Source organism: Lonchura striata, chromosome 10 (genome assembly GCF_046129695.1).
Source record: "Lonchura striata isolate bLonStr1 chromosome 10, bLonStr1.mat, whole genome shotgun sequence".
Lineage (NCBI taxonomy): Eukaryota > Metazoa > Chordata > Aves > Passeriformes > Estrildidae > Lonchura > Lonchura striata.
The window spans coordinates 5,281,252-5,387,027 of record NC_134612.1 but is presented as its reverse complement, the minus strand read 5'-3'; the positions used below and the strand labels follow the sequence as shown (position 1 = coordinate 5,387,027).

General features: G+C 50.4%; 5 protein-coding genes across 7 annotated transcripts; 1 reads left to right on the top strand and 4 right to left on the bottom strand.

The window, feature by feature from the left end:
- Positions 1-36,093: 36,093 nt before the first annotated feature.
- On the bottom strand, positions 36,094-38,268 carry LOC110483048 (aquaporin-12-like). The gene is made up of 3 exons (XM_021552686.2): positions 37,662-38,268; positions 37,143-37,259; positions 36,094-36,275 (listed from the first exon to the last, which is right to left on the bottom strand). The coding sequence occupies exons 1-3, from the start codon at positions 38,266-38,268 to the stop codon at positions 36,094-36,096; spliced, it is 906 nt and encodes a 301-aa protein (XP_021408361.2).
- Positions 38,269-43,021: 4,753 nt separating this feature from the next.
- Positions 43,022-91,503, bottom strand: PAK2 (p21 (RAC1) activated kinase 2). 3 transcript variants are annotated; one of them, XM_077785597.1, is made up of 15 exons: positions 91,447-91,503; positions 64,407-64,617; positions 59,225-59,325; positions 58,585-58,735; positions 57,995-58,026; positions 57,516-57,623; positions 56,138-56,270; positions 55,616-55,679; positions 55,128-55,176; positions 53,153-53,265; positions 52,873-52,990; positions 50,913-51,012; positions 48,270-48,466; positions 47,427-47,564; positions 43,022-46,547 (listed from the first exon to the last, which is right to left on the bottom strand). In XM_077785597.1, the coding sequence occupies exons 2-15, from the start codon at positions 64,591-64,593 to the stop codon at positions 46,461-46,463; spliced, it is 1,578 nt and encodes a 525-aa protein (XP_077641723.1). In that variant the 5' UTR covers positions 64,594-64,617; positions 91,447-91,503; the 3' UTR covers positions 43,022-46,460. The 3 variants fall into 3 exon arrangements, with proteins under 3 accessions (XP_077641723.1, XP_031361529.1, XP_021408359.1); XM_031505669.2 differs by lacking the exon at positions 91,447-91,503 and adding an exon at positions 84,747-84,856; XM_021552684.3 differs by lacking the exon at positions 91,447-91,503 and adding an exon at positions 82,401-82,559.
- Positions 87,533-92,658, bottom strand: PIGX (phosphatidylinositol glycan anchor biosynthesis class X). The gene is made up of 6 exons (XM_021545447.3): positions 92,585-92,658; positions 91,987-92,050; positions 91,447-91,579; positions 90,489-90,702; positions 89,157-89,257; positions 87,533-88,108 (listed from the first exon to the last, which is right to left on the bottom strand). The coding sequence occupies exons 1-6, from the start codon at positions 92,649-92,651 to the stop codon at positions 87,965-87,967; spliced, it is 723 nt and encodes a 240-aa protein (XP_021401122.3). The 5' UTR covers positions 92,652-92,658; the 3' UTR covers positions 87,533-87,964.
- A 154-nt stretch (positions 92,659-92,812) lies between these two features.
- Positions 92,813-97,216, top strand: CEP19 (centrosomal protein 19). The gene is made up of 3 exons (XM_021545407.2): positions 92,813-92,916; positions 94,178-94,339; positions 94,611-97,216. Exons 1-3 carry the CDS (start codon positions 92,823-92,825, stop codon positions 94,970-94,972), a joined length of 618 nt encoding a protein of 205 aa, XP_021401082.1. The 5' UTR covers positions 92,813-92,822; the 3' UTR covers positions 94,973-97,216.
- A 2,255-nt stretch (positions 97,217-99,471) lies between these two features.
- Positions 99,472-102,270, bottom strand: NRROS (negative regulator of reactive oxygen species). The gene is made up of 3 exons (XM_031505684.2): positions 102,238-102,270; positions 101,663-101,786; positions 99,472-101,430 (listed from the first exon to the last, which is right to left on the bottom strand). The coding sequence occupies exons 2-3, from the start codon at positions 101,768-101,770 to the stop codon at positions 99,472-99,474; spliced, it is 2,067 nt and encodes a 688-aa protein (XP_031361544.2). The 5' UTR covers positions 101,771-101,786; positions 102,238-102,270.
- Positions 102,271-105,776: the final 3,506 nt, after the last annotated feature.

Sequence of the window (105,776 nt, the reverse complement as noted above, 5' to 3'; positions counted from 1 at the left end):
TCTTCCCTGCTTCCCAGCCAGGCTTTGCTGGGTGAGTATCTTCAGCATGGATCTGACAGGGGAAAGATATCTCATGACCAGTGCCAGTAGTGGTGACATGTTCCCCATGCCTACACACCCCTCTTGTTTTCATCCACGTTATGTGCCATCTACACTCCCCCAGCCTGGTTTTGCAGGGAATCGGATGTTTTCCTAAATACCAGCTCTTGCCTCCTTACAGCATCCCAGAGACAGGCTCCAAAAAATGCATCAACTCTACCCAATTCCATGTCTGGTGGGACAGAAACCCCTCTGAGCAGTCCTGCCAGCTGCCCCAGGTCAGGGCATTGCAGAAGATACAGAAGGTAACTGTGAGGAAGAACCATAAGGCAGCAAAGAAAGATAGAAATAGCACTCATCGTAGGGAAGCTGTGGATGCCCCATCCCTGGAAGTGTCCAAGGTGAGGTTGGATGGGTTTGGAGGAACCTGGGATAGTGGAAGGTGTCCCTGCCCATGGCAGGGGGTGGGACTGGAAGAGCTTTAAGGTCTCTTCCTACCCAAACCATTCTGTGATTCCATGACAAATGGCCCAGAGGAAGATCATTGCCCTGGCCCACAGCAGAGAAAACAATCCAAAGCTAAGGCAGCAGAGGTGAGGGGAGCACAAATTGTAAAAGGTGATTCCTGGAACAAAGGTCAACCCACCTGGAGCCTAATGAGTCCCATCTGTGGAATCAGCAGCTGCTTGCTCAGCAAACACTCCTACCCCAGCCTTGCTGGTGCTGCTGCCACAGCCCCGACAGCATTTTCGGAGAAGGGAATGTTTGAACATCTGCAAAGAACTGGTATTTAGACCACTTTTGCAACTGTGGGGTATGAGATGTACCTTCACACACAGCTCCAGTGCACCCCATCCCCCTCACTGACCCACAGCATATCAGGGACTCCATCCCCACATTCTTCAGCTCCCTGGCTCTCTGTAGGACTCCCTTCGGTTCCTGTGGGACAAACATGCCCTCAGACTGCATGGAAAGAGAGATCTCTCCAGGCCAAAGAGCCAGATGAGAAGGGACATCAGAGGAGACAGGGCAGGAGGAGGGAATGAAGCCACAGAGCTCGTGCAGGGGCAGCATGTGAGTGGGCGAACAGGAAGGAAACAAGCAGGTTGCCCTCCTCTTCCTCACAACATCCACCTCAATCCGCTCTTCCCCTCCTGCCCCAGAGCCCAACACGGTGCACCCACTCTGCTCCCCTCTCAGTCCCCAGCACCTGCCATGGCTCTGACGAGTCACAGCTCTCCTCACACATAGACTCTGGACCCAAATCTGTCCCTCTGAACCTCCGACCTTCTGCTGCCGACAAGAAATGGCACGTAGTGCTGTTTGCACAGCCCTTGCTCAAACACAATGGCCAGAGCTGGCTCTGCAGCCCCCCAGCAGTGCCACCACCTCTCTCTGTCCATGGCAGGATCACAGTGGAGCACTGAGCACCTCCACCTCAGCTTAGGCACCTGCGGGAGCTCGCTGCGGCCACGGGGGCCAGGCTCACCCCGAGGGTCACCCCATGACTCCTCATCTGACCCACACTGTCCCACAGGGCACTGACACCCCAGTCAGGTCAGTTACTGCAGCTGGATATCGTAATCAGCCATAAACAATGGTTTATAGCTAATTAATTAACCATATGGCTGATGGCTTAACCATAAACAATGACAGTATCATCCAATGGGGCTCAGTTGGTCTTGGAAAATATGACAGTGACTTGATCAATGTCCAAGCCCTGGATACCCTCGAGTCCTGAAGGCAAGAAGGGATGGGAATGTAGTTTATTGACAGCCTCAATGCCAGCAGAACCAAGCAGGGAGCTTGAGAGTCTCAGCAGGAGCCTGACCTGCAGCTCCTGCTTGAGCAAACACTCCCCATTGACACCTTGAGCCATGAACTCCCCTGAAGCAGCACCATCACATGAAAAAGCCTCAAAAAATAATAATTAATTAATTAAATAAATAAATGGGTCCATCAGCCGGTCAACAAAGGTCAGCTCCCGTTGTAGGAGAACTTCAAGTCCAGTGCTGCTGGAGAAAGGAGGACTGGCCACCCTTACCTTTTGGGGCCATTATGTCTGTGACAGAGCAGTTGTAGGAACAGAGCATCAGCTTTTCATTCATAGTTGAGAGTGTCACACACTCATCTGTGGGAGCTCCAGGGAACAGACCACAAAGCTGGTGGGACCAATACAATCAGACCTGCAGGACTTCCTATAAGAATTTGATTTCAAATTCCTTCCTTCTTGGGATGAAGATGATGGTGATGAAGGAGTCAGGCCACAAAACACCTGCAAAAGCAAAGGTGTAAAGTGAGGCCCAAAGATTAATTTTCCTGCTGTTAAAATATGTCAAGATTCCTCCATTGCAACTAAGGATAGAAAACACAAACCTTGGGGACTTTTTTTCCTACAAAAAGTAACCCAGAGCAGGAAATAGTTTATTGCGCCTGTTCCCTGGGCAGATACCTGGATTTCCACGCTGCTTTGATGACCCCTGCAGGGACAAGCAGTAATATGCTAATTCCTTCCTTACCTAGAAGTGCGTGGTGTGGTCATGGCACTGCCTCGGGCTCTTGCTGGGCTTGAAAGGAGGAGTCTGTTACAGAGATGTTCAGGTGTTAGGAAGAGCTTGGGATGGAAGTAAGGCTGCTCTCTAAGGAAGGAGCTGGGTGTTCTGGCAAGAGTTTGGCCTTTTGTCCCCTGGCATCTCTAGGAGAGAGGCCCTGTGTGTGTGGGGTGGCCTGGGGGCTCAGAGTGCAGCCCGAGCAGGGTAAGGGAGCTGGGCTGGGAAGGAGGATGGAGCTGCCTGCTCTGGTGCCTGCCCAGGACTGGCCCTGCAGCACCCCCAGCCCCGTGTGCAGCTGGGCAGGAGCAGGAGAGTCTGGGCTGAGGAAAGCTGCCGTGGTCTCCTGCCGGGGGAATGCCACGGGCTCGGATGAAACTCCCTGTGCACGGCCGGGCTCGTGGGGCTCAGCTCCAGCTGAGCTCGGAGCTCAGGCCGGAGCCCCGGCTGCTGCCAGCGGCCCAAGGGCAGCACCTGCGGGTGACTTTTCACCCTGTCCTGGCTGCTGCCAGAAGAGCGGCGCTGGGAGGAGCAGAGGCACCGACCCTGCCCAGCTCTCGTGTGGCTGCTCTCCCACCCTCTGTGCCAGGCAGCTGCGCTGGCCGGGCAGGGGCTGCGCTCGCTGCTGCCGGGCAGGAGCCCAGGGCGGTGCGAGAGCGGCGGGGAGGTGAGGATTGACAGAGATCCCCGTTTGGCTGGAATCTCCTCGTGCATGGAAGATGAGCTGTGGAGCCCAGTAAAGAGAAGGGGAAGTGCTGATAGGGATCCTGGTTGTGCCAGCCCCAAGGGCCCGTGGTGCCTCTGCCAGCCAAAGCTGTGGGGGCTTTGTTTGAGAGCCAGCGATGTCCAGGGACAGCTGGTGCTAAAGCCTTTTGAGCTGCCTTTCCCCTGCTGGGCTGCAGCAGGCTCCAGTCCCCACCTGCCCTGGGACTGGGACCAGTAAATTCATTTTGGGTTCCCTGCGTGCTCCCACTGGCCCTGCTCCCAGCACTAAGGGGTGATGTCTCCAAACCTATCAGGGATGGGGGGCTCCTGCAAGCAAGTTCCTCTTCCTCAAACCCCACTTGTGACTGGCTCTGTCCTCCTATGCTGAGCCAGGGCAGCAGAGAGACTTGCTGGGAGCCAGGATGGGTGGTGGATGGAATGTGGCCATGCCCTAGGGACAAGCAGAGGCCATGCCATGCTGCCAGGGCAGCACCCAGTGTCCCCAGACAGAGGCACTGTGTCCTCTTATCCTGGGCTTGTCCTGGGCCCCAGCATCCTCATCCTAAGGGCTGCCTCCCATAGCCTGGGATGGAGCTACTCCTGATGTTCCTAATTCCTCCTGTGAAGGTTGCTGTGTGCAGGGATCATGTGGCTGATGCACTGAAAACTGGGGAACCCTTTGGCTTGGCTGGGCCATGGTGGGGAGGTGAAGCTGTGTCCTTAGGTGGCCAAGGTGCCAGCTCAGGTCTGGCAAGAAGCATCTGCAGTGTAACTGGGAGTGGAGCCTGGCAGCTAAAAAAGAGATTTCATGAGGATTAACTGGTCTTTTTCAAGGCTGCCACGATGGAAAGCTGTCCTGACTGGGATGGAGAAGCAGACAGTGATGGGGACACCAGAGCTGAGGAGTGGGACAGTGCCCCACCACCTGCCATGGGTATTAGAAGGATGCACAGGGGAACTTGGAAAGAAGGGGTTAATGAGGTGGAACAGGGAACTTGTCTTTGACCAAAGGAGAGTTCTGCACCCTGCACATAAAGGCCACAAAAAGCTGGCACTAGGCCAATTCCAACCATGTGATAGGAAAGGTGGGACAAGCAGCCAACACTGTGAGAGGTGAAATCCCAGGGGCAGAGGAGCTGTGAGCACAGGCTGCCCAGCTGCAGCTGGGTAACTGTGCTGGGGAGGCCTGCTGGCATCACAGCCTCTTCCACTCCTTCCATTCACAGCACGGCTATGGTGGCAGCAGCAGCAGGGCCCTGGAGGTGCCCTGGTGCTGGAGAGTCTCTGCCAAACAACCTCAGTTCCTTTGCAAAGGGCACACAATTATTCCTAGAGGTGGTGTCAGTGTGTAGTGCTACAGTGGCATTTTCAGCAGGAAAATACCAGGCATATTGCAGGAAAAGTGGTGGAAGAGGCAAGAGATTCAACAGATCCTCTGCTGTATTCCAGAGCTGCTGTATTTGAAGGGGAAAATGCTCACTGGGGCTGAGAAATGATCAACAAGACATTCGTCATGAGTTTAGAGAAAGCAGGAGCCTTGGGGGAAGCAGAACTCTGCAAATAAGCTCTGCCATGTGAGGAAGTTATTTTAACTGTTGTTCCTGGTTTTTAAGTAGAGGATGTTGATCAGCAGCATGAAGCTGAGCTAGAGGCTGATCATCAGCAGTGCAGCCCAGGTGTCAGTCCTGGGACCAGTCCTCTTCTTTCATGATAGTGGCCTGATTAATGGGGCCCAGGGCACACTCAGCAAGTTGGCTGAATTTCCTGCAGTGGGAGGAGCTGCTGAGACACCAGAAAAGGACCAAAAGGACCACAACAAGCTGGAGAAATGGGCTGATGGAACCTCCTGAAGTTCAACCAAGGGCCAAGCGGTCCTCCCCCTGGGGAGGTGCAGCACCAGGACACGCCATGGGAAGCAGCTCTGCAGAGCAGGTCCTCTGCAGGTCCTGGTGGTGGGACTGGCACAGCCCCACCCCGGCAGGGACCGCCTGGAAGGGACCTGGGTGAACACTGAGGTGTGCAGGCCACTGCCAGGTGGGCTTTGTGCCACAGGATCCATCTCTGTGGATGGGGGAGCTGCTGGGCGTGTCCCGCAGAACCCTGTGATGTCACCACTCGGTCACTGTGACACCACTTGGGTAACTATAACCACCAGCGTTGGGCAGAGCCAGAGCACTCAGGCTGAGACTCACTGGCAGCCGAGGAGCTTCCCAGTGCTGCCAGAGTCCGAGGAGCCTCTGAGTGCGTCCAGTGACCAGGGAGCCTTGGTATCCCTCCAGACATCGAGGAACCTCCAAGTGTCTCAAGTGGGATCAACCCTTCGAGTCCTGCCAGCAGCCGAGAGGAGCCAGCTCCGGGAGCACCGATGGCGGAGGTCGGGCCAGAGGCACCAGCGCCAGGAGCCGTCCGGGTCTGCCGCATCTGCGTGGATTTCCTGCGGAGCCCCGCTGCTGCCGTGGAGCCCTGCGGGCACGTGTTCTGCCACGCCTGCATCCAGCACCAGGCCGGCCACGACCCCGCTGCCGCCTGCCCCATCTGCCAGGGGCCCATTGGGGCCATCCGCCTGCTGCAGGGGCTGCAGAACCGTGCCGGGCGGGCCCCACGTCGGCCCCGCCGCCTCCATCCCTTCGTGGTGCGGTGGCGGCAGCGGCAGCAGCGGGAGGCGCAGGAGGATGCGGCTCCTGGAGGCGGCCGGCGCCGGAGACTCGCCGATGGGGACCGGGCACCGAGCCCTGTGCCCCGCCAGCGGCCCCGGAGAGAGCTGGAGGATCTGCGGAGAAACGGGCTGGGACAGCGGCCGCCGTGGGGAGATGCAGCGATGCCCGCAGGGGACAACCAGCACCGCCCGCCCGTCATCTGAGTGATGTGGATCCTCCAGGGCCCCTCGGAACTGAAATCCAGGCTGCTGAGAAGGGCCTCGTCTGCTTTATGTACATAACTTTTGTACATACATCTCCTTTTGTACATATCTTCAAGACCGGGGGAGTGGGCGGTGTGGGAGGGAAAGAATATAGTTGTAGAAACTTAGGGAGAGGATAGGACATTCATGTTAGTATAGTAGCTGTAGAATAAACATTTTTGTTCATTTGAAGCATTAGAAAGCAGACATTCGTTATCAGCGTCGGTCACATGGAAGAGTGTCTCCTTGAATCTGATGTGTGTGGTGAAAGTTCACAACAGGATATTTATTCCTCCCTGAAAATACAGATTCATTACAATGTGCCTCCTATCTAATACACAAACACCACTTTCCTACAACTAATTTGGCTGCATTTGCCTTCTACTGGAACTCCTTTTTTAGTCCTGGAGGTCATCTAAAGGGGTGTCAGGTGGGCATATTCGCTGAATGCTTCAGTATTACAGGTGATCTTTCTTTTAACCTTTTCTTTGGGCATCTACCATTGTTTTCTGTTACATAACTTGCAGTAAAACCCATTATAGTCTTACGAGCAGAGGTGCACTCACGGTAGAAGAAAGGCAGCAGAAGGCAGAACCCCGCAGTGCTGACGAATTCTCCCCACAGTGGCCGCAGCCTCTCTCCCCTCCGAATGTCGGGAGCACGAGAGGCTGAACCCAACGCCGTTTTCCCAATCCAAAGCTCGAGGTATCTCTGCCCTCCACGGAAACCTCAGGTAAAGCCAGAGTAGCCAGTGGCACCGCTCCCCTGAGCTGACAACTTCTTTCTCCTCTCTGAAGTATCAGTCATTTCCGTGTCCTAGCAACACGTACTGGAGAAAATTCCTAATGAGAAAAACAAAAACCCAGCTCGTAAGATCCCACCAGAGGCCAGTCCTGATTGCTCCTGCGCCACTTTGCTCATATCAGAGGTGGAGAACCGGGCAAGGGAAAATCCTTTAAGACTCTGAGCATATTCTGAAGGCACCAGTATGTGTTTTCCTCATGGCCTGGGTGAGGACAGAGGCTGAGATGGAGGTTTGGGGCAGAACCTCTACCCCGGCCCCAGAGTAGCCCTAGGGCTGGAGGAGGCAGCCTTGGCCACCGGCTCCAGGGCACTGCCTGTGGGAGAAGTGGACTCAGCCGGGATGGATCTCACACTCAGGAGGTTTCCTCTGGAGAAGCCCGGAGCCCTTTCTGCCCCTCCCTGCAAGGGCAGCTCCGTGAGCACCAACCTCCTGCCCTGCTCTCACCTGGCCCTGTGGTGTGAACGAGTAAAAAGTAAGGAAAGTTTTTCTTCATTGCCTCTTGGAAGATTCAAGTTTGAAAATTAAAGTTTTGCTCTGCCTCCAACAGAAACGATCATTCCTACTTTATAATGGAAAATAACTCCAGTTTGGAGTCACAAAGAGAGCTTGTAGTTGATACATCAGGCGACCAAACAAGAGAGCTTCGATACATGAGAAAAGCAAGCAATAAACATTTTGGTGCATCAGACAATCTTCAGCTCAATTCCAATGCCCAGCCACTGAACTTTAAGGGAGCAAACGTGAATCTGCCCACGGCCGTGCTGTTACTTTGAGGTGGACATGACATTGCCACTCTCCAAACCCTCCAGAAGCAAATGCTGCAGAAGCTGCAGCTGCCAAATCTGCAGAGTGTCGGAGTCTTTGCTGTGTGCTCGTGCCCTCCCCCAGTGCAGCTCCGGCTGCCTGGCTCTGCTCCTGCACTGCCGCTGTCCGATGGACTTCAGCTGCCAAAGACCCACGGCGCTCTGTGAGGCAGCGCCGGGCCCACGGTGCTGGTAACACCTTCCCTGTGCTCCACCGGATCATTCTTGGCTAGCCCCACTTTCCTATAGTCTTGCTTTTCTCTTTTAAGAAAAAGTGAAATAGAAATATTGCTTTGGATCCCAACATTTAACCTCATTTGTGTTTTAATGTCACTTTCGGGTATGTTTAAAATCCAATTCTTTCCTCAGCTGTGGCTCGAGGCAAACTTGCCTCTTCTCCCTTTAAGGGGATCCGAACACCCCAGCACCGGTTTGGGCTGGGCAGGGCTGGAGATGTTGGGTGCTTTCATGGAAGGTTTCCCGTCCCCTTTTCCTGAACACAGGAAATGCCGTGTGACAGAGAAGGTGCGGTACCAAGGGTGTCCCGGGGTGTCTGGGGGCTGTCCGGGGTTGTCCCGTGGCTTTTCTGTGAGTGTTCAGGGTCTGTTCCAGGCTGTCCATGGAATGCGGAGACACCAGAAAGCCCACAAGGACCACAACAAGAAGGAGAAATGGGCTGATGGAGCCTCCTGAAGTTCAACCAAGGGACGAGCAGTCCATCCCCTGGGGAGGTGCAGGCCCAGGACATGCCATGGGAAGCAGCTCTGCAGAGCAGGTCCTCGGCAGGTCCTGGTGGTGGGACTGGCACAGCCCCACCCCAGCAGGGACCGCCTGGAAGGGACCTGGGTGAACACTGAGGTGTGCAGGCCACTGCCAGGTGGGCTTTGTGCCACAGGATCCATCTCTGTGGATGGGGGAGCTGCTGGGCGTGTCCCGCAGAACCCTGTGATGTCACCACTCGGTCACTGTGACACCACTTGGGTAACTATAACCACCAGCGTTGGGCAGAGCCAGAGCACTCAGGCTGAGACTCACTGGCAGCCGAGGAGCTTCCGAGAGCTGCCAGTGACCGAGGAGCCTGGGTGATACGAGTGACTGAGGAGCCACTGAGTGCTGCAGTGACTCAGGAGTCTACAAGTGCTGCCAGTGACCAAAGAGCCTCGGAGTCCCGCAAGACGTCGAGAAATCTCCAAGTCCACAAGTGGCAGCCAAGGCTTCGAGTTCCTGCCAGCAGCCGAGAGGAGCCAGCTCCGGGAGCACCGATGGCGGAGGTCAGGCCAGAGGCACCAGCGCCAGGAGCCGTCCGGGTCTGCCGCATCTGCGTGGATTTCCTGCGGAGCCCCGCTGCTGCCGTGGAGCCCTGCGGGCACGTGTTCTGCCACGCCTGCATCCAGCACCAGGCCGGCCACGACCCCGCTGCCGCCTGCCCCATCTGCCAGGGGCCCATTGGGGCCATCCGCCTGCTGCAGGGGCTGCAGAACCGTGCCGGGCGGGACCCACGTCGGCCCCGCCGCCTCCATCCCTTCGTGGTGCGGTGGCGGCAGCGGCAGCAGCGGGAGGCGCAGGAGGATGCGGCTCCTGGAGGCGGCCGGCGCCGGAGACTCGCCGATGGGGACCGGGCACCGAGCCCTGTGCCCCGCCAGCGGCCCCGGAGAGAGCTGGAGGATCTGCGGAGAAACGGGCTGGGACAGCGGCCGCCGTGGGGAGATGCAGCGATGCCCGCAGGGGACAACCAGCACCGCCCGCCCGTCATCTGAGTGATGTGGATCCTCCAGGGCCCCTCGGAACTGAAATCCAGGCTGCTGAGAAGGGCCTCGTCTGCTTTATGTACATAACTTTTGTACATACATCTCCTTTTGTACATATCTTCAAGACCGGGGGAGTGGGCGGTGTGGGAGGGAAAGAATATAGTTGTAGAAACTTAGGGAGAGGATAGGACATTCATATTAGGATAGTAGCTGTAGAATAAACATTTTTGTTCATTTGAAGCATTAGAAAGCAGACATTCTTTATCAGCGTCGGACACAGGGAAGAGTGTCTCCTTGAATCTGATGAGTGTGGTGAAAGTTCACAACAGGATATTTGTTCCATCCTGAACATACATATTCATTACAATGCGGCTCCTGTCTAATACCCAAATACCACTTACCTCCAAAAAATTTGCATGCATTTGCCTTCTACTTGAAGTTCTTTTTTGGGCCCGGATTTCATCTAAAGTGGTGTCTGGTGGACATATTCACTGAATGCTTCAGTATTACAGGTGATCTTCCTTTGATCTTTTTCTTTGGGCATGTACCACTGTGTTTTGTTATGTAACTTTAAAAAAAAACCCGCTGCAGTCTAACGAGCAGTGCTCCAATCACGGTAGAAGAAAGGCAGCAGAAGGCAGAACCCCGCAGTGCTGACGAATTCTCCCCACAGCGGCCGCAGCCTCTCTCCCCTCCGAATGTCGGGAGCACGAGAGGCTGAACCCAACGCCGTTTTCCCAATCCAAAGCTCGAGGTATCTCTGCCCTCCACGGAAACCTCAGGTAAAGCCAGAGTAGCCAGCGGCACCGCTCCCCTGAGCTGACAAATTCTTTCTCCTCTCTGAAGTATCAGTCATTTCCATGTGCTAGCAACACGTAATGGGGAAAATTCCTAAAGAGAAAAACAAAAAAAATCCAGCTCCTCAGTCCCCAACAGAGGCCAGTCCAGCTTGCTCGTGTGCCACTTTGCTCATCTCTGAGGGGCCAGAACCAGGAAAGGGAAAGTCCTTTAAGGCTCTGATCATATTCTGAAGCGACAAGTGTGTGCCTTCCTCACGGCCAGGGTGAGGACATAGGCTGAGATGGAGGTTTGGGGCAGAACCTCTACCCCGGCCCCAGAGTAGCCCTAGGGCTGGAGGAGGCAGCCTTGGCCACCGGCTCCAGGGCACTGCCTGTGGGAGAAGTGGACTCAGCCGGGATGGATCTCACACTCAGGAGGTTTCCTCTAGAGAAGCCCGGAGCCCTTTCTGCCCCTCCCTGCAAGGGCAGCTCCGTGAGCACCAACCTCCTGCCCTGCTCTCACCTGGCCCTGTGGTGTGAACAAGTAAAAAGTAAGGAATGTTTTTCTTCATTGCCTCTTGGAAGATTCAAGTTTGAAAATAAAGGTTTTAATCTGGCCCCAACAGAAATGTTTATTCCTGTCTTATTTTGGAAAAGAATACCATGTTTGAAGTCACAAAGAGAGCTTGTAGTTGATACATCAGGCAACCAAACAAGAAAACTTCGATATATGAGAAAAGCAAGCAATAAACATTTTGGTCCATCAGACAATCTTCAGCTCAATTCCAATGCCCAGCCACTGAACTTTAAGGGAGCAAACGTGAATCTGCCCATGGCCGTGCTGTTGCTTTGAGGTGGACATGACATTGCCACTCTCCAAACCCTCCAGAAGCAAGTGCCACAGAAGCTGCAGCTGCCAAATCTGCAGAGTGTCGGAGTCTTTGCTGTGTGCTCGTGCCCTCCCCCAGTGCAGCTCCGGCTGCCTGGCTCTGCTCCTGCACTGCCGCTGTCCGATGGACTTCAGCTGCCAAAGACCCACGGCGCTCTGTGAGGCAGCGCCGGGCCCACGGTGCTGGTAACACCTTCCCTGTGCTCCACCGGATCATTCTTGGCTAGCCCCACTGGCCTATCTTCTCCCTTTTTGCTTCTAAAATAAAGTAAAAGTAGAAATATTGCTTTGGATCCCAACATTTAACCTCATTTGTGTTTTAATGTCACTTTCAGGTATGTTTAAAATCCAAGTCTTTCCTCAACTGTGGCTCGAGGCAAACTTGCCTCTTCTCCCTTTAAGGGGATCCGAACACCCCAGCACCAGTTTGGGCTGGGCAGTGCTGGAGATGTTGGGTGCTTTGATGGAAGGTTTCCCGTCCCCTTTTCCTGAACACAGGAAATGCCGTGTGACAGAGAAGGTGCGGTACCAAGGGTGTCCCAGGGTGTCCCGTGGCTTTTCCGCGAGTGTTCAGGGTCTGTTCCAGGCTGTCCATGGAATGCGGAGACACCAGAAAGCCCACAAGGACCACAACAAGAAGGAGAAATGGGCGGATGGAGCCTCCTGAAGTTCAACCAAGGGACGAGCAGTCCATCCCCTGGGGAGGTGCAGCCCCAGGACACGCCATGGGAAGCGGCTCTGCAGAGCAGGTCCTCTGCAGGTCCTGGTGGTGGGACTGGCACAGCCCCACCCCAGCAGGGACCGCCTGGAAGGGACCTGGGTGAACACTGAGGTGTGCAGGCCACTGCCAGGTGGGCTTTGTGCCACAGGATCCATCTCTGTGGATGGGAGAGCTGCTGGGCGTGTCCCGCAGAACCCTGTGATGTCACCACTCGGTCACTGTGACACCACTTGGGTAACTATAACCACCAGCGTTGGGCAGAGCCAGAGCACTCAGGCTGTGACTCACTGGCAGCCGAGGAGCTTCCCAGTGCTGCCAGTGTCCGAGGAGCCTCTGGGCTTTCAGAGTCTCAGGATTCTTCCGAGAGCTGCCAGTGACCGAGGAGCCTGGGTGATACGAGTGACTGAGGAGCCACTGAGTGCTGCAGTGACTCAGGAGTCTACAAGTGCTGCCAGTGACCAAAGAGCCTCGGAGTCCCGCAAGACGTCGAGGAATCTCCGAGTCCACAAGTGGGAGTCAAGCCTTCAGTTCCTGCCAGCAGCCGAGAGGAGGCAGCTCCGGGAGCACCGATGGCGGAGGTCGGGCCAGAGGCACCAGCGCCAGGAGCCGTCCGGGTCTGCCGCATCTGCGTGGATTTCCTGCGGAGCCCCGCTGCTGCCGTGGAGCCCTGCGGGCACGTGTTCTGCCACGCCTGCATCCAGCACCAGGCCGGCCACGACCCCGCTGCCGCCTGCCCCATCTGCCAGGGGCCCATTGGGGCCATCCGCCTGCTGCAGGGGCTGCAGAACCGTGCCGGGCGGGCCCCACGTCGGCCCCGCCGCCTCCATCCCTTCGTGGTGCGGTGGCGGCAGCGGCAGCAGCGGGAGGCGCAGGAGGATGCGGCTCCTGGAGGCGGCCGGCGCCGGAGACTCGCCGATGGGGACCGGGCACCGAGCCCTGTGCCCCGCCAGCGGCCCCGGAGAGAGCTGGAGGATCTGCGGAGAAACGGGCTGGGACAGCGGCCGCCGTGGGGAGATGCAGCGATGCCCGCAGGGGACAACCAGCACCGCCCGCCCGTCATCTGAGTGATGTGGATCCTCCAGGGCCCCTCGGAACTGAAATCCAGGCTGCTGAGAAGGGCCTCGTCTGCTTCCTTCGGCCCATTTGTACATAACTTCAAGACTTGGGGAGTGGGAGCTTTGGGAGGGGAAGCATATAGTTGTAGAAACTTAGGTAGAAGATAGGACATTTATGTTAGGATAGTAGCTGTAGAATAAACATTTTTGTTCACTTGAAGTATTAGAAAGCAGACATTCTTTATCAGCATCGGACACACAGAAGAGTGTCTTCTTGAATCTGATGTGTGAGGTGAAAGTTCAGAAGAGGGTATTTATTCCACCCTGAAAATACAGAATCATTTCAATGTGCCTCCTATCTCATACACAAACACCGCTTTCCTAGAACTAATTTGCCTTCATTTCCCTTCTACTGGATGTCCCTTTCTTAGTCCTGGTGGTCATGTAAAGGGGTGTCTGGTGGGCATATTCGCTGAATGCTTCAGTATTACAGGTGATCTTTCTTTGATATTTTTCTTTGGGCGTGGACTACTGTTTTTTGTTACATAACTTGCAAAAAAACCCGCTGCAGTCTAACGAGCAGAGCTCCAATCAAGGGAGAAGAAAGGCAGCAGAAGGCAGAACCCTGCAGTGCTGACGAATTCTCCCCACAGCGGCCGCAGCCTCTCTCCCCTCCGAATGTCGGGAGCACGAGAGGCTGAACCCAAAGCCGTTTTCCCAATCCAAAGCTCGAGGTATCTCTGCCCTCCACGGGAAACCTCAGGTAAAGCCAGAGTAGCCAGCGGCACCGCTCCCCTGAGCTGACAACTTCTTTCTCCTCTCTGAAGTATCAGTCATTTCCGTGTGCTAGCAACACGTAATGGGGAAAATTCCTAAAGAGAAAAACAAAAAAAATCCAGCTCCTAAGATCCCACCAGAGGCCAGTCCAGCTTGCTCGTGTGCCACTTTGCTCATCTCTGAGGGGCCAGAACCAGGAAAGGGAAAGTCCTTTAAGACTCTGAGCATATTCTGAAGGGACAAGTGTGTGCTTTCCTCGCGGCCAGGGCGAGGACAGAGGCTGAGATGGAGGTTTGGGGCAGAACCTCTATCCTGGCCCCACAGTACCCCTAGGGCTGGAGGAGGCAGCCTTGGCCACCAGGTCAAGGGCACTGCCTGTGGGAGAAGTGGACTCAGCCGGGATGGATCTCACACTCAGGAGGTTTCCTCTGGAGAAGCCCGGAGCCCTTTCTGCCCCTCCCTGCAAGGGCAGCTCCGTGAGCACAAACCTCCTGCCCTGCTCTCACCTGGCCCTGTGGTGTGAACAAGTAAAAAGTAAGGAATGTTTTTCTTCATTGCCTCTTGGAAGATTCAAGTTTGAAAATAAAGGTTTTAATCTGGCCCCAACAGAAATGTTTATTCCTGTCTTATTTTGGAAAAGAATACCATGTTTGAAGTCACAAAGAGAGCTTGTAGTTGATATATCAGGCAACCAAACAAGAGAGCTTCGATATATGAGAGAAGCAAGCAATAAACATTTTGGTCCATCAGGCAAACTTCAGCTCAATTCCAATGCCCAGCCACTGAACTTTAAGGGAGCAAACGTGAATCTGCCCACGGCCGTGCTGTTGCTTTGAGGTGGACATGACATTGCCACTGTCCAAACCCTCCAGAAGCAAGTGCCGCAGAAGCTGCAGCTGCCAAATCTGCAGCGTGTCGGAGTCTTTGCTGTGTGCTCGTGCCCTCCCCCAGTGCAGCTCCGGCTGCCTGGCTCTGCTCCTGCACTGCCGCTGTCCGATGGACTTCAGCTGCCAAAGACCCACGGCGCTCTGTGAGGCAGCGCCGGGCCCACGGTGCTGGTAACACCTTCCCTGTGCTCCACCGGATCATTCTTGGCTAGCCCCACTGGCCTATCTTCTTCCTTTTCTCTTTTAAGAAAAAGTGAAATAGAAATATTGCTTTGGATCCCAACATTTAACCTCATTTGTGTTTTAATGTCACTTTCAGGTATGTTTAAAATCCAAGTCTTTCCTCAACTGTGGCTCGAGGCAAACTTGCCTCTTCTCCCTTTAAGGGGATCCGAACACCCCAGCACCAGTTTGGGCTGGGCAGTGCTGGAGATGTTGGGTGCTTTGATGGAAGGTTTCCCGTCCCCTTTTCCTGAACACAGGAAATGCCGTGTGACAGAGAAGGTGCGGTACCAAGGGTGTCCCAGGGTGTCCCGTGGCTTTTCCGCGAGTGTTCAGGGTCTGTTCCAGGCTGTCCATGGAATGCGGAGACACCAGAAAGCCCACAAGGACCACAACAAGAAGGAGAAATGGGCGGATGGAGCCTCCTGAAGTTCAACCAAGGGACGAGCAGTCCATCCCCTGGGGAGGTGCAGCCCCAGGACACGCCATGGGAAGCGGCTCTGCAGAGCAGGTCCTCTGCAGGTCCTGGTGGTGGGACTGGCACAGCCCCACCCCAGCAGGGACCGCCTGGAAGGGACCTGGGTGAACACTGAGGTGTGCAGGCCACTGCCAGGTGGGCTTTGTGCCACAGGATCCATCTCTGTGGATGGGAGAGCTGCTGGGCGTGTCCCGCAGAACCCTGTGATGTCACCACTCGGTCACTGTGACACCACTTGGGTAACTATAACCACCAGCGTTGGGCAGAGCCAGAGCACTCAGGCTGTGACTCACTGGCAGCCGAGGAGCTTCCCAGTGCTGCCAGTGTCCGAGGAGCCTCTGAGTGCATCCAGTGACCAGGAGCCTTGGTATCCCTCGAGACATCGAGGAACCTCCAAGTGTCTCAAGTGGGATCAACCCTTCGAGTCCTGCCAGCAGCCGAGAGGAGCCAGCTCCGGGAGCACCGATGGCGGAGGTCGGGCCAGAGGCACCAGCGCCAGGAGCCGTCCGGGTCTGCCGCATCTGCGTGGATTTCCTGCGGAGCCCCGCTGCTGCCGTGGAGCCCTGCGGGCACGTGTTCTGCCACGCCTGCATCCAGCACCAGGCCGGCCACGACCCCGCTGCCGCCTGCCCCATCTGCCAGGGGCCCATTGGGGCCATCCGCCTGCTGCAGGGGCTGCAGAACCGTGCCGGGCGGGCCCCACGTCGGCCCCGCCGCCTCCATCCCTTCGTGGTGCGGTGGCGGCAGCGGCAGCAGCGGGAGGCGCAGGAGGATGCGGCTCCTGGAGGCGGCCGGCGCCGGAGACTCGCCGATGGGGACCGGGCACCGAGCCCTGTGCCCCGCCAGCGGCCCCGGAGAGAGCTGGAGGATCTGCGGAGAAACGGGCTGGGACAGCGGCCGCCGTGGGGAGATGCAGCGATGCCCGCAGGGGACAACCAGCACCGCCCGCCCGTCATCTGAGTGATGTGGATCCTCCAGGGCCCCTCGGAACTGAAATCCAGGCTGCTGAGAAGGGCCTCGTCTGCTTTATGTACATAACTTTTGTACATACATCTCCTTTTGTATATATCTTCAAGACTGGGGGAGTGGGCGGTGTGGGAGGGAAAGAATATAGTTGTAGAAACTTAGGGAGAGGATAGGACATTCATGTTAGTATAGTAGCTGTAGAATAAACGTTTTTGTTCATTTGAAGCATTAGAAAGCAGACATTCTTTATCAGCGTCGGACACAGGGAAGAGTGTCTCCTTGAATCTGATGTGTGTGGTGAAAGTTCACAACAGGATATTTGTTCCATCCTGAACATACATATTCATTACAATGCGGCTCCTGTCTAATACCCAAATACCACTTACCTCCAAAAAATTTGCATGCATTTGCCTTCTACTTGAAGTTCTTTTTTAGGCCCGGATTTCATCTAAAGGGGTGTCTGATGGGCATATTCACTGAATGCTTCAGTATTACAGGTGATCTTTCTTTGATCTTTTTCTTTGGGCATGTACCATTGTGTTTTGTTATGTAACTTGAAAAAAAATCCCACTGTAGTCTTACGAGCAGAGGTGCACTCACGGTAGAAGAAAAGCAGCAGAAGGCAGAGCCCCGCAGTGCTGACGAATTCTCCCCACAGCGGCCGCAGCCTCTCTCCCCTCCGAATGTCGAGAGCACGAGAGGCTGAACCCAACGCCGTTTTCCCAATCCAAAGCTCGAGGTATCTCTGCCCTCCACGGAAACCTCAGGTAAAGCCAGAGTAGCCAGCGGCACCGCTCCCCTGAGCTGACAACTTCTTTCTCCTCTCTGAAGTATCAGTCATTTCCGTGTCCTAGCAACACGTACTGGGGAAAATTCCTAAAGAGAAAAAGAAAAAAATCCAGCTCCTCAGTCCCCAACAGAGGCCATTCCTGCTTGCTCGTGTGCCACTTTGCTCATCTCTGAGGGGACAGAACCAGGAAAGGGAAAATCCTTTAAGACTCTGAGCATATTCTGAAGGGGCCAGTGTGTGCCTTCCTCATGGCCAGGGTGCTGTCCCGCTCCTGTCCCGCTCCTGTCCCGCTCCTGTCCCGCTCCTGTCCCGGGCCTGTCCCGCTCCTGTCCCGCTCCTGTCCCGGGTCTGTCCCGCTCCTGTCCCGGTGCTGTCCCGCTCCTGTCCCGGGTCTGTCCCGCTCCTGTCCCGCTCCTGTCCCGGGTCTGTCCCGCTCCTGTCTCGGGTCTGTCCCGCTCCTGTCCCGGGTCTGTCCCGCTCCTGTCCCGCTCCTGTCCCGGTGCTGTCCCGCTCCTGTCCCGGGTCTGTCCCGGGTCTGTCCCGCTCCTGTCCCGGGTCTGTCCCGGGTCTGTCCCGCTCCTGTCCCGGTCTGTCCCGCTCCTGTCCCGGGTCTGTCCCGCTCCTGTCCCGCTCCTGTCCCGGTCTGTCCCGCTCCTGTCCCGCTCCTGTCCCGCTCCTGTCCCGGTCTGTCCCGCTCCTGTCCCGCTCCTGTCCCGCTCCTGTCCCGCTCCTGTCCCGCTCCTGTCCCGGGTCTGTCCCGCTGTCCCGGCGCTCCCCTCACGCCGCTCCTCGCGCCGCAGCACAGCGCCCCCGTGCGGCCCCGCCCCCCTTGCCCGCTGCCCTCGGGCCCGGCTCGGCCCCCCCCGCTCCCCCCCGCCATGGCGGAGGAGAAGCCCCGGGTGAGGCGGAGAGGAGCGGGAGGAGCGGGACGGGAGGAGCGGCCGGCACGGGGCAGCGAGGAGCGGGAGGAGCGGGACGGGAGGAGCGGCCGGCACGGGGCAGCGAGGAGCGGGAGGAGCGGGACGGGAGGAGCGGCCGGCACGGAGGGAGGTCTGGCTTCTCACTTGCAACTAATCTGGGGAAATGCCCCAACTCTCCTACCTCTCTGTGCCTTTCTAGAAAGGTGGTCTTGGGCTCAATGGCCACATCTGTTAGCAATACTGTAAGTTTCAAGTGTATTTACAATATGCTGACTGTATTAAACTGATTCAATTACTGTTCTGGTCTGAAAGAGTTTAATTCTGCTTCCATGGCAGGCACAGGTTGGGAGTAGTGGCTGATGGAGTTGTCGCTGTTGTGTGGCTCTGACTCGTTGTGGGTAGCTGGGGGAAGCAGAAGCAAAGCTGCTCTTGCTGGGCTTGAAAGGAGGAGTCTGTTACAGAGATGTTCAGGTGTTAGGAAGAGCTTGGGATGGAAGTAAGGCTGCTCTCTAAGGAAGGAGCTGGGTGTTCTGGCAAGAGTTTGGCCTTTTGTCCCCTGGCATCTCTAGGAGAGAGGCCCTGTGTGTGTGGGGTGGCCTGGGGGCTCAGAGTGCAGCCCGAGCAGGGTACGGGAGCTGGGCTGGGAAGGAGGATGGAGCTGCCTGCTCTGGTGCCTGCCCAGGACTGGCCCTGCAGCACCCCCAGCCCCGTGTGCAGCTGGGCAGGAGCGGGAGAGTCTGGGCTGAGGAAAGCTGCCGTGGTCTCCTGCCGGGGGAATGCCACAGGCTCGGATGAATCTCCCTGTGCACGGCCGGGCTCGTGGGGCTCAGCTCCAGCTGAGCTCGGAGCTCAGGCCGGAGCCCCGGCTGCTGCCAGCGGCCCAAGGGCAGCACCTGCGGGTGACTTTTCACCCTGTCCTGGCTGCTGCCAGAAGAGCGGCGCTGGGAGGAGCAGAGGCACCGACCCTGCCCAGCTCTCGTGTGGCTGCTCTCCCACCCTCTGTGCCAGGCAGCTGCGCTGGCCGGGCAGGGGCTGCGCTCGCTGCTGCCGGGCAGGAGCCCAGGGCGGTGCGAGAGCGGCGGGGAGGTGAGGATTGACAGAGATCCCCGTTTGGCTGGAATCTCCTCGTGCATGGAAGATGAACTGTGGAGCCCAGTAAAGAGAAGGGAAAGTGCTGATAGGGATCCTGGTTGTGCCCTGCTTCTGCAGCTCCCCTCCTTTCCCTGGACACACTCCAGCCCCTCACTGTCTGTCTTGTAGTGACGGGAGCAACTGATCTGTACACACATGGAGATGCAGAACTTTCCTAGAAACCATAAAATCTCTCCTAGATTTCACTGTTTTGTTGTTTTTTTCCACCAGATGAGGCATCACATTTATCTGGACATCCTGTCACACTTTCCATAAATAGGAGGTGGCATCAGCCCGTGAGGTCCCCACCCTGTTTGCCTGCTGATATGTTTCAAAAGGCATTTGCTCTGTCAACACCTGCTCCACCCAGTTTCCCTCGATCAATACAGCTTTTCTCTCCAGGCTTCCCCTGAAAACCAATTCCACTATTTTCCTCTGAGCACCAAGCTCTGGCTGAGGTAAAGCTGGGGCTGGACCCAACCCTTACCATTTCCCACTCCTCGGGGTCAGCCGTGGACAGTCCCAAAGACATCCTTGAAAAGTCCTAAAGACATCCTTGGCCATCTCTAAGTCAAGCAGAGCTTCCCTGGCCCCAGCAGCCTCCTTTCCCACTGTTCAGTACTTGTGAGGCCACGCCTGCACTGCGGGGCTGGCTCTGGGCTCCCCAGTACAAGGGAGATGCAGTGACTGGAGCCAGTGCAAGGCCATGCAGGTGGTGAGGGCCTGAAGCATCTTTCTTGTTGAGGAGCAGCTGAGAGAGCTGGAGCTGCTCATCCCAGAGCAGTCTTGGAGGGACTTTGTGGATGTGTATAAACATCTGATGGGAAGGAAGGAAGGCAGGAAACTAGGCTGTTCTCAACAGTGCCCTGTGACAGGACAGGAGGCAACAGGAGCAAACTAAACTGCATGAAATTCACCCATGGGAGCTGTCCCACAGAATCCCAGGACGAGCCAGGCTGGGAGGGACCACAGTGGGCATCTGGTGCCACCTCCCTGATGTAGCAGGGCCATCCCAGAGCCCATGGCACACATTGTGTCCGGACAGCTCTGGGATATCTGCAGTGAGGGAGGCTCCACACCCTCTCTGGGTCTGTTCAGGGCTCCATCACTGCCCAGGAAAGTTCTTCCTCGTGTCCAGGTGGAACTTGCTGGGCTCAGTCCCTGCCCGTGGCTCTGGTGCCATTGCTGGGCCCCCGGAGCAGAGCCTGGGCCCTGCTCTGGCCCTGCCTGCACCCAGGGACAGGCAGGGACAGGCAGGGATAGACAGGGACACACAGGGACAGGCAGGGACAGGTAGGGACAGACAGGGACACACAGGGACACGCAGGGACACACAGGGACAGGCAGGGACACACAGGGACAGGCAGGGACAGGCAGAGACAGCCAGGGACACACAGGGACAGGCAGGGACACACAGGGACAAGCAGGGAGAGCAAGGGACAGGCAGGGACACACAGGGACAGGCAGGGACACACAGGGACACACAGGGACACACAGGGACAGGCAGGGACAGGCAGGGACAGGCAGAGACACACTGGGACAGGCAGACACAGGCAGGGCTGAGGCCCCTCTCAGCTGGGGCTCCTCTCCAGGCCGAGCAGCCCCAGCTCCCTCAGCCTTTCCTGGGCACAGAGATGCTCCAGGCCCTTCAGCATTTTTGTCACCCTCCATTGGACCCATTTCAGGTGCTCTGTCTTGTTTTGAACAGCCCAAATCTGGACAAAATACAATGACAAGAGGAGGCTCATCCCACCTCTGCTGAGGAGAGCCCATAGCAACCCATGGTTGGGATGCCCACTTTCATTTCTTCTTCTGCAGACAGACCAGCAAGTCCTCCCAGTAACATGTAACCTGATGTCTTTGATGAAGACAACATGTTTAGTGTCAGGAATGGTTCAGATCCTGGATCCTACAAGGCCCTGAGGGATCTGGTCCAATGTCAGTTACCCTAAAATACAGATGCCTTTCAGCACCCACGTGCTGCAGCCTCCAGAGGCTTCAAGGCAAAGCCCAGGGTTGTGAGGGATCACTGAATCTCCTGGAGGGCTCTGGCAAACAAACAAAACCAACCAAAAACACACAGCAAAGCCCGTTCTCCAGCTGAGCAGAGATGTGTTTCATTGTTCAAAGGCTTCGATAAGGTGACTGAGATTAAAGAACAAATAAAAGTATGATTAGGGCCAAAGTCCCAACTCCAGCCAAAACCATACAGCCAGAGCAACAGTGCACTCCTTGCCTAAAGCCACGCTTATCCAGCTGCTCCTCAGCCTTCCAGGCAAGAGGAGCTGTGCCCAGAGCTGGCACAGGCTCTGCCTTGTCTCTGGGACAAGGTCCCCAGGACACTGAGATCCCACCCAGCCCAGCAGCTGGTCTTGCACTCAGCTCCCACCACCCTTTGCTTCCAAATTCCCAGCTGGATGCATTTTCTCCCCGAGCATCCTTTCAGAGCTGGTATCAATGGGTACAGCCACTGCAGGCCAGGCTCACTTCAATCCAGGAGAGCTGTTGGAGTTAATAGCAAATGGGCATGCCTTGCTCTCTCTGCTGAGTGTGGAATTAACTAAAGATCAATTGAGGTGGGTGCTGCTGGAGCACGGTGCCCAGCGGCGGAAGGGGAGGCCCAGGGGCTGATAAATTGGGGAATGACTCGGAGAGCAAACTTGCACCTTGCTGATAAAGCAGAGTGCTGGATACCCCAGAGTCATCCAGAAATTATCATGGGGCAGCCCAGGAACAGGTCTGTCTGGAAACTGCTCTGAAAAGCAAACAGAAAAGCTGCACAAATGGTTTACTGGCAGCGAGGGGACCTTTCTCAAGTTTCTCTCCGTTGGGAGTTTTGTGGGAATAACTGCAGACCCAGGAAAATTGGAGTGTCCCAGAACTCAGCTTCCCCAATCTGTCCCTGCATCTGGCACTGCCAGCTGACTCCTGCTGGGACAGCACACACACTCCTCATGGCTTTTCATCCCCCTTTAAGATCTAGCAAGCTCCAGGTTACCAGAGTACAAATGACAGTATGACCACAGGCTGGCAGAAAATGATGGAGGTAAATCCTTGTTTAAGCAAAGTGCACGTGCAAACACACAAACATATCAAAAATATAAAAATAAAAATTAAAGAATTAAATAGGTGGGAAAAACATAAGCAATGTGAGCAGGTTCCTTGCGGTCATCTGCAGGGAGGAATGGAACCCAGTCCCACATCAGACATTAATTCCCTGTCTTATCCCAGTAGCAACAACCTCCTTCCCAGTCCTCAGACTCTGGCTGCCTGCAGGAGGCAAAGGCACAAGTGTGGAGCCAGGAGAGTCTGGGCTCAGGCACCTGGGCTGCCACTGTGGATGCAGCCAGTGCCACCCTGCTACTGCCCTGTGGGATGGCTCCTCGTCCCCTTGTGCCAGCCAGGCTTCTTTGGAGTCTGCCCCACCATCACAGCACTGCCAAGAGATCTTCCAGGCCCCTCTAACATGAGCTCATGAGTAACACTTTGACTCCTAGACCTTCCCAGGATAATCTTAACTCTGGATATCACTTTTCTGTATCACTCCAGTTTACCTGCTCCTGCTAATGGGCTCACTTCAGCAGCATGGACTCCTACTTTCTGAGGTTTTTGTTTATTTTGCAGATGTTCAAAGCAAGGAGACATTTCCAGCAGGAGTTCTCTATCATTCTCCCCTGCCTAAGGTAACCTCTGCAGGCCATTCCAGACCCAGGAAATTCTCAAGTATTGCCCCAGTTGGCAAAGCCCTGCAGCAGCTTCCTCTTCCCCAGGATCCCAGACTCTGCCCTTGACAAAGACACCTCCCTGGCTGCCTGCACCCTCCAGGCTGCACCTGCCTCCCTTTGCCAACACACACAAGGATGTCGGACCCCTCCTTAGCCAAGGAATTGTCCCAGGGAGCAACAGTGGCTTTTCTCCTGCTCCTCACTTCTGCAGCACTTTCCTGCCATCCAAGCTCCCTCAGGATAACCAAGAAGCTCTCTCAGGAGAACAAAGCTCCCCTGCTCCTGCCTGGAAGGTCCTTGCTGGGTGTCACCTTGCCAACAGGCTGTCATCTGTTGTGCTGCCCACCTGCAGGCGGCTGTCCACACCTTGGGGCTCAGCAGAGAGTGTTGCTGATGGCAGACAGAATCTGCCCTCAGCAAGCCCAGACAAAAACCCACACACAGCTCTCTGCTGGGTTGTTCTCATGCTGGAGTGCTCCACATCCAGCAGAAAAAGGAATAAGGCGAGGAGGATGAAGGGGGTAGATGGCTGGCTGAGGTTACAGCAAGGCTCAAGCCAGGCCTCCTTCTTGCACCACCCAGTGCTCTGGCAATTGGTCCAGCCCAGGGTTGGAAATCCAGGTCACAGCTCTTCCCTCCTCCTCACTGGAGGGGCAATCAATCACATTCCCAGGTTTCCTTTCCTCTTCACCAGAGAGGCACTTTCCCAAGTGCACCTCTTTTCCTCCACACCAGGTACAAATGCACCAGGGCTGGCTGCTCTCCAGGTGCAGCTTGTCCAGCAACCCTGGGAAAAACCCACCAGCATGGTGTGGGCCATGGGCAGGCCAAGCAGGAAAGCCATTGCCTGAGAGTGGCAAGGTCCTGAGGGTCTTGTGGCCATGTCCTTGTTCATTGTCTTGGACAGCGCCAGGAAGGGACTGGAGCCTTTGGGGCCCCTCAGCTGCCTTTTGCTGAGGTCAGCAGTGAACGAGCTCACCTCCACCCCAGGAGGTGCCCAAGGCCTCCTACAAGGGCACCTCTGCTTCTCAAGAGACACAACTGCAGAAGGATCCCAGGAGGGCTGCAGAGTGCCTGGATGCAGCCTCTGGCACAGGGAGCACGCAGGCAGTGGAGAGCACACGCTGTGCTCCCCATCTCCCCATTCCTGCAGGAACAGACAACTTTGCCTTTCGAGTTTTTCCTCCACAGGCGCCTCAAGTTGTGCCCAAGAAGAGGCTGGAGACAGGAATAGAGGACATCTTGAGCAGGATTACATGTGGAAACTAGACTTCCATGAGGTCACTATGGATTAATAGGTTTGTCCTTAAGGAAACAAGTGAGCTGAGCAGTGGCAAATCCCACCAGTGACCATCAAGAGGAAACAACCAAAAAGGAGCAAGACCACACCTGTCTGGACACCATCACGTTGATGAGCCTCCCAAGCAAAAGTGCCCCCTGCCCTGCAGCAATAAGATGTTCCCTGGAGATGCTGCATGGGGGATGCTCACAGACCCCTCAGCCATGCACCCCAGGCAGGCTTATCCAGCTTGGACTGCACGGAGCATGGCTGTGCAGAGGGATCAGAGGGGAAACACCCTGACCCTCAGGCCCTGCACCAGAGAGGACTTGATCCTTGCAAGCTCTTGCATGGCTCTCAGGAAGCCCCAGACTGCTAGGGAAGCTGGCAGGCCGGGCAGAGAGCTGGAGCCCAGGATGGGTGGAGAACACGAGAGCCCCACAGCAAACTTGTGGTTTTGATGAGGTGGCCAGGGAGAGGCAGCGCCTGCCTGTGCCAGGGTGAGTGAGGGGAACTGCTCCCTTCCAACAGGGAAGGAGGGAGCTGGGCACTTCTGTCCCTCCAGAGAGCCAAGGTCCAGGCTGGAAGTGACTTATCTACTCTTGATGCACTCCTGAGCCCCTTGGGCACGGGTCAAGAGAAAGGACACGTGGCCAGGCCCTCTGCTCCAGGGCCAGCAGGTACATGGGGCTCCTGCAGACTGCCTGTGACACAGCTGGAGCCACTGGCCCTCACATCCCATGTCCCAGCCACCCTCTCCTCCTCCACACCACCCTGGGAGTCTGTACCCAAGCAGGAGAAGCACATGGTTCCTGCCAGACTGCCCGGGCCCCTGGTCACACCACAGCATGGCCGATGCTGTGCAGGATGCTGGGATGAGCCTCGAAGGGGAAGGATGTGGCCAAAGGACCTCCATCGTGGAGGGCAGCCTCCCTGTCCTCCTTTGAGCTGTCTTATGTTGTCCACCAGCCAGCAAGAAGCACAGCCAGTGACTGCTTTCCCACCGGTCCTGGAAGCCAGCTGACTTCCTGGCAGGGCTGGTGATCCTGGCACAGCACAGTCCTGGCACGGGGGATCGATGACTTTGCTTCCCCTCATCCCATTCACCTCTCCAGACACCACTTCACACATCCATGCCTTTCCTGTGCCATCCTCAGACTGGCCCCCTGTGCCCCCCAAGCCAGCAAAGGAGGAAGCTGGGGACAGCCACACCCCCAGCCCAGCACGGACAGAGCCGTGGTGAGCTGGAGAGGACAAGGTCCCTGCCATGTAGGGGTGGCCCAGCCACCAGAGCCTCAGCAGCACCAACCTGGAGACATGAGGACTGCCAAGAACTCAGCAGTCACAAGCAGCTTTGCCCTCGGCTTCATCAAGAGGCAAAATCGGGACATGAGAAAGGAAAAGAGTCAAAGTGGGACACCAGCAACCATGGGTGAAAGCAAGGCGTGAGGCAGGGACGCTGGCAGGGGTTGACAGCGTGCCCAAAGCTGTGTGTGACGTGCCATTCACCCTCTCAGAGGCTGGGCACTGCCTTGGGCACAGGTGGGAAGGTCCGACGGGATCTGTGTCCCGGTGCCCCCCCCGGGGAGGGGCCTCTGGCCACAGCACACAACCCAGGCTCCAGTGTTTGCTCTCCAGTCTCCCGGGAGGGTGATAACCACCCGCTCCCCAGCCAAGGCTCCAGCTCACCATGCTGAAATTCAAGAGGTATTTGATCGTGTAAGTAGAATATTTTACGAATTTTTTTAAGTAAAATACTATTTCCCTAAGTAAAATTCTCTTTCTGTCCTACCCAGAGGTGACGTCCTGATGTCCTTGCTGATCCCTCCGTGTTGGGGAACAGTTGAAGAGGGGATGGGAATGGGCAGGCAGAGGTTTCTGCTCCTCATCACTGCAGGGCAGGCTGGGGTGATGGGGATTTTCCCTTCTGGTGATGCTCCAAGGGCAGCTGGAAATCAGCATCTTTTCTGAGGCTGTTGCCACAAAGGAAGGAGATGGCACAGACCTTGGCAGGGCACTGGGATGCTGCTCCCTCCTGCAGCATCCCAGGTGAGGGATCCCCAGAGGAGTAGATGTAGAGCAGAAATGTGTCTCTGTGCAAGATTTTTACATGGCACCCTAGGGTGAGGTGCCCTTTTCCACAGCCTCTGGTTTGGACAGGAGGGATGAGGGAAGGGCAAGGCTTGACTCTGCAGCAGAGTCCTCAGGCTGGGGGAGAGCTGAGGGTGAGAGGGCTCGGGGTTATCCCAACCCAGCTGTCAAGTGTAGGGTGGGCACCAACACAGGCAGGCAGTGCCACTGTGCCCTTGCTGTGCTACCTGAGCACCCTGCTGACCATTTTGCCCAATTTCTCATTTACTGCCAGAAAAAATGCCTCCAGTGACTGGTCATAGGGAGCAGGCTATGGCTGGTGTATGTATTGTGTACATTAATTCCTTGTGCAACTTCGCTCGCTGCCTGGAGAATATCTGGGCACAGCAAAACAGTAAAATCTTTTTCTGCCACTCACCTGCCCGGTGAGCTCAGCCTCAGCACCTCCTGCAGCACCCACAGCTGGCTGGGAGCTGAGGGCCCTGAAACGGACCCACAGACCCATCCTGGCTGGGGCTTTTGTCTCTGGGTTGGACAAGGAAGGGGCTGGAGGGAAGATCTGCTTGGAGAAGGGGGGGTAATAACAGAGGGGAAATCTGCAGCCCTGCTGAGAACAAGTGGCACCCTCTGCTCTGCAGGGACTGGCACTGAGACAGCTGGAGCGCCATCCCTTGCAAAGATTGGACCACTGGTTCAGGTTTGGATTCAGTTCCTTGAGCCAGAATAGGGGGATCCAGCTGCTCTGGCTCTTCCACTGAGCCCTTGCAGCCAAAGGCAGCTTTGGGGTGCTGCATCCAGCCCTGCACCCTGCTTGTCACTTCTGGAGGTGACAGCACCCAGGCTCTGGTCTGAGGGGGCTCTTCAGCTGCAGATGGAGGCATCTCCAAAGGCTCTGCAGGAGCTGGGCTTTTGCAGCCCAATTTGCCTTGCAGGGCTCCAAGTGCAGCCTGGACACCCTCCTGGTGCTCTGCTCTCAGGTGTTTAACTCTGCCCCACGATACACCTCCCTGACCCCATCCCAGTGTGTAAATGGAGAGCAGGCTGTGCAGGGGTTACCCACAGAGGGCAGCTGAGCCTTCTGAAGATTTGTTTTTCGTGTACCTCTTGCCATCCTGCTCCAGCCTCCAAAACAAGGGCTGCTTATGCACCATGTGCCATTTAATGGATGTTTTGCTGCCTTCAATGCAACTTCTTGGCAATTTCAGCACTGCCACTTTCTCAGCACACCCTCCTTGATGTCCATGTGTCCCACAGAGCCAGCCCAGAAGGGAAGGAAAGGCTGTGGCTTTGTGCCAGCCTGGCTAGCCCCAACACATGTCAGCCCAACACGTGTCGGGTGTTCTCAGCTGGGTGTTCCACCAACACAACAGCCACCATGAAAGAGCCAAAGGACCTGGATCTTTCACAGATTCTCACAGGTTGGAAGTTTAGGACCTCTGTGGAAGCAAGGCCAGGATTATACCTGCAGCAGATACAGATAAGGGAGTGGCAGAGGGGCTGCCCCCAGCCCTGCCTGGGGGGAAGTGCTCCATCCTTCTGCCTTCATTACTGTGTGCTCCTGCAGGTTCCCCCGAGATTTTGTCTATCACTAAATATCACAGTGCTGCAGCTCTTCATTCCCTCATTGCTGCTTGTCTTACCGTGGTCAGCCAGACAAAATGATGGCCAGCCTTGCCTGGAGTGATGGGAGAGCTGGATCGAGTCTCCAGCCAGATCCAGAGGAATCACTGCGTTTTGGAGCATCTCCCTCATTGTCTTCTCCCTCTGTGGTCTCCCTGATCTTCCACATGGAGTTATTTCAACAAACCTTTCCTCACACCAGCTCTGGGGCAGCCTCGAGGCTCTGCTTCAACCCTCCCTCTTTAACACCTCTTGGCATTTTAAGCTCTGTTTAAGCTTTTGGCATTTTTCTGCTCTGTTATTTGTCACATCTGATTATCTCTGACCTCACAGGGGTCTCCTTGTGCTAGTGGCATGGCCAGGCAGCGACCCATACGTGCATTTGCCACCTCCTGTCTCACCTGAGCTTGGCAGCCTGCTCCTCAAGTGGCAAAGAGCGTGGATCCCTCCAGGCTGCCACGGGGACTGGGGATGCTGTGATGGGCAGTAATTACCAGCAGCGATGAAACCTTCTGAATCCTCAGGAGCCATGGCCTCAGACCTCCCAGCCTTTCCAGTCCTCAGTACTTCAGACACTAAAATCCTCCTGGGAGGAGCTGGGAGTTTCAGCTCAGTGAAGGGACCTTGTTGGGAGCAGAGCAGAACCGTGAGTGTGCAAGCACTGCAAGCAGTGCTGTCATTATCAAACTACTGCTGAATCATGGCAGCTGATGATCTTCCTGGAACAAACCCAGTTTCTCATAGCAAACCTAAACTCCTGAGCTGCACCCGTGGGATGCACGTGACCCCTTCGGACAGCCCACGTTTGTGTCACTGCTGCCTCACAGGAGAGTTCTGCTCCCACGTGTCACAGGGCTGCCCAGAGCAGGGTGAAGAAGCCCTGGGACAAGCAGGTCTGTGCAGTCCCAGTCCCAATGCCTTGGTGCAAAGCTGACCACTGCAGGAAGGCAGAAATGCCAACAGACCCAGCCTGGCTGGTGGAATGCGGCCTCCAAGCAGGCTCTGCCCAAATTTCTGCTGTCATTAATTCCTCCCATTTAGATCCTTGCTGCCTGTGATTCTCCCTCCCTGAGAGGGGAGAGCAGCCACCTGGGGCTGACTGGCTGGGCTTCCCCCAGAGCAGAGCCCAGTCCCAGAGGGTTTAGCCAGATCCTCAGGACAAATCATCTCCTGTTATGCAACAATGAGCTCCCTGGGGAAAAAACAGCAGAATAATGGAATCATTCAGCTTGCAAAAGCTCTCTAAGATCGAGTCCAGTCTTTTCCCCAACACTGCCAAGGCCACCACTAACCCATAATTCCAAATGTCACACCTGCTGGGACTGGACAACCTTTCTGTGAAAAGGAAAACACAAACAAATCCTTTTTTCCAGGAAATTCAACCCCTCGACTGTTCCACTGAAGTTAAAGCTACAATCAAGCTCCACCAGGGTTTGCAGCAACCCCTACATGCAGAAGAAGCCCTGTGGCAGCATTTCCATGGCCTTAACGTTGCCATACACAACCCAAACCATGACAGCACGATCCTGATGGCCTGAAGAAATCACACTGCTGTTGTAGACAGGGCTAAAATCAGACTAAAATCCAGGCACTGCTGGGGCTCCCATCACATCTGCAGCCACATCTGCACTGTGCAGATGGCAGTCCAACAGCAGAGAGTGGAGAGAGCAGGGAAAAAAGAGTTTTATTGTCCATGTTGATAAAGACAAGATCCTGATCCTTCTTGGCCAGGCAGGGCAGGGAACACATAGGCAGTGCCCTGTTCCTGCTGCCTGGGGGGAGCTCAGGCTGCTCCAGAAGGGTGTCCCTGAGCAGCCAAGGGACTCAGTGGTTATCACTGTTTGCTTTGCAGCACAATACCTGTGGCCCATCTGGAAATTTCCATGAGGCTGCACTGCTGGGGCACAGCCTCGGAGGTTCCCTGGTTATCGCTGCCTCTGCATCATTTCCGCCCCTGAAAACATGACCTTGCATTTAATAAAGATAAAAATAAAAAAGCCTCAAGGCGCCTTTCCCGTCTGCCTCACACACACACACCACTGGTCTTGGCTTCTCCTCCCCACAAATGGGCTCAAATCTGTTTCCTTGCAGGAAGCTGAGTGCAATCTACAGGTGCCAGCCAGGTCGGCTCTGGATCTCCTTCAGCCTCCTCGTCCTCCTCCTGGTCACACTTCAGGTTGTGGAGAAGCTGCAGCCTCCTGGGTAGGTCCTGAGCAGAATTACACACCTGCACCTCGTCCTCCAGCCTCTCGCTGGCCACTGAGGCGGGCTCAGAACTGCCCTCCTGAAAACCACCCAGCAGGCTCTTCCTTAGACAGGGAGGAAAATCCAGGTGAGAGAGGGTCCTCTGGGGGTCCCACATCTCACCCCTATGCCTTGACCAGAGCTGAGCCCACCCTGGGGTCAGACAAGGCTGCCTGGGCTTTGTCTGGCTCACCACAAAACCCTACAGCCCTTGAGCCCAGTCCTCTCAGTCTGGGGTTATCTCCAGACCACCAGCTCTTCTTTATTCTTGCCTCTTCTCGCTCTGCTCTTCCACCATCCTGTCATGCTCCAGCAAGACAGAGACACTGCCACATCACTGCTGACCTGTCCTTCTCTTCTCCATAGAATCATTAAGGTTGTAAAGGACCTGCAAGATGATCAAGCCCAAGTTCTTGCACCCACTCCCACCCCTCAAGGCAGCAGTGAAGCCCATCCGAAATGCCACCCACCCCACAAAAAGGAGGGAACGTGTTTTGGGGTGACTCTGGGGGGGTCAGGGGGTTGCAGAGGAGCTGCCTCTGCATTGTCCTCCCACCTCCTGCAGCTGAGCACTGCGTCTTCCCCATCACAGGAGCTGCCAGTGTGAGCTGGAGCGTGGCCTGCAGCTGACCACGGGCCACGGGCTCGCCTCTGCCCTCCACAGCCCCGAGCTGCTGTGGGAGGATGAGTCCCCCCAGGGGCAGAGGGAAGCTGAGCCAGCCCCTGCTTCCACCGAGGATGCTTTCAGGATGCAGCTGTACCTCAGACCGGAGACGCCTCCGGGAAGCAGCCAAGAGGAGCGCTGGATGCAGCAGCCTGAGGAGAGCAGCGAGAAGGTGAGAGCCCATCTGTCACCCACGGAGCTGAAGCCCCAGCTTCCCGGCCTGGAAGAAGCAGCCAGAGAAAGTCCTTCTCCAAGCCTTCCCGGCAGGGCCGCGGCAGATTTGGCAGAAGCTGTCACCAGCAAGTTCCTCATCTTTGCAAACAGGCTGAGCACAGAGGAGGAGAGGGGAACGTCCCCACCTGGAATGGTGCAGGTGGAGGTACAGAGCCAGACTCAGCCTCGAGCTCTGAGTTCTCCCCACCCTGAGTGGGGCACCTCATTCACACAGCCTGTCCCAAACTCAGCTCAACCTCTGCAGGCAGAGGATTCTTACAAAACAGACCTGGAGACAGGATTTTTCCCCAGCTGGACAGAAGCCTTTAAGGTCAAGGAGGTAACAGCTGGGGAGGGTCGGCAGGCCAGAGAAGTCACCTCTCAAGGGAAGACCTGCAAGCCCAAGACTGACCTTGTTTTCCTGAAAGTCCACAAGAGTGCCAGCAGCACCGTCATGAACATCCTGTTCCGCTTCGGGGAGACACACAACCTCACCTTCGCCTTCCCCCGAGGCGGGGGCTTCCAGCTCTACTACCCCCACCACTTCATGGCCAGGTTTGTGCAGGGCTTCTCCCCTCTGAGCCCCCGGCGCTTCAACATCCTCTGCCACCACATGCGGTTCCTGCAGCCGGAGGTACGGGCAAAGCTGCGACCCGGTGGGGGCGGGCAGGGAAGGGGGAGAGGGGCTCATGGGGCACAAGGAGGGGCACCTGTCGAGCACCTGAACTAAAGAGAGTCAGGATTGTCCACGGGTTCCTGGCCTCTCCTGAGAGCTTCTGTGCGTGGGTTTGATGAAGCCCTGTGCTGTGAGCCAGGGCAAAGTGGGAGACAGCATCTGTAGCAGCCAGCAACTCTCATCTCTTTCTTGTCTGGTGGGCCCTGGGACATGTCCTGCTCCCTGGACAGGCCCAGAGGGGACCAGCTGCAAGAGGAGAACAACCCAAGTGCATCAGAGCAGGTCAGCCGTGCCCAGCATCCACCCCTCTGGATGCCACCTGAGGACAGGTGGACATGGGGAAAGGGAAGGAGATGGACAGTATCTCCATCCCAGCCCGCAGCTGTGGGGAGCTTTGCTCACTGCTCTCCATGTGTGACTCCTCTGGAGCTCCCCACGGCTTCTTTGATGAGCTGCACCCTGAAATCCTCCCCAGCACCCCCAGTCCCAGCCACCTCTGCTCACCAGCACTGCGGGCGAGCGGGTCCCTTCTCCCTGCCCCACCTTTAACCCCTCCTTCTTCTCCTCCGCAGGTGCAGAAGGTGGTGCCCAGCTCTGCCGTCTACTTCTCCATCCTGAGGAACCCCGTGCAGCTGATGGAGTCCTCCTTCGTGTACTACAAGGGCGCGTCGGCCTTCTCGCGCGTCCGCAGCCTGGAGGAGTTCCTCAGCCAGCCCTACCGCTACTACAGCCCCGCCAGCGGCGACCGCCACTACGCCAGGAACCTCATCACCTTCGATTTCGGCTTCAACCCCGACGGAGACGTGTCCCCCGAGCGGGTGCAGCTCATGCTCAAGGCCATCGAGGCGTCCTTCGACTTCCTGCTCATCTCCGAGTACTTCGACGAGTCCATGGTGCTGCTGAAGGAGATGCTGTGCTGGGACCTGGACAGCGTCGTCTCCTTCCCGCTCAACATCAGGGACAGCAGCACCAAGTCCCCCCTCCCGGACTCCGTGGTGGAGAAGCTGAAGGCCTGGAACAGGCTGGACTGGGAAATCTACACGCACTTTAACAGGACGTTCTGGGAGAGGATCGAGCGGGCCGTGGGGCGGGAGCGGCTGCGGCGGGAGGTGAGCGCGCTGCGGCGGCGGCGGGCGGAGCTGGCCGGGACCTGCCTGCAGGGCAGGGGCAGCGTGGCGCCCAAGGACATCAGGGACTCCTCGCTGCGGCCGCTGCAGCACGGCGGGGCCAGGATCCTGGGCTACAACCTCAAGCAGGGCTTGGGGCAGCAGCTGGAGCGGACCTGCCGGCGGCTGGTGACGCCGGAGCTGCAGTACAGCAGCCTTCTTTACAAGAAGCAGTTCCCCCCGGCGCGCCCCGAGAGCCCCGCCGCGCCCCGAGCCCCGCCGGAGCCCCGCCGCGCCCCGCCGACCCTCCAGCATCCTTAACATCTGCTGAGCGCAGCGAGGCTCGGCCCGCCCGGCCGGGGCTGCCGTGCCCGGCACGGCCCGGCACCCCGGGCACCTCTCCGGGCGCTGCCGGGGCTCCCGGGGGATGCACAGCACCGGGCTGCGGCGGGGCTCCCGGGGGATGCACAGCACCGGGCTGCGGCGCGGCTCCCGGGGGATGCACAGCACCGGGCTGCAGCGCGGCTCCCGGGGGATGCACAGCACCGGGCTGCGGCGGGGCTCCGGGGGATGCACAGCACCGGGCTGCGGCGGGGCTCCCGGGGGATGCACAGCACCGGGCTGCAGCGGGGCTCCCGGGGGATGCACAGCACCGGGCTGCAGCGCGGCTCCCGGGGGATGCACAGCACCGGGCTGCAGCGGGGCTCCCGGGGGATGCACAGCACCGGGCTGCAGCGCGGCTCCCGGGGGATGCACAGCACCGGGCTGCAGCGGGGCTCCCGGGGGATGCACAGCACCGGGCTGCAGCGCGGCTCCCGGGGGATGCACAGCACCGGGCTGCGGCGCGGCTCCCGGGGGATGCACAGGACTTTTCCAAGGGGAAATCCCCCCAGTCAACAGCTGAAACCTCGTGGCAGCACCGGCTCCAGCAGCAGATCCAGGAGGGCAGCCCAAATCCTCAGCCCCGCAGCAGAGACTGCGACAGAACAGGGCCAAGCTGTAAATCAGAGCTGTGGGGTTTGATTTGCAGCGTGGGAATGAGTCTGTCTGTCTGTCTGTGCAGCTGCACCTCGCCCCTGCTCTGTTGATGTTACTATGCTGGAAAAGCAGCTTATTAATTAAAAATAACAACAGTTACTGTCACTCCTTAAATTCCTCTTAATTACATCAGTCTGCCCAGTAGACGATCTCTCCAAAAGCCCCAGAAGCACGCCCCAAACATTTTAACATGTCCTGAAAAGCAGGGGGGAAAAAACTAAACCAAACAAAACCCCAACCAAACAAAGCCCCCCCCCCCCCAAAAAAAAAAAAAAAAAAAAAAAAAAAAAAAACCACCAGAAAAAAGGGAGGCCCCAGCATAATTTTGTGCTGACTCTGTGGTTACAGGTTGCCTTTGGACCCTGCATTTATAGGATCAACATCCTATTCTGCAGTGTCAAACTCAAGTTCCATCCCTGCGTGTGACAGGGAAACATCTCATGAGCCTCTCTGCAGCCAGACATCCCAACCCACCACTCTGAGCTCCACAGGAATATCCTGTGCCCGGGGAAAGATCCTTCAGGAATGGCTCATGGAGGGCAACTGAGCCTGACTTTTCTCATCCTGCACTTCTTGAATCAAAAGCAGAGCCAGCAAATCAGCTGGGATAAACAGAGGCCCCATCTCTGGCTTTTCAGCATGATTTCCAAACCAAAAGAGGTTCTGAAAAAATTGCCCAGGGGCATCTGAGCATCCCAGGGTGTCCCTGGGGCAGCCACGAAGAGTCTCAAAGGTTTCAGTTTCCACCCTAAGGTCTCCTGCTGAGTTTAACCAGGAAAAAAGCCAGACTGTGCTCTCAGTGCCCTTCCCAGGGCAGTGCCAAGCATCTGGCCAGGCACAAGGAGAGGGCACAAGGAGAGGGCACCGTTTGGGGATTTTGCTTCATGGTTTGGCGTGCTGTGTGTTCCATGAAGTTCCATCTCTGGGGCACATCCATGTATGGCTGTGTTGGCCCCTTCTCTTGTTTCTCCTGTTGGGATGTGGGCTGGGCTCATGGTGTCAGAGGTCTGGGGGTCCTGCAGGTCCCTCCAGAGGCAATCCCAGAGGAAATCAACTGGGGTGGGCACCCAGAGGCCAGCAGCACCCTGGGGTTGTCTCCTCATGGACACAGCAGAGTAGAGGGAGGAGCAGGGCTGGACATTGGGTGCCAAACCTGCATCTGACACCTCCACTCCAGGTTTGCATTGGGTGCCACTTGCTTATTCCCTGTTTGCACCTCAGGAAATAGGAGCAGATCATTCCTGTCAGGAACTCTGATCCAGGGCAGAGATACTGGAGCAGCCACAAACTCCCTGTGCTGTCCCGTGAGGAGAGCACCCAGAGGGGAGCTCCCATGGGGTGCCCTGGTCCCAGCACAGCCTGGGGGATCCCCATTTCCAGGAGGTGTTTCTCCCCTTTCCAGAGCAGGCAGCAGGCAGGGCAGAGGTGGTCTGGGCATCACAGTGACTCCCATTTTCAGGGATGTGTCCCAGCAGGGCTCCAGGAACAACATCACTCACCCAAATCCCAACCACAGCATTTTATATTTCTTTTCCCCCCAAACTGTAATTTTATAGTTAGGAGTATTTAACGTAGACATAGAGCAGGGTCTAGGGATGCACACCAGCTGCCTGGGTCTCTTTTTTTTCTTTTCTTTCCAACCACAGACCCTTTGCACACCATTTCTTGATGCTTTACAGCACCAAAACCCCGGCTAAGCACATTCCCAGAGGAGCAGGTTCTCCCGTGTCCAGTGAACCTGGAGCATTTTTAATACCTCTCCAAGACTTGCCAGGTTCAGCCTGTGCAATTCAAGGACTTCAGGTCAAGTTTAACTCAAAACCCACCAATTTTTAACCAGTATCCATTAATAAGTTGAAATATCAAAGCCTGTTTCCTCCCCATCCCAAGTGTCCAAGGCAGTTACTGGCTTAAACTTTGTTTTTAGGGCTGCAAGAGACCTAGTGGGGTTATTGCAGGTATTGCACCGTGCAATAACCCCGGGTTGCTCAAGCCTGCCCATAGAACGGTCCCAACTCTCTGGAAGATTCCTGGCAGTACAAGAAAACCAGCAATTCACGCAAAAGTGTTCCTTGTTTTCTCTCTGATGCAGCAGCGTGGGCTTGAAACATTTCGGGCTCTCCAGGAAGGCTTTCAAAGCAATTCCCAAAGGAGCACAAGGGCTCGGGCATCCTGCGAGGGTTCCTTTGTGATGCTTTAAGGACTGAACGAGCTGCAAAATCCTCCACACCGGGAAACCCTTTCCCAGGAAAAGGGCTGCCAGGACCTCTGGGCTCAGGCACGGGGCTCCGAGCTGCTCTTCCCCCCTTTCCTCTTCCTCTGTGGTTTGTCACCCTCCACCTGTGCTGTCACCTTTACCTTGGGCACCTTGTATTTGCTCTTCTGGCTGTAGAGGAGGTTTTTCTGGAAGAGGCGTGGGATGTTGCCCTGGAACAGCAGGAGGGCAGCGAGCATCCCTGGAATGAGAGCACAGACCCCTTCCCAGCGCTGTGTCGAGCATCTTCACCCTCCCCACAGCTCAGCAGCAGTTTTGGCTCCTTGTCACAGCCTACACCGTGACCAAAAGGCAGCTCAGCACCACTGAAGTCCCCACGGAGAGCTGAGGAACCCTCACTGTACTGCTTTAAGGAGAATTTACCACTCTGTCCTTAACATAACAAACAATGCTTGGTTTGACCCATAAACCACCCCAGTGGTTTTCTGGCAGATAATTGTTAAGGTTGGAAAAGTCCTCTAAGCCCATCGAGTCCCACCATTCCCTCAGTGCTGCCGAGGTCACCGCTGGTCCTGACCCGAGTGCCACACCCACATGGTTCTAAATCCCTGCAGGGACAGGGTCTCCACCACTGCCTTCAGCAGGGTCCCAGTGCCTCGTCACTCTCCAGGGAAGACATTTTCTCAATACCCAACCTAAACTTCCCCTGGGGCAACTCGAGGCCGTTTCCTCTTGTCCCATCAGAGTTATCTGGGAGCAGAGCCTGACCCCCACCTGGCTCCTCTCTCAGCACACATCCAGCTCCCCATGACCATGCTGGAGCCAAGGACAACCTCAAAGCATAGCTCAGCCTGCCACTGCCCTAAAACCCTTTGCTAAACCTCCCCCAGACTTCGGCTTCAGGGAGATTTCTGCCCTTGTACCATGCAGAAGTTGGATTTTAAAAAACTGGATAGCAAAGAGATGACCCCAGAGTCAATGAGGCAGGATGAAAAGTGACACTTGCCATTGGCAACCCCAAATTCAGCCCTTTGCCAGAAGAATCCACGTTACACTGAGCATTTCTGCCTTGTCCCCATGGCAGCTCCTGCCCCCAGGAAGATCTCACCTGCGAGGGGCCCCAGCCAGTAAACCTGGATGTAGTCCCAGAAGCTGCTCCCCGAGCAGTGGAAGGTGGTGGCCATGGCCAGGGCAGGGTTGAAGAAAGCTCCCGTGTATGCTCCAGCTGTGTGGGAAGAGAAACGTGGCCAGCAGTCCCACTGCATCCTCTGAACACTGACAAAGGGCTGTGACCCCTCCTGCCTGCCTTCTCGGAGTGGGGAAATCCCACCCTTGGGCTTGGAGGGAAGCAGGAAAGCTCCCGCAGGACTGAGGGATTGCAGTGGGAACGTTCCAGGGAAGTGATCCCAGTCTCGAGCTATGGCTGTGAGCCAAACCTCACCTGCAGCCCAGCCAGCCCAAAGTGCCATCTTCATCCCAAAAACGAATACTCCCCGAAATAACAGAAAACAAACACCTTAGCAGTTAACCCCTGCACCTCCAGTCCTGGAAGATGAAAATCAGGGGGCTGTTCCTCCCCCACAAATGAGGAAAAGAACTCAGGAAAAGAAACACCAGTGCTGCTCACCTGCGTAGGTCAGGACGGTGACAGTCACTGCCAGCACAGGGACCCGGTACAGGGGGTGACTCTGCCGCACCTTGAGGAGGACAAGGTGGAAGAGGAAGGAGCAGGAGCCTTCCACGAAGGCGGCGTGGGGCAGGGAGGTGTGGATGGAGGAGCTGCACTCGGGCGCGATCAGGTTCTGGATGAAGTGCAGCTGGGTCAGCTCCCAGGACCAGTAGAGCCGCGTGGCAGCCCAGCCCGTCCCTGCACCCACGGCCTGGGCCAGCAGCTTGGCCGCCGTGGCTGCCAGGCTGCACTCCAGGAGCAGGAACTCCTGCAGGGACACGCTCGGGTTGGCGGATGCTCCGTCCAAAGAGGCGCCGTGGACAGCGGAGAGGAGGAAGAGCAGGGTCAGGACCACGTCCAGGCCAAAGCCACCACCCCAGGGGCCGATCTCCATCAGCATTCTCAGCTCGAGGCAGCTCATGCACAGCTGGAACGAGCCAGCAAATTCCCTGGCAAGGCAGCCCTGTGTTCCAGGGGACAGAAACCTCTTGGAAAGCCACCTGAGCACCTGGCACACCCCAAAAACCAGGAAAAAGAAAGCAATGGAGACATTCAAGCCATCCATAGCGAAGGCTGTGCTGGGGACAGCGTCCGGGAAGGAGCAGGGGAAGCTCCTGCACCTCCTCTTTATAAAGCCAAGCAAAAGCAAACGTGGCACAGCCCGACAGGCCTGGGAAAGGCCACACGTGTGGCCCCCACAGGGCAGTGCCAGTGCCACAGGGTGCTGCTGGACTCACGGCAGCTGGAGCAGCCACCAAATTGTTTGTGGCAGCAAGTCCCAGTGTTATCTCCACCCGGCACTGAGCCCCCAGCCCTGGCACACACACCCGAGAGCCCACAGCAGCTCCCAGAGCTGACAGCTCTTCCAGAAGGAACAAAAAGCTTCATTTTCTTTCTGCTTGGCTCCAATGCCTCTGGCTGCCCCATCTCTGGAAGTGCCCAAGGCCAGGTTGAATGGGGCTTGGAGCAACCTGGGATAGTGGAAGGTGTCACTGCCCATGGAGGGAGGGAAAAGAAATAGGTTTAAGGCCCCTTCGAACCCAAATCATCCTGGGATTCCATGATAGACAACACATGGATGTGTCTTCTGGGTCATTTCCCTGATCTGCCCAGAAATGCCACTACGCTGAGCCCACATCTGCCACCCCTACAGTCCCCACAGAGAGCTCCAGCATCCCCAGGGCAGGCAGTGCTGGCAGGTAACCCAGCTCCTCTCACTGCCCCGTCACACACACAGAGCCAACAGCTTTGATTTGGGCACTTGTATTTCCCCTCTTGTCATTTATAGAAGAAATCACCAGGAAACCCAGGCTTGAAGCACACTTGGGCAGGGATGAGGCCCTTCATGCAGTTCAGGGTGGCTCCAGCAGTGCAGCCCGAGCCATGAAAAGCAGGAGCAGATGCCTCAAATGCATTGGAGCCTCCCCCTCAACAGCTTTTGACAGCAAAGAAACACAACATTGTGGGGACGCTTGTGAAGGCCAGAGTTCAGCACCTCCCCCTGCACCACCCTCCCTCCTTTCATCTTCCCTCCCCACTTCTTTTTTATCCCCAAATGCCCACCCAGCAAAGGTTTTGGGAAGGGTCCATGGGATCCCTGCTCACGGCCCTGGCTTTGGAAACCGTGGGAAGTCTGGGCAAGGAGAGGGACCAGCTGCCAACCACCCATCATCCAACCCTCCTCTCCTCACCACAAACCTTTTGGTCAGCCTGCCTCAGAACTTCTCCCAGTTTAACCCTTTTACCACAATTCACACTCCAGATGGCAAGACAAGCACCCATCTTTCACCTGAAATGAACAAATGACTTTGCTTGAATCACAGAAAATGAAATATTCTTTAAGAGTCTCATAAATAAGTAATTTTGTCTCAAGAAAACTGGCCTCTGGTAGCAACGAAGTGCTGTTCGAAGCTACTCATCACTGCAGAAACAACCATCACATACCTAACATCACAATCCAACTCAATTCTTTCCACCTCCCCTCCCTCCTCCTGTGTTTCTCAGGAGCAGAGAAACCAGTAGAGTTTCCTCTTTAGAAACAAAACCTCACAAGGACCCAGCACCACAGCCTGAATCCAGTCCCTGGAAAAGAACCACCAGATCACAGGACACAGACTGGTAAAACTGGGAAAGAAATTCCAACATCTTTTCCTTCCCCCAGAAATTGATTTCCCCCTTCTTTTCAATCATTGGAAGAGTTGGGCCTTAGGAAATAAACATTCCAAAGTTTAAAAACTATTTCCCATCCATTGCTTACAATTCTGCCCATGGCACAGTTGTGGGATGTTTAACCCAGACTGGAGTAAGGAGGTGGGAGTGGATTCCAAGGACAATCATGGGATTAAACAAGGCCAGGGGCTCATTCCCTCATTTGTGTTAGTGCTGACAGCAGAATCCATACAGCTTTGCAGGGCTGCTCTTCTAGGAACAAAACTACATAAAAATTCCAATATTCCCACCAAAAAACCCTTTTCTGTAGCTGGAACATCAGTATACTTCTAAACCAAACATGCTTTTTTAAAATGCAGATATTTAAATTTAGCCACTGGACAGGAACAAGTTGGCATTTCCAGATTCCAGCAAAATAAACATTCCCCAAAAACACTGAAGGGTCACAAGACCTGAGCAGAGCCACCCTGGCTCGCTCACTGTTTTTGCCCTCAAAGAGGCAACAGCTACAAGGAAAAAAAAAAAAAAAAAAAAGCCATAAGGTCATTTAGGGCAAGTTTCACTGGGCAGAGGGTGGATTAGAGCTTTCCAGAAGCAGCCACATGTTCCCAGCTGCTGTGACAAGGCAGGTTTCCCTTCATGGTCAAGCAGGAAAAGGGCTCCAGGGGATCCAAGGGTTAATTGTGCTTTGTGAAAGGACCCGAATCCTCAGAATAAGCATTCACCAGGAGGAAAAAAGAACCAAGATGGGTCATCCTTGGCTCTAGAAACCTCAAGGAATTCCAGAAGACATCTGCCCTGAGGGAGGTCAGCCCTGCAGATGGTGTGGGTGTGTCTCCCCTCCAGACCATTCTGAGGAGCTGCCCTGGGTGTCCCATCAGCGGCCTCGGTGTTGATCCACTTGTACCAAGCTGGATTCACTGCCCACAAGCCCGTGCAGAGCCACATCCGTGCCTTGGCACAGCCTGTCTGCCCTTCCCTCCTCTGCCCTGACTCAACACAGCCCCAAAGCAGAAGTCTGGGGGCCCTGAAAGAGAATGAGCAACTCCTAACTTCCCACTGGGAAAATCCCATTAAAAAAACCCAAATCACTGGTCCCCTACGGGCTGTTTTAACATTCAGGTCAACGGGGATTTGAAATCTTGATGATCCTAAAGGTCTTTTCCAACCTTACTGATTCTGTGATTTGAAGTGATGCTGTGCTGGAGGACATTCCCACTGCAGACACCAAGGGAAGACTATGCTGCTGCTGCCCTGCTCCCTCCTAACAGGCTGCAGGTAGAGAAGTCACAGAAAGTCATTGGTGGTATTTCCCTCCCTCAAGGAAAAGAAATCCTTCCTTAGGCTGGATTCAAAGCAGGGAAAAGAGCTCTTAGAGAACCTGCTTCCTCCACACATCTGGAGAGCAACAGCCAGAGTTTGGCTGAGCTCAGCAAACTTTCATGTTGCTTCCTCACATGACTGAGGACAGCTGTTTTTATTAAAAATAATCTTGAGAGCAAAATGCAAGTTATATTTAAAAAGGGGAAAAAATGCAGTTGTACAAATCCCCGGGAGCAGGGATCTATGGACAGCACAGGAGCCACTGGAACTGCACTGAGACCCAACAATGCTCTTCAGGCACCACCATAAAATGCTGCTGTGAGGATCCTCACTTTTCACCCACCCTGGTTCTAACTAGCATGCTCCAGGTGCAATCCAAACAGTCGTGCTCAGCTTTGCAGTAATTCACTGCAGTGAAACATCTGCCCTGAAAGGGAGAAATTCCTGCCCCTAAATTTACTGCCTTCAAGAACTATGTTTTAAACACCCAAACTTGAATAAGCTGATCTCAAAAAATGGGTCTGCTCTTGGGTCAGGTATGTGCAAGGGATGAGCAAGTTCACACAAGACTTAGGAGGATTTACCAAGGATTTGCAACTTTCAGCCGTGTAAGCCAAAATCAGCCAAAGCCCTGCTCTCCTTCAAGTATCAAAATCTCAAGAGTCCCAAGTTCCACTAAGCACTTTTTCCTGCTCACTTCTCCCCCAGAAATTAAATGTCATATCACTTAAATGCAGTGTTAAAGAACAACAGTTTAAATGCACAAAGAGTGGATCATATAGGAAGACAAAGATACTGCAACAAACTGGTAATTCTGAAGAGACAGGCTCTGAGCAAACCAACATTCTCATGTCTGGGTGAAGCAGCTGCTGGAGATGAGTGATTTCTTCATTTCCCTTTGTCAGTGTACGAGCAAAGCTTGTACAACATGCAAGGAAGGGGAAGAGGCCATTTCCCAGCAACACACGGGGAACACGGGACATGCCAAGTCCTCACCGTTCACAACTGAGGCAGGAACTTCATCTGGAGCCAACTGACCCGGACCCAACCCCAAGTAAATCCCTCCTTGTCCTTGGCTGGATTGGCAGGCCAACATCCCACAGCCTCTTTGTAGGTCCCCTGGAAAACAGAAGTGGCTCTCTGCAGCCTTGGAGGCCAAGAGGCACCACGGATCTCATCCCAAGTCCTTGTAGAGCTGTCGGCACCCGGTGCCTCACTCCCACGGTCCAACGCCGATCAGCGGCGACGGAGCAACCCAGGAGCCAGATCTTCCCAGCAGGACAGCTCAATTCCCGTGGATCCTGTGCCACGATGTTTATAAGCAGGACAGTGGATGGTACCCATGGTGCAACAAAGCAGAGCTCTTGGGAGCAGCTCCTGAATCATCACCACATCTCCAGAGATAACCGGGCCCAGCGGTCCCACCCAGCACTGGCCAAGAGGGGGAAGATGCAGCTGGGATGGGCCAGGCTGGTGTTGGCTTTGCTCCCTTCACATGGAGGGCCAAGGATCTCTTCCACAGTGGGTGAAAAGGGTGTTTTGGAGCTGCTCTCCTCCCATCAGCAGTCCGGAGTTTTTCTGGGAGGCACACACAGAAAAGCTTGTGGGGATCCCAAGGCTGGTACTTACACCAATAATAAAACTTCAGAGAAAGAGGCTGGTATAGCATAAAATTATATCCACCATCATTAAAGTATTCATAAGAACCTTAGTTACAAATACATTCTGTTAATCTCAGCAGAACACCGACACATGAACCCTTTCAGATAATCTTGTCATCAAAGGTATAAACTCATGACAGGGAAAAGGGGGAAAAAAGCCCCAAAGGTTTTTTAGAAGTTTATTTCTAGCCCTGAAAGAACAGTTATTAAACAAAGTCAACAAATACAGTAGTTAATATTGCAGTAACAATTAAATAACATAATGGGATTAAATTACACAAAAGGCAACATTAACATCTGAAGACAGTTAAAAAAATAAAAAGAAAGCTTGCACCTACTTCCATTCCCATCAACAGCATAAGGAACAGGGGGAAAAACAGACCAGAGAGATTTATTCACTCAATTCCAGCTGGAGAGACCCTTAATCACATTAGTTTTGCTCCTTCCCCAGCCCCTCTGACAACAGGACCCATCTGCTGTAGCCAAACCTTTGCACCTCCCTGCACAGAGAGCTGGGGGGAAAGGCTCCAATTAGTCTCATTAACACCTAAGGCAGGGCAAAGTGTTCATTCCCATGGTTATTTTTAATAAGAACTCTGATTTGTTCTATGATAACATCCCAGGAATCTCAGAATCCCTGCACACTCTCACCTCAGCCACAAGCTGCCCAGCTGACACCTCACAGGGATTGCGTGCACGTCTGATCCCCACTCAGGATTTTGGGTGGGCACCCAAGAGGGATGCACAGGAATCCCCACATTTGGATGCAGCTCATCCCTTCCCATCATTTCCTCCAGCTCTGGCTGGTCTCCATTGCCCCAGTAGAGCTGACAGCCCAGCACCCACTCAAGGACTGAACTCAGCTCCCACCAGGGAAAACCTTGGAGCCTTGGAGCTTCTCACCTTGCAGACACCCTCAGAAAAGCGATGCCTGACCCTCCAGACACAAAAGCACAGCACAAAAACCTTCTCCTGGCTCTCCTCTCCTGCCAGCCCCACCTCTGATCCTCATAGAAACCTGACCATAGAACAGCTGCTGCGTGGGGCCAGGGAGATGCTGGCACTTCCCAGCCTTGGAGCTGAACACTGTCCCAGGTCACACACACAGTTTGGGAACTTGGGACTTGGCCAAGTTTTGTGCATTAGGATCTTCAGAAATCGTCTCCCTAAGCAGGCTAAATTGGACAAATTTTGCAACATGTGTTTTAAACCATTCTCATTCACCAGTAAAAGTGAACTAATAAGTTAAAATTACTTATGTTTTCTTGTTTTCTATTTTAAAAAGCTAGATTTATCTAAATTGTGCCATTAAAAAAAAAATATGAAAGGAAGAAAAGCTCCGATTTTAACTCTGGCACAAGGAGTTTCATTAAGTCCATTGCCAGCAATGGACAAAGAGGGAATCACTGGTACAACAGGCTTTTTCCCCAGCCAAGCCTCCTCACTGCTCCATTTGACCAGGAAGCCAGGACACACTCAAAACAGGGTGATTACAGCATCCATGGCTCATAATAAACCTTTTTCCAGGCAAATGCACTTGGATTACCTTACCTGGCATGAGACACTTCATTGAATTTAAAATTTAAAACCATAACTGTTGTCACATTTACAGCAAGAGAGATTTATCCCTGTGAGGAACAGTTAAGATAGTTAACCCAACAGAGATTTTAACTACCACACAGGAGCAGAACACAAGCTGAACCTGCCCAACAAGGCACCCTGCTGGCCCCACACGACCCCCAGGAGCTGTGAGACCCCAGCCCTGCTCCCCCTCCACCATCCCCCCAAACTGCCTCTCCCAACCTGCCCAGCTGCTCTCACCTGGAAGTTTGTTTTCTCATACCTTGGCTACCAGTCCCCAAAATGTCATTCTCTCTATAGAGACACTGAAATTCTCTGAAAATTACTTCTATCCCCTGCCAGCAATGTTTGGAAAAGTGTGCAAAAATTTTTATTCAGGGTCCTCTGTCCACACCCAACCATAGCTCTGTCTGTCCCAGGCCCTGCCCCACTGGGAATGCAATACAATCCCACTAAAGTCATGGTTATTCTTTCACAGACTCATTTGGCACATTGTCACTACTTGGCTCTTCCTTAAACACTTGGGGAGGTTGAAATGCATAGACTGTAGCATTAGAAGAGGCACAGGCTCTGCTAAACTCAACCCTGGCAATACCCCAAGAACTCAACTGCTCAGGCTGTCGCTGTCCTTCAGAAGGAGGCACGTTTTGTGGCATTGAAGGGTTGGCTGCAGCCATCCTGGCTAGCACAGCATCCTCTGTGACAAGGATCAGAGAGACACCAACCAGTCCAGCAGGCCCCACGATGGTCTGACAGCACTGCTTCCCCTCAGCTTCATCTCACAACTTTGGCATCTCCAGGTGTTCATCATCATCTGTTCAGATCATGTTTCCAAAATCCTGTATCGTCAGTGTCCTCAGATCTGGTTATTTGTTCTTCTGGTTTCATTAGTACAAATGGAGCACATACAAAACTGGAAAAAAATAGCTCTAATACTTTAAACTCTGACAACTCCATAGGTTGATGCATTATTTGCTTGGCGGGGGGAGGAGGGGGGAAATTACAACATATACAAAAATGTATTTGATACAAAGAAGGGAAATGTAAAATAAAAAAGTCAAAGGCACCAGCATAACTTCCAAGGCCCAAGTCAGAGCACAGATACAAGTTTGTGAACCACCCACTGCACCAAGCACGTTATCCCTCAAGCTTCTGGCCAGCAAGTCTAACAGGGAAAAAAAGAGCAGACAGGAAGACAGCTGGAATTTTTTCTTGCCCTGACTAGAACTGATCTTTGATCATAAATAAAGTATCTGACCCCAACCTACACATCCATAACCCACATCCAAAGACTTGACCGATCATTACGGTTCTACAAAGAGGCCACAATTTTGATTAGAAAAATGTCCACAGAGCACAGGCATGAGAAACAGCTGAATACTTCTCTTCCCCCTCTCTCTCCTTTTTCATCTTAAGAAGTGAAAAGCATCTCCATACATTATGATTCCTTAAGTAACCGAGTTGTTGATTCAACAGTACAGCGACAGCTAGTCCAAAAAAGAAATGAGGGGCAAGATGTACCTTCACATTTGCCACACCTGCCGTGAATCTGGTCATTGGGAGCTTCCCACAGGGATTGCAGGTAGAGGGGAGGAAGAGGAGAGTCAAAGAGATCAGCAGGTAAAATTAGTACTGCTCTCTGAAAGCTTGAATCTGTCATTCAAGTATTGAAAGTACCCAGAGGGTACAACGGGAGCTGTTACAGCAAAGTCGTTAAAACCCCTTAAAGCCCCAAGCACAGCAAGTGGTATTTCTGGGCTGTCTGGGTAACAAAAATCAGAATTAAAAAACCCCACAAAGGCCAGTAATTCAGCCCTCAATTCCTTCTGGACCCCAGACAGGGATCTCTAGAGTTGCCACAATGTATTTGGGTGTCTTCTGGATGAGAGTTTCTTCCCTTTTGCCGACGTTTCCCACCCCCACAAAAACCCCTTCCCTCCCCCCCGAAGTGTAACAATTTCATATATTATAAAGATTTGTAAAATACAAACACACAAAAAAGGAAGAAGGCTGTGGCAGGATGTTAGCGGTTACTCTTCATTGCTTCTTTGGCTGCCAGGATCAGTGGCGTCAAGCTGGACAGAGGTTTGGCCAGTTTCAAGAAGGGATGCTGCCAGGAAGACAGAAACATGAAGAATCAGTGAAAGACACACTTCTAAAGGTTTCGTTTCCAGCAGGATTCATGTTTCCATGGAACTAGGCAGCAATGAATCTGCATTTTAACTGCTGAATTGTGTCATGTGTTTCTCCTGATGGTTACAAGGACTGGCTGGGATCACACTGACTTGCCCAACGGAGTTTCTCCTGGAATATCTCTTTTTTTTTTCTCTTTTTATACTGTTTTTGGAAATGGTGAGTATTGAAGCTGCACTTGCAATGAGCAAAGCAAAGATCTAAACAAGAAATAATCAGAGAAAGTTAAGAAGCAGCAACTGGCTTTACTGGGAAAGCCTCTACACCATCTGCTTCAGAGCTACTCCTTGCTCTCCCTAGGCATGGGATCAGTGATTCTCTCATTTAACAAACCAGCCTTTTTCCAGTGCACAGGAAGTATTTAAAATCAAAACTAAAAGGAGAAATGGTGTCATTGCTCCAGCTGCTTAGCTCGTAGGGCAGAACCCTGTGGGGAGAAAGGAAACCTTTCTTTTCAAGGCTTGAACACTGGTGTCAGACCAGCAGATTATTTCATCAGGAGTTCTGAGGGGGACATTGAGTGGAAGTATGAAAAGCAATGCTACCAATGGCCACCCTCAGAAAGGATTTCCTAAACTGCTGGACACTTTGGTAGTGGCAGAGTGAAATCACAGATTTTGATGGAATAACTTTGGAGACTATTATAAATCTTTCCTACCAACTGCTCTCACTACAGTTTCCAGAAGAAAACACAAAAAAAGAAAAAAAAAAGAAACAGTACCAGTCTATGCAATGGTTCATTACAGGCTGACCTGCCACTGCCTTCTGGAGCTCACTATGAGAAGTGGAGTCTCACCTGTAGCAATTCTTTGGCTGATCCTCTTTTCTCCACATCCATCTCCAAACATCGGTTCAAGAAATCCCGGAATATTGGGGACAGTTTCTCGGGGTTCTGGAGTTCTGGTGTGCCATTAGTTGCTATCAAATATAAAGCCTGTAAAATGAAGAATAAGGTATAGCCAAAACCAAGCTTTAAAAGATGCCAAACTGACCTGCCTTGTGGCAAGCCCTCAGATGAGAGGGCTCTGCAGCTACTTCTCCTCAACTTCAGTGATTAAAACTGTAAAACTAAAAAGAACTGTAAAAACTGTAGATATGTAAAAATGGGTCATGAGTGTGTAGGCACTCATGACCTATTCTTGCTAGCAGCAAAATAATGTTCAAGATCTTTTGGCAGCAGATACTGACCTTAGCAAAGAAAACATCAGTCTGTGACACAGCAGCACCTTCCATAATATCCTGGGTTTACTTTCCCCAAACTATCAGAGGCCTGAGGTCAAAGTCCTGTATTTTATCCAGGCAAATCTTCTAAGTACCATCACAGAATCCCAGACTGGTTTAGGTTGAAATGAACCTGAAAGCCCATTTTGTTTCACCCCCTGCCTTGGGCAGGGACACCTTTCACTATCCCAGGTTATTCCAAGCCCTGTCCAACCTAGCCTTGGACACTTCCAGGGATGTAGAGTCAGGGTAAGGCAGACTGCAAATTGAAGACAGCTGTCTTCCTCTGGAGCAATTTTCTTGTACTGCTGAAGCTTGTTGGCTTTTTCATTTCATGTTCTTTTTAACGCAGATGCAATTAGTGAACAATTACTGACAGTGCTGAACACCCAGTTCCACCACCACCAGGGCTTCTTACCCTCAGGGGGTTCTCGTTGAGGTATGGGGGCTCTCCTTCCACCATCTCAATAGCCATGATGCCCAGGGACCAGATGTCCACTTTGGGGCCGTAGGCTTTCCGTGTGACCACCTCGGGAGCCATCCAGTATGGAGTTCCCACCATGGTGCTGCGCTTGCTCTGCTCTGGGGTGATCTGGGCACAGAACCCAAAGTCAGCTGCAGGACAACAGAAGTTTAAGAGGTTAAACTGGTGCACCCCAAGAAGTGGTTTTCCTAGAAGACTTTTCTATTGCTACACATACATTTCATTGAGAGGGGTTTGGGAGCAGTTTCTTCTTTCCTCCCCCACTACATTCGCCATATTAAAAAAGCCAACGTGCAATGAAAATACAAAACCTGAAGGTGCTTAAGCAGGGCAGAATTCCGAGGAGTGAATACAAGGCTTTTGTCCTCTGGAAACAAGAATTACCCTGCAGAAGAATGGTGTTTTGCCCAGTCCTTCCTTCAAGAGCTCTAGAATGGTAGCAGCCAAAATAAGCGATCGGGCAGAACACAGGCAGAGTGTTCTGCATGTGGTGTGTTATACAGCCTGAATTAGAAGAAATCCATCCACAATCCATGGCTTCTGCCCTGCTAAACAGATTGTACTTGGTTCAGCTACTGAGGTCAACATTTCACAGCACTTTGGCCATCTATACAGGTACTACAGTCGACAGACACGGAAACAAGGCTCCAGGGAAGTGCAGTGCTACCCCACTCAGCAGCAGGAACCTGGACAAACAAACCTTTCCACAAGGTAACTACCAAAGAGAACAACCACACTCAAGAAAACAAAAAAAGTCACCTATTCCTATAGCCTTCAGGTGCAGCAGCAATGCATGTCCCATCATGTTACTTTATCCAGCTGCAGCACTCCCACTTCCCAGGCATGTAAAGCATCAATAAGAACACAGTTAAGGCAGGAGACAGATATTACTTTATCACTGACACTAAGTTAGAGAAAAAGAGAGAGAGAGAGAGAGAGGGAGAGGGAGAGAAGAGAGAAATTTAAATTCCAGGGTGATTTTGGAAGTGTTATGCCAAGCAGTGCTAAGGAAAGAGCCAAGTCATGGAAGTGCCAAGTTGTACCAAGACCATTTAACACAGAACTATCCCACCCTGACAGTCAAAATGCTTCCTTAAAAAAAACCCAAAATCCAAACCTATAGAGTCACCAAGTTCCTCCTGCACTTTTTGGCCTCATCAAGGTGTCACAGCCACCTCCCAGCATGGCCCAGGGAAGCAGTAGCATTGTGTTGTGTGACCTTCCAGCCAGGCCTCCAGCACAGAGGAAGAAGACAGGCAGGAATCCAGTTTCACCCACCAGTAGCATGTGTAGCTGCAGTGGTGACACCTGTCCTGCCTCCAGACTCCCTCAAAGAAGGGGAAGAGTTTAAAAAGAAGGTGCAGCTTCTCCCACCCTAAAATTTTGCTAAAGCACTATAATGACACAGCCCCAGAACAGCTTGTTCAGCACTGATCACACCACCTCCCCTTCATACAGCGAATTTTTGCAGCTGACTCCTGTCTTCTCCTGTGTCTCCTTCCTCCTCATCCTCCCCCAGTCTGCTGGCATGATGATTTTTGACTCAGCTACTAACTCTGTCCTTTGGCCACTCTGCTTTGACACCTCTTTTGCAATTCTGATCCTTCTCCAGTTAACTCAGCCACATCCTCTGCTGTAACTATCCACTTCTCTTTAGCCTCTGAATCTCTGAAGCTTGTGCACAGACACATCACATGCTTAAAATAAAATTCCCTATGCAAGCGAGCAGCACATCCAACAATGCTGGTATGCAAATCAGGTTGTTGGTAATCCTTCTTCACACTCCATCTCATAGATCAAATGAGACTGCAAACCATCTAGAATAGGAATATTGCTAAGACACATTTTCATGGCACTTCAAATTCCCATTGAAAACACTTTTTGCTTCACACCTTTTTGCCTTAACTTTTAGATTGTTATATGTTTTGTCCTACATACAAGAAAGGCAGATAATGCATCTCCTTCTCAACAGTCCTGACAGCTACCAGTGCTTTCACATCATTTTTATTTACACACACCAGAAAAGGATTTACTGTCCAAGCCCATGCATGCAAAACCATTATCTGAAATGAAAGTAGTTTGTTTTGTCATGATTATATTAATAAAAGTGTTATACTTCCAGTCCAAGAAAAAAAAACAGGGTTAGACTAGACTACAATAAATGACCAGAAATGCCCACTTTTTTTGTTAATGGCCTTTTCATGAATGGGGCAAAGCATTAATATCATCTTAACAAAGCCACTGCAGTTTGCTGCAACTTTGCTCTTGCAATCATTCCCATTTTGCTTCACTGTCTGTGCCAGTCACTTCCTATTTACCAACGTATTCATGAGGCCACAGGTTTGCTTCAACATCCTTCAGGGCCAACATGCTCACAGCCCCAGTCTGAGGGCCCTCAGAGTATCAGCACCTGCTCTCTGATACATATTTTATAACAGAACTGTTTTCCATTACTCATAGTCAATAAAAACCCCCTTAAATTTCCCTGTCAATTTTCCTTCTACTGATTTACAGGCTACAAGCCAGAAATTCCTGGAAAAGAGAAAACAGAACATGAAACAATTGTCTGCTACTCACTTAATTTAACTGATCCATCCATTCCTAACAGCACATTGTCACTCTTTATGTCCCTGTGGATCACCTGGTTGGCATGGAGGAACTCAAGCGCTTGCAAGCACTGGATAGGAGAGAAAAAAAAACAACACTCAGCATGCAGAAACAAAACTGCTGCACATGAGCACAAATTCAAAGCCATGTTCACACCCTCAGCCAGCTCTAAGTGCAAGAATAGAAAGGCATTATTGAAAATAACCAGCAGAGGAAGCTCTTGGGCTAAAAAATACACTCTGGATTTCAGGAGCTCAAAAATCATTTCATCGTGGAGTTTCCCTATCTTAACAAATAAATCCTTTAAACTCCTCATCTCCCAAGATGCTCTCAGAAATCCCTGATGTTAATTTTGGTACATCCCACAGGTTCTGCAGTGGAACCATAAAGGATTAAGTGAGAGCTTTTCAGGCTGAGGTCTCACCAAGAGGAATTGGTGAAGCTTCATGTCCAACAACCACACAACTTCTACAGTGAAGGCTGTAAAACATCTTCATTCTGAAAGACACTAATATTGGTTTGCATTGTTTTCAGATGAAAACCTTTCACACTAAGTTGCTGCCCAAAACCATAATGAAATTTATTTTTGTTATTTGAGAATAAAAGGCAAAAGAACAAAAGCCAGATTTTTCTCTTTCCATCTAAGCAGAATATTTGCCATTTGCAGCTTGGCACAGAAGTCCCCAATGAGTTTGTATTTTTTTTAATCTTGGTTAGCTTTAGCAAAGTGACATTGATTTGCAAAACTAAATCTATCTAAAACACTGGGCAGCAGAGTTTTGGAGTACAATAGTTCAGTATTTGATTTCTTCCTCAGAAAAGTCAATCAATGTCACAGTAAATAGTTACTCTTTTGGTTCTCTGCTCCCAGCTCTGGTTTCTCTGGAAACCATTCCCTGTCCATACACGTTACTGTGCAAGTTTGCTTTCCCTCCCCTCCCTTGGGGTGAGTCACAAAATCTCTCGTCATGCTGATGGAGTCAGATGGGCTTTTTAAAAGGCTCCGTTTCTCCTGCACAGCAGATAACACAATTCTGCTTCTGCCATGATAAAATCAAGCCTGAGCTGGATACTGGCACTTGCTCAGGGCAGAAACCACTGATAAGATGTGATGTCAGCTGCTTTTAACACTTTCATTTGAAATCTTACTGCAACCTCAGAGTTATTCCAACTACAACCTTCTGGAGCATTATTTTCCTGAGAAATCCATAAAGAAAGCTTTGCTGGCACAGAACTGTAGATGCCACACACTATGGGAATGACTGAAGTGGGAAAGGGATAGTCTGCACTCAGTTCATCTTTATTTTAGTGGATGTTTAACATACTCCTGTTTCAGCAGATCCACTTTCAAACTGTGAGCAACACCATTCCCCTTCTTCCTTCTGGAAAACACTTCAAAGCTTTCAGGAGTTTTTATTTTTCTTTTTTTTTTTTTCTCTTTTCTACATTACCCATACATGAATATGCAGCTTTTTTCTTAGTGCCTCTGAATGTTCTTTGTTAGTCCAAATTAAAAAAGCCATTCCTTCCAGCTGCTAAACTTCTCTATTGCTCCTCCCTGAATTTTATTCATGTTATTCTGTTAACAACAGTCTACATTATTCATATTTTCTGTTAACACTGTCAGCAGGACAAGGCACCCCAGGTACCAAACCCAGAGACTTTATTTGCTCCATCACCAACCCAATTCTCAAACACCCACTTCAAAAACCACTGTAGCTCTTTTGTCTTACAACTTGCAAAGACCCAGTTTTCTGAGTTAACCTAATTTTGTTATTTTCTGCAATTCTGATTTCTGCTCATGGTACCACTCATTCTTTACTCAACAGCTTCAGCAGCAATTGTGGCAATTAGTGCTAACCTGAGCATGCCATAAAAATTAGGGGAATAGGGAGCACCTTCATTCCTCAACCCAGCCCCTCACACTCACCTCTCTGCAGACAGCAGCAATCTGTGCTTCATCCATACACGTCTCTGTGACCACATCTGTTAGAGAGCCTCCAGCCAGATACTCCATCACCACAAACAATTCATCCCCTACGAGGTAACTACAAGAGAAAACCAAAAGCATGTTCCTGTGTCATCAGGGTGACAGTCTACAGAGAGCCTCATCTGCTTCCAAGACCCTTAGGTAGAGGAAGGGCAGGTCTGTGCAAGGGTAACCTCCTGTAACCCCTGGGATGAGGAATCAGCCAGCTGGCTGCATTTACCTGTCCAGGAAGTTGACTATGTTGGGGTTCTTTAGCTCCTTCATTACCAAGATCTCATTAATTATCAGCTCCTTCTTGGGCTGTTTCTGCAAATTGATCTGTTTAATAGCCACCTGAATAAGGCAAAATAAAACAGCAATCTCAAACCTCAGTACCCAAATCTTTCAGTCACACTTAATACAGTGAAAAGGCAGAAGGAATCCTGCAACAGGATTAAAGGAGTTTAGAACAGTTTGTGGCTGGCAAGTTGTCTGTCTATCAGCATACAACTTAAAAGAATCCAGCTTGATCAACACACAACTTGCACCCATGGCCAACATCATCCTCTTGCAGCTGAAAGGATCCACAAACAGTAAGAGGCCAGACCAGACAGCAAAGGGCAGTCAGGAGAGAGAAGGACATTCATTCAATTCCACATCAACAGGCCTGAAGCAGAAGAGAATCCTGTAGCAACTCAGAAAATTTGAGCCTTCCAATGCAAGATGAGGCAATTTCTTGTTCTTTATTCTGTCAGAACTGGTGCTTGTGTATAAGGAATGCTGGGAGGCAGAATTCCTCTCAAAGCCATTAATGAACTATCCAAGAGAGAAAAGGGAAGATAAAGGCCCACCTCATCCAGGAAATAAGCTAACAAGGACAAGTACTACAGAGTTCACAATGGAGAAGAATCATCCCAGATCTGTTAACCCCAACACTCTGAGTAGGCAGCTTGGAGTTCTGCAAGACAACCTGGGCTGACTCCTGACTCCAAAACCAAACACAAGAACCAACATAATCCTGTAAAAATTAGTGTTATTATATTAAGGACATTAAGGAAGAAATTCTCATCATTCTGCAGCACAGAGTGACAAAATAATTATGACTGGAGGTGGAACAAGATGGTGAGAAATCTTGTGGGAGGTTTGGAATGGGGACCTCAATGAGCAGATATTCCACAACTCCTCTTGAGCTCCTGTGCCATGCTAAATCAACCTGCCTGAGAGGGAAAAAATTTCCAGTATCAAACTTGAATTTCCCTTATAGCAATTTTTGTCGGTTTCCTCCTGTCCTGTGACTGTGTAGCTCTAAGAGGAGCGTTCCTCCTACTGATGAACAAACCTAACTCTGTCCTCAGGCACTGAGCAGAGGAAGCCCAAGCACTGCATGAAGGCTGCAAGCCATCAACTGCCTGGCAAAGTGCAGAGCAGGTCAAAGAAAGGCCCTGGACCCCAAAATTCACTCTGCAATCAGTAAGAGAACTTGAAATACTGCAGTGTGTAGAGAGCAAACTAAGAGACACTGAGATGATGGCAAGGCTCATGTTTCATCAAGATGTAGTGCTCCCCTGCAGGACTGCTGAAAGGGCATTTATTTACCAGGGACCTAAAGAATGCCTGCTTGTGGATATTTAAAGGAAAATGTAGGGAAGAACTTAAATAAAAACACTGAAAGAAAATTATGGAAATGTGAAGTTAGAGACAGATAATTCCTAAAATCAAAGTACCAAAAGCCCTCTGGGTTGTGTCCCAAGATATGGCCACAGGATACAAACATGCAGAGTACTGCTGATGCCACCAATTTTACTGAAGAAACCAAGGGATAAAAGAAAGGGATATGGAGAACACATTCTCACTGCAACAGGGCATCACATGAGACAAGCTGCTTTTCTAGAGAAAGACACAGCCAAGTGTGCGAAGACTAAACAAAATTTTATTTCTGAAAACATAACACAACAATGCCTGCAATTCTTGAAGGATAAACTATTTTACAGACTCACTTCTGAAACACCTCACTCTCCCTGCTTTTCATTGGAAAGACTCTGTTTTTAGCTTTTACCATCTGACTACTATAGAACAAGGCACAGTGATACAACTGACTATGACAAACAGATCTGAGAGAGGATAGCATCAATGGGAGCCACGGAAGGAAATCACACAAATCCTTCTAGCCACCTACAGAATAATATTTAAACAAAATATCAACCCAGGAATCTTACCTCCTGTCCTGTTGCCACATCAATAGCTGTGAAAACTGTACCTGAAGCCCTGTAGACAAAGGAAAATGTTACAGCAAGTTGCATCTCCCTGCATAACAAACACACTCAGCCAAATCAAAACCACAGAATTGTTTCAGTTTTCATTTCAAAATCTCCATCACTGTGTGATGCCTTCACTGTTTATTTACTTTACTGTTTGCTGCCCAGAGAGGTCACAGCTGTCTCATCTCTGGAAGTGCTCAAGGCCAGGTTGGATGGGGTTTGGAGCAACCTGGCATAGTGGAAAGTGTCCCTGCCCATGACAGGGGGTGGAACTTTAAGGGATGGGCTCTAAGGTCCCTTCTCACCCTAACTAAGGTGGGATTCTGTGATTTATCTGCTGAATGCAGCCAACATCTCTGCCTGCACAGGAAGTGGTGTGAGGCAGAGAACAGCACCCTGCTGCTAACACTGTCCCCCTGAGGATAAAAGTTGGGGTCAATACTTACCCCTGCCCGATTTTTTCATATCTGGTGTATTTTTTCTTAGGATCTCCTATGCTTACAATAGTACCTGAAAGAAAAACAACAACCATAAATTCAGTCCTATCCCACTGCCCCCCAACAGTAAGGCTGGCCTGGCCAAGAGAGGCCCAAAAGTGGGTCAGCTCAAGCAGCAAAGCTGGTGCACCAACAGTCAAAACTGCAGGGGAACATTAACACAGTGAAAAATCACCATCAAATGGTTATGGAACAAGCAACAGCAGAAAGTATTTTGTGTTGCTATAGTTTGATTGAAGTCCAATTGTGACACTGATGTGCATGTATGATACAATCCCAAAGCTGTTCTATCCTTGTTTTCCACCCCACAGGGCTCCAAGCACTACAAACCCCCCGAGCCAGCGCAGCGCTCTCAGCTGCTGCTGGACACAAAGCTACCCAAGACTACACACAAAGCAAGGCTGAGGCCAAAACTCTAACATTCCTCCCCGAGCCTTAAAGCTTTTGTTTCTCTGAAATGAAGGCACCTACGTAGTTTTTCCATGATGTCTTCATCTGACATCTTGGTTTTCTTTTTCTGCTTGTCCCCCGCTTTGGAGGCGCTGTCGGCGCAGGTGTCACCGGCCGGGGCAGGGATGGGGTCAATGACAGAACGGGTGTAAATCTGTAAGGGAGACCAGAGAGCTGAGCACCTGCTCTGCCACCACTGACTGCAGCTGAAACCCAGCACAGCTCTGCAAAGATCCCCAGGCAACATTTTATAAGAGGTATGAGGCAGAAATTAGACCCCAGACACATTAATGCTCCATAAAACAAGATGCTGGCAACATTACTGACCTCTCAAAGAGATCCAGGTACCTCCTGAACAGAGAGGATGCTAGGAGATTCCACTGTAGGTTTCTCAGTTTTTTATCTGCTTATTCTATATAACCCATACTAGTTAACAGAGCAGAAACCACTATTTAATAGTGATATCAACTTCTACTAAGATCTGAAGGAAAAAGATGCTTGAGTGCCATGAAAAAAAGGATGAGATTCTCAAATATTTCCCAGTTGTCCCCAGTTTAAGGTGTTTTTTAGGGATTTAATTTCTTGGAACTTTAATTTCCTCCTGAGCTGGTCACAGATATACACAGCTACTCCTGAAATATCCAGCTGTGGACCTCTCACCTTTTATATGTCTAAATCCCAAGAGTGGGAAATTATAAAACAATATCCCTAGATAAATAAATATAATTCACATTTGAACTCCTGAAAAAAGTAGGCAGCAAAGAGGCAAAATGTACAGCTCCCACAGTCAAAAGAAAGAGCTGGAGTAAGTGGGACCCCTGGGACACCATTACCAAAGTGTGTAGGTGAGTGTTGCCCTAAAAATTAATTAACATCTTCTCAAGCATTTCACTGTTCTTCTAGTGCTTATGATTTGAAATAAGCCTTCAAATCTAAAATTTGCATTGATTGGGGTTTAGGTGGTGTACTTGGAGGTACTACCACATTGCAACCCAATCAAATAAAAGAAAGCAAATACATTACACCTGTTACCACTGTGCTGCACAAAGTTACACAAATGGCCTACAGGTTTTATTTAGAAATAAGAATCCTCCCACTCCTCACATGTTGGGTTGAAGGATAAGCATAACTGGATGTCTTCAACACAAGCTGACAAGCAAATAGACAAATTTCAGTGATCTGAGAGGTTTTTTCCAGCCTAAATGATTCTATAATTCTACTAACTACAGGACTTCTAATCCAACTGATATTCAAAAATTAGGTATTTTCTTAAATTCAAAAAACAGAACTTTTCTCTAAAAACTAACAGCAGCTTATTGCCCAAATAAAACACTTCCCGAAAAAGCAGAAGTTCTGCAATGCTGAGAAATGCAGGTCTGTGAGTTTTACAGCTGCTCACCGATTTTGTGTGATCTGGCCGTGGAGCAATCACAGGAGGAGGAGCCTCTTCATCATCCTCATCATCATCTGCCACAGCTGTTGATGGTTCTGAACCTTTGGCATTGGTCTATATTTTTGCCAAGGTTTAAAAAAGACAGATAAACAAATTGTCTCTCCCACAGTATTAAAGACTTCACTTTTTTTTTCTTCACATTAGAGAAATAATTCTTATCTATGTCAGAAGAAAATAACTTAAACCACTCAGTCTATCCTTCAGTTATTACATTTTATTATGAGACTCAAACACTGACTTTCGCTGCAGTGAAATATGCAATTGACCACTCAAATTTATGTTTCTCGTTCACAAAAATAATTCTTAATTTTTATACTTTTAATCTTTATACAGTTTAATACTTCAAGATTCAGGATATAACAAGTAGAGAAAACTTGAACTTGTATACACCACAGAATATAAAAAATAATAGTAAACACACTCACCGTTGGTGCTCCTGAAGGGAAACCATCTTTTTCTAAATAGGACAAATAGCAGAATACATAAAATCATTAGAAAAGAAGACTAACAAGTGAACTTTGTCAAGTACAGGGTAAAAATATTGCAAAGCCTTATTACTAAGCTACTTTCAAAGAGAATTTGGAAGAAATGTTGTAAAACTGCACCTGTTTGTGGGACAGTCCTTCTCTCAGCCCTCTATCTAGAAGTCACAAATTATTCTGCATTGCTGATGTTCCCAGCTGGTGACATCAAGGTCAGAAACAGCTGTGAGGAGCAAGGCCTCCAGCACAAAACCAGTTCATCCCAGTCCCAGAGCTTGATAAACACAGCCCATTCAAGCTCATTTTGGCTGCTGTTCTGAATGATCCAGTTCCCTTTCTTCCCCTCTCCACTTAAAACAGGAAATTAACTGGACAACGCCAGTTTCCAGTCAGTTTTAAATACATCTTTGTATATTTGTGCCTCACTGAAATGCACCTTGATTTTAGCACTTGAACCTGATTTATCACATTGACATAAAGGAAGACTGTGCTCCAAATTCCCAACTCCAGTGTCTTGCACACTTGGCTCTCACCTGGAGCAGAAAAACTCAGATATTTCTGTTTTGCTGTGTCTTTGGAGTCGTAGAATTTCAACACATCTAGTACCGCCTGGGGGTTTTTCTTCTGTTCTAGCTTGGTGATATTTGAGGTCTGAAGCAACCGAGCCCATTGTTCTGGCATTCCCTGAAAAAACAGGGGATTGAAAGCATCCTTTTTGTATTTTATAAGGGTTTTTTTTTTTTTTGAAAGCAAAACAAATTTCTTCCCTCTATAAAAGCATAACATGCACAGCTTTAAGCACACGAGCGAGCAGGATGGGGAGCCAAAGGTGGAAACACAGATCAGAGGACACAACTCCTCCAGGTATGCTGGGCCAGATGTGAGGAGTGGCAACACAAAAACACTCAACAGATCCAATGTTACCCACTAAGGAAAGCAAACTGAAGGGGGTTTGTCAGGGAGGGCTCTCCCAGGTGACACAAAGCATCAGATGTGACACTGGCATTGCAGAAGCACTAACAGGTCACAATGTGCTGTACAAACACAAAAGAAAAACAGCTCCTCAGTAGAAACAAAGAATAAATTGCACTTTTTTTTCTAAAGTTCTGCCTTGGCTTCACTGCAGCACAACCCATGGTGCTTCCTGAGCTGCTCCAAGGCAGGAATACTCACTGTGAACTCTCCAGTAACAGCATCAAAGCCAACATGGATGGTATGTTCAAAATCTGACGGTGGGGAGATTTCTGGCCTTTCCTTTTCCTTCTTCTTGCTTCCTGAAAAAGACATTCAAAGATCTCAATGTTAGAAATAAATTCTTCCCTGTGAGGGTGGGGAGGCCCTTGCACAGGGTGCCCAGAACAGCTGTGGCTGCCCCTGGATCCCTGGAAGTGTCCAAGGCCAGGTTGGACGGGGCTTGGAGCAGCTTGGGACAGTGGAAGGTGTCCCTGCCCATGGCAGGGGTGGAACTGGATGGGCTTTAATTCCCTTTCAACCCAAACTGTGCTGAGATCCTGTAATTCCTTGTTCCGTTCAAATAATTTATACTGTGGCAGCAAGAAAACAAGAGATTAAGAGCATCAGAGTGACCTGTTGAGCATATGAAATCTAAACATATTAAATGTTTACAATGCAAAAAAGGACATTTTAATATAGATTAAGAACAGCAGAAAAGGCAACTTCAGTTCAACCTCAAGTTCACCCTAAAGACACTTATAATTCAGTTGCCCCACTGCTTCAATTCAAGGTAATTAATGCAAACTAAGACTTCCTGTGATGAAGATAAGAGTGTATAGCCTCAGAGCAATTACCTAATTTAAATTAAAGGTGGGGGGAAGCATAATAACTACCAGAAGCAGGAACAAATAATTAGAAGGACCACGTGCACAATCCAACCTAGAGTCAGTTGAATTTATAAGCTATTTTCTAACACCTAGGGCTTTGGATTTTTGTTTGTTTATTTTGGGAGTTTTCAGGGCGTGGCTCGAGGGTGGTTTTTTATTTTACTTTAATTTTTCTGCTTTGTTTCTAAATTCACCTTAAAAGTCCTGCTGTTCGAGTACAGAAGAAGCAGGTGAACCAGCTCTCTCTTGGTTGCAGCACAGCAAGCAAAGATGGTGCTGCTCAGAGGCAGGAATCCATCAGAAATCCCCTCGTGCTGGGAAGGGAAGCACGGGGAGCGAGGACAATGCTCCAAACGAAAAGCCATGTGGGCTGCCTCCAGCTGAACAATGCCGTGGAAAGACACGGCTGTTATAAACAGGATATCTTTAATATGGCTGCACAGGGCAGAGCCAAAAAACAAACTGGGCTGTCAGACCTTTCATTAAGCACAGCACAGGAGAAACTCGCTGCTGTGAAAACCAAGGGAAGCACCATTTCTGCCCTATTCCTTCCAGTTTTTTATGAAGCAAGGGAGAATATATATATAAAGTTGTATTTCTCAGGAAGGCTCCTGTTTGGGAGCACTTGATGTGCAGTGAACAGGACCTGGTGCTCAAGCCCTTCAGCATGTGCTGGGTAAATAAACCCACTCCTTCCAAAAATACACAGATCCCATGAGTAGGCAAGGCAAGGAGACTAAAACCCATTGCTCTGCCCACAGGAACAGCAGAGCAGCACTTCAAACAAACAGTCCCAGCCAGAGGCAAGCCCAGTGAGTCATGTGCTGGCAGGACATCCTCCAGCTCCGAGAACAAGGCCACGGTGAGGCCACGCTGCCTGCCGGCCCCGGGACTGAAATGGGAATTCCTCAGAGCAGGGCAATGCTCCTTCCCAACTACACGTGGTGGTCCTTCCTGCTCACATGGGTGAGCCCCAAAGAGCAAAATCTATAAGGAGAACGTGAGAAGCTGCCACAGGTTGGTGGCTGCACCCCAAGACAGACTCCAACCCTCTTAGGGTGCTGAATTTGGGTGCTGAAGGTGGCAGGTCTGGGTGCTGTCAGCTCAGTCCAGTGCTCTGTGTCTGGAGGAAGTTCTGCCTTACCCCTTCAGTCCTGCAGAAATGGGTGTTTTATTACCATTTTATTATTTTTTAGTAATTGTTTTATAACCATTTTATTATTGGTCATGGGACCCGGAATTCGGCCCTTGGCCCCGCAGAGACACACCGGTCCTTTGGAAGGATTTTGTGAGCTGGAGAAAGGTTCTGTCTGATTAAGAAGGTGCCTGAAATACAACCAGACTCTTCCCCAAGTGAAGCCACAGGCACTCAGCAAGGTGTACTTCCCAGGGCAAAGCCATCCTCAGGCTGCCCTTGCTTCCCAGCAACCAAATCCCATGCACAAGGCAAGAAACAGCTGTTTCCCCAACAGCTGGAGGCAGCAGGCAGCTGACTCCAGATGTGCACCTGGAGTTGCTGAGCTCCAGCTGAAACCACACCAAAATGTGCCCCTGAGCACGTGATATGCAGGATCTGGGTGATGCCCTCAGCATCTCCTTCAATATTTTCTGCTCAAAGACAAACATTTCTGGTTTTAGGGGACTATTTTAAAGCTTTCCAAAACCACACAGAGAACCTCTCACTTCAGAAGTCAGGCCAAGAAAATTCATGGCAATAAAGTACTCTAGTAAGAAGATGACTATCACTTCATTTATCCTAAACAATGGAACCAGGGCAAAAAACCTTCCATGACTGGTGATTAAATAATCTCTTCAAACCCTTAGGATTATTTCAGCACAGAACTAGCTCAGACTTGGGACAGAAACTGTGTAATTGCTAAATCTCTTCATCTGCAAGTCCCCCAAAGCACAAGAACCTCCCAAGAGAGGATCCAGAAGCAGATGAGGCTGGCCAGGAGAGACCTTGCAAAATCATATGGACAGAGATGTGCAGACAAAGCCAAACATTCCTGGATTTTTTCATTTTCTGAAAAGGAAAACTGAACATTTCTGCAGAGATTAGTTAAACTTAGTCACTGCCTGGAGACATTTTTCCCATGACAAAATTTCTACTCCAGGTTGACAGACTATTTTTGCATCTAGTCCCAATGCATTTTTTAAATTTGAGCATGAAGTTAATAGCTCTGTAAAGCTTCCCAGCAGCTGAATTTAAAGAAAAGAAGGATTCAAATGGGCATTTCTGGGGAGGGTGCGTCCCAGCCATGCTAATGAACAAAACAACTAACATCTGACTATTGTGTGAGTGCCAGAAAGACACTGTGCCCACTTCTGTTCTGCTTACATTCAACAGCCAGCTTTGCAGACTTGAGGGCCAAAACCCCTTCTTTGGATATTTATGTTAGCCTTGCTGCAGATCATGCAATAGACAAGTTTCTTTCAAATTAAAAAAAAATACAAATTCCAGATAGTTTCTCTAATTTGGGTAATTCAATTTCCATTTTTCCTAATATCCTGACATGCAGGAAAGCCTGCTTTTCTTCCATTACTTCAACTACTTTTTAACATCTAGAAAACACAAACTGACAGTCATTTCCTCTAAAATGTAGTTTTCTCAGCAGAAAGTCTTTCTCCTACTTTTCAGTTCAGAACACAAAGTATCAGTAGATAGATGCTAAATGAATTTGCAGATTAATTTGCCTAAATTTGGTACTTGTCAATATCTAGAGTGGTAAGAATAATTGTCAAAGAACCCCAAAGCAACTTGAGATGAGCCAATACAACTTTAGGTAATTCTTCAACCACCACCCCATTCCAGCAACGAATAAACCCACCATCAAAAGAGAAAATGTCCATGGAGAAAAAAGGTGTCACAGAATGTCACAAAGCTCTCCAGCTGTACATGCATCCACAATTCATTTGTTACTAATTCAGAGCAAGGAAAACCTTCCTTAATGTGATGTTTATGTTCTACTTCATCCCTGTCTGTAAAAGGGCTCAAATGCTCTGATGAGCCACCAATGCAACAGCATAAAGACAAGTGCCATCCCAGCTCCTAAACTGTTCTCCCTGCCTGAAGATGGGCAGATTTGATCCTTCCATGAGATTTCCTTGCAGAACTCAGCGTGACAAATTCTGGGTATTTCCTTGTGGGACCAACAACAATACGGTCAAACACCCATTTCTGCAGGACTGAAGGGGTAAGGCAGAACTTCCTCCAGGCACAGAGCACTGCCCTGAGCTGACAGCACCCAGACATGCCACCTACAGCACCCAAATTCAGCACCCTAAGAGGGCTGGAGCCTCTCTTGGGATGCAGCCACCAACCTGTGGTAGCTTCTCATGTTCTCCTTACAGACTTTGCTCTTTAGGGCTCACCCATGTCAGCAGAAAGACCACCACTGCTACTGCTGTAGCCCAGCCATAGACAGGCTATTTCACAATAAATGACCTTGTGAAATAACTATTCTTCCTTCAGAAGCTACACTGGGCAAATCCTTCCATCCTCCAAACAAGGAAACACACCTACTGTTGAGAGCAGAAAGCCAGATCTTGGGAACAGAGGGAAACCTGTCTCTCTGGGTTTGATCTCCAGGGAGAGGCAGGCTGCAGAGCTGCTCACACAGCTGAGAGAGAGTGAAAACCAGCCCTGAGGAAAACACTCAGCCAAGAGAATAATCAACCAGAGGAGCAGAATCTCTTCAAACAACCAAACCTGTGTGAGCATGACTGAACCAGTCCTGCCCAGCACACCAGCAGTGAGGCACAGGGAGCCAAGAGCACAGAAGGCATCAAGAGCAGCAGGGTTCTCTCCAAGGTGCATATCAAAAGTAATGTTAAACAGTAGATTAACAAAATGCTCAGCAGATGCAGGTCAGGCTTAAGTCCCTGTGCAGTCTTACCATCTCAGATGTTAGCAGGTCTTTCTATCTATGCACTGTTTTGTTGTACATGGACACACATTCTACAGAGCCAGGATAAAGAACTACACTGCTGTACGTGCACTCCCCATACAGAAAAGAGGGCAAACAACAGACAAATACAGTCTAGCATTCATTATGGCAATTTTTTTTTTCTCAGAAATAAACCTGGGTTGCTGTAAAAAAAGATTATCTCCATTAGTAATCACTCCTGACACTACAGTTCCACAAACAAAAAATATGCAATTTCTCTGAGTTTTCCTTCATGCAACTGCACTTTTACTACTATTTCTTTACTGACTTTTTTTTTTCTCTTCAAGGTACCACATAAATGACCACCAACATGAAGTAACTTCCAAACCAGCTGGGTGCTCAGTTTGAACCAGAAATCTCCATCTAAGTAACATGACCCCCAGGAATGCCAAACATTGATCAGGGCTGTTTGGAAATGCATTACTTCAAGCTGGGCAGCAAACAGGGGGTGGTTTTCCAATCCCCTACACTTGGACAGGCTGGACTCTACCATCTAAAGCCCTACCAAAACTTACAAGGGGAGTAAAGGAACACAAGTAGAGGTGGAAAAAGGAGGCATCTTACCTTTTTCATTGCTATAGAATATGGAGATGATTTTATGCCTGGGTTTCCTCTCTTCTGGGACAGAGGGCAGGGGTTTAAAGCTGTTGTTGGTCACCAACTGGTCTTTGCCCCCTGCACTGAAGATAGCGCTGCTCATCCGGACGGGAGGGGCGGGGGGCTTGTCTTCCAGTTCTCCGTTGTCAGACATGGCTCTCAATAGCTAGGGGAAGCCCTGGAAGACAAAAAAGTGTGATTTGAACACTGGAAAAGAGCATGGAGTACATGAAGGTATCATTCCTTCTGTTGGCAGAGGGGAAGGAGGCGTGAATTGAGCTCTGAGGAACGCAGACACTGCTGCCCCCACCAAAGGAAGCAAATCCCTTCCTCATTCCCACTTCTGGGCCACCCATTCATTTGTGCCAGCAGCAGCATTTGTGGGATGGAGCGACAAACATTTCCAGTGATAAAAGTAATCCAGACCAGATGAACAATTCCCAGATCTGGTTCTCTGTTCACACAAAGGGCCTAAGTACAACATCCTTTGCTCTAGTCTAAAAAGCTTCACGCTCTAGTACCAAATAGCTTTAAAAGCCTTAGATGCTTTCCTTCTTGTCACTTATCAGACAAGACCTTGGGGACAAAGGAACAGCTTATGTTTGTAAGCTGTAATTCAGCACATTATCCACATTAAGTTCCACTCAAAACACCTCTACCCAAAGCACACTGCCTACATTAAAGAGCTCAGCACTGAGAGCCACAGGATCCACTTCTGAATGAGGCTTGCCTTGCTTCCCCACTTGCTGCCAAACTTTCTCCACTTGCAGAAAATAACACATAGTATCACCAGAATCCTCTTTGAATCCTCAACAAAAGCATGAGCGAAAACCAGGACAAACAGCTGCCAGAGCTGCAACCACAGCACAATAAAACATCTACGTGACACATTCCCCATTCTGAAAGATCTCTGCTAGCATTTCCTCCCTCCTTGTAGTATTTCAGGGATTTTTTTTTTTCTGATCAACCAGGAAACAGGCAGTCTCTCTGCTACAGAGTAAAGAGCACAAAGAAGGATGTACAGAAAATACTTCCCAATGATAGGTAACAAACAGTAATAAATGTACCCTCAGTTCCTCTTCACTCAAATGACAAGCTACTTCTTTGGGACAGGAGCCAACACATCTTTGTGTTGACTTCCTTCTCCTCTCACAACAGTTGGAGGGGGAAATGGGAATTTCATTGGGAAGTGAATGGCCTGCAGGTGCCCACCAGCCTCCTATCACATCTCAAGGCATGACTCACAGGATCAGTGGCATTCACAAGAGCCACAGCAAGGCAGTGCCATCCCTTCTCAATTACTGTGCTCCCAACAACACAACACCTGCATCCTGCCCAGCAGCAGAACTAAAACAACATGAGCTGTCATCCCCTGGCATTTCACAGGGAGGCTGAATGCTGCCAAATCCCAACAGAGAGACACAAGTCAGGCCAGCAGCCTGGACTGGAGCAGCACCCTGGTTTATGTTGCGAAGCTCAAGGAGATTAACACTAATTATCCCCATAAATGACCATGAAAGAATGCAATTTCTGTAATATATCATCAGAGGCACAAGCAGCACCATGTTCTGGCAGAGCAGCAGAAACTGGACATGTGCTGGTTGCTCCATGACTTGGAGGCCAGGAGGAAGAGCACTCCAAGCTGTGCAGCACCCACCTCCACAGCCCTGCCTTGGAGCCCTTCTCTGCCACCTGAACGTGGCTGCAGGGATGCAGCTTTGAATCTGGCACTGATTCCCAACACTCTCCCAAATCCACTTACTGGTTGCTCTTTCAGGTGCTTTCAATCTGCAAGATTGTGCCGTTTTCCACTGTAATATGTGGGACAAAAATTAAATATCCTGCAACCCAACAGCAGGCCTGAGCAGCCAACCCACAGGGATTTTAATTCCAAATGCTTCCCTTACAAGACATTGCAGCAAGGACATGCCACCTATGTGAGATGTATAAATCAAATAAGATATTTGCTTTATAAAAACATATATATACAACAGATCCACCAAATCAAACTGATTATTCATATATATGTATATATTCCTATACATATATATTGAAGTCAAGTTTGGAGTGATGGTAATACAGGGAACCATAATCTATGTCCCTTCTGTTAATCAGACCTCAGAAAAGAGGTGGATATAGGGTCATTAGGTATCCAAATGGGGACAGGTAAAACAAAAAAATTTCTTATTTGCAACAAATGCAATCAGACAGATCAGACAGTCAAATAAACCATAGCAGGTAAATAAATGCATCACATAACTTGAATGCCAAAATGGTACACTGGGCAAAGAAAACAACACCATGAGTGGCCTTTTGTATTTTTCTAAAGCAAACCCTATTATTTCCTCCATTTGTGAAGTTTTTCTGAATTGTCTGATAAGAGCTAGTGCAGGATGCAAGGATAAACAACTCACCTGCATCTGAAACTGGACAGTAACAGACTTGGAACTCCAAACTCACAGTAATTCCCCACACACCCCCTTAGAGAGGCCAGTCACTAAATTAACAACACTGTCATATGGTATTCAGGCTACAAATAAAAAAAAAATTAAAAACACACCAAAAAGTCCATCAACTGCACTTCTGCTGATGTAATTTTAAAACAAAATTCTCACTCTAGTAAAAATCCTTCATTTTCACTGACATGCAGCTCATCACATACTCAGCCTTGATCCAAAACAAATTATTCCTTACTATCTTGTGTGCTCGAGAGAAGAGATTGTGAAATAAGTTGGAAGGAAGGATATGGAAATCTAAATCTATTTCGGGAGAAAATCAGTGCTTCAAGGAACTGCTGTAAAGCATCTGTGCAGAACCCTGAGAGCTGCAGCTCTGACCAGCTGCTGACTGTTGCAAGTGCTCAGAGATCCTTGACCTCGCTCAAAGTACAGCCCAGGAGCTCCACAGCAGGAAAACAACCTGTGGGGCTGGTGGAGCAAACTGGAGTGACAAAAAGAGCTCAGGCATCAGCTTCCCACCTCCAGGACTGCCTCCAGCACCAAAACCCTTTCAGCTCACTAAATTTGTGGTCTAGGAAAGCCTCAGCTTCAAGGAAAAATTTAAACTGTAATTTATTTAACAAGACATGGTAGAATCTCTGAGTGGCCATTTCAAAGATCATTAATAAAAGAAAGTGCTGAATTCAAACCTAGTTTGCACCAAAGCCCATTTCAAAGCTTTGAATTTATCATTTAAATAAATGACAACAGATCCACTCATGCCAAGCACGTCATGAAGCACATTTCTGATTTTCAGTCATCATGGGAAGTGAAAAATCAGTAATTTTGTCCAGGTTCAAATCCAAATAGCCCTCTATCTTCTGCACTCAGCTGAAGACGAGAGCAGTTCCCCTCTCCTTTATCCTTATCCTGCCTTCATCAGTCAAGGAAAGTTTCCACGGTGTCAGGAAGTATTTGGAAATGGCTACAGAGGTTTGGCATTATGGGCAATGACTGGAGCAGGGATTGAAAAATGGAAGAAGAAATTTTAAAGAGTGCAAATGCACTCCAAAGCTCTGTTTGTGCTCTCTCAGCCTCCAAAGAGGAGAAGGAGCCTGTTCAGATCTCAGCAGCCAGACAGAATCACTCCTGCCCTGCCTCCTCCCATCACCCTCGTGCCTGCCCTGATGATTTGCAGGGAATTGCAAAGACATTGGGAAGACATTGCAAAGACATGGGGAATTTTTAACAGTGCCTGCCAGGAATCTGTAATCCAGCAAAGGGGATGTCAGGCTCATATTTCTCTGACACGATCAGACAACACAAGTAATAGTGGGTTTTTTTGCTTGGCTGAAAGACTTTTACTAAAATAATTTACCTGAATTTGAGCAGCGTCACGAAAGTATGCTAAAGGTAATACATGGAAGAGGGATTCACTTTCATCTCTGCCAGTGAAGGAAATACCAGTAATAATAATAATGTATTCAAGCACACCAGCAGCTCCCCCACAATCACTACTCACACTACATTTAGTACAAGATCTAGAAAGCAATTAATTGAACCACAGAGATGAGCTGTGAAGCTGCAAATAACACTTAACTACAGCCTTCAAACAGGTTCAGTCCCACCACAGGACACACTGCACTCCCAAAAAGACAGACAAAAAAAGCTAAAAGCTCTTCTCCCCACAGTTCTGCTGCTTAACCCACAGAAGACATTCACAGGTGCCAGTGCTGGTGATTCTCAGTCCTCAGCCCCAGTACATGACACTCCTCCCTCCTTTTGACAAAGGTTTCTTGCTCTGCACTGAGGCAGTGAATATTATGTGATCTCTCCATCTGACACAGCCAAAAAACAAATGTGCTCTTCTGCAGAGGCAGCAGTGAGCAACCAGCAGGGTTTGGAGACCTGGAACCAGCTTCCTCACAACTGCAGCTCCTCTCTCCCATTGTATTATTTAGCTTAGAAATTCTCTCAGATTGAGTCCAACAGTTAACTCAGCACCACGAACCTTTCCACCTTTGCCCAGAGAGGCTGAGGTAAGACACACACAGGGAGCTCCTTGTGTGGCTTAACCCACCTCCCCCTGCCCCTGCAGGGACCTGCCCGCCACGTTCACACGCGCCAAGTTTCATTTTTACAATCTACATCCTGCTGCTGTCTTTCCTCTTTTGGGGATGGAAAAGGCCCAAAAGCCCATGGTCATGGCCAGGTCACAGGAGAGAGACAGGTTCCTGTCACTGCCCCGGTGGGAAAACACCCAGAGAAATGTAACCCTGCCGGCAAGTAAAAGCTGAAGTGAGGCTTGGGCAATGCTTTCAGAAAGCTGACAAACACACACTGCTGCAGCACGTCACAATGCTCTGGCTTTGACTTGCCCTTTTTTGTTGTTTGTCCCCCTCAGTTCCCCTTGTGTGAGCATAAAGCTGGGCTGCTTCCTGAAGGACTTCCTAAGCACGGCCCCTGTGCCAGCCCCGTGATGGGGACAGAGCCTGACACGCACTCCCAGCCCAGCTGAAGCTCTGTGCTGCTGCTCAGCCCCCCTGCCTCTGGAAAAGGACAAACATTTTTCTTCTCCAGCCTGCTTGCACACAAGGAAAGGAAATAAAAGGGAAATTGAATAAAAGGATGCAAGGAAATAAACAAAATAGAAGACAATCATTCTGCTATAGTGCACACTCACATTTTCCCTGGAGCACTTGTATTTGAGCAGATTCAGTTTTAAATCCGGATTACAGTGCACACACATGAGCCTTACAAAGCCCTGAGCACGGGTAGGAAGATGGCACCACGTGCCAAACCAAACAGCTGGTGTAGAAAGTTCTCACATCACAATGACCTGAATTTGTCTTCTTAAGATGTTCAAATTAATGTATTTGAGCAGTCTAGGCTGCACCTGTATTTCACTGCCTGGGCTGCGATACTAAACTACATCAGGCTACTGCTTGGACAAAGAAACCAAACCAAAACACATCCAGATTAGAGCTGCTTGATAACATGTCCCTAAATTCCTGCTCCTGGTACACAATACTGTGCTTTACACTGCCACTGATCTCTGAGGAGCCAGAGCTGAATCAGTGAAATACATCAAATAAATCTGTCACAGGAGCCTCAGAGAGCTGCAAGCTGAACTCAGCTCTTCAGTGCAAGTAAACATTATTCAGCTCATTTACTATCAGCAGCACAAACATCACATTTGGCATGACTGACCAAAAAGGAGGAATAACAAATTTGAGGCTAGTAAGGCATTAAGAAACAACCACTTTGCTTTTGATATGGCACTACAGCTGCAGGATACTTTTGGGACAACACCTGCAACACTTGGGCCATGCACAAAGTTTGAAGGCAATGCAGCAAAAACTGTCTGTGGCCTGACAGAAGGAACTGAAGAAAAGAGAAGAGGCCAAAGATGTAGGAAGGGCTGCTGGTGGGTGCAGAGGACACCAGGGTTCCACTGCAGCATCTCCAGGCAGCAGCTTCACCACTTCCCCAGGGGCTCATGGGGCCACTGGCAAAACTTGTCACTGCATCCGAGACAGCCACGACCAGAACAGAGGAAAAGAGCAAAGGAGATGTCTGGGAAACAAATCTCCAAGGCAGGAGGTGTCATGTGAAAAAGAACACAGAGCCAGTAAGAACAATACAAGAGCTAGCGTGCAATGCTCCAAGGAGAGACTGGCGTGACAAGGCAGATTTAAGATAGTCATGTCCCACTCTTGCTTCATATTATAAAATACCTTGCTGAAAATGCCTGGAGACTCATTCCCATCCCCTCAGGCCTCCAGTGGTTTTGGTAGTTTGCTTAAACACAGCCTCCCCACACTGCCACCTCCTAATACCTGAAAATCACCATACTGGAAGAGAGGAGACTTGATGCTTCATTATTCTGGAAAAGAGGTGTAGTTTTAAAGTGGAGATTGGAGAGCTGCTTACTTCATCACATATTCGATTTTCTTAGATCAAACAGATTGTGGAGTCCAGAAGCAGAATGAAAAGTCTCCATGGGTATTCTTTTTTTCTCCCTGCCCCTCCTCCTTTTTTTTCAAAGGCTCCTGTTGAGCAATAGATTTCCTGTGATTAGCTCACTTAGTGCTGATTATAGCTCACTTCCTCCCAGGGATTAGCAGAAAGCAGCTTTCTGACAAGTTTTTATTCAGATGGTGCTACCTAGCCAGCCACAGCTTCCTGCCCCATCACTAACAGCCTCCTAGTTCAGTGGCTCAACAGCTTGAAATTATTTCACTGCTGCAGAAAAATTCTCAAAACCAGCACATCTCAGACTGTCTTCTCTATGAAAAACAAAACAAGTCTTTTGGGATGTCTAGCTTTCCAACTTGAAGCATTTGGATCCACGAGATTTATTTAATCAGATCCAAAAAGGAGTTTTTTGGAACAGAATGAGACTACCTTCAGAGACTGAAAATACTTATCTCATCATTTCAACTGAGAAAACTGTGCAAAAAAACCCAGCAGAGGCAGACAAAGAACTGCTTTCTTGCAGACTTGGCAAACATAGTCCCAGATCTTCTGCCTGCCAAGAGAGGACTCGTGCAAAAGCACGGACAAGAGTAACTGTGATAGTGGCCAGGAAGAGGCAGCGGGATAATCTGTTCCACCTACAGTTATTGGAAACACCCGCGGGTGCTCCAAGGGGCCGCTTGGAGCCATCCCTCCTCTGGAAACACAGGTACCAACTTCGAGGGGATGTGCTGGAATCTCTCCTTCCAGCTTTAGGGGGTCTCAGAAAAGAGGTTTTGGTCAATGCCAAACCACGCACCCGTGAAAACCAAGTTATTTTTATTTAGCTTTTCTTTACATGGGGCGTAGAGGAACCTACGCTAACCTAAAATACTCTGAACAAGCTCAGATTTACAACCACAAACAGGCAAGACACTCACCCTTCAAATGATGCAGTTGAGAGTTCAGCTGGGAAGAAAAAAAAATTTAAAAAAAAAAATGAGCCAAACCAATCTGTCATCAATATTTAACAAAGGGGACAGTAACCAAACCAACTACCATGAAGTTCATAAACAGGTCAGGTCCCTCCTTGCCTCTTCCCTTTACTACTACAGGTGGCAGAGGAAACACATAATATTCCCACTCTTAATGAGGGTGTAGGAGAACCTCGGCCTGATTTGGCAAAATCTGACTCGATGATACACAGAACATATCCAGCTAAAGTCTTTCAAATTTGTCTTTTTCAAACCTATTAATTTCCTTGGGACTTTTGCTGAGTCACACAAACAGAAGGAAAACGTAGCACAAATAACTGCTGTTAACTGCCAACTGATAAAGAGATTTAGGGGAAAAGAAGATAAAAATCACAGTTGAGTGGACAGAATAAAAAAAAAAACAGAGAGGAAATTATCTTTAGCACAGAAGAAGGAATAGCCAAAATTGTAATAAAGAAGAAGGAATAGCCAAAATTGTAATAAATGTACTTACCATGAACTGAGTTACACAAGACAAATATCCTATTGAGGAGTATTTGAAAGGGTTCCTAAGGTTTCCTAAAGGAAAATACTCTTCAAACTCATTACCAAAGTCCTTTACAACCTGGAGCAATTATCAACTCCATAAGGCACTGAGCAGATGTGCAAAGTCTTGCACCAAAAATGAGCAACCAGGCTGCAAAAATGTCATTTTTGAAATCAAAAAGGGATCTCAGTCTTTTGAGGAGGCTCGTAACTGAAAAAAATAAACAGCGAAAATCTGAGTTGGCTCAGTTGTGCAAGAGTCCTGGTAAAAACTCACTAGTAAAAGCAAATTAAAGAAAATTAACAATATTTGGCTCACTAAATACTGGGGCCACCTGTAAGCTGTGATTCATCTTCACCTTGTCCCTTGAACCCTGAAGAGCACTCAATGCCCACCCGAGTCATCACTTCTGCTTCATGAAACAAACGTGGCTCTGCTGAACTGTGGTGGCATTTCACCACCAACAAACCAGGAACCTCTTCTCTGCTTTATTGCCTCTGAAAGACCTCGAACATCACAGGTGACAGCACCAGATAAGCCTCAGAAATGACTTGATTTCCCATTTCCCCTAAACTAGGCAGGAAAACTCACTTTGGGAGGCAGCTGATGAGAGCAGCGCACAGCAACAAGCCAGAGGGATGTGCTGATGGACACAAATGCCCTGATGGACACAAATGCCCGTTCCCACCTTTCTCTGAGGCAGCCCTTGCAGGAGCACAGAGGTCTAAGGAGGGTGGAGGAGGAGGAGGAATAAAACCAGGAGGGATCTGAGGGATCCATTGCCACCCTGTGCCGCAGGGCTGGGGAGTTGCCTGCCGCCTACCCACCAAATTCAGGCCACGCTCCCTTTTATCCAGCCCGCAGCCAGAGTTTTCCTTCAAGGAACCATTGTGCAAAGATGCAGAATGATAGCACGTGCTCCAAGGTGTTTGAACCAGCCTGTTCAGTGCTGAACAAGGAAATTATCCTTCTTCTGCCTTCCGAAAATCCTGAGTCAACTAAAGGCAGACAAGGCAGCCGGCGGCACATGCAAATCTGTGAGTCGGGGTGTATGTGCTTACTCATATTTCACCACCTAGCAGACACTTTTCAGCCTTTATTTTTATAGCTGAGGTTTTCTAAACATCAAAGGAGAATAGGGAAAAGGGCAAGTATGGAAAGTTTACAAGAAAATTAAAAAAAAAAAAAAAAAGTCTGCATCTCATTGTTGAGATTCTCTCTTAATTAAAGCTGACATTTACAGGCAGGGAGGGACCACACATTCCAGAGCAAAAGTTATTTGACTAAAGGCTGCCCTGCACGAGACACCTGTACAGCTTGGTGCATTTCTGTGTTAATAAGAGCATTTCACCTCTTTAAACTGGAGATTCACCATGCAGCAGAGCTCTAAAAACCTCAGGCTGCTGGAAAAGTGCAGAAGAGTCACCAGTAACGCCAACACAGAACGAAAGCACTTTTGTTAACTTTTTTTTTTACCCTCCAGAAATATTATTGGGCAATAGTAAGACAAGACCATGGCTTCCCCATCCAGATTAGAGGTAACTGGAAAAAGAAGAGGTAATATGAAGTGTTTGTGAGGGTGGCAGAACCAGAAACAATCCAAGGTTAAGGGATCTGGTACTCCCCCCATCACACTGGTAGAGCTCTCAAATGCCAGCTAAGGGAAAAAGGAATAATAAGGGAGAAGACAAAGGGGAAAGATGAAACATCTCCCACCAGAAGAGCTCTCTTTTTCACAGGCACTCAGAACAGAGCTCTTTGTTTCTCTCTAGTGGCTGCCCAAGGCCTGCTCCAACCACAGTAACCAGTGGACAGTGGGAACTTCAGCTCAGCAGAGCAGTCCTGGGGCCAAACTTTGATTCTTCTTACAGGAGTGCCAACCTGCCACAAAATGCCACATGGGGAAATCCCAAGGGACACAGGACAGCTGCTGATCACATAGCCACGGCCCCTGGGAAAGGTTCAGCAGTTTGCTGAAACCCCTGCATGACACAAGCTCAAGATGCTTCCTTTCTCATACCACACTGGACACAAACCCTGCAGAGGGAGGGCAAAGGCTTCAACAAATCAAAGGCAGGAGCTGAAAATACCACAAGCACTTGAACATGGCAAAAACAAACCCCACTCCAGAGATGGCTCTGGTGGACACAGCTCATTTCCCAAGTGTATTCCAGCAGCACCACAGAAACTAGAGACCGTTTCTCCTGAGAGAGCTTTATTCCTTTTGTGTCACAACAGACTTTGCTGACTTCTTCACACATGGAAACTTCTACAGGACTAGGGTTCCCTGCAGCATCCCACTCCTGCACCAGGAAGTTCACTGCTGATAGCTGGGTAAGCTGCTTGTGGAAGGGACCATAAAGCTCAGCTCATTCCATCTCCACCATGGGCAGGGACACCTTCCACTATCCCAGGTTACTCCAAGCCCTGTCCAGCCTGGTCTTGGACACTTCCAGGGATCCAGGGGCAACCACAGCTTCTCTGGGCACCCTGTGCCAGGCCTCACCACCCTCCCAGGGAAGAACTTCTTCCCAATATCCCATCTAAACCTCTTCTATTTTATTCTAAACCCATTCCACACTGTATTGTGTAAAAAGCCTCTCCCTCCTTTTTATAATCCACCTTTAGACACTGGAAGGTCTCCTCTGGAGCCTTCTCCAGGCTGGAGACCCCCTGCTCTCCCAGCCTGTGTCCAGAGCAGAGAAGCTCCAGCTCTCAGAGCATCTCCCCACGATCCTCTGGACTTACTTTAACAGGTCCATGTTTCTTCTGCTGAGGACTCCAGAGCACAATGCAATATTCCCAGCGGGATCTTTTCTTTAAATGAGACTGCAACACACTCAGGAAGGATCACCCCAATATCTCCCTGCCAACAGCAGCTCAGGAAGGAATCAGATCTTGGTAAGATACTCTCAGAGCTTGGTGGTGAAACCACGCTCACACTTGTGCCAAGTGTCTGCACAAGTGTGTCAATTCTGTCACATCTTCCTTACACTGGTGAGGTTTGAAGTTTTACAGATTTTATACAAGGACACAACCCCTAATTTTGTTTTTTCCTGACATATTTAGGTCTATTAGGAGAGGTGAAGTACCTAGGTGAGGTATCCAACCAATTCTGCAGCCATCGCAGAGCACCCCAGGCAACTCCCTCCCTGTTATTTCAAGACAAAATAAAAAACACTAAAAGTACAAAGCACAGCTGCCACAAATTCAAATTATCCTGAATACTCAGACACAAATCTGAACAAATTCTGACCTGAATTCCTCAACAGAAAAACTAAATACTGTAATAATGTTCTCCTTAAAAAAGAGGGAAATGAGCAAGGCAGAGGTGCTCTGGTGTTGTGACACTGCCAGAGTTTTCCTTGTGTGCTCTTACAGATTTCCTACTTTAAAATTACTTGCACACATATAAGCAACACATTCACTTACAGCTTAATGCAGCAAATTCCAATGAAGTTTGGGGTAATGTTCTTGTATGCCTTTCAGGGAGCCAGAGCACTCATTTGGGCACTGGAAATAACCATTTCCACTTAAAATGCTGGCTGCCAGAATGAGTTTTTAAACTAACTTTCTGATTTTTCTTTTTTGAGTTATTCCTTGTAAAACTACCTCTCTCACTCTTCTTGCCCATAAACAGGTTTTTATCTGAAGTGCCAAAAAAACTAAATCCCAACCAACTAGAACTGTACACAGGCTACACAGCAAAATATATTAAAACGGCCAGAAAAAGCCTGAAACTATATCATAATTCAAAATATATATAAATAATTCTTATGCTGATGTGGAAATTGATTTTTACCAAGCCTACAGGACAAGTACAGGAGCCAGTAAGTAGGGAAAAAATATGAAAAGCCCCAGGATTTGTGTTAATGTGATTACCCCATACACTACTTACAATTTGCAAATCACGTGTATGGTTAAAATGCCCCAAACATAGATATTTTTTAAAATATACAATGATTTAAACACCAATTGTGAGTGGTTAAACAAACTGAATTTTCCAAGTGATTTAATACATCCCACCATTATTAGTACACTTTGAGGTAGTTACAATCCATGGCTGTTTATATAGGATGCAGAAGAACCACAGCCACAAAAATTTATTTTACAGCTCAAGAATGAAATCCTTTTTAAAAAATAAAAATACAAAATTAAGAACACAGTCACCAACTGAATACAGAAGGCCTGTGAAAACTACAACCAGGAAGGATAACCAGCACCCTGGGATTCTGAAGAGCTTCCAAAGGAAGCTGCCAAGTTAAAATAATATTGAAACAGTTGACAAAACATAATATTGCACTCAGAAAGCTGTAAAAGACTGGAAAAAAATCTACTTATACTGTTGTACAAATTCTGAGTTTAACACGTAAGCATAGGTAAGTGTGCCTGTTCATTAATCAATGAATGGCATTCCTATAGGCAGAATTACAAGATTCCAGTGAAATATGACAGAGCAGAGTAAAGCTCCAGAAAATGCATTTTCACGAGACTCAGGCATTTGCACACCAAAAGAATGCAGCTCTCAGACCTTGCTCTACCTTATTCTCTTGCCCCAATAACAACTGTGCAATTCTGGAGCAGATGAAGATGTTTGTGAGACTGAGCTCATATAAAACAGAGCACCAAGTCCAATGTCTGACAGCCACAGAAAACAAACTCAGCGACAACACAGAGGTGTCTGTCCATGATGTCCTCACACACAGACACCACCCCAATTCCAAATTAGAGCTATTTATTTTAATGGAAATAAGAGAGACAGCACTTATCTGAGGGGTCTAATTCCACTGCAAGGGATGCCTGATGATAAAGATCACATCATCCCTTGTGATGATGCGTGATGATAAAGACATCACAGCACTGCCTTCACCTCCAGCCTCACTGAGCCCTCATCACAGGAATGTGAGGGGAGGCAGCATCAATAATCCATTCCTTCAACCAGAAGAACACAAACAGCAGCCCAAGCAAATCCTGAGCCACATCCCAGCTCCAAAAATCCATTTAACAGAGTCCTCCCACTAAGCTGGTACCCATCACAATGACACTGGAGTCACCACATGGGTGACTACAACTCACATCACCCGGCACAACAATCTGTTGCCTTCCACATCTTCCTCTTTTTAATTCACAATACCAGTAGCTGCTACCAGCAAGGGTGAGCACAGAAACAAAGGCATAAAACATTTTTGCTGCAATACATGAGCATGGAAGGCTTACATTTTGTGTGTTTATGAAAATCCAAATGCATGTATTTTTTAATTTAAAAAAAATTATTCTCTTCATAAATGTTATTTTAACTATGGAAGACGGCCATACCTTTAGAACTGGTCAGCTTTCCAAGAGTTTGTCATCTAAAGGAAAATTTTCTCAGGTCCTTTCAATTGTTAAAAAAAACAGGAAGCAAATTTCAGTAAGCCATTTCAATAGAATAAAACAAGAGATAAAGATCTCTATTAAAGTTGGCAGCAAAGATAGAGCCCACAGAGTATCAGTCTGAGCAGTCCCTTGTCACCAGCCTGTCCCACTCTGCTCACTGGAAAATGGCCCATCAGCCACTGCCAACCAGCTGGGGCTGCCCCTGGATCCCTGCAAGTGTCCAAGGCCAGGCTGGACAGGGCTGGAGCAACCTGGGACAGTGGGAGGTGTTCCTGCATGTGACACTGGATGGACTTTAAGGTCCCTTCCAACCCAAACCACCTTGGGACTCTACAACCAGGTATGTGTGAGAGCAGAGGCAGCGAGTGAGGAACCAAAAGAAAGCACTGATGGCATTCTCATCTCATTTAGTAAATAAAAAACATGACCAAGAGAAAGGGACAATAAAGACCTCAAGTGCTGATGATTATTGACAAGTTATTTGACAAAATCCCTCAGGGTTGGGCAGCAAAAGCTGCTTCAGTAGTGCATGACACATGGTCACTCTTGTTAAGCAAAGCAGCGTGGAAGGAAAGTCACATCTATGCCAAATCTCGACCAAGATCCTCCAAACAAAGAATTCTCCAGTTAAGATGTGTTTAAATTTAGAAAGTTGCATCTCACTCTGGTCCATGGGCTTCAGAGGTGCTGAGGAAGTTAACTGCATCCACCATCAGTCTCTCAGCCAAGCACGAGCAGGCATAAAGGTGCTGGCAAAGACTTACTGCCAAAGTTCTTCAATCCCAGAGCAAGAGAGATCTCCAAGGAGCCCTGCCCAAAGCGTTACAAGATAAAGCTCAGTGCCAACCATGTATCTGACAAGTCTCTTAGAAGCAATGAGGGAATGAAAAAAAAAGTCATTTAAATAAAAAAGTCATTTAAATCCTGATGGTGTTCACAAAAATTTTGTTTTTCAGGAGTAACAGTCATCACTACCACACATTAAACTGAATTAAAAATCATTTAATCTCAGTATTTTCACTTATTCTTCATTCTTTCAGTTTATTCCCTAACCCTTCATTCTAATTCTTTTAAGACACTAAAACTTTATTATATGAGATGTTCCAAGTTCTGGTCAGATTGATGTGGATGTATAGGTTCACCAGAAGTCTTAACTTCTTCCACAGCAAAACTCCATCCAGGTTTACCAAGACTGAATACATTTCCTTGTGCTGCAAAAAGACTTTCCATCATGCACACAACAAGCCAAGGAGAATGAGAATTATGCCTCTCCGAAGTAAAATATTTTACAGTGGAATAATTATTAATGAACAAGGAAATAAAAGACATCACAACAACACATTAAAACACACAGCCCTGCATGTGAAGAAATCACCCAAACCAGCTCTACTGAACTATCCTGAATTTTTATTTTCCATTTCCAGCAGCTACCTGGGAAAATAACATATATTTAAAAATCTCAACACCAATTCCCTCTAAAATATATATATAAAAAATATAAAATCCCTGTAAATAGGCCCAAAAGGGCTGAAAAACAGTGCTCACAAAAGCAGCGAGTCCTCAGCCAACACATACTTTGGTTACTGCAAAAAAGCCTCATCCCAAAAATCAGGAGGAGGAACTTGCCTGAATTTCCTGGCTGCAGCAGTCAAGGCTCTCTTTACCACAAAGAATTACTTCCTAAACTTGGGCACTGGTATCAAAGAGCCTTAGCACGTTGGCATCAGATTAAAATTAACTGTTCTTGCTGCTACAGAGCTTTGAAAATCCCAGACTCCACTCTTCTCTTTGCTTTTTCCACTTAAGGGGTAGAAGCAGAAAATATTTCACACTTGGTGATAATGCCCCAGCTCTGACAAATCAAAGATTTCACATAATTTATTTTTATAGTAGTGACAGCTAGCACTTCACACATTGAAAATAAAAGGCTGTTTCAAAGCCAAAAATCATTTAACAACATTAGGGACCTATTTGCTATGCCACAGAAAACGATGGCGGTATTTTGTGAGAACCTGTTCATTTTTGTGTGTTTGATCTGAAGCAGCATTCCCAAAAGCTCAGCAAACACGTGAAAAAGGCAGGAGGAGCAGAAAGCCAGAAACACTCCAAGGTTGTTACAAAGCATTAGTGTCAGATCACTCAGCAACATTCCCAAGCCAAGTTTAACATCAGGAATTCCTTTTCCAGCAGCCAATTCCCTGACCTGCATCCCCACATGCAGGGACTTTGGGATGACTGGAATAACTGGTTTGGGGTCAGGGGGATGGCAAAACCCAAACTGTGGCTGGTGCCACTTGCCCAGGTGGCCCCAAGGAACAAATTCATGGTCACGTATTTTTGCCAAAATTAATGCCAGCAGGTGGATTTAATGTCCTGGTAAAACCTCAAGCACTCAGCTTATTTAACACAAGTATGAAATACCCAGTTTACCTTTAAGTAATGGTTTTGAATTTTAGAAGTTGCTCACTTTCACACATTTAACGTAACTTACTAAGCAATTGGTTATTTTTCACCATGAAGCGGGTCATTCACGAGCTGAAGCCCCTGCCAATGAGCTATTTCCACAAAAATCTGCCCAGCCAGGAGCCCAAATCCCCAGATCCCTTTAAACAGCCTTTTGCTGAAGAGAGGCTTAGGGGAAAGATAGTGTCATTCTTCCAGGTTCTCACTTTACTGGAAATCTTTTCAAGAGGAAATGGGTTAAATATTCAAAGGTGACTTTGAAAAGCACCTTCCAGGAGCAGCTTTTTATTGCTTTGGTCCATGAGATACCTCTGCTAGCTAAAGCAGTTCTAAAATGACTGTAAATGAAAAACTAATACAACTGTAGAGTAGAAAGCATCCAATTTCTAAAATAAACCCCATACTATCAGATAATTCTAAGTTTACTCGTTAAAGAAGCTGTGGGAAAGCTGACAGTGGGTACACACTTAGTCAAACATCCAGCACCTAAACAGGAAGCAGAAAACTTTAGTGGGGGGGGGAAAAAAAAAGTAGAAGTTGAACTGGAAAAACTTTTCAGTGTATTTCCATTCCTTACTACACCTGCCAGCTGCCCTCACTCTCATTCACATGATGTTAAATCCCTCTCTTAACACTGAGCACCACTTAAATCACACACCACTGCCCCAATATGTTGGCTTCTTCCCACAGCTGCTTCTGTGTCAAATCAAACTACAGAATTAAAAATATCAAAGTAACTCCTTTCAAGATATGAACCAACTTTTGCTAATTAGCTGAGAGAACAGTCCTGACCTAAGATGCAAATATCATTCAGCTTTGGGCTACACCAACACCAATGCTGGGTTCAGATTTTTTGGGAAACAGTCATCTATCAATTATACAAATCCCTCAGTATTTCCATGAGTATTAAAAATATTGTATTTCCCTAGTAAAATGTATTAATTCAAACAATTTTAAGCACCAATACAGCAGTAGAGACTGAAGATTTTTAAAAGCATTTTCAAATTTACAAACAGAAATTAGATATATCCATCTGCGAGTTTCAAAATCCAGTTGTTTTACCTGAAGGTAAAGAGCTTCCTCACCAATTTGTGGAGCATTTCAATGTACTGTAACCTTTAGAGAGCATGAGGAATTCCTACTATGAATTCACGATGTATCTAACCAGAATTTATTTCAATAGAAAAACTGAAAATCAGTTTTAGGTCATCTTCTTAACACTTACATTCCTGCCTGCCAGATGAGACATTTTCAAGGCTTGGTTAAACCCCATTTCCAGCTGAGAAATTATAAAGAAGCTGAGAAAACATTAAGAATGATCCACTTAAAAAAACAGCAAGTCAGATAGAGAACAAGAATCAAAACCAGCATTTCCAGCTCTCAGTGGCAGACACTGCCAAAATACAACCACTGGAAGTGTGTATTTTCTTTTTAAAGGAAACAACTTTAACAGCTTTAGGTAAAATTGTGCTCTGAGTTCTCACAAACCCTGAATAAGCCTGGAACTAAGCTTGAGCTCCATTTGCACTTCATACCAAGTGGGTCACTAGGACATTTCTTCTCACCTGAAAGCTCTACTACTCTTACCACCTGCATTTAAATGCAAATAAGAGCTTTCAAAAGTCTTATCAAGCTCAAGACACAGGAAAGCATAGCGATAAGAATCCTGAGGCCTCCAGGGAACACTGCAGAGTTTCCTTGCTAAAATGAACAGTGCCCTGCCCAAGGGCTTCTTGTCCTTTGCCCCCAGGTGAGTACTCTGGACTCCTCTTCCCCAGCTCCTCCTGCCAGCTGGCAGGAGATGCTGCCTCCTCCATGCTGCCTTCCTGCTCACATTGCCCTTGCCAAGAGCAGAACCAATCCAGCTCGGCATTAATTGGACTTTTATCTTTCCTGGGAGCCAGCCTGGCAGCTCAGCCTGGCACCCAGGCTACCTCTGGGAGGGCAAGCAGCAACCTCAGCAGTGGCAAGCAATTTCAAGGCACCTGCAAAGGTTCAGTCCCTGGCACTGCCGGGGCTGGCACAAAAACCTCTCTGAGAGGACAGCGTGCCCTCCAAGCCCAGGGCCAGACAGACACGTTTCATTCAGGGAGGAGGTGCCTGCATGGAAACTGAAAATGGAGCATGGCACATCCCAGCCCCAAGGAGTGCCTTTGCTTTGATCCTGCTTCCAGGAAAAGAAGGGAAAGCTCCACAACCAACTTACCTCTGCCAGGATGAATGGAAGCCAGGGTGCCTGGCTGCTCATGTCCCCTCCTTCCCTGTCACCAGGCCCTGCTCCATCTCCCCACGGGTGCCTGGGAGCCTCAGCTGCCTCCCAGAGCCGTGTCCCGGGGTGGGAGGCAGGACTTGGAGCTCTGCTGCTGCTGTCCCTGGGCCGGGCCATCCGGAGCAGTCCCTGTGACTCTGGGCTTGTTTGCAGAACAAAGAGCTGCTTCACACACACGTCAGGAACCGTGTGTGTTGTGAGCAACGAGAAAACACTGGCACAAACCTCAGAGCACGGAAACCTCCTCACGCACAAAACAGATAAAAGGAGGAAAAACCCAAACAAAACCAACCCAAGACAGATGTGAGGGCTCTGAAGCAGAAGTATCTTACTAATAACACACAGACCTACTACAGCTTTCCTTGTCACAAGAACAAAACCTGCAACATCAAGCAACACCCTTAATTATGAAGTTATTTTGAAACCAAACGTGCTTGAATCATTTCCCCCTTTAAACACAACCAGAACGTTGACCAACAACAACCCAAGTTTTAAAACTTGGGATTTTAAAAGGGTATTAGTTTAAAATGTGCCCAAGATTGGAGCTGCCTTACATGGTTGAAGCATCCACCCACCTACCCCAGCATCCAGCCCAGAGAGGGAGCACGAGCAGGTGCCTGCAGCAATAAACTCCCACTGTTGGTCAAAGATCCAAGGTGTATCCCAGCACAAATCTCATCCCAATAAATCTGCCTCTGACAAGCAGCTGTCCAGCAGAGCACAAGCCTCAGATGCACTGAGTAAGCTGCATGGTGATATAAAGTGCAAAATATACAGAGCCAATATTCCACAGTTAATGGCCTGGCATTTTTGTTTTAACAACCACCTCTGTACAAAGACCAGACAAATTCCATATGCAACTTAGCACAGAAAATCCAAGTTACTCTCCCTCAAGCATTTGTGTTCTGCCCTCCAGAACTGCAATATCCAACCAGCAAACTCTAGAGTGAGGTGTTTCCTGCCTCTAAAATACATTACCCAGAGCATTTTGTTTAAAGAGAGCTTTTACTATCTCAAAGATTCTACTCAAAAGCTCGTAAAACAACGACTTTGCATTTTTGTATTTCTACTTTCCTTCTACTTTATTTCAGTCTGTATTAACCAAACAGTTCCTGGTAACATATGCTTTAACCAGTCTCCACAATATCCCCGTAAATTTAATTACTACTGTCTCTAAAATGAATGAACTGAAGCACAAAGTAACTAATCCCAGTTTTTTTAAGGAGATATATCACTCCAGGACTCACATTATGAGGACACTCCAACTGCAAAGCAAATCCTAGCCTCTCTAGAGCGGGCATTGCTTCCAAAACTACCCAAAAAAAAAAGGCAAAACTTGAGAATGACAGAAACGATAAAAACTTCACAATTTAACATGTTTGAATTGCACCTAACACTGCTATTACTGCAGGACCTCCAAAGCAATGTTTATATTACATATACAGACATCACTGGCTGTAGGGCAGCTCGTGAACCGGTTTATTTTGGCTACAGCAAAGCACAACCTTGCTCTACGAAAGCAGCTGATGAACTCTCTGCTCCAAAATCAGCCTTTGGGCACTTGCCACATGGACCAGGCTACCTCCAGCTTTATTCTCCTCGCTCCCCACTGCCATTAACCCACTAAGAGAACATTTGGATCAGATATTAGCAAGAAATTGTTCTCTGTGAGGGTGCTGAGGCCCTGGCACGGGGTACCCAGAGAAGCTGCGACTGCTCCATCCCTGTAAGAGCCCAAGGCCAGGCTGGATGGGGCTTGGAGCAGCCTGGGACAGTGGAAGGTGTCCCTGCCCACGGCAGGGATGGGGCCGGATGAGCTTTAAGGTCCTGGCAGCACCAACCCCGCTGCATTTCCGTGACTCGAACCCATCCTGCCTGGCTTTCTCGGGACAAGCACGGAGACCAGCCGCGGAAACTCGGCAGAAGCGGCGGGCGCGGAGCCCAGAGCAGCAGCACCAGCAGCAGCAGCGGCAGCTTTTCCCAGGCCGGCCGGCCGCGGCCCGCCGGGGCTCTGACAGCCCGGGGGCCGAGCGCGGCTCTCCCGCAGCACCGGGCCCGCCGCCGCCGCCGCCCCCGGGGCTCGCCCGCGGCGCTCCCGGCGGCGGAGGCCGAGGCGGGGCCCGCAGGAAGCGGGGCCGAGCGGCGGGGCCGGGCCGGGGCAGCGGCGGGGCAGCGAGGGAAGCGGCGAGCGGCGATCCGCGGCCCGGGCGCGCCCGCCGCGGGCCCGGCCCCGGCAACGCACAAAGGGCGGGGGGCGCGGCCGGCAGGTGTGAGCGGACTCACCGGGTGCGGCGGCGCCGCCGCCTCGGCGGACGGACGGACGGAGGGCCGGACGGAGCGGGGCTGAGCGGGGCGGCGGCGGCGGGACCGGGAGCCGGCGGGGCGGCGGCGGCGGGGCCGGAGGGGAAGCGGAACCGCCGCGCGTGGCCACAGCCCGCGGGGGCGGGGCGGAGCATTGCCGCGGGGGCACCGCCCGCCGTGCGCCGGAAGTGAGTCACCGCAGGGCATGACGGGAGTTGTAGTCCGCTCCTTGCTGTGGGGAGTGTCTTTTATACCTGTAAACTATATCTAGTATTTATGGTTCTTTATTTATAAATATATATATTGGTTCTTTATATCTATATATATTTTAATATCTATAAATAAAAATAATATATATTATTTTTATATATTTAAAATAAATATTCTAATTATAGAAATACAAATAATATATATATTTCTATATTTTTAAAATATATAATATATATTTTTTTAAATATATATTTCTCTGGACCACAGTCAGAGAAAAACAAGAGAGCCTCAGAGCATTTAAAAATTAATTATATTTATAGTACACATGAATAACATTTATATGACGTGGTTTATAATAAATTATATATATATATATATATATAAAATGTGTGGTATAATAATTTATATTGTATCTATAAAATACATATATTTCATTTATATATGTTAAATACATTTTATATTCCTCCCCATCCCTCCTCACCTCTCCGTGCTGCCTCAGCCTCCCACCCCCAACCCCTCTCAGCTCCAGCTCATCTGCAGAACCCTGACTCCCCTCCCACCCTTGTCTCCTTCCCCAGGCACAGCTTTTAAGGAGCATTTTTTTTTTTTGTTGCTGTTTTTTGGGGGGGATTTTTTGTTTGTTTGTTTTCTTTGTTTTTGCTTTTGGGTTTTTTTTTTTTGGTTTTTTGTTCGCTTTGTTTTGTTTTGTTATACCCATTTCTTTGTGATTCAGAAAGCCTTAATTCCCAACACGGCCTTTAATGCCCCATCCCCTTTTCTATCCTTGCTCTGATTCAGCCCTTACACATATTAAGGATGGGGATGTTTGTGTCCAAGCCTTTTGGCAGTGTTTTCTTGCCAAGAACTCCTCAACACCTCGTTCCTGTCTCCAAAACTGCCAGAATTCTTGCACAGGATTTACAGCTCCTCCTCTGATTTCTGAGATCCCTCTGGGGCTGGCACTTGAATCCTCCTGCATGGCACACCTGCTAAATTCTGTGCTGCCTTAGTGACAGCAGTTTCTGCTCTGAGAGAGAGATTCACTGGCAATTTCCTTTGTAATTAACACTGCTATGGTTATCAGACTTATTTACAGTTTGTAAGGAAAAATGTGTCTGCTGTATTTACAATACAGGTGCTGTGGATTTAAAAACAAATATTTGCCACAACAAAAACCACCCCTTGTGAAGCTCTGCCATTCTTCTCATATTTTACATTAATCAGAATCAATTACTTAGGTTCAGTTGGAAAGGTGATTGACAGCAATCTTGATATATACTTTATTTCCATATTTTTCCACCTGCAATATTTTTTGTTTGCCCCGAGTACACTCCCATTCTCTTTCCCTAGGTTTTGTCAGGGATGTTGATGTAGCTGAGGGATTCAACCTGTGATTTTCAACTGGTGTTAAAAAAACAGGCAGTGAAGTCCTGTCCCTCAGCTCTGGCAATCTGGGATGTTGCCATTCCAAGGGTCAGGCTCCAACAGAGTTACCTACAGAGCACAGAAACAAACTTAGCCCTGGAAATTAAATATCCCACTTGGAGACAAGTGCCACAGTGCTGGTCCCAGTGCTAGCAGGGCTGAACAGCCCAAAAAAAGAATATATATGTATATATATATAATTTGTATTTATATATTTACTATATATATCCCAACCTGCCACGGAAGCAGTCACAAAGAATTCACTCTGTTGAATTCCAGCAGGAGAAAGATGCCCAAGGGACATGGATGAAAGGCTGCACACCGAGCCCTTGAAAGGAATTTTCGTTCACCCCTCGCACACACACACTCACCCAGATTAGCTGCTCTGAGTAATTTACTCGAGGTTTATCAGGGATAAAATGCATTTTCTCCACGCGGGGGTTCCCGTGGGCTCCCAGTGCCACCTACTGACAACTGCAGACAGCACCCGAGCTCTGCTGCTCCAGAGCCTCTCGGCTTTTCCATGAGGTAATTTCCTCTCCATTTCCTTCTATTTATCAGCTGTCCTGGAGATTAAATGTCCATCTTCTAAATATTTGCTTCTAGTCACTATCCTGTCCCTCACTTTCATCTTCCAAGGGTTTCTTTCCACTCATGAAATTTTTTCAAATTTTCTAAACTCTTTCAATTCTGACCAATTGTTCATCCTGAGAAAAGGAGGTTCAGGGGAACCTTCACTCTCTAAACTCCTGACAGGACATGGAGCCAGGTGGGGGTCGGGCTCTGCTCCCAGGGAACAAGGGACAGGACAAGAGGAAAGGTTCAGGTTGGATATTGGGAAAGGCTCCTCTTGGGAAGGGCTGTCCAGCCCTGGCACAGCAGCCCAGGGCAGTGGCGAGTCCCCATCCCTGCAGGGATTTCACAGACCTGTGGATGTGGCACTTGGGGACATGGGTTGAGAGTGGCTTTGGCAGCACTGGGGGATCTTACAGGGCTTTTCCAACCTTAATAACTCTGTGGTTCTAATTAGGCCAAGAGCAGCCAATTCCTCAGAGTCATTAGCATGGGAGAGATTATCAACGTGTCCCAGGTAGGCACAGAATGTCTCTTCACAAATTCATACATAACCCATCTGCACAACAAGCTTAAAATCCAGAAATTTTAATGATTCAGTAATGTTTTTCATACCCTTAATAACCAATCCCTGAGACAAGAAATACAAACACCGCTGCAAGAGGTACTGAAAGCAAGCTCTGGGCCAGGAGGAGGGAATAGGAGCCCCAAACCCACCAATGATTGTTGCCTCATTGCCCACAGCAGTGCTTTCAGCTTTTTGAGGCTTTTTCCTACTCTCCATCTGCTTTGGATATTGACAACACATCCAAAATGTCTTCTGGGCTGTGGAAGCCATTTGTAAACACTATGAGCCAAAGGAACTATAATGCTTATGGGAGCCTTGCACCCCCTAAGATATAAACAGCAGCAGGGTGGGATCCATTCAGGAGCCCAGTGCAATCTGCAGCTGGTTGTGCTGGGTGGAGGGCAGACATTCCACATTTCCTCAGTCACTGTGAGAAGTGTCCATACTTGCAGGCAGCAGCCAGGATGAGGCCAGAGCAGAGCCCTGTGGTGAGCAGGGTCAGGGCACACACCAGGGAACTGTGCTCCCTGAGCCCCACAGGAACCCTCAGCATCGATTCCTCATATGCCTACAAAGAAAAAATAAATATATATCACTCATTTGAGCTGTTTCTTTTTGACTGCAAACGAGAGGATGAGGAACCAGACCCTGATTTAATTAGCCCTTGGCTAAAGCTTCTTCTGAGATTCGGTATCAGAAGAAGGATGGGAAATCTTTTAATTCACAGCCACTGCTGCACTGCACAGCTCAGGAAATGGATCTGCTGCCATCTGTATCCCTGGATCTCTGCTCCTACTCCAGCCACTGAGGGAATGTCTGGAATGCTGCAGGGAGAGCAGCTCCCAAGGTGAGCTCAGATCACGAAGGAGACAGATTTCTCCAGAGTGAACAACCATTTGGTTTTTTCATTGATGCAGGAAGCTGCAAAATGTTTATGGACAACAGCTACAGAGGTACCAGTGGTCTGCAGGTATCTTAAATATAGGAAGGCACATGTGTTACAACAATAACAGACTATTTTATTATATAAATTAGTCTAATTTCTGAATCTCTACACTACCATGGCACTTTGGAACATCAACCACAGTTGTTGGCCACACTAAAGATCCAACTTTCCTTGGTTTTGAACACAAAAAGAAACTTCACCTTTTCCTAAACACTCAACCAAGTAACTACCAAGCAAAGAGGAGTGGCTTTATTTTGGATGCTACTACTTAAATCTTTGCAGTTTTACCATTACTTTAGCTAGATTATCTTCCACCTTGCTACTCCTCTGAAGCACCAATGTTGTAGAGACTTTTCTTAATTTGGCCAGGGCCAATTATATCCTAGGATTCCAAGTAAACTAGTAAAGGAAAAAAAAAAAAAAAGATCAGGAGAGCAGCCATGTTAAAGGGCCAGAAGAGCACAACCCCTGTAAACACAACAGAAGGGCAGGATGACCCCCACTAAAAGCCAGTCAGAAAGGAAAAAAGGAGCTGACAAAGAAGGAACCACCCAGCTAGTCTCTTAATGATTAATTCCTGTTAGGAAATAATTCTAAAAATTAATCTTGAAAGGTGTTAATCACAGAAAAAAGGCAGCAGTTGTTAAATAGAACCAGAGGGAGAACTCACGGGTCTGTGTTTTGTGGTGTGCCACTGACAGGGACTGTTGGTGTCAGATGAGCAGGGAGTGTCCACTTCAGCAGGTTCCCAGCACTCTGCAGACAGGTGCCCTAGGGAAGGCATTCCTGCATCACCAGGAGCCAGGCAGGATAAGCAATCAGCCTGCAAGCTTTTTCCAAATAAGGGATCTTTTCCTCTACAACAGCTCAACAGAATCTATTCCCTGGGAGCCAAGTGGTGAAACACCTCTGCATGGCCAAAGTGGCACTGGGCAGTCTTTGCTGTGGATTTTACAACTCTTCCCTTCCTGATACAGCAGGTACCCAAGAAAGAATCTCACCTGTGTGGTATCTTGCCCATTCTGTCCTTATCAGAGCAAAGAATTCCTGGTTAGCCTGCAGACCCCTCAACTTTAGCCATGTAGTTAGAATTTTTCACCAAAATAACTAAGTCCCCAAAATAAGTAAGGCCATTTGTCTTCTTGGCCTCCTGTCAGCACACAAAAGATCTCCCTTCCAATACTTTAAAACCTTCCCCATTAATCATTAATAATAAATGTTTTCCTGCTCATAACTAGTAAATGTGCCAGGAAGATTTAACACCCCTTTTCTAAGTGACCAGGTAGTCCTGCCTGTCCCTATGCTTATCCCAGAAAACCATTGCTCAAGTAAAGAAAAAGGACTTGAAAATCATTAGTGTGCTTGACTTGGCAGGAATGATTTTGTGAAGGGACACAAAATTTGTAACAAAATTATAGGGTTTCATTGTTCACATAACTTGAAATATTAATTGTAGTGGATATCAGGTGCTTGTTTCACCAGAGTTTGAGACTCCAACCATTCCAAGCTTCAGGCACAGTTTCCTACATTTCCCCTTTATATAAAGAGAATGCAGCAATAGTGTTAGAAGCCATCTGAATACTTTGATTACTCTAAATAGGTGACAGTGGCTACTGAACACACCCTGCACATCACCAGCTGCCAAGGGAAAAATGATCAGAGCAGGAGCCCTTTGGCAAACCAGGCCCTGCTGGGATGGTGACAAACACGGATCATGACAACTGCCACGTCTTCCAGCTGGAAGAGCCCAAGCAGCACAGGGGTGCAATGGCAGCAGCACAGCACAGAGCAGTCTGTGACACAGAGCAGACTCTGACACAGAGCAGACTCTGACACAGAGCAGTCTCTGACACCCCCCTGCCTTTGGCCAGCCCTCAGCGAGGAAGACAACGAGGTCTTTATCAGGGCCACGCCTCCCGCTTACGTTCCCGCAACTACCAAGAGCTCCATCTCAAACACAACCAGATTCGGGCTGGCCCAAGAGCATCAATGAGAATCTCACTGTGGCAGCAGCAGAGCAGCACCTCTGGGCTCTGCAGAGCCACCACGGCCTGGCGTGTCCCGCGGGCGGGCCGGTGGTAGCGCGCGTGCACGGGCACGGCGGCGCCGAAGCAGCGGGAGCAGCGCGCGTCCGGCTCCAGGAACAGCAGCAGGACAAGAGCCTCGGCCAAGTACTCGGGAGCCTCCACGTCAATGACATCAGGAAATAACATTGCCTGCAAGCAGGGAGAGATACAGGAGCGGTTTGATGGAAATCAAAAACCATTGCCCTCCCTCATGCTAACACTGAGATGCATTTTGTGGTCAGGATGATCAAGTTGGGAATTCCAGCCTTAAGCTATTCCAAAATACCTTTTCAAGACTGTCCTATGTGTGGAAAGTTCTTAGTGTCACTGTGCCTACAGCCAGACCTGTGAGGTGTCAGCTCAACGATGGCGTCAGCAAGGCCAGTCCTGCACCCCAGGCATGCCAAGGGCAGGAGCTGCCCACAACCTTTGCACCAATGTTTTAGACCAATGTAAGCAGATTAAAGCCACAGCCTTTGTACATCTCTCTAATGTGAAGCAAAGACTGGACAGCAGAACAGAAAGCTGGGATGGAAACTAAACTGGGAAGCTGCTCAGTCCAAACACACAGCACGTGACTTAGAGCTCACCAGCACCTCCTTGGGGGTTTCCCTTCCACCTTCTGAACCCGAGGCCCTCTTACCACAGCTGATCACCTGAGGCTAAGAGAGGAGCAGCAGCTCCCTGGCTCATCACCTGTGTGTGAGAATATCAGCAGCACCAGGGGATGCCAAGCGAGCTGAGTTACAAAGAGACACCAGAAGATTATATGGTTTGGCACCTCCTTCCAGGAATTAATCACCTTGCTTCAACAAGCCAGAAAATGACCAGACAATACAAGGCCCCGAGTCCTCACCTGACTCAGTGCCAGAGCTCGTGGTGCTGGGGCATTACCTTTGTCAGATTGTGCTGCTGCAGCGTTGCCAGCTCGTAGGGATCCACGTAGATTCCCGGCGGCAGACGCATCTGAGCTGCCACTGCACATCCTCCTGCATCCTCCCCCAGCTCCACCTTCACCAGCAGGTCCCTTCAAACAGCAACAGGAGCAAAAAACTTACACCCACACTTCAAAAGTGTGGCACAAGACCCCCGAGAGACATTTCTCAGAAGAGATGAGCTCTCACACCGAGTGCAACTAATTCTGACCACACTTCCCTGTCCAGCCTTCTTAACCTCAACCCCACATCCACGGCCAAAATGAAGTTTCACTTCTTTGTTAATGTCTCAGAACCACCAATGGCCTCCAAAAAAGTTTTAGAAAGGGGCCTCCTATTTTCCCTCCACTGCAGCTCGTTAATCCCTTGATCCTGTTAATGCATTCCCAGGAATCACAGCCCAGAGAGCTGATAGGGCTGCACAAGAAAAGAAGAGAGGCTCTTCCAGCAGAAAATCCCGTGGCACGTTATGCTGATGGAGGGCAGGGTGAGGACTCACCTGTGAAACCCCTCTTTCAGGAGCTCCTGTGTGACAGTGGTGTCCCGACAGGCTGCCTGCACATCTAAGGTGACACAGAGCCAACAGTGTAACAGCACAGCGACCACAGGGGCTGCAAAAACTTTATAACTCACAAACGCCTCATCTGCAAACCCCTTCCCTGAAGAAGGGAAGAAGTAATTGACTGTGATCAAAGCAGAACAGATTTCTTGGTTTGGGTTGGAAGACACCTTAAAGCCCATCCTGTTCCAACCCTCGGCTTCGAGCAGGAACCTCCCCGGGACCAGGGCACTCCAGGTCTGTCCTTGAACACTTCCAGCCACAGCCTCTCTGGGCAACCTGTGCCAGAGCCTCCCCACCCTCACAGGGAAGAATTCCATCCCAATATCCCATCCATCCCTGCCCTCTGGCAGTGTGCAGCCATTCCCCCTTGCCTGTCCCTCCACCCCTTGTCCCCAGTCCCTGTCCAGCTCTCCTGGCGCCCCTTTAAGCACTGGGAGGGGTTCTGAGCTCTCCCTGAATCCCTCCCTCCTCCAGGTGAGCCCCCCCAGCTCTCCCAGCCTGTCTGCAGAGCCCCGCGGTCCCCGCGGGTGCTCACGGAGGGCGCAGAGCAGCGCGCCCAGCGCGGCCCCGACCCGCACCGGGCCCCGCCGCCCGCCCGCCATGGCGGCGCTCCGCACGGCCGCGCGGGCTGCCCCCGCGCCGCCTGACCGCGCGGGGCCCGCCCACCCCTCGCTCCGCGGCGCCGTGTCCCGCAGGCTTTCCTGCGGGCAGCCCGAATGGGGCCTTCGGCGGAGGGGGCCTTTCTCGCTGGGGCTGGGCGCGGCGGCGGAGCCATGGCAACCGCGCGGAGAGGCGGGCCCGGCCCGGGACAGCGGCGGGAGGAAGGGGAAGGCGGAGAGGAAGGAGTGGCTTTGTGCGCCGCCTCAGGTGAGGGGACATGGCGGGAGTTTAAGGGAGACAGAGACATCCTGGAGCGGGGCCAGCACAGGCTGCGGAGGAAGGGCCTGGAGCATCTCTGTGCCCAGGAAAGGCTGAGGGAGCTGGGGCTGCTCAGCCTGGAGAGGAGCCCCAGCTGAGAGGGGCCTCAGCCCTGCCTGTCCCTGTGTGTCCCTGCCTGTCCCTGTCTATCCCTGCCTGTCCCTGTGTGTCCCTGCCTGTCCCTGTTTGTCCCTGTGTGTCCCTGCCTGTCCCTGTGTGTCCCTGTCTGTCCCTGTCTGTCCCTGTGTGTCCTTGTCTATCCCTGCCTGTCCCTGCCTGTCCCTGTGTGTCCTTGTGTATCCCTGCCTGTCCCTGTCTATCCCTGCCTGTCCCTGTGTGTCCCTGTGTGTCCCTGTCTGTCTCTGCCTGTCCCAGTGTGTCCCTGCCTGTCCCTGGGTGCAGGCAGGGCCAGAGCAGGGCCCAAGCTCTGCTCCGGGGCCCCAGCAATGGCACCAGAGCCACGGGCAGGGACTGAGCCCAGCAAGTTCCACCTGGACGTGAGGAAGAACTTTCCAGGGCAGTGATGGAGCCCTGAACAGACCCAGAGAGGGTGTGGAGCCTCCCTCACTGCAGATATCCCAGAGATGTCCGGACACAATGTGTGCCATGGGCTCTGGGATGGCCCTGCTGGAGCAGGGAGGTGGCTCCAGTGACCACTGTGGTCCCTCCCAGCCTGGCCCATCCAATTGTCACTATTAAGGACACTACTGCGTGTTTGAGGTCTTTCCTGTGTGATTTTTTTACAAAGGAGGAAGTGTTTCCAATTCTGCCTCAAAGTAGCTTTTCAACATTAATGTGATTTTTCTTGATGTGGAGAAACCCATTGATTTTTTGGGGGGTAAAATATGTTACTTTGCTTTACTGCAGTCTGGAAATCACCTTCATGTTTGACATCTTTGCAGTCATTTAAAAACAATTTTTATTGGTTTTAAACCAATACAAATACTAGTTTTTAACCAATTTATTTTATTCAAAATAAAAGTAAAAATAAAACACCTGTACTCAGTGCTGTCCACTGAGCTGGGAAACAGGATCTGCAACAGATTTGAATTTTTAAATCCCCTCTAATTTAATTTCATAATTCATTTCCCTGGGCTTTAAGGCCCATTGTGACCCAAAGCACTCTGGGGTTCTGTGATTTTGCTGAAGTGCTGACAACAAAGGCAGCACGGAGAGACTGTCGCAGCTGCTCTCCTTTCCCGTTCCCCAGGGAGCGCTGCTGCGCGCTCGGGCGGAGCCGCGATGACTTTCAGCGCTCAGAAATGCGGGGTCAGCTTCCAGCCGCCATCCATCGTCCTCATCTACAGAGACAACAGCCAGGACAAGACTCGCCAGCGCATCATGCCCGTCAGGAATTTCTCCAAGTTCTCAGGTGAGGGGCATTCATTCCGCCTGCATTCATTCCGTGTTTGCCTCCAGCTGCACGCACAGGAACCCATTGGTAGCAGCATCTGAGTGCCCTCCTAGCAGCGTGCAGGGAGGGGCTGTGCTGGGGTAATGTTGTCTCCCCGAGGAGCCCAAGGCTACATCTCAGCCTCTCTGAGCCTGGAGGGTTTGGAGAGACCCCTGGAGAGGGTTTGGGAGAGGATGTGTCAGTGGGAAGAGGTGTGCTGGAGCTGCAGGCCTGTGCTGGCTCTCCCCAGACTGCAGCAGGGCTGCCGAGCAGCTGAAGAACAACCCTCGGCACAAGGCCTACCTGGAAGGGGTCTCACTGCGCCAGCTCCAGAAGCTCTACAGCTTGCTGAGAGGTCATTTGGAAGGACAGAGCCTGGCTGAGAGCTTGGAAAAGTTCCAGCAGGAAGAGACCATTGACCCAGAGGAGGATATGAACAAACTGGATGACAAGGAACTGGCCAAAAGGAAGAGCATCATGGACGAGCTCTTTGAAAAGAACAGGAAGAAGAAGGATGACCCTGACTTTGTTTACAATGTTGAGGTGGAGTTCCCCCAGGATGAGCAGCTGGAGTCCTGTGCTTGGGACACGGAGTCAGATGGAGAAATCTGATTCCAGACGAAGATGGGCAGTTCGGAGACAAATCTGTGTCCCAGCAGAGAGAACAATGCCATCATATGTTGGCTCAGGAGAACTTGAGGTGCCACAGCAATCCCAGGCTTAAGTGAGCTCTGTTTAAGAAGCCAGACTTGATTAAATGGAAACTGCATAACTGAAATTGTTGGCTGCCTTTAGTCTTTTCCTACATAAAATAATTTTAAATTATTTAATCTTTCAATTTTTTACATTTCAGTCAGCTTTGGCTGAAAATGAAGCATTAAATATTCATGTCCTGAGGACACTGTTAAAGCTGTACTGTACAAATAGGGTGATTATTATTGCCTGTTGGGAAGTTAAATATGTATCAGTCATTCTGGATAAATCAACTCTGCATTGAGAATATTACTCTTACATTTCTCTAGCAATGCTTAAATCTTCAGTTTTAGCTTGCACAAAAATACATCCTTACATGTAAGAGAAGGAATATCTTGAAAATTAATTAGTCTTGAAAGTACTTTTGAAAACACAGTGATTTCAAACTGCTTCAGTGGGATGATTGGATCCTTACACTCCTGGGTAATGCTTCCTCATAAGTGCTCAGTTCTGGGAGAATGTGCCTAAAGTATCTGAAAAACCAGAGTGGTAGAAGATCAAAGGCTGGGGGTGGTTCTAAAGTAAGACAAACTCATCCCACGGAAGGTTTTAATCCTGCTGTCTACCTTGCCTGGTCTCTACTAGATCAGTCCTGCTCTCAGGTAAGAACTGGAGGACTAAGATTAGGATTTTTTGGGAAATTTTACTACTCCAAAAGCTTCCTGGGTTTTGGCTTTCTGAACCCAGGCAGCTGTGAGGGCTGTGGGTGAGATGGACCTTCATCCCAAATGGAGTGGCCTCAACAAACTTCTGCCTGACATAACTAAGAGGAGTGGCTGGAGGAGCAGCTGGAAGAGCTCTCCTCCTACAGGCTAAAATGAGTGGCTGCTATGAAAGTCATGAAGCAAGTGTCAGTTAAGCCACAGTTAAGCTTTGCTGTCACTGGAGAGGATGAGGGAGCTCACACTTGGCCAAGGAGGTCTTCAGTCAGGAGAGAAATGAAAGCTGAGGCCTCACTTGCCATAACTAAAAAAATGTAAAGGCTGACTCAGCTCTCCCAGAACCGGAAAGGGCATGCAGGGGTCTGGCACAGGCCTTGCCTCCACAATTGCAACATAACACCACAGAAAGATCTCCCACTTGGGAGGGAGAGGGTCCCTGAGAACATTTCCTCCACTTCCAGCCTGCCCCCAGCTTCATCCTGACCAGGGCATGGCCTGTGCCCAGCCCCAGGCATGGCCTCCTCTCCACTGAGGGCTACATGAGGCCTGAGTGCCTGGATTGTGAGGTTCGTGCTGGCCTGCTCCCCCAGCCCACCCCAGACCTCCAGCAGGGAGCCATACTGGTCTTCCCAGTTTGGGATCCTCAGGGAACTTGGCAGGAAGGCACTTCACAGCCAGCTTTAGGTCATGCATATAGACATGAGATGAGACAGATCCCAAAACAGTCCCTCAGCAGCCTCCTGGTAGAGCACATCCTACCAGCCACAGCCCCACAGCCCTCTGCACTTCACTCCCACTGATCCTGACCTGCCTGGCTGCTCACCAATCCAGACTGTGACATCTGCATTTGCATGGAGAACGCTGTGGGACTCTGTGTCCAAAGCCTTGCTGAGCACACGGAATCCACCACTCTCCCCTTGCCTACAGATCCATCCATTTCATCTTAGAGGAAAGCAGGTTGGGCAGGCATAACCTGGTCTCAGCAGTCCATGCTGACTTCTTCCAACCACCCTCTTTTTCTAGGACTGTGCTCCAAACAAAGAACATTCATTCCACAGTTTTCCCAACAAGAAGGTGTGTGGTATTCACATTCTCTGAACAGAGAAAGACATGATTCTCTCTCCCAGGATTTTTCCTGGAAAGCTGTGAGACGCAGTGAAAAAGCTCAGAGAAAGAAGAAAACAATTCTTATCTCTATTTACTGCACCTGTTGTTTGGCACATGTGGGATGTGTTATGGAGATTGTTTACCAAAGAGGGATTTGTTAATTGGACACTGGTGATGGTTGTTTGGATGGATTGGCCAGTTGGGTCAAAGCTGTGCCATTCCTGGAGACAGCCACGGGTTTTCTTTAGTATCTTTTTAGTATGATATAGTTCTAGTATAGTATTAATGTAATATAATTTAGCTTAATAAAAGCAATTTATTCAGCCTTCTGCAACATGGAGTCAGAGCTCGTTATTCCCCGTGCAGGGGTGTCACACTGCTCCAATAAAGGTGACTGCCCCATTCTCTCTGGGATGGCCTTTTGGCTGTTTCTGAAGCTGGGTGAGACCCTTGGGTTCTCCAGTCACCAAGGACCTTCCCTGATCACCATGGCCTTGCAAAGACAGTGAAAGCAGCTTTGTAAGTTCACCTCAGAGCGGAATCTCCTCTTGCTGCCTGCACAATCCCATTCACATCACAGCTCCAGCTGAGCCATGGCTTTCCAGGCACCATGATCAGGGAATGTTGAGTATCCCCATCAGCTCCATACAATTAAGAATCCCTCCTTTTTATCCACGCCCTGGGCAGTGCCAGGTGCCTGGGTTCCTCCCTACGTGTTCTCCCACAGCTGCACCCGACACCCCACACCGGATGGAGCAGCAGCATCGGCCATGGAGGTGGAGAAGGACACACATCCCCCTCCAAGCCCAGCCCCAGGGAGAGGGGAGCTCACAGGGCACCCACTCACCCTGCCAGCGGGGAGATGCTGGAATGCAGCTGGGGGACAATGCAGGGATGTATTTATAGGTCACTGCTGTCCCCCAGGGTGCAGCTTACGGGCAGAAGAAAGGTTGAAATAGGCTGAGGGATTCCCCACTTGGGGCCTGTTTTGGTTTTGGCTATTTCAGTCTAAAACTGGGGCAGAAAGCGGCCATTTCCAAGTCAGATCTGACAGATGGGTTTCCAGAGCCTGTACAGCACTCAGCCCCAGTGGAGCTGCTGGCTGCTCTAGCAGGGTCCGTCCATTTTCCAGCCTTGCACAGCCACCAGCCACATCAGGCTCCCCCATAACCCCAGTCCCACACCCGTACCTGGGACTGGGGTCCTGCTGCCAGCCTTGGCTCCCCTGCCTGCACCATCCCCGGCATCCTCCCGGCTTCAGGCCAGTCCTGGGCATCTCCCTCCATCACCTCACAGGAAACTCCACTGGGCTTGATCCCCGGCACGCCCCACATCACTGACTGAGCCCGTCCACACCCAGGCAAGGACAAGCCCCCAGAATTACCAGCCCGACGCTGCTGCACACTTCCCTGTGCCCTGTTCCCGTTAAACACGTTTCACTAAAAAAATCCCAACAGTGCCACAGGAAAAAAGCTGCTCCAGTTCTCAGAAGGGCTTTTGAGTTAGCACAAACCACCACCACTTCTCCTTTCCCCTCAGTGACCCCCGAGGAACAGAGCAGCACTTCCCCAGGTAGTGCTTGCTGCTCTGGGAGTGGCAGAGCTGCTGTGAGCAGAGCTGGGTGGAGGAAACCCCCGGGCACTGCTGGAGAAACCGCCTGCAGGAACGGCGTTTGCACAACAAGGAGGAAGGATTTCTCTTGTGTCCTTTGTATGTTTAATCCAGCAGTCCCTGGAGAAACTTAAAGCCATGATAAAATATCGCTGAGGGATATAATTTACTCTCCTGCTTTACAATCGATATTGTTGCGACTTGGGCTGTTTCTAATGGACTTTCTAACCCAAACTGTGGCTTAGTGAAGAAACAACACCCCAAAATGTGTCTTTCAGCCCTGCTGACAACGCCTGTCTTTATCAGCACACACACATGTTGCATGATCAGGGTTGCCTGTGAGTTTGGCCGTGCTGACAAGAGCAGTGTGGAAACTGTGGCTACAGAGCTTTCCACAGTGCCCGGGTGATGTTTGCCCCAGCCTGGGCCACTTTGTGGAGGCTGGTTGCAGATCTGCAAGACATTTTGAATTTGCTACATGTGGGAATAAATAAAAAAGTAGCTGCTGGAAGGTGTGGGGGGGAAAGCCGTGCTGGAGAAAGCTGTCACAGAATCCCAGAATTGGGATTGGAAGGGACATTAAAAACCCATCTGGTTACAGCACCTTCTTCTAGATCAGATTGCTCCAAGCCCACTCCAACCTGGCCTTGAACACTTCCACGGATGGGGCATCCACAGATTTTCTGGGCAACCTGTCCTTTCAGCCAAGGAATGTTTGATGCCGTGTCCACTCAGCTCTCACCAACACCAGCCAAAGTTTTCTGCTGAAGACACGTTCCTTGAGGATTCCCAGCACTCCATCACCAGACACAGCCCTCACCCTTTGGGTACCATTAGGGCAGGAATGGCAGCTCTCTCAGCACCTCCTGTCCTGCATCCATCATGTTTCCATCTCGACCACCACAGAGGGGTTATCACCTGTACTCCTGACCACCCCCTATTATTGAATATTCCCGAGCCCTTCCTCTTCCTCAGCCATTAGTAAGGACCGGACACCCCACACCGGGTTTTCAGCATTTTCAGCAGCTTCTCCTTGAGCATGAGGAAGATGACAACAAAGGCCACCAGGAGCGTCAGGCAGGTGGGCAGAGCCAGCACCAGGTAGAGCAGCGCCAGGTCGGCCGTCTGCCATCGGCAGCTCCTCAGGACGGGCTCGGGCAGCGCGCCGGGGCTCAGCGCGTGGGAGCCGTGGCTGCAGGTCACCTCCCGCCCATCGGGGACGCGCAGCCCCTCGGCCTGCTGCAGGGCGTCCCACCAGCCCAGCGTGCAGCAGTTGTAGGGGTTTCGGCTGAGGTAGATCTCCCGCAGGCTCCTGCCCAGCGGCACCTGCGCCACGTCCAGCGGCAGCGCCCGGAGGCAGTTGTCCCGCAGGTCCAGGCTGCGCAGCCTCAGCGTGCCCAGCGAGGTGGGGAACGCGGACAAGGAATTCCCCGAAAGGTCCAAGTGCGCGAGGCTGCTCAGGGCAGAGAAGTCCACGGCGGTGGAAGAGAGGCTGGTGTTCCTCAGAGACAGCACCTGCAGTGTCAGGACAAGGTCCTGCAGCCACCCCAGGTCCCCAGACAGCGCCTGGCGGTTGTCAGAGAGGTCCAGATGAATCAGAGATGTCCCCTGGAAGGGGCGGCCACCCATGTTCTGCAGACCGCAGCCGGCCAAGGAGAGATGGATCAAGGTCTCTACACCCCTGATGTCCACACAGGCGAGACTCTCGGCCTCACCTGGCTGGGGACAGAGGTCAACCCGGTTACGGCTGAGGTCCAGAGTAGTGATCTTCCTGGTGTGGGCAAAAATCCCAGGAGGAAGAGCCTGCAGCCTGTTGGTGCTGAGGTTGAAGAGCTGCAGGCTGGGCAGGATGTCCCCAGTGCCCACCTTCACCCCCAGTTCCACCAGCTGGTTCTGGCTGAGGTCCAGCTCTGTCAGCATGGGCAAGGGGTCCTCCTCTGACAGGTGAAATGCCTCCAGGCAGTTCTGGTTGAGCTTCAGGTGGGTCAGGGAGGGCATCTGGGCCAGGAAATCATCTGGCAGACCCCAGACCTCGTTCTGGCTCATGTCTAGGAGGCGCAGGGAGGAGAGGTTGCTGTGGCAGAGCTCGTCCCAGAGCCTGACGGTTGTGATGTTGGTGGAGTTGCCATCAATGATCAGGAACTGCACGGTGACGTTGGCCAGGGAGGTGCCATTGGGGAGACGCTGGTAGAAGCTCATCCTGTTGTCCTGCAGCAGCAAGGAGCGCAGCTTGCTCCTCTGGGGCAGCACAGGGAAGAACAGGAGGCGGTTGTGGGACAGGTCCAGCACCTCCAGCTCAAACAGGTCATCGATTTCCAGGGTCAGAAACCACTCAATGACATTGTTGCTGACATTGAGCACCCTGAGCTGGGTCAGGTCAAACCCTATCAGACATGGGAGGTAGTTGTAGGCTATGTTGAGCCTCTGCAGCCTCTGCAGCCCTTCAAAAGCATTGTCAATCTCAAAGATGTAGTTCTTCTCCAGGTTCAGCTCCAGCAGCTCTGTCAGGTTTGTGAAGGTGGATGAGTCCAGCCTCATGATGATGTTCCTGGCCACAGACAGGGACTCCAAGGAAGAGAGGTTTGAGACTAAAACTGATACCATGTCTTCCCTGAGCTGGTTTCCAGCCAGATCCAGCACCCTCAAGGCCGGCAGAGCAGAAAGGGCAGCGGCTGTCAGCGAGTAGTTGGTGAAGAGCAGGTTGTCTGTCAAGGAGAGCACCTCCAGGCCTTGGCTGCTGAGGAAGGCACCGGGCTCAATGAGCTCCAGCCGGTTCCTGGTCAAGCTGAGATGCCAGAGCTGGGGATACAGGAGCAGAGAGGCATTGCCCAGGACCTGGATAGTGTTGTCATCAAGAAACAGCTCCTCAGTATCGCCTCGAAGGTTTGCTGGGATGGAACTCAGCCGTCTGCCAGTGCAGTCCATGATGCTCTGCATCTGAAGGAAGAGGAGAATATATAACACCACATGGGAGGCAGGAGATGAAGAGGGAGAAGTTTGGGGAGCACAGTCAGGGGGAGGAGGTCGCTCTTTGGTTGTAGCCTTGGCACACCAGTCCACTCCAAGCCAGTAGCTGGGATGGAGAAGGTCTGGAGATGCTGAGCTGCCTGGGCTTTGCCAGGCAGGACAAATCATTCAGAGGGGTGAGGGTTCACAAGAGAGGACTTACAAGCTCACAGCCCCCAGGAGATGGTGCCCAGGCTGCATCCATCCTGCTTTCCCATCCCACTGCCAGGAGGAGAAGAAGCAGGGAGAGACCAGAGAGCAGGGCCTCCATCTCAGTGGCGGCACTCCTGTGGAGAGGGAGGCAGAGGTGAGGAGGTCAGAAGCTGCAAACTGTTCACCCCAAAAGGCCCAGGTGATCTGGGCCACCATGAGCTGCCCATGGAAGAAGGGGCACAGGGCTTTGGCACCACTCAGCCCAGCAGAAGCCCTCGTGGGGCTCCCCCAGTTTGAGCCTGGAAGGCAGAGGACGAGCAGGGACGGGGGTGGCAGCTCAGTCCCGCCGGGGCAGCGCACAGGGGGAAGGCACCGTCACTGCTGCACAGCTGCTCGTGAAGGCCATTGAGCTGCATCCTTCAAACAGGGTGTCGCCCCAGCAGGGCTCATGTGGCCCCTCTTGGCACCAAACCGTCCCCCAGGGGACACCAGCCCACCCCTCACCAAGTCCCCCCAGTGTCCATCCCTGCTGGTGGCTCTTCAGGGAAGCGGAGGCTCTCCAGCAGGAGCTGCCCCCTTACTGACCTGGCGGGAGCGGAGCTGACGGCATTTGCATCTGGGGAAAAGCTGAAACTCAGGCAAATGAGCAGTGAGGGCTCGGTGAGTGTTTGACACACGGCACTTTCACAGCTGCCACTGCATGAAGGAGAAACAGGGTTATTTTGGGCAGCCCAGGTAACCAGAGCCTCACAGCATAGAGGGAGCAGGGCATGTCCTGGGCTGTCTCCTTCCTTCAGATAGCCAAAGTGTTGAGCTGGTACCTTATCAAAGCAGGATTTATTACTCTGGGGGAGATGGAGAGGCAGTCCCCTTTCCCCAGGCTGCAAATGACACACAGGACCTTTTGCCCTCTCAAGTCCTTGGAGTCCAGCAGCAACTCATACCCAGGCATGGTGGCAGGAGAGGGACCCTGCTGTCCTGGACCTTGGTCCTTGCTGCACCCAAAGAACACCAGTTTTGATTCTGGCTCCTGAACCCCTCTGCAGAAACTCCCACTTTCCTTCACCCAGCTCAACACTTCTCGGCTTCTTCCAACACCAGAAGCACCTCCATCCTCCCAGTGCTCCCCGGAGCTGGTGGGGTGGCCCCTGTCCAGCCAGGAGAGGAGCCAGCAGCCCCAGCAGGAAACCCTTGCCCGCAGCCCTACACCAGAGCCCACATCCAAGAGCTCTGGGAGCTCCCGGGGTGCTCCCCACACCCCACACCAACCCCGGCATGGGCCCACGCAGCCACAGCTCTGCGAACACGGGCATTAGTGACACACAGCCGCCACAGGTCCCCAGACTGGCACAGGGAGGTGTTTCCTCCAGCACAGATATCAGGGGCAGTTACTCACCGCGTGGGCTTTGGCACGGTCCATCCTGCGACCCCTCAGCTGCGCTCTGGGGTTCTGGGGACAGGAAGGTGTGACCCGTGGGGTCCGTGTGCCAGGCAGGGATCCGTGTGCCAGGCAGGGATCCGTGTGCCAGGCAGGGGTCCCTGTGCCAGGCAGGGGCCGTGTGCCAGGCAGGGGCCGTGTGCCAGGCAGGGGCCGTGTGCCAGGCAGCCCTCGCTGAGCACCAATATAGCCTTTGCGGAAGGAGCCAGCGGAAACTGCAGTCACATGGAGGCAGCGAGCGCGGCCCAGCTCTCGCTTACCAAGCACTGCACTCCCAGCCCGGGTCATGCACCCGCACACGGGCAGGAGGAACCACGGGGCCCGGCAGGCAGCGAGGGGTACAGGCTGGCACACAGCTCCTGGGGACCAGCCAGCACTGGGGACAAGCCTTGCGTGGCGACTCCTCCACACAGCTCCAGCAGCAGGAGCCCCGCTCGGCGTTGCAGCCCACAGAGGTGGTGATCGGGGGTGGTTCAGTCCTGCACAGCCTGCAGGATGGAGAAATGCCACCCCTGCATGGCACCTATTCCCTTTGTGTCCCTCCAGCGCCCAGCTCAGGGGTTTGAGAGCAGCCAAGGGATGTGCATCCCGTGGGGGAAGAAGGTGCTGATATTTCCTGTTGCATCCCAAGGTTGGACATGTCCCAGGTTTTGAGTCCCCAGTAACTTTGACCTGTCCCTCACATTGTCTAAGTGAAATTCAGGATGCTCCTAACCCCCTGCTCCCAGACCTTTGGGTGTCCTGGGGTTGGTTGGGATTTCAGCAAAGCCAGCACCCAGGGCCCGAGTCAGAACCAGCCGGCTGCAGGAACCTCCTGAGTGCTAGTCCCTGTGTGGAAGTCAGCAGAAATGGCTTTTCCTGCAGCTGCCAGGAAACAAAGATCCACATTTCCAAGGCAATATGCACAGGGAGCTCCCCTTCCTCCTCTGCCCCATCTACCCCCGCTCTTCATCTCCCCACTCCATGTCTTACCCTTCCTAGGGTCCTCACACACCCCCAAGTCCCCAGCAAACCCAGCCTCTGAGAAGGAAAGCTTTGCTCAGGTCTACCTAGCTGGGAAAGGGTTCAAAACTATGGAGAAAGGATCCAGCTCTGCAGCAGAACCCTGCAGGGATCAACAGGTCCATGCTCCACATGCCATGTGTTCCGTGGTGCCAATGGGATATTTGCAGAATTAGGAGATGAGCTGCCAGACCACATGGCCTCCAAACTCCTGAAACCAGCAAAAATGACCAGGGAGATCATTTTCTTGCCTTACCCCTAAATTTCATTTCTTCTCTGGGAGGAGGCTGACTCTCCCTTGTCACTCACAAAAAAGCCCTGTGGTTTCATTTCCTCCATTTTCAAGGAAGTTTGATGTATAAAAATCAAGAAGGAGAAGAGAGAAGCAAACAGGAGTGGCAGAAGCTCACAGAAGGGCAAAATTCCCATGGCATTGCTCAAGGGCACACAAAAGGCTGAGACCAGCTGATGACCATAAACTCCTCATCCCAAACCCTGCCACGAGCCCACACTCAAAAATCTCACCTGGTGCTTGGAGACACGGGAGCTGGCAGAGCTGTAACACTTGGGCATCCTCAGCGGTGACCACACTCTGCCCTCTGGATCGGGAGCTCTGGGAGATCTTCTGATGAGATTCCTTTTGGTGATGCCCTGGGGGTCAGACCAGCTTCCTCCTGCAGCCCAGCAGGAACGGCAGAGAAGACAACCTGCTTCATTCCCTGCCTTGCCCCCTGCCCGTCCCCAAAGCCAGGGCAGTGTAACCCCAGCAGCTCCACGGGCTGGCAGAGCCCCTGCAGGGCCCATCCAGCTTTCCCCCACCCCGCTGTTCCTGGAAAGCTGCCCCACTTCAGGGCTGACCCCACGGCTCCGTGCTGGGGCAGCAGTGCTGCTGCTCTTCACACTTTCCCCACATCCTGCAGCCGGATGGTTCTCAAAAGGTCTTGAAGCTGCTGTTTGGTCCCCTCCTTTTCCTCTCCTCACACCCCCACCCAGTCCTCTCAGTACGGATTGGATATGTGCTTTGAGAGGGGGTAATTTATTTTTTAATACCTGCACAGTGAAGGGACAGGGATTGAGCTGGCAGGAGCTGCTCCTCTGATCAGCCCTTCAGGAAGCCCCAGTGCAGCTCCATGGCACGGGTGGGTTAAACTAAAGGACATTCAGCTGCTTGGAGGCATGTCGAAATGTGCAATTCCTGCAGCTGTAGGAGAGGACTGGGAATCCCCTTATGGTTTTACACCCAGTGAGCTTCTTCCGTTCCTCCCACCTCCTCCTCCTCCAAGCAATCTTTTTCCCTTAACAACCTTCAAATTGTCAAACACAACCCAAGAGCAAAGCTGTGATAAGAGGGCAGGCTCCTGGTCTCTCCTGGAATGCACCCAGCAAACAGCAACCCCGTCCTGAAGATGTGTTTTCCAGCAGGAAATGCGATTTATTCCCAAGTGGAAGCACCAGAAGGGTCACTCATGGTTCACACAGCAGCAGGACCTGTTGAGTGGGGGAAAAGGGAAACAGAAATATTTCTCCATGGGCTTCTTTGACTCCCACTGGGATGAAGAACTGGCAAAAATTTAAAAAATGGTTCTGCAAGGGATGATGGTGCAAAGCATTGTTAATTTAATTTATTTTATTTAATCACTTGCTCAGGATAATACAAGGGAAGCCTGAGGTCTCCTGTATCTCA

Excerpts from the sequence above, each read along its gene's own strand:
- PAK2 (XM_077785597.1), bottom strand. The coding sequence starts at position 64,593 with ATGTCTGACAACGGAGAACTGGAAGACAAGCCCCCCGCCCCTCCCGTC. Across the intron at positions 58,736-59,224 it reads CTGTTACTGGAGAGTTCACA|GGAATGCCAGAACAATGGGC; the intron begins GTGAGTATTCCT and ends CTGTTTTTTCAG. Across the intron at positions 58,027-58,584 it reads TCTGAGTTTTTCTGCTCCAG|AAAAAGATGGTTTCCCTTCA; the intron begins GTGAGAGCCAAG and ends TGTCCTATTTAG.
- PIGX (XM_021545447.3), bottom strand. The coding sequence starts at position 92,651 with ATGGCGGGCGGGCGGCGGGGCCCGGTGCGGGTCGGGGCCGCGCTGGGC. Across the intron at positions 90,703-91,446 it reads AGCAGCACAATCTGACAAAG|GCAATGTTATTTCCTGATGT; the intron begins GTAATGCCCCAG and ends CCCTGCTTGCAG. Across the intron at positions 89,258-90,488 it reads GCTGCTCTGCTGCTGCCACA|GGCACCTGTCTGCAGAGTGC; the intron begins GTGAGATTCTCA and ends TGCCTTCCCTAG.
- LOC110483048 (XM_021552686.2), bottom strand. The coding sequence starts at position 38,268 with ATGGATGGCTTGAATGTCTCCATTGCTTTCTTTTTCCTGGTTTTTGGG. Across the intron at positions 37,260-37,661 it reads CACCGTCCTGACCTACGCAG|CTGGAGCATACACGGGAGCT; the intron begins GTGAGCAGCACT and ends CTTCCCACACAG. Across the intron at positions 36,276-37,142 it reads CTGGCTGGGGCCCCTCGCAG|GGATGCTCGCTGCCCTCCTG; the intron begins GTGAGATCTTCC and ends CTCTCATTCCAG.
- CEP19 (XM_021545407.2), top strand. The coding sequence starts at position 92,823 with ATGGCAACCGCGCGGAGAGGCGGGCCCGGCCCGGGACAGCGGCGGGAG. Across the intron at positions 92,917-94,177 it reads GGCTTTGTGCGCCGCCTCAG|GGAGCGCTGCTGCGCGCTCG; the intron begins GTGAGGGGACAT and ends CCCGTTCCCCAG. Across the intron at positions 94,340-94,610 it reads GAATTTCTCCAAGTTCTCAG|ACTGCAGCAGGGCTGCCGAG; the intron begins GTGAGGGGCATT and ends GGCTCTCCCCAG.
- NRROS (XM_031505684.2), bottom strand. The coding sequence starts at position 101,770 with ATGGAGGCCCTGCTCTCTGGTCTCTCCCTGCTTCTTCTCCTCCTGGCA. Across the intron at positions 101,431-101,662 it reads CTCCTGGGGGCTGTGAGCTT|ATGCAGAGCATCATGGACTG; the intron begins GTAAGTCCTCTC and ends CTCTTCCTTCAG.